A 144,179-nucleotide genomic window follows, 5' to 3' on the forward strand; every position below is an offset into this window, starting at 1 on the left:
GAGTAAAAAAGCACAGGCGCTTCCATTAAATGATACTAGCCGTGAACCTGCAGAGAGTGAACCCCAAGGGCAAACACACTTGTACATCTGCCACACCCGACTTTTCATTTTTATTTTTTTTCTCTTTCAGCGTTTAGTGGTATCTAGCACTGGGGATCTTGACCCTTCTAAAAAGATGATGTGATAACTATATGCTTAAGGCTGGTACAAGGGTGTTGAGGTCCCACTTGAATAAGCTTTCCAAGAGGACTAGATGATCTCCAGAGGTCCCTTCCAACCCCAACTATTCTGTAAAAGAAACAGAAAAGGAGCTTTCCGAAAGGTAAACACTGTCCTGTCTCTTAGTTTTGGGTACTGAACACTGGACTCACTAAGCTTTACAAAGACAATCAAATCCTTGATTCCACCTATCTCTGAATAATGTATTAGCATTGTGGACATACTAGACATTGTTCTGTGCTTTGTCACTTCATTCATAACAAGTGGGAAGGCACAGCTTTTTCTTCTTGCCTACAAATGCAGAGAAACACACACATGCACACATATAAACAAATAAGCGCAGGCGTACAGCCACATAAAAATTCACAGTAAGGTTCAAACTCAAACAGAAAATTTGCAAATGCTCTAAATGTAACACGCAGGCTAACTAGACACACAACAAAAGACTTCTGAACCTTTATCAAATACAAATTAACAGGAATACATTTGAATGGTTAAGGCGAACATTGCCTTTCAAATAGGTTCATGACTATTTCCTCCTTAGCATAAAGCCGGGAAAAATATTGTTGCAGCTCCACCCAGTGGAAAGTGGCCAAAAATACAGCGACGAAACACAGTCCCGGGGGGCCGCGACCCCTCGGGGGACGAGTCCCCGGCAGTGAGCAGGGGCAGCGGGGCCGCTCCGGTCCGGCCCCGGCGAGAGCAGCACCGACCCCCGCGGCCGGCGGAGCCGCAGCCCCAGGCGCAGGCAGCGGCCCTGCGTGCTGCTCTCGCCTCCAGGGTGCGGGGAAACGGTCTTTTTCAACCATAAAAAATGCTCTGCTTTGGAGATCAAAGATAAGAGGTCAGTTGTTTTATTTTGTTTTGTTTGGTTCTTTTATTTCTCAGGTGAGGCAGGTCTGTCTGAAAACAGCACCCTTTAGTACTGGCAGGGTCATTCATCAAAACAAAAGATAAATCTGCCAAAATTATATATTATTTGAATCATAAGGTGTCTGAATTTTCCTATATGTTCAGAATTTTCTATGACCTCTGCCAAATTAAAGGTAAGAGGATTTATTGTGCACACAGTTTACTGCACTATTAATTTGTGCCTCTCTAATACATCTAATTGCTTCAAAGTTCTTTCCAAATATTAATGTGGCAGTATTGTATATGTAGCTAGACATGAGAGAATCAATGGGACGGTTACTTCACCTTTGCTTGACATTTGCAAGTTGACAAAATATGAGAATCATGATGTCATACAAATGGATTACCTCTTTATAGCAGATATTGAAGGTAAGAACTGTAGAAGAACTGTAAGCAAGGGAAAAAAACAAAACAAAACAAAACACCACCCCCCCCCCGCCCCAAACCTTGTAGGTGTTAGCTCTCTAGTAGCATGGTTTTCTGAAAGGCAGTGAATGCAATGGAATGTTCTCAGCTGAATCCCTTGATTTACTTTGTTTTTATTATTCACTCTTTGAATATTTTCTTACTGTTTCTTTCACAAGCAGTCTGTGTTCTATTGTGGCCCATTAAAAGGATCCATTTATTTTAAAAAGTCAGAGCACTCTGTTAAGGCCTATTACGTGAACAACATCTTTCGCTTCTATATTTTTACCAAGTTGATGCACTACGTGGATTCTTTGCTCTGCATGTGACAGCCAGAACTGACCTTACATTTTGCAGGGCTTTAAACCACTGGCACTAAATATCGGGGCTTGAATAGCCAATGCTCCAGCCCTGCTGCCAGAGGGTCAGTCTGACACTGAGCTGTTTCCTTCTGCTAGAAGTAGTAATATAAAAGAGAGAGTTGCAAACAGCAGAGATATTAATGGACAACAGACTGCAGATGAGTAGGGCTATACTGCTTCTCCTTAACTAGAGCATATCCATAGATTAAGTTAAAGCAGAAATAGAAATCATTTCATCATACAAATAATTTCATTCGTTCCAAAATATATAGTATTTGTTCTATACAGCAAAGAGAATAATGGCAATCTTGTGCATGCTCTTACAAAAATGCTTGGTACTGTATGGGGTAAAAGTGAAAAGAAAGAAACCTTACTGAATGTCGTTTAAATAATGAAGATATTTAGTCAGATTGAAGCTTTCAAGTATTACAGCTAATTTGACAGTTTACAGACTTTAATTCAGTACATGAATATATATTTGTGGAACTGACTCCACATAAGCAGCAGTGGGAAGGAATCCATCCACCACAATTATTTACTTCAATATTTGTATCTATTTTAGTTTGTTTCTCCTGAGAATGTAAATATTTTTTTCCCAAAGAAGAAACCTGAAAGGTGCATAATGATTTCACTAAATTCACATTAACTATACAGGGTAAATTAAGCAGAAAACATAAAGGCCAAACACTGTACACAGTAATTAAGCTCAATATTACAGGGCTGTACTGTAATAATTACAGCCAGTATTGCATGCACACTCTGATAATTCACTTAAATTGCCTTCAGAACATGCCAAGAAAATCTCCTTTACTCAGACAGCAAAAAAGATTAAAAAAAAAAAAAAGAAAAAAAGACATAGAAGGAAAAGCAAATTTGTACTTTTCATTTTGAAAACTATCATTTTTTCTTTCCCCATCTTGTCTCTTCTGGAAAAAAAAAAAAAAAACCTAAATATAAATAGAGCATTTGCTGTTGTCTTTCTACTAAAGCTTTTAAATTTAAGGAATAATAGATGCCTGTCTAGACAACCCTAAAATTGTTTTAGTTACTGATGTATGGATGACTGATAAATGTCATCTTTTCTGCCTGCAGTGCATTTTGCATCCAGTCTAGTGACATTTGTCTATAGCTGACCTGAGTCTGCATTTTTCATTTGCATTAAGCATTTAAATTTTACAACTCTGGAGCTTCAGGATTCACTGTTTACCAGAAAATACAATACCATTCCCTCCTCCCCCCTCCACCCCAAAGGAGAGATGCTTTCTTTGCGTGTCACATGGCCATTTTTAATTAAACCAGCAGGGAAGATTCTAATCAGACAAAGGCAATGGAATTTGCTTCATACCTTTCGAAGTGAAATAATTATTAATTCCCTAGTTTCACATTTCTCATACAGATAAAATGAAATATGTAGCATGGGCAGTGAAAGGAGTTTTTTATTTAAATATGGAGAGTTTTTGAAACAATACAAAAAAACATTTAAGTATGGCAAATAACAAATACGTAGAGATGTAAGAAATTAATAGGTTTACCGCTTGCTTTTAAAATACGCTTTATGGTATTAACATCTTTAGGCATGTGATTGCAAGATGGTAGAATCACCTCATATAGAGATTTCCATTGCAAAACAGATCACTGTATTTTCGAACACTTCTATTGAGAAATGTTTGTTGCTGCCTACTTTGTAATACAGATGGTTCCAATATTTTACTGTGTGTGAACCCTATTCTCCAAGCCACCATTGCTCAAAGTATGATTTTTGCAATACGTCACCTCAGAGGACTGAACTCAATCAAAAATCTTTGCAACCTATAAGCAATCCCCCTGATTTTGAGCATTGCTTGTATTGTGAAGACCAAGAAAATCTGGGATTGCACCAAGCCTTTGCTATTCACAGTTACTGCAGTTATTTTAAGCTTCGGGCTTCTTAAAAAGTCACCAAAAAATAATTCCTCAGAAATTGTTTTCCGTTAACATTTTTGGTGACAAAACTGGAACCCTTTTCATTATAAACACTTAATACCATTTTTTCATTGCAGGTTTCTCCTACCAGTACTTTCACAAATGTTACCAAGGTAAAAGCTGGAGGGACTGTTTTACTCTTTTGTTGAACTAACGTTTTGTTGAATGGCTTGGGAGGAAGTAATGGAGACCTGAAGCAGTGTCCAGCTTTACATACACGAACAGTGTAATCGAGTCCAAGGGATTTGCATACTTCCCGCTAAGCTTGCACACAAGTAGTCCGCAATTGACTTTTTGTTCTACTAACAAAGCTACATCAGGTATCTGCCCCACTACAAAACCCCTGGGCAAACATTTTGGCCCACTGACTGGCACCAGCACAGTTCCTCACAGCTTTGGGAAAGTCTCACTCCTGTAAACCATTTTCTTTGACAGACTTATGGAAAGGTTTCTCTTTGATGTAAGCCTATGAGAACTGCTCAGCTGATACAAGGAAAGGTAGGGGCTTATACAACCACCTATGTTAGCGCAATCTCACCCTACCTGGTAGGGGACTCCTTGTAGTGCCCTTGGTCTAGAGAAATATTTTCTTGGCAGTTTTCTTGTCAAGCTATACCTTGCTTGCTTTTCATCCTACAGGGCTGGCTCTAATATTTTCACCTCTCCAACACAAACTAGCACAGAAAACCATCAACTACCAAGCAGTCCCAGCAGTCACAGTGACAGTGGGAAGAAAGAATTTGGGACATGTATTTTTCTGCTAACCACTGCTGCTAAAAATACAGCTGGAACCTAGCAAACAAAGCAAAGTGGAAATTATTGATGTACATTTTTAACATGCATAGAGGGTACAAGTTTTAAATGGGACTTTTCACCACATCTAGTCAAATAACCCCACCCTCCAAAAAAAGGTTATTTTGAAATAGCATCAAGAAACCAAGTGCTCTGAGCTCAGAGGAAGTTGTAGCAAAAGGAAAACAGAAAACAGTTAACCTCCACCTTGTATATAAATCAGTGCAACAGATGTAAAAGTAAGTGTACATTTGGAACCTACTGACCCAGAACATCAGCACTGAACCTTTGTTTTCTTTCCAGTACAACTCCATCCTGTGATTTTTGCTCAGAAGGCACAGAAGGCAGAGTAGTTTAATTCTTTTCCAGGATTCACTGAAAGTAACATTTCTGCCTTGTCTTCTAATGCATCTCCTTTCCTCAGGAGAGGTGAGGAAAGGTGTCATCGTAGGACAGCATCCGGTATTCACGCAATCTAAGCTGCCTGTTATCTTAAATGCAGGGATCAGGTATTGCCAGACCTGAAGGAAAAAAAAAAATAGCACAGAATCACTCTAGAATCGGCCTAAGTAGTCTCTCATCAACATTCAGCTGCTGTGCGATAGTGAAGAGGAGAAAAAAAAAATAACGCCCCACAGACACATGAGAAAGAGAAAAGATAAAAGGAGGCCTGAATAAAGAAAAATGTGTTATTTCTTAACTGAGCTGTGGATTAGGAGGAGGAAAGAGGCTTTGACATGGCCTGCAGCTCTTTATTTATAAGAACATCCTTCCAGTGATCTGAACCAACATCAGATGGGAGCACAGAGATACTCTTCATCTGTTTTCAGTACTCTGGCTCCTATGCAAACTTAGGGAGATACTAAGTGCAAATTTGTGTGAAAAGGCTTGTTATCAAAGGCTAGGAACGGATTTTATTTCAATGCTTCATGCAAGATCTTTAAATTCAATGCTAGGAAACACACTAGAGGTTTACAAGCTTCTCAGGAGTGAAGCTCTCTTACAAGAGCTCACATGTACTATACATCAAGGTCCCAGTCCTGTAGTTAAGCCTCTGTGAGAATGTGAGAAGCCCTGTGCAGTCCATCCTAACTTCAGGAATGCAGAAACCTATGGAAAGATGAACAGAACAGGAAGAACAGTTCAAGTACTGATTTGGCTTCTAAAGCAGGAGGTCTGCACCAAAAAATCAACCAACCAACCAACCACAAACCTGAACAAGAACAACAACCACACACACACACACACACACACACCAAAAACAAAAAACAAAACAAAACAACAACAACAAAACCACCAAAAACACCCACCAAACACTGACCGAAAAAACAACCAAACTTTCCATGTAAGTACTTATAAATACATGTATATTCTAGTCAACAGAAAATTGGCAAAGCTCTTACAAGGCTTCATTTATTTCCTTTCTTTAGGAAGGTCTTCTCAAAGTCTTATTTATTTTCTAAAGGGCTAAGTAAGCATTTTTCTTTGAGAGTCTGGTCCACTCTACATTGCAAACTAGAACTCTTTAATTTGCTAAAGAACTGAACATTGTCTTCTTGTGACATAAGAATTCTCTCTCCATAGAAGCACACCCTTATCAGAAAGCTTAGGTCTTAGGATCCAGCTTGTACATGTTGGAGAACAGTTGTGTTAAACTGAAAGTGAAAGCACTTTTAAGGAACTGGTTTTATGTCATTGAAACAGGCTCAAAATCATCCTTCTGAAAATTCTTGTGTTACACCAGTACAAAACTGATCCAGATTTGACCATTCAGGCTTTTTCAGGAGAAATGGAATAAATGTGTTTTCTTTTACAGAGGGGCGGATTATTCTCTTTCCTGGGGCTTTTTTGTTGTTCTGACTGCTGAAGGAGACAATTATTAGGACTGTCCTCTATAAATCTCTCTGTTTATCATTTTTATTTGTTTATTTGTCTATTTTTAAGCCATTCTTCTGACTCACTTGCCTTGAAAATTACAATAGGGTTTGCTTGACACCTACAGGGAGATTCTTCATGACTTTCTGTATTCTATGCATCCATTTATGTATATAATGTAGCATTTAAATACAGAAATAATGCCATACTATATTGGAGAAGATTGCATCCACCAAATATTTGCCTGGGAGAGATAGGAGGCTAGATAGATGGAAGTTTGGAAATGACATTAAAGGAAGGACAGATTGCAAATTGCTTGATCAATACAGTGCAGCAATGGAGAGAAGAACTGAAAAAAGTCTATATCCTATAGGGATAAGGAGGAATATGGGTCAGTGATGAGAATTCAATTGCCATAATAAAAGAGATGGAAATGAAGAAGCACAACGTCCATGCAGGGCCTATAATGGGGCTTGCATCCAATGGCTAGTGCTTGAAATAAAAAACAAAGCTATAAAAGCAGAAAAATAACACAAAAAATAATAATGAACAGTTGGGTCCCACTGTGCGTGACTGCTCTCTCTGTGCCTGTTCTGCCTCTGAAAATCTCTGCCTGTGCCCAAACACATTTCTGCAGTTGGTCCACACAGTTTTTATAACCTGCTTCTAACAATGCTGATATTTAGTAGACATCTACACTCAACTGTTGCTTGTAATCAAGGATCTTTCGAGGCCGTGGAAATGGCACACACTAGATGTTCTTGGTTTGCAAATGGGGAAACTGAGGCCTACAGAAAGCAGAATTTGCATGTGGTCCCATGGGGACTGAGTGTCAGAGAGCAAAAGCTGCTGTAGGAGCCTCCTTAACAGCAGACTATCTTTGAGCCCTCTCTCTAGTGACCAGCCAAGTCCCTGTCTCCAAATATGAAGCTCATAGGAGGTTTTGCTGCCATAAGGCAGAAAGAAGGGTAGCACAGCAGTTCCTGGGTGAGGAGGCACAGTGCCCTTGGTGCTGGTGGGTGAAGGGCTGCCCCTCACCAGCTGTGAGGTTTTGCACAATCCCTGTCTGCAGCTGAGGGTCCTCACCCTTTCCTCCTGTGTCCTGTAACACTGGCTGTCACGTAGCATGGTCTCTACAGCCAAAGCAGTGAAAACATGAGAGTTCTGCCTATGAAATACAACTTAGCTCTGTATCTTTTAACTCTCAGCTCCAGACACCATTCTTTTCTCCAAGAGAAATTCCTGTGCATCCCCCACGCTCAGCTGCATGACTGTAACACATCTCTGTCTTCCAGACGGTGTCTTTCCTGCCATCGTATGAATCAGATGTATAAAACATGAGTCTTCCTTCTCAGCATGGGAGACTGCTGGTACAGACTCCATTACAATACAGCATCAGTTACAACCCTTTTCATGTTCATCATATCAAATTCAGACCTTCATAACTTCCTGACATACCTATTTTGTGGGCTGAAATTACTTGAGTGTAGCTTCTTCCTAAAGTGAAATTATTTAGGCTGTAAAAGTTTTCCAGCTATTTCCAAGTGTTAGCAGAAAGGTGTAAAAACAAGACCAAAAAAAAAAAAAAAAGTGTTGTAAATCTAAATGTTGAAGAGATTCAGAAACAAAACAGTTCTCCATAAAATGAATTTTGGCCTAAGTAAGGAACAGTGTGCAGATTACTCCCCAAACAGCATATTAAAAAAAAAAAAAAAAAAAAAGAAGTGTATTGGTCATATTGGCAGGGGGAGGGTATGCACTTTAAAAAAAGCCTATAGTGCATAAAATTTCCACACTAATGAATCTTCCATGTTACCTTATAAAAGATGACAGAGGATGCTTTACGGTATAAAAGATGATAAAGGATGCTGTACTGAGTGAGATTCACCAGTCTCATGTGAGATCACGATAGTAATTTTTTGCTTACTATAAATCTCCTCCTTTCTAAAGGATGTAGTTGAGGTCTTCCACAAAGTTTTAAGATGTAATTTTTATGTGAAACTCATGACTTTGGAGTTGCCAATTTCAAAAAGTTTAAAGAAATTAAAGGTCTTCAATGTTGTTCGGAAGTTTTGTTGAAAATGTATTAAATTATTGATTTAGGCTAATACCTATGGCTTTATTCTCAGTTGTTTTTTACCTCTTATTTTCAAATGTGCTTCACCATAAAAAGCAAGTGGTATATGAAGTGCTGTCGAGATGGAAAATATCTGCAATTATTTTGCACTGGTATAAACAGCTAGATGAAGTTCAACACAACAGGGAACCAGTCTCCTACCTCTATCTGCAAGAGCCCCTAGCAAGGTGTGCATTGCAGAAAACTTCCGTTTATTTTGGACACACTGTAAAAAGCAAGGACAAAGGTCAAGTGGCTCTAGTCAGCCAGAAAATGGGATTGCCTGTTAAAACTATACTTTCTTGCGTTATTGATTCCGCACTCCTTTGTTTCCTATTTGAAACAAGTAAGTAGCATCTGTCTATGGCTTTAATTTGTACTTGAACTGGTTCTGCCTTGCTAGTAGCACATTCCAGGTTGCAGCAGTCCAGAAAACCTAAAAGCCTAATTACAGGTGACTTCACAATCCCTCATGTATTCTTTCCATCAGCAATCCACATGTAGTTCTGTTGTGTTGGGGAGGCTTTATTTCTGATGGATTTTTATGGGATAATACCATCCCTCAGTTTAACAGGATGGTCAAGGAGCTCTACTTTCACCTCCCCAGGACACACGAAAATCAAGTTGTTTTCTCCCAGCAAAGAAGGATGTGCTGGTGCCATGGCAGTAAAGTTAATGGGAAACCTTACACTGGCTCCAGCAGGGTCTGGATCCCACATCTTAACCAATCTGCATTTTACCTCTGTCTAGGTTCTTAAATACCCTTGACAGCATTGCATGGTAACTAGCAAAGCTCTCAAATAGCATTTAAAAGAAGTAAGATTTGATTATATTTTGTTCAGTGAGAACTATGCAGCCTTCTTACAACTCAAATACGAGTTAATGTCACTTCATGGAAAAAGAAGGAAACCAGATCATTCGAATTACAAGATTGTTGATGGATTAATTTGTGACAGAAGAAAGTGAAAGTGAGGTGGTGACAAGGGAATTAGTTAACAAGATGCAGTAGGAATGCTAGGAGAGCTGCTCTTGCTTTACAAATACACTAGACTTTTTGAAGATACTGCTAGCATGACAGATAAAGGGAATGTAGCAGCATTATATATTTAAATTTTCCAAAGGCATTTGAAAAGATACTGCACAAATGGCTTATTTTGAAAATAAAAGCTTATGTGATGAAGAGGAAGCTGCAAAATGAATTTGAATGGAAGAAGAAAGGAGAGTAAGGAAAGGAATAATGAATATAATACACTTAAAATGGAAGGTATTCTGAGAAGTATCACAGAGCTCTGCAGGCTTAAACCAGGGCACCTGCACCTTGTTATTTAATCTATGTAATGCTTTGCATATAGACTCTTTCGACTGAATGATGAAAATAGTTTATGGTAATGTTGATGTAATTTTTTTACCTTATTTGTAGTATTTATACTATATTTAAAGTATGAAGCTCCTTCCTTGATTTCACAGAGATGGAAGAAGAGATTAGCAATAACCTTACCATTAAAAAACTCAAATGTTATAGGCTTAATTGTTACAGAAATCCTTTCTGCCTCCAGAAACGGAAATTACTTTTCTGTAGCACCTCTGTTATGGCTCATCTTATGTTGAACACTTGGATCCCCTAGAAAAGAAATGCCTAGTGCATTCTGTAACCAAGATGTTACAACTTCTTATAAAGTTTCTAATTTCAGCCTCTGTGAATCACTGGCTCACTATCTTGATGCATTATTGTGTTATGAGATATCCATGCCAGAAATTACATGGTTCTATTAACAGTGTTTTGCAATTTTGAAATTGTACTCATAGAATGTGAGAAGCACCAATATTCCATTTTTGTGGACAAGGAAAGAGACAAGGAGAACCTTAAAAGGCTGGCCCCTTAAAAGTAACAAGATGTGGTACTGCAAAAGTCAAGCCATCACCTAGTGGACTCCTCAGTCGTTAACCCTCCATGAGACTCATGAACCTAAACCTGGTTTGCCCTTTTGGAAAGCAAATTATAGAAAGAGCATAAAGTAAACTGAATCTAAAGCAGTCACACAGAGGTATGAGATCTGCATTCAGGTTCTGCCTCTGCTGGAGCTTAAACAAGAATTTTTGGCATAGCTCTGCCAGTTTCCGTGTGAGTACCATAATCATAAAATACTTGGCTTTCTAGTGAAGTGTAAATTTATCTTATTGGAGTTACTCTGTCCTTTATAAATGATTTAGTAAGGAAAAAAGGAGTGTCCCTTTAATGCAGCAATTTTCATCTATCACACAGAAAGTCTTGTGCTAGCTCACTGCCATGAAAAAAAGCAGAACAAGGATCTGAACCCAGTTTTCCCCAGACCCAAGGGAAGTGATTTTAACACTTAATCACTTTTTTGTTGGATGCACAAGTCAATAATATTGTTCAAGAAATACCTATTTCCAATGCAAACTTTATTATCTCTCATTCTAAGCTATGTGTCTGTTCTGGGAGTTTTAGCTCTTATGCAGTTCTGTCTATATTCTCTCACATAGCCTTAGACAATGATACTGCCAGTTGTACCAAAGAACTAATTAAAACCTGTTTTGAGGAACCTAAGAACTACCTGGGCCAAGAGACTTGCCGAAAATCCCACAAGGAAAAAAAATGGAGAAACTGAACCCATCACTCCTGAGTCCACAGCTTATGTGTGAGACATTCTCTTATCAAAATGGAGAAAGGGGGAGCATGTTGTGGCATTTCCTTTGACTGATCACAATGCAATTTGTCTCATGCCACTTCAAAACTTTGGTATTCTACCATCTTTTCACATTTCCTAGGTAATCTGATCTTTGTAGCCATAGTTTTGAAGAAAACACTGTAATTGAACAACATTTTGAAGTCGATGTTTTAGCAGTGGTACTTCTAGAGAAAATTCAGAGGCCATTGAATCAGGTTCAGCGTGGATTCCTAATTGGGCAGGAACTTTCTACTTGATTGCCATCCTCTTATTCCAAGCCATGTTACTGCAGGTGAGATCGGCAGAGGTGATTAAATTCTCTGGGGCCTTATCTAATAGAAAAACTCCATTGACTTGAACAAAGCTGGGGCAGACATTACATAAATAAGAAAAAAACCCTGCTGTCAAGGATGTTCTTGCAGCCTAGTTTATGATAAATCATTCCACACATGCTCAAATTTAACCTCGTGCTTAATTCTTCTCAAACCAAGTATTGCATGCAGTTCTGAAGAAATTTCTTGGAAGGAAAGTTGTGCCTACAGTAAATTTTGAATATGCTCAATATTAAGATTTACTGCTTGCTTAGGGTATCTGAAATTCAGTTATTTTCAAATAGGGATAATATAATCTCTCTTTTGTTGATGTCCAGGCATCTGAAAAATCCTTTGGAGGACAAGAAATTATGGAAGCACTTTGGCTCAGTAATTACAAAGACAGAACTTGTTATGAGAGACTGTGATTTATAATACATTTTGTATTGGCTTGTACTTTGTAATTGGGACAGGATATGCTGTTACTTTGGATTCTTAAAAAATTCTGAGTTTTCTCTTGAAAATTCATGAACATAAAGTACATAGGTCTCATGTAGGCATGCTTAAATTCATACTGTACCTCCAAATAAATGTGCATCTACCTGAAAGAGAAACTATACATATGGTCCACACTGAGCAGTTAACATGTCTTCAAAAGGCTGTTTACTGTGATGTTTAATAGTGGGAAGACATCATTCTAGTCTGCTACCAACAACTGTATTAAAACCAATAATACTTATTTGACCATTAATTAAACAGCAAAATAAACTCTGCAAAAATCCAGCAGTAATTGGAAGAAAAAAAATACCAGGAAATGAACAGCTATGAAGTCAATTCTAGGGACAACAATATAATTCAAAAGACGTTCCTAATGTGTTCTGCCCTCCTTGAATTTCCTGATCTGTCTTCAAGATCACTTATGTGTAATGTCAAAAGCATTATTCTCAGTTTAATGAAGGCTCATCAGCATGGTTTGAGGAAGTCACAGCCTCACGGCAAACTAAAGATGGAAAATGTTGATGACTATTACTTCTTCCTAGAAATTCACAAGGAACAAAAACTCCAACAAGACACAGGATATAACTAGCAGAAAAACAATCCTCAGGCTTGCATGTCTGTTGGATAACACAACTTGTATTTTGATTATTTTCTTGTCTCTCTCCCCTTTCCAACTCAAGAAAGCCTCAAGGTGGCATGATTTTCATGAACCTGCTCTATTGAGCACTGAGGAGTAATGTAGCATGGACTTTGCATAGATCTCCAGAAATTCAGTGGGGGAAGGCTGAGATCTTGCCGAAAGACAGAGCAAACCCTCAGTGGAAGAACTGGTAGGAAACTATCCACCCATGGGCTTTCCCATTAAAGCCTCATTAATGAAAGAATAAAATAAAACACAGCTGTGGGTTGTGAGATTTTTTCCTCAGTCTGGGCTGCTGGCTGTGCATTTGATGCTCTTGGCTATAACATACATTTTCATTGCCTGTTATAGTTCACTGGCATCTTATGAAATAGAGCCCAAACGTCAGGTTTATCAAAGCTCTTCTGTAACAAACTGCAAATGTGCACTACAAGACAGAAAGTATACCAGTTTCCTCAGCTTTTATTTTAGAAGGTGGAGACTGTACTAGGTATGGAATGGCTTTGTTGCTAGGGAAAATGCTAATTGCTGAATAGTGATAGAAATAGGATTGTCTAATTTTCACATCAGTATAGATGCAAAATTGTTTATGCTGGCTTATTGCTACAGAGAGGTGTTAGCTGTCAGATCCCATTGATTTCAGCTTAGATGTCTTAATTAGTCAATTCTATTGATTTTGATGAGGATGTCATGAAAAGTAATTACATCTAGCACAGTCATTTTTCTAACATTTTGTCTCTTTCAAAAAAGCAGACTTTTAAAATTACTAACGGCAATAATACCAAGAAGTCAGCCAGATTATTTGGTTTAAGAGTCAAGCTAGACTCCTAAGACTACTTATCATCGTTTTGACAGTTTTTGAAACAGACCACCAGAGCTACACTCAAAACTGTCAAAAAAAGTTGTGTTTCAATACTTCTTCTTCCCCAAGGCCTGATTACAGTTTGGTATTCTTAACTTACTTATTGAATTTTCCCTCAAGTAGTCTTTGTGCCTGAAAATTGTTGAGCTGTTCCATCCTATTAGCAAGAAGTGCTTGTTCTAGTATAGTACAACAAGGACAACAAAGCTCAACCAGTGTTATGTCATTTCATTCATTTTCACCTCTTTTCACGTCTGTACTTCATCTCTGACAAGATCTTCTCTATGTCTTTGTATGATCAAAGTCAGGAAAGTTAGTTTTTGGTGTACTGAATATGGATCAAAGAGTCTTTTTATCTAAAAAGCTTGCATTTGGTTAAAATCAATATACATATTTTATAAAACATTTCAGTTTAGTCTCAAATGCTGTTTCGGTCATTCTTTAATTTAAAATTAATCACATTTTACAGATAGATAAGCCCAATTAAAAGCATTAACTCATGGAAAAACACTAACCACACTTGAATGTGAGTATATTTATCCATCTGTAAGGAAAGTTCTCCAGAACTAGGACAGCTTGAAACATTTCTTCTACTGCTCTTATTTAAATAATACAAAAAAGGAATAAAAACTAATAATAATTTTAAAATAAAATTAATAAAACCAACTACTTTTCATTAAAGTTACCAAAGTTGATAGGAAACCTTTTTGATATACAGAAGTGGAGAAAAAAAATTACCATACAATGGCCCTATTTGTGTGACTCTGACTGCTTTTGCAAGTAAAGGTAAGACAATCATTCAGATTTCTCTGAGTGTCCTGATTTTGTTAAAAACAAGACCAGTTCTCTTTAAGTTTTCCCATGTTCCCCTGTGAGAGGGGCTTGTTCAAGGATGGGTGATTGGAACAGGTGACTTAAATTGACCAATTGAGCATTCCATCCCATAATTGTCATACCCCCTATATAAGAGGGTGATCACGAGGGTCACGCTCTCTTTGACCATGGCTGGCATCTAGAGAGGACCTGCTCTGTCTGCGATCTACAGGTCTCAGGCCCTGCAACCAGGTTCCGGTTTGCTGTGTAGTCCCGCCATGACTTCCAGGGGCCTGAGCTGCACCTGCTGGAGCCGCCAGCTCCGCACACCCAGCTCTGCTGCTGGAGTGATACCAGCTCCACATTGAGCATTCAAGATTGGTTTTGTATATTTTGTATATTATTTATTAGTAGCATTAGTAAAACCGTTTAAAACTTTGCGACTTGAAGTCTAAGCCTCTCTTCCTTCCCTCTTATCTTTCCCATCCTCTTTCTGATCTAGAGGAAAGGGGTGGCAGGAGATAGGGGGGTAACAGGGAGTGTCTACCATGGTTTATTGCTGCCTTGCCTTAAACCTTGACACTGAGCCTTCACGAAACTATTATATTCCAGTTAAGACCAGTTGTATATCAGTGGCTTTCCAATGTGAATGCCAAGAGCAGGCCCAGAGTTCTAGGAGTTGGGTAGATGACTAAGAGATTAGAAGTAGTAGTTTTAGAAGAGGAACTGCACAGAGATTATGAATATATATTATACATAAAAAGGAGTAGCCTGATGTCATGAAATTTGATGGTAAACAATGGAGTCCAGTTCCAGAGGAAATTTCAGACTTAAAAAGGAAAAGTTCCATACTTCTTTGCCTGTTTCTAAAGTGCTTTTTCCCTTCATAGTGTAGGGATTGGAGAAAGTAAGAGAGAATATCAAATGGGTATGCAATTATCAGATTTTTTTTTTCTTTTCCTGACAGGTTGGCTCACTGCAAGACACTGTTCTCTGCATAGTCATGAGTCTCCTTGGTTGTCTGATCAGTCCTTGGAGCCCCACCGAAACAGAACCTCATCCCTTCCAGTGGTCCAGAAGTAGCTCTGATGAGCTGCAAGGTTGCTTCACATACTGTTCTTAAAGTGTTACATGGTTGTTTTAAGAAGTGGTGAAACAGTCTAAAGAGATTCCCAGTATCTTATATCCAGGATGTTGTGATCTTGTACAACTGTTCTTCTTACACAGAAGGCCACTTTTTAATCTTGCTGTTTCTGTATCAGCTTTTTCTTCAGTAAGATGTCAAATCTTCCCATTTCTCTTTGTTCCTGAAATGTTCAGATTCGTCCCCAAAGCTTAAGTTGTGGAAATTATCTGTGAAGCTAGATACAGAAAAAAGCACTTCTCAGATTTGTGGCTACCATTTTAATGCTCTTTATAGCTATTATTCAGGTGCACAAGTGCAGTGTAATATGGTCACTTAGATCATTACAGATTCTGTGACTATTGTATTTATAGTGCGCAAGATCTAGCAAGGAATAGAGGACTTCTTGCATTTTAATATGCCCCCCTGAATACCAAGAGGATTGTTTTATATCTATGTCTATGATGAACAGTGTTATAGAAAGGGAAGATCTCTTATTGCAAAATGACTAGACCAGAAATAGCTTTCTGTATATTACCTCCTTAGTTCCTTTAGGATCATCTTAACAAATTTGAGTCTAGTTCAGTGTTTAAATTAGGGTGGTAATTTATAATCTGCTAGACTTTTACAATTATGAGAGGAAAAAAAGAGTGTCTTCAGTTGGTACAGTAAGTTGGAGTTTCCATGGAAGAAAGAATACAGACCTGTCTTATTCTGGATATCTAACTTTGGGTATAGAATCACAGAATCATAGAATGGTTGGGGTTGAAAGGGACCTTATAGACCATCTAGGACACCTTTCCCTAGATCAGGTTGCTCAAAGCCCCATCAAACCTGGCCTCGAACACTTCCAGAGGTCCACAACTACTGTGGGGAAACCTGTTCCAGTGTCAGACCACCCTCACATATTCTTCCTAGTATCTAATCTAAAACTATGCATAAGATATAAAATTATATTCGTCCATGCAGGGACCAGTTTCTTCCTAAAGCTGCTGAAACAGTTGAAATAATTTCATGTTCGTTGTATAACTGACAGAGAACCAAAGAGTTGCATTGGCTATGTGCATATGATAGTTGATCAATGTAATATAAAAATATATACAAATATAATTCATATGTCTATGCACCATAAGATGCATAGTTTATTTAAGTAAACTCACAAATATGCACATTTAACATAAATAAATGTCTAAAAATGTTGCAACAGAACCTTTTCTATCAAAAAATACTATACTGAAGGGTCTGAACATCAATATACATCAGAGTTCAATTCTTTCTAGTAATATGAAGTTACTTTTATTTTTCTTTTAGATTGCTTTTGTCCCACTAAAATGAATTGGAGCTGTGGATTATTTTGTTTGCTGATGTGTATGAGGGTTATGTGTTAGAAATATGGCATCTCAATTTCTCATTCATCTCCTATACAAATCTTGGGCTTGTGGAGTTCTTATGAAACATTTGGGTTGGAACCTAAAAAAGTAGGTTATTAATATCCATCTGACATCTTTTCATTGGTAAGTCAAAGGTCAAAAGCAACAAAATTAAAAATTTCTATTCTATCTTTCATCAGAAAGATACTGTGAAGAATAGGGACTGTCAAAGGTGACACTGATCTTATGAGCAAAGTCAGAGACAAAATACTGGAAGCAGAGGCTGTATGCATCCTGCAGGTCCTGGACTTCCCTAATTATTGCAATTGTATGCAAATTTTAGGAATATATTAAACAGCATTTAAAGTAAGGCAGAATGTGCAAGGTCTAATGCCCCTTGACCATGGCACTGCCAGAACACACCCCTCCCAGCCGTGGGACTCCCCATTGCTGCGGCCAGCAAAGCAGGTGACTGAGGAGCATGCTGAGCCCTGGAGATGAGAAGTGGCCATCACAGATGGAACTGCAAATAAGTTTACAGAAAAAATATCCTACTCTCATGGATAGTTCCTCTTTTTCTTCCAGGAAAACTTTTTTTAGTTTTGCTACCATAGGTTCCAAAGATAATAATCACAGTTTTCTTTCTTTCCTGTGCTCCCATTTTCACATCACCAAGAAACATGACCAGTGTTTTCTTACTTGTCCTTTTAACTTTACTGAAATTCATTTGTTCATTCCTATTTCTTTTTTTAGTCTCTTACTGAAAGACTGTTTATTAACTTCACCCTTATGACTTTTGAGTTATTTAATAGACTAAAAAGTTTTTTTGGAAGACAAAATGTATTTCTCCTTTCCTTTTCTACTATTTTGTTAGTATGCTCAGGAGAACTGTAGTGTATAAGCTCTGAGTCGTCAGATCACTTAATCCCAGGTTTAAATCTTTTTGAAACACACAATTAGGTGGGTGTTCTACTGAGTCAGTTCTTCAGGATGTGATATTCTTTTATGAAAGTCATGTGGGTTATAATAAAATGCAGGGATCATTGAACTGGTTCAAAACTGTGAATTTAATTTCTGTGATTTTTTTTCTCCACTGTGCCTGATAAGATTAATATACCTGTAAGTCTCAATATCATTTTATACAGTTTATTCAGGAGACATACATTGCCTCTTTTTCAGTTGTGTAATACCTAACAGAAAGAAAAACAGATTCTCTTGGTTAAAGTATCTACATGTCAGTATCTTAAGCTGATTGGCCTCAATGTGTCTAACTTCCAGTTTCTGTAATTCTTATTTGCCTTGATCACCTCTCTAAGCAACACACATAGACTAATGTTTGCATTTATGGCCAGATGATTCTCTGATCTCCAGAGGAGGCATGAGTGATCTGTGGCCTATGCTGTTCCCCAAGGAATGTCCAGTTCCCATGAACCCTGGAGGGTCAGATGGGCTTTTCCATTGGGAGATGGAGGGCCAGGACCGGGAGCGCAGGCTCACACTGGAGCTCACATTGAAGCTTGCAGAATGCATGAAGCCGAATGCAGTATCACACACATCTAGCTCTATTGCACTGGCCCTTGAAGATCTGGCTGGAAATAAAAATACTTCCCAGGCATAGAGAAGCTAGCCAAGCCTGCAAGGCTTAGGAGATTAGAGTCAGTCAGTTATTGGTAAAAGGATCAGTTATTGAAAAGGATCTGTGCCAAACATTTTGTGGCACAGAGGAATGCTTGTAAAGATGCAGTGCTCGAATATAAAGTAGTGCTTAAAGATGCATTAAGTACTAAAGGAGAGAAAAAAGAAAAAAAAAAGGAAAGAAAAACACCAAAAGGAAAGAAAAGATTCTTTCAGTCAGTATATACTTACTGGAAACAAAGACCCACCAGTCGACTGAATATTTGCCTGAGTGATTCTGGCAGGAACCCTTTAAATCAGCTTCCTTTTCCTTTGTTACCTCAGCTTTCAAGTATTATGGATTTAGTAAATAATTATGAAGAAGACCATATACGGTTGTCTGCTATTTTTTTCTGTTACTAGCATGAGCTAGGGCATTTGAACAAGTAATTCACTGAGGACTATTTTTCCCAGTTTGTCCTAGGTCCTGATTTGTTCCCATTTGCGTTAGTGCCCTAAAGCATTTCATAGTTTTGTTACTTGAAAAAATCAGCTGCAGGACTGTATTTACCTGATGACTCTCACACAGCAAATTCAATCAGCAGAATTTTCTGCAGCCACTTGTTTATTTTTTGGTGGTGGTGGTCAACTGCACAGTGACTGTTGTCAGGATACTGGAACAAGACTATGTTCCCTAACATGGAGGTCAAATGATATTTTAGCTGGTAAGTAGTAGCTCAATTAGTACATGAATCATTTAAAACCAAATTGAGCACAGCAATTGACAACATTCTTTTGGGAGCAATCTTGAGCTTGCAGAGAGATCTGCCTACTTCAGAAGGTAGCCTCAGGGCTGCTCTGACCTGTGTCTGAGGGCTGGCCCTGCACACAGCAGCCCCAGGATGAGGGGAGGGCTTAGGTAAGAGTTCCTCTTCCTGTGTATTGCCTCCTTCCCCAAATTGGACCATGCCTTTAGCAATCATACCTGGAGACCTGGCCTGTGTATCAGCACTTGGTTCCTTAGCCACTTCACTATCCAGGCTCTTAAAATGAATGCCATGGGAACATGAAACTGAAATCATTCATTTCAATATCATTGCAAAGGCTTCCTTTCTTTTTTTTTTCCTATCCTTTTTCCCCCCACAACTTTTGAACTGGCAGAACAACTGCAAATTGGGATGTTAACAGCAAGCTGGGACCACGTGTAGACACCAGACTTAGGCACCTGCTTCCTATTTCGAAGCATTTAGTATGAAACCCCATCCTCCCTGAAGTCTCACAGATTTTCCCACCCCATTTCCAGGTACGCCATCTGTCTTCTGTATCGTCTTGATTATCAATTTGTGTAACAGTTATCATATTCAATTATATTTAATTTTAAAATTCGCTTGCTTCTTCTGCCACATCTGCGTCTGTAGATGTAGTCATCTGGATCAATTAAGAAGTCAAACTCAGAGAAGTGACACAGAATCCTCTGAAGAAAACAAAACTGAGTCTACAAAGGGATCCAAGAGAAATATAGGCCTACCCTGCACAGTGTAGCATAGGTGAAGAATGACAAATTAGCACAGACATACCTGGAAACACTAGCTTGGGTCTGAAGACAGTTTAGCCATCTCGATACATTATATCTTTGAGTTTAATGTTGTACTGACACAGGTATAATTCTTGCAGCATGATGGCTGGCATGCCAGTGAGAGCCCAGAGGCAGCTCGGAGGCCACAGTGTCATCCTGCATCAGTGAATATAGATAGGACTAGGGAGGGGCTGAGGTCCTAGCTGACATCCTCAAAACTCTTCTCTGCCTAACATCAAGGTCCCATAAAAAGGTCCTAAATTTTTGTTTGTATATTCAGCCAGAAGCATCTTAGCCACAATAACTTTGAACTTGATCATGTTTCATCATGGAGCTCCACGGCCTGCTCAAGAAAATGGATGAAGAAGAGGGCAACATGCTGTTCTGCCATTTAGTTGCTAGCTCAGTGGATAGCATGCATGCAAATTCCCATGTGGAGATGTCTGGACTAGGAATGTTTAACTTTCTGGCTCACTGCCCACTGGTCAAATTCTCATTCTTGATTTAGGGGCTGTTTCCTTACCCTGCCTGGAGCATACCTTAAATGATAACCATTGCATCTCCTAGGCTAAATGAGGACAGGTTTCATGCTTGTTCTTCAATTGGTGTTTGCTCAGAGAGACTGAGTGTCACTATTGAGGATGCATCCCTCCCCAGTGCTGGGTGTTTGAGGTAGGTCAGACCCTTGAGCAGAGAGAGATTCTGCAGATACAAAATTGGGCTGGGGCTTGCACAAGGGAAAATATATCACTGCTACTATAAAGATTTCAGCTTACTCTTTTCAGTGATTTATATACTGCTAGTGTATAAACCTTTTTGTCCCTATATGAACTGTAAATGGTAGCCACATTTTTTCAGATATGACAGTCTCATGCAGTAGGTTATTTTTTTCCATTAGAACACATGCCATTAAATCCATTATCCTTTCTAGTTTCTCTGTCAGTGCAATCTATCTCTTTCCTTTGCTACAGTTAATGCCACTATTAATTAATCTTATCCTTAATTCATACCTCGTATATTTTTTAAAGTAAATGCAGAGCTTGTAATGAGCTGGACTGGCAGATTTTGAGATCAAAGTTGCAGATCCTCAGGGATACATGGGCACTTAATTACCATTTAGGTACCCAATTTCCATTTATTTCAGTAGTAGCAACATGTCAAACTCGCTTTGAAGACTGGTGCCAAAGTTTAGGTTCAGGTATTAGCTATAGCACAAAGTTCCCATCGCTAGACTCATTTTGAGGGGAACTGTGTCCAAAGGTGTTAGAACATAGTGCAGACTCTCATAGTCACAGTCACAGGCCTTCCTGCATGGATGTGGGTGTAATTCTACCTGCAAGCTTTGTGATAGGACAAAAGTTTCTACGCAGCAGATGGCTGAGTAGTTAGTTCCACCAACACTTTATACACAGTTGGAAAGATCTACTCACCCCCTTTAAAACTGTCACAAATGTCCAGGGATAAAAATCAGAATTTTCAATCTGTGATTAATTTTGTATTCAAAATTATGAGGAGGTGGGGGAACCTTTGCAATTTATACAGGGCACTTAGCTCAATCTGCATCTTCTTACATTGTTCCCTGTGGGCAGAAGAGAGCTGCAGCTTTCCTGAAAGCGGTTGTGTTCTTTTAAAATACTGTGATGGGCTGAAGCACTGTACTATTTTCCATTCCACAGGTTGGCATGCAGTGGCATGTTGCCTGTCCCTATACAGCACAGCATGCCAGAGTGCACTCGCCTTTAAGCCTATAAGCAGTTCCAAGGAATTCAGCCATGACTCTGAAGTTAAACATTGCTTAAGTGGTCTGTTGGATTGAGTCAGTGTGCTAAGTGTTTATTCAGATCGTATCTCAAATGTCTTAGCATCCTGAAGAGCTCTACCTCATGCCCTAAGGGCAGATGCTTACTCATGTACACTAGGTTACACTGATGAGTGATACCCAGATACTCCTAATTTCTGTACGAACAGAGGTAATGCAACCCCTATTATCTTTCCTCAAATTCACTTACTTACAAGACAGAGTTTGATCAAACTCCAACATAGGTTTGCTGTGGTCTTTTGTCCTGGTTTTTGCTGGGATAGTAAATTTTTTTTCCTAGTAGCTGGTAGAGTGCTGTGTTTTGGATTTAGTATGAGAATAATGTTGATAAGACACTGATATTTTAGTTGTTGCTAACTAGTGCTTATACTACGTCAGGACTTTTCAGTTTCCCATGCTCTGCTGGTGAGGAGGTGCGCAAGAATCTGGGAGAGCACACAGTCAGGACAGCTGACCCAAAATGGCCAAAGGGATATTCCATACTATATTATGTCATGTTCAGTATATAAATTGGGGGGGAGTTGTCCAAGGAGTGGTGATTGCTGCTTGGTTGGTGGTGAGCAATTGCAATGTGCATCACTTTTTATTATACTCTATAATTATTGTTATTACTGCTACTGCTATTAATATTGCTGTTGTTATTACTGTTATTGTTATTTTTCCTTTCTGTCCTGTGTTTTTTCCAATTCTGTCCCCCATCCCACTGCAGGAGGGGGAGTGAGTGAGTGGCTGTGTGGCATTTGGCTGCCTGCTGGGTTAAAACACAACAGTCGTAATATTGCACTGTAATGTTTTTCATATCATAGAATCATAGAATGTCCTGAGTTGGGAGGGACCCACCAAGATCATCGAGTCCAACTCCTATCCCAGTATATGGCAGCCCTACAGTTCACTCCAATGGAGCAGCAGCTTTATTGGAGGCTGAGCTGTCTTTATGCCACAGAAAAAGATGCAGAAAATAACTCCCTTTCAGTTACAGGGTGAGATAGCCCTACAGACACGCTGGAGCAGGCACTCTGCTGCTCCCTTCTTACATTAGCGGTCATCTGCACCACTTAGCCTCATAACCACCAAGGACATGAGTCACATGGGATTGACCGAGCACTCTCAGTTGTATTCCTCATCATCTGAAATGAAAGAATATTAAAGGAGCTTGACACTCTACTTCAAAGGTCAACAAATAACTCTCAGATTCTCCATATATAAAGCAAATGACAGTGGACAATGGGAACAGCTTTGTCTCCTGTGCTGGTTGTAGTTTAAAGCAAAGTGACAGGAAATAATGAGGTTTAAATTGGTGAATTGGTTTGTGTGTACTGGGGATTAGTCTGCAATACACATTGCACCCAAATTACAGAACTTCAGAGAAGAGCAACTTTAAAGCATTGTAGCACACACTCTGACTGAAATAATACCTCATGTACAGAAATACTTGTATTCCTCATTACCATCCCACAGTCGCATCTCATGAACTTATATTAAAATCTTAAACTGCAGCTTGCAATAAAATTGAGTGGTATTAGAAAATGAACACTGCTGAAAACTGATTTTGGTAGAGTGATCCAAGTGTTACATTTTTACTAATACTTCAGCATCAGTATTTATGAATGAAATAAAGTGCAAAGAGGCAAAGGATGACTCATGCGTTTATTCTTTTTAAACAAAAGAATAGAATGAAATAACTGTGCTGCTTACATCCTTCCAAACACTCCCCGTAACAATTCAGATGTAGATTGCACAGAGAAAATGAGTGGCACTATATAGACCTTTGTGTCACCATATGTCTCCCTGTGACATGAGGAACTACCGTGCAGTTGCTAACATGTTCAGAGGTCATAAACAGTAGGTAGTGAGTTCAGCAATAGTGAGTAACAGAAATGACAGGATGCTCTGCATATTTCTAAATCTGCTGCTGGTTTCTCTTGCCCTTTCTAGTTATTCTACTGGGTGCTTTTTTTTTGCCCCAGGAAACTCAGCCTGAGCTCACATAAAATGGGGCTAGCAGTGTGACAACACAAGTGCTGTAAGCTTGATGGGTTCAAGGATTCTCAGGCACAAGATTCAATATAAATTAAGCTGTAAATATATAAGGACTCTTACTCTGGGAAAGATAAAATTCAGGTGGGAAAGAGAACAGAGCAATGCAATTAATAGTTATTACACTAAATAACCTTTATCACCAGCAAACAATATTATTAGGGTTGAAGACAGTAATTTGGGAAAATAGTTCCATTCACATGCTTTAGTTGAAGTAGGTCACATCAATCTATTTAGTGTGCTCATGGTGGTGTATTCTTTGCATCTGAGAATTTCCACTGCTTTGGCTTTTTTTTTTTTTTTTTTGGCATTTTAACGTCTTCATTCACTGCTCCCACTCCCCCCCAGTAGGCAGAACATGATGATGACATCTGACATAGCATGGTCAGTTCCAAGCATCTAAAATCTGAAAAGAGTGCTCAAAATACCAGAAGGAATGATTTGTATAAAAAATCAATAAGCTGAATTGTTTCCAAATCAAAATAATATTTGTTCTGATTTTTCTGCTTGTGAATGTCATTGCTTAAGGAGGTTCTCTGTTAACCTTGATGCCTTGGAGCTTGCTCTGACCGTGACAAAAGAAAGATTCCTTTTCACATAGTCGTATACCTCTAGAAGATAAGGCATTGCAAAAGGCGATAGTGCTGTGTAAAAGGCAATACTGCTGTCTTAGCTCCTTTGCTGACTGCCCTTCTGTGCTGATCAAGCCTTCTTGAATCTGTCCTCTCTAACTGGGTACCCTTGAGACAAACAACACTTGATTTTTTGATTTTTTCCCACTATTACACCTATCTTCAAAGTGCAAATTTCTCCTTAAGCAGGAGTTTCCTCCTGTAGACAAAAGCTGAAAGCTCCAACTGTGCTTTCCTCAGGATCAGGGAGATGTGGATTCCTCTCCTGCTCTCCAGAAGGACTCATCCCTATTTTCATTTTCAAATTATTTGTTGGTTTATGAGCAGCACCTCAGGCTGTCAGTCTCTGAACAGGCAGTGTCACAGGGGTGGAATATCTGCCTCTATGTATTTAATCACACGATGCAATTTTAATCAACCTGCAAAAAAACACAGACTAAAATAGAGGACAGATCATGCTACAGCTAAATTGTGATTTTGCTGTTGAGATAAAACATGGATATTAATGTTCATGTTGCAAAAGAAAAGTGTACTTCACAGTACATAAATTAAATATATAAACTTTGCTATTTTATAATACATCTGTCTGCATATTTTAGAGTATTGTTCCCCTTTTATTACATTTCTGATCAAGACTAATGCTCATTAAAAAATCTAATATGACTATGAAAAATTTTATATGGAAAATTCTTGTCCTCTATTACAATTGCTATCTGCTTCACTTTTTGGAAACCACAGCAAATTAGTCTTGGGCCATGGTAATCTTAATTATATCTTGGAATAGATGATGTTGGAAATATATTGAATAAACTCTTTTGGTGAGATTGCCTTTGCCTCTTAATGCAAAATCTCTATGCTCATATGCTTGCATTATTTAAATTACAAAAGGCAGGCATCTGAAAAATGGGATGCTTTGTTGGGCAGTCATATTCATGAAAATTCATTCTGTTGTGAGGGGGGTCAAAAAAACAGGGGGAAAAACTGCTTGCTGATCAAAATGTGACATAAGGTGCAGCATTTCATTTAAGCAGCAAAATACATAGACTAAAAAATAAAGTTTCATATGATCTAAAAGCTGTGTTTCTATGAATTTGGCATATTTTTAGCAAGATGGCAGCTGTAACACAATCTATTTTGCTGTTTTATTTCAAAAAGACGGGAAATAGGGGCCATTATAATAGGTGACATAAGTAGTCTGCAGATCAAGTGGCTGATGTTACTTGTGAAGCTGACAAATGAGAACATCACCAGCTCAAATGCTTTTCTTTTGTCTCTGTATACAACTAAAAAAACTTGACCAAGTTTTTAGCTCATCTCAGTTGACTTGTAGAGAAGTATGAATTAAAGCCTGACTTAGCACAAATGGATCAGATGCTACCATGATCACTTTGCAAGGCAACTCTGGCTGCTTGCATTGTAGCATCAGCTGGGTGCTCACTTTGTTACAGTGTTCTCAGAATGAGGGAACTTGCAGTGCTGCTCGAAGAAAAGTGGTCAGGACATGTACACATGTAGTGCAGGTGATCCAACTGGCAAGTTCGGCTGTGCCTCACGCAACAAGATGCAATGATAAAAGGGGATTGTTGACAGTGGGCACTGCCATGGGTTACATGAAGGGCCCCATTTCAGTCCCATGGCATTACTGCCCATTGATGAGGAACGTGCCCAGGCCTCCCCACACTGCAGGCCTGTGGAGAGCCAACAAACTGTCTGCAGGCACCTGAGGGCATGCTAGGTTGCTGGGATATGTTTGATGAACTGCTCAAGAAAATTTTTAAATGAATCAGCTGTTCCAACTTAATCCGATGTTTGCAATATACAGATGATATACTGTACCATAAACCAAACTACATCGAGCAAAACTGTCTGATCTTATACCTCCACTGTAGAGGTTCTCATAATCTCTTAATGGAATGGATGGTGTCAACAGATTTGTGCAGGCCTTCTTTCCTTTCTCCATTCACTAAATTCCTTTGAAAGACTGTCATACACCTTGTCATATACTCTATTATAATATTTTCCTCTAACCACTCACTATCTCCTTTACAGAATCATAGAATCATTTCAGTTGGGAGAGACCCTCAGGATCATCAAGTCCAGCCATAACCTAACTCTAGCACTAAACCATGTCCCTAAGAACATTGTCTAAATGCCTTTTGAAGACCTCCAGGGATGGTGACTCCACCACTTTCCTGGGCAGCCTGTTCCAATGTTAACTTCTTAAGGTAATTTAACTCCCAGAGAAACATCTTCCTGAGCAATCTTTATTGCAATATTTCCTTGAAGACATTCAGGATTCTAAAATTGAAAGACAAACTGCTGTCTGTTTGGTCAGCCTACTAACAAAACTGTGAAAGAGGTTATGTGGGATGCCAAACCCCACAATGCCCCTGAGCCTAATCAGACAAAGGAGGTTCTCAACCACTCAAAGAGTGCCCTCTTGCTACAGTAACACTCAAAGAGACCATCCAGTGCCATTCAAATCCAAGTCAAAGAAATGTAAAAAAAGTGAATTTCTAGGCTTGCTTCTCTAATCTCAGAGCAGAGTGTCTAAGCTTCAGATGAAACCATCCGTTGATCAGATTGGTTAAAAGAAAATCTTCAGCACTTGCTGCTTTTCACCCCATGAAGCACAACTCATCATGTTAGAGATTGGTGGCATTCACCCTTGCAAAAGGAAAAAGTGGTGTCAGGCCCAGAATCACCAGCACCTGTGATTAAGAGCTCTGTTCTGGTGCAAGGCCATATCACCACTGTGTGACCTGAAGCAGCTGTCACATTGGGCACGGTTAGTGAGGAGGTGACAACTCTCTCAGCCCCACCAGTAAATCTAGTGCTGATGTGGCATCTTTGACACTTAATTCAGATGAACTAACAGATAATGTCAACAGAAATAGTAGCTACACCACAACATTAAGGAATAGAGATCATTGTCGTAAGAACTTTTTCAGGCATAACATGTTAGCTCTCCCATCTTGTTGAGATTTTGCCCATCCTATTCAGAGGCTATTTAGCTATTTTGATATTCAATAAGAATGATTTGTCTCTTTCCATCTTAGGGTAGAAGACAGAAACTCTCTTTCACTGTATGAGTCTCTAAATTTCCTTTCTGTCTTTAAGTTTCTTACCCTTTCATAAAAATATTTCTCATTTTGCTTAGAAATTAGGTGTCCATTTAATTTTATTTTTATGGAAGAGAATTTTGAAGGTATATTTCCCGCGGTTCAGCACCTTTACTCGTCTCTGTAATCAATTTGTATTTTGGCTTCATAGAGGACTCTTTATTTATAACTAAACTTTCCAATTAATGAAAATATTTGGATTTACCACAAGAAAACAAAGAATCAGAAGGAAGTAATGATCAATGTCAGCCTTGATGACAACTATGTTCCCTTTCTTTTTATATTACAAAATTGGCAGAAGAGAAATAAACCTGTTAGTGCAATGACTTTAAAGTTTGGAGTAAATATTTATTTTTTAATTCTATTTTTTTTTTCCTACGGAAAATAAAGGGAGAGTTAATCGCTCTACATCAGGGACAATATGAAAAAATTAGACATTTGCAAACCCATACAGATGATTTATTAAAGACTTTCAGGAAAAATGTGGAGCTAATTATATTCCTTCTATATATTTTAACATAGTAACACAAATATTGGAGGTGCAGAACTAGAAATAGTGTGTTGGAAATACATAAAAAATTTTATTCAGTCACAGACTGACAGACATCCTTCCGGTGAAAACAGAACTACCAAGAACACAAATATCAACCAAGACCTGTAACAGTTTTTGTTCTTATATTCTGAGAATGTTAAATTTTCTGTCACAGAAGGTTCCTGGAATTCAATAAATACCTTCACTCAAGTTCAGAATTCCTTAGTTGGGAGGAATTGTGTACAATGTTTGGAACTGAAAGCTAATATATCCATCTCTCTGTAAAATATACAGCCCTGATTCACCTTATGGAGCTGTTTGTAAACTTGATTTACAGAAATCCTTAAAGAAGAATTTGTCAGCGCTACATGTCTTTGAAAATGTAGGGGGTTTTCCATGTTTTCTTCATTGTAGGCTGAAAAAAAAACCTCGCCTATTCCCTGAAATCATTACGTTCCTTCACCCAAGTCAGCATTTACAAATAAAGGGCAGAAAAATCCTTCACCTAGAGTAATCAGCCACAGACACAGCTTCCCAAAGGGACCTAAAGATCTCCAGGGCTCAGAAGTGAAGCCTCTTCCACCTCCCACCACAGCTTTGGCTTGCAGCTCTGCACTTGAAGGTGGAGCACATGTGACCAAAAGCAAGCTGCCCAATTCATTGTGCTACTATCACCCTCTCAATAAAAAAAATAATTAAAAAAACCCAAAAAACCCAAAAAAACCAAAACACAAAAAAACCCCCAGTTCTATTCAAAATCTACTCAAAGGAGACATACCACTGAACACACTTTCCAATGCTAAGCAGATAATGGTTATTTAAAAAAAAATACATCTTAAGGAATCTTTCTAAAGTTTACGAAGTCTTTATTTACAAAACAAATAATGGCTTAGTTGCAGCTGAAGTGCCCTAAATAAGAATACACTGGAGCAATGAAAGGGAGTGATTTGTTAAGTTATTCCTGTCCAGAAAAAAAAAAAAAAAGGCTGTAGAACATATGCTTCATTTTAAACACAGCTGGAATTAACCATGTGCTTCAATTCTTTTCTGAGTCAGAATTAAAATTGAAAACCATAGCTGTGTAATACTTTGCCATGTTACAGTAGAATCAACGAAAATGTTGCCATCATATTCTTTCATATGATTTCAATATCCTGCTTGAGCAGAGGGGTTGGACAAGATGACCTCTAGGGCTCCCTTCCAATCTCAGCCACAGTGATGTTGTGAAGACTGTAGAGATTAAAGTTTTTTTCAGTTTTATATTTACTTATATCATAAGCAATATAAAGCATTGTCATTGTTTATGTAAATAGTCACAGAATTAGCAAAAGGCAAATGTGTTATTAGGATCATTCATTTTTCTTTATTGAGCTTTGATGAAAAACAGTCCATTTGAAATATTTCCAGCAACCATTTCAATTCCAAATGCTCAACACAAAAACTTGGTATCAGAGTTCAAACATACAAAGTTACATCTCATTATAATTTAATATTTAACAAAGCTAATCATTTCTGATTTTTTCATAATTAAGTTTACAAAAATAATGTTACATTTATAAAATAAATCAGCTTTTCCCAATAAATTACAGTGGTGTTCTTCTTATTCAAAACTGCAATATATCATACAAAATAGATAAGAACTTTTTGTCAGATAAAATACTAAAGTATATTTTTCATCCAGTACATTTTGGCAGTGTGTTAAAACTTTTTATTGTACACTTGATATCTAAAGTACCGTGTGAAAACTAAACCCGTTCAGCTATTATGCACATTGCTTATATAAGGCAAGGTTGGGGACAACTTTTTATTTCCAGTTATATGTTTTTAGTTAGACCAATACTGCCATGTTTATGTGACTGACTTAATTAATCTGACCCAGTAAAGTCATGGAGATCCATCTTCAGCCAAACATTCTCTCTATGACTAGTACACAAAAGTGACTCCCATCAGTCAACTTTTGGCTACTCAGTATCTCTCATGCATGCTTTACCTTTACATTTCCTCTAAAAGGATTGGTGGCCAACCTGTAAAAGCAGCACAGTCTGGATCCCCCTAAAGTTAATGGTAAAACTTTGGTACTTTATTCTGTCATAAAAACCCATACTAAAAGGAACTTATAAAAAGAGCAATGCATTGCTAAAAAATAAACAGTAACCAACAAAAAGAAAGACACTCTACAGAGCAAAAGGCAAACATTAAGAGCTACGATATGCAGACTTTACAAAAGCAACTACTTTAAAATAACATAAAGAAATACAGCAGCTATTTGGTGGTAAGTGTATTCTCATTAAAGTCTTTTGAATGTTCAGGTCAGTTCAGCATTTACGGTGTTACATTTCCTGCCTGCAAAAAATCTATCTGAAGGATCATAATAGTTGGTTTGAGTAATTTTTAAAAGCCAGAGGTTTAACTACACCATCTTTGGATGCTGCGATTAATGCACCTTGCAGAATTTCTGACTCCACTATGTTTTCTCTTTGCAATAGTTTGGCAAACCGCAGTACTTTATTCTCTCTTTTTTTCTCTGTTTCTCTCTTACATTACTTCTGGGAAGAAAGTCTACCTTAAAGTACTAAAAAAATCATTGCTGTCTAAGATAAAATGTGCAAAGAGGTGATTTTCTTATGACATCAGTATTGTATGAACAGCAGGTCACTTTATACATCACAATAGATCATGTTCACAAATTGTTACTGAGTGAGCATATGCCCAAGTGAGCATGTGTCACAAGGTCCCCTTTGTGCAAATCCACAGAGGGTCCAAATCCAGACAGGTATTTATAGACTCCAGACACAAAACTTAGTCAGTGTTGGCTCCCCCAAGACCAGCAGGGGAGGAAGAAGAGAAGGAGAAGGGGGCTCGTCACAGTAAGTCAATTCATCCCAAGCTTCTGAAAAACTCTTAAAAATCCAGAGAATGAGCATTTGGTGTGCTGGTACTTTTCCGGTTTGAAATACCATGGCTCAAACCAGGAACATCTGGAGCTGAACTTAGGCACATCTGCTGCTTGAGTCAGTAAGCCATACCTCTCCAGACACAGAGCTACTACATAACTACAAATACTCTATAAGTTAAGTTTACAGTGATTGCTGAAACATGGATTCACTAGCCAGTTAGGCAAGTAAACTCAATGGCTATATTTACACTAGTAAATCAAACAGTAAAAAGTCTATACTCCAGCCCTGAGGTCAAGTGGCATATTCCTAGTTATATTCTCTATGCACCTATAGACAGGTGACCATATCCAAAGTACCTAGTGAAACGTGTCCTAGACTGGCTTAATTCCCAAAATCTGTCCAGTTGTTAGGGAGAGTACGAAGTAGTTAGTCCTTACCAAAAAGCATACCAGTCACTGTTCTAACAATTTTGCCATATAAATGCCTGCACCCATGCCTTGGTACTGTTCACTTGGCTGATATAGACATCACTGTCTATGCAGATTTTAGAAAGTCCTCAAACATGTCTGCACGTGGCAGGCCTTCCGATTCATACAAACAGATAAGCAGGGAGAATTCAACTCTTTTGTTGAATTTTTACTTGAAAGGGAAGATTCTTTCAAGTAAGATTTTTTTTTTGTTTTGTTACAATTAATTGGGTATTTTTGTCCATTATTTTCTCCTTTAATACATATGGTTTGTTTGGTAGCCTACTGCTTTACCATTTAAGGATTCTTGGCTTTTGTTTGATTAACCTACTTTCAATGTCTACAGTTCACAGCTAAACAAGCGCTAACGAGTTCTGTCACAATGAAAAAATTATTAATATATACACGACTAGAACAATAATATTAAGACAAAAACTGAAACAGAAAATAAAAAATTAATCTGTGCAGTTAAAAGATCTAAAAATAATATCAACCTCTATACATATTTGTTGGACTGCAGTGTCCACAGTTACAGTTGTACATGGCAGTCAGAACAGTGAGTATCACTTCCCAAATCATGAGGTGTTTTAAGAAACACCCACAGTAGTGGCTGCTGTGGAAATAATTTCCTTTATCATCCTGAGATTTTAAATGTGCAAGTGTCCTACCAGTTTATCTAGTGCATAAAAAGGAAGGAAGGAAGGAAGGAAGGAAGGAAGGAAGGAAGGAAGGAAGGAAGGAAGGAAGGAAGGAAGGAAGGAAGGAAGGAAGGAAGGAAGGAAGGAAGGAAGGAAGGAAGGAAGGAAGGAAGGAAGGAAGGAAAGGAAGGAAGGAAGGAAGGAAGGAAGGGCAAAATAGACAAACATTATCACAATGGTTTTTGTTTCAAAATAGATTGTTGTGCAATTACTGAAGCCTGATTTGTAAGTGTTTTGTATTCTTGCCCAGAGCCTTGGGGAGGGGAAGGTAGTGGGGTTTCTGGAGTTGCTGAAAAAGAATATAGAAAGAATTACATATTTTTATATTCCAACCTATTCTGCATACATATATACCTACTACTGTCCCAAAAGGAAGTTCTGTTACATTTGGCGTGCTAGGTAAATATTATTTATCAGATTTTTTAATTTTTTAAAAATCATGCATGTGAAACCAATGATATATCAGAATAGTGCTGAATTTTAAAAATCAGATTAAATTCAGGTCAAAGTCGCTTACTTAAGATTATTTATATACATAATTTTTTAGTGCACAATTATTTTCATTTAAGAATTATGATGAAATAACTCTATGACCACTGACAGGCCACCATTCTAATTAATATTTTTAACTTTAACACTGAAATTTTATGACAGAAGGTTAACTTGTAATTACTTACAAATCTGTTCTGTATGTACAGGAGCAGACATTGAACTTATGAGGATAGTTTGGCCAGTTAATGGATCTTGGGCTAAGTGAGGATGTACTGGATGATGCAGATGACTGGCATCATTAGAAGTACCTGCAAAAAGAACACGAGCACATATCAATTTTAAAGAGCATGTTGTTGCCAGTGAGTTATATTGCAATAATTACATTTCCAAAGAACAAATATTTTGATTGGCAATTTGAAAAATTGTCTCTGGGTATTCATTAAACAATTTAACTAGACTTCAACCATATTAAGTACTGTGTTTATTTTCACTGGTTTGACTGCATTAAGAGTGGATTTCATTAAATATTTGTAAGAATTCTTCCATCTGCCTGGAGAGTCATATGACTAGATATCCAGCAATGACTGAGAAGTACACAGCACAATCTGAGGTTGTAAGACTGTGACTAAATGAGCGGCCAAGACAAGAAGGCTTTAGCTAACAATCATATGACTCAAAACTCAGCCAGCAAAGCAGCGGTCAAAGTGCTTGCTTATGTCATGATTGTCTCAACATCCCAGTATGCTAAAGTTGACATAATACAACATGGTAAATTTAAAAAGTTGTTAGCTTACCTCCCAGTAACATTTCCTGAAGCAAACTGTCAATTTTAACAATTCCAAACAATTTAACCAATTGTATTTGCTCAATCATTTGCCAAGTGATGCTCTGGAGTGTAGGCAGTAGAAGCAGAAGTTCTCCAAATCTTCCTCGGGAGTCATACTGACGGTCATTAATATAATCCTCTAAACTGATTTGGACTTGGAACCGCATGTTCTTAATCTTCATTGGATTACTCAGACCCTTTGCATCTTAAAAAATGAAAAAACTAAAAGTCAAGGCAGATTAGGATTTGGGAGGAGCACCTTACTTTTTTTCATTTTATTCTTTTCCGTCCAGCTAGATAACATGAGCAGGTGCAACATCAACAAAAATTACTTTCGGTATAATAACATGCACAATAATTCTGAGAGAGATTTTCAAAAAGGTACCTGGATCAAAAAACACAATTGCTTTCAAGCAAGCATACTCATTGTCATCTATTTGAATTTCCTGGAAGGGTCGAACTAGTTCATCTAGAATCCGATTTGCCACTCGGCTGATCTCTACTTCAGTGCTGTTGCGATGGATTATGTAATTGTTGCCTTGGAGAGAAAGAATACCAACATATGGATTTATATAAAGACTTCAATGTAACATACTAGATGTAGTCCATATTCAACAACATCTTTTATTCTGCCTAATCAAATTGTTTAATTTTTTCTAAAGTAATAACTCTTCTTTGTATCATACAAAACTGTTCTTTGCAGGTAAAGTATATGTGTGAAGTACAGCTGTCACCCATTAAATAATCTGTCCATGTAAATACACCAACACATGCAGCTACTGATTAGTCCACAAGACTGAGGTCCATGTTTGAATGCAGAAGCATGGAGCAAGAAGACCCTTATCTTTACATAACAGCTGAATATAATGATACACTGATCTTAAAATTTCATGTTTCCCCATTAAAATAATAAATCTGAAGCTGAATGATCAGGATTTATCAATTGACAAAGAAGCCTTTTTCAAGAGGAGGCACCAGGAATATTTCTAACAGATGCTTCTGCTATTCCTTATAAAATTTAGAAACATCTTAATATTTTCGGTGAAGAATGAATTTTCCCTGCTCTTTTAATTTAAATTTTTTATTTTGGGGAAGTCTCCATCATCTTAATTTACCTTCTGTCCAGAAACCATTTGATCTAAGTGCTGAGAAAAGTGGGAAAGCCACAGAGCTTCCAGAAGCCATCAACCAGTTTTTGAAATAAAAGCTGATGATTATATCACAAGACATCCATACCAAAATGACTCATAAGCTCTACAGATATGTATCTCCAAATATCAAAAATAAGCCTTGGAGCCTCAAACTGTTTCTTCTTTCAGTATATATGCTGATGTTGGTGATGTTGACTATAATTTTCTGCTTATTATTTTCTCATTATTTGCCCTTATTACCTCCTAATCCAAATAATGATATAAATATTTACTTTTTATTTCTGTTAATTTTGCCAGTAAAACTGTATCTAAAGAACTATGTTATGAATGTAATTTTTTATAGTCTTTAATTTGAAAGGATTGATGGTTAGAGTAATATCTCCAGAACAAACCCTCCTGTCCCTTTAATGTTACCATATGTGTAAAAAATAAATTCAAGCTGATAAAGAGCTACATAAAGGAAGGCCCAAAGAGGAAGGAGAACAAGTAGCAGAAAACCCCCTCACACCACACAACCAGCAAAGAACCTAGTCTGAGTCTATATTCTGCATAGTCTTGCCTCACTTCATAAATCCTGTCCAAGAAGACCTACACATTTTCTCACAAAACAGCCCAAGTGCTGCACATGTTTGATGAGACTCTTTTTGCCAGGGTGCACTTCAGACGGGCAGAGAACTGTGTCAACCAACACTAACAAATGCCTCATCACATCACTATTGACACAGGCACACATTATATTACTGTGCCTCTCTCTTGTGTGAATGGAGAGGAGACATGCTTCCACCACGCGATGATGTCCCCTTCCCTAAAGCCATGCTCTCTTTATACAACCCAGTGAAGGAGACATTTCAAATGACCAAGAATATGCTTATATGGGTGTGACTCCTCGCTGTGCCATGAATGCACCCACCTCCGACATGGCAGTGGACAACAGGCAGGCTGTTTACAGGATGGCCACGTGGTGACTGTCAAGGCAGTAGTGAGAGGACTCGGGAAAGTGGGTTGCGGGGAACAGGCTGTCCAATTTTCTACCCTGTAGGGTCTTCTCTGACTATTTCTGAAGGGCTCTTGGGAAAGATCCAGATAAATGGTTTTCACAAAGACTGAAACAAGTCTGCTTGCCACAGGATGGCTGTTCCTCTCTTAAGCAAAGATTTTATATGGGGTTTTTTGTTGTTGTTTTGTTCTGGTTTTTTTATGGACAAAAGTGCAGAGAGGACACTAACGTAAAGAGACAATCTGCCAGAATTTCCCTTAAGTTGCAGTTTCTGGTATCCAATAAACCTTTAGCTGTATTAACTCACAAAACTGTCCACCTGCTTTTGCTGGAACAGGGCACATGACATTATATCATTAATAGCTACTTGGCATTCGCAAAATACATTGCTTTGATTGTGCCAGAACAGTTGCCCCACTTAAGTGATTATATGGTTGCTAATGTACTGTAGCATCATCATTATTAATTAAAACAAAACCAATATTTACCTAAAAGTAAAATGTCCTTATATGCCATGGATCGTTTTGCTGCTCCGAGCAACAGGTGTTCCCCAGCATGTGCTCTTAGGAGGGCAACCTCAGGAGGAAAACAGTATACTCATTAGAAGATAAAGCACTAAGTTCCAATAAAGGCAAAATAAATGAGGTTGCATATTACTATGAGTGTATTCAACTATAGGTACAGGTTTAAGACTGTTAATATTCTAATGTAAAATGTAAAGTGGATGTAAAAACCTTAGCACTATATTAACAGCACACTATAATTAAATTGTCCTCTGTCACTTCTAGCATTTGGTCTAGCTTTTAAACATGCAGGTCTGCAAAATACTTCTCAATAAATACTTGAATTTTTTTCCTAGTACCTATTCCCTTGTGTTAGTTAGGTGGCACTTAAAAGAGCTTTTTGCCCAACAAAGCCAGATATGCTAAAATATCTACTACTGCCAACAAAGAGGAAAAATTATTCATACCAGGAAGGCACTTAAAAATGTGGTATTTAGTTTACTCTTTGTCATCTATTTACTTTTGTTTGTTTTTAATGTCTGCTTGAACCTTCAGTGCTGGCCTCTATTTCCTCAAGGAACTCCTCTCTTGGCAAGTAATTATTTTCCCCAAATCCAAACCAATACTTTATGAGGTATGTGAAGGTACACAGCACCTAGGAATACTTAATTGTTAAGACTTTTCAGATTCTCAGTAGAGTTAACTTATCTACTCTGGCCTGCTCTATGGTTTGTAAATCAGGCTGATTCCCAGATCAGGAATCATTTGTTCAAAACCAGATGGTCTGTTTTATGACTAAATGCACAATTCCCCTTACAAAGAGGCTATCACAGATGCGAACGTGTCATTTGTTTTAACTCCCAATACCTTTGTTAATACTTTTGTAAGATACTTAAGGTTCTGGAGTATTTCCCAAAAGGTACTCTTCAAGCTGCACAGCAGTGGTGTTTTCAGCCTATCTTTGTAAGCTGAGGTTTTTTTAATACAGACAGGAACTTTTTAATGAAGTCTGATCCCTTCTCTTTTCTTTCATGCCATCTTAACAGTAAAAACAGAAATATTTTTGCTTGCTTTTGTTTCCCTTGTGTAACCAATGCATTTAAAATTCTAACTCTTTCACATGAACAGATTTTTAACTTATTCCAGTATGTTGAGCTTGTACATACATATCATATTCTGTGGATCTGCAAAGACATCATTAAGCTACTATTTTTGGGGGTCTCCTGTGGCCTGAAACACCTCCATATTCCTGAGGAAGAGTATAAAAGGGAATGAGCTCAGTCTCAAACCCAAGGATGATCTAACCCTCCTTGCAGGATTTTGTTAAAGACTAAGAAACTGGAGAGACAAAAAGGAGGTATTACTCCTCACACTTCACAGAGTCATTTTGAAGCTGAATCAGATTTTAGCGGACTGGAATCAAGTGATCCTGAGACATGAATTAATCTCCTGCCCAGACGACCGGCGAGAGAACTGCTTACCACAACGTGGAGACACTGTTTCTGAGATGTGATGATAGATCAGACCTCTGTCATAAAAACCCTTAAAAATTTTCAAGATTTGATGCATTTTCTGCCACACTCATTATATACAACATAGTTTTAGTATATTGTGTTATATGAAAGATTATTTCCTATGGATTGATAACAGTATGTATGGCATTTGCTAGAGATTTTAATGGCTTTTTGTTTTTGCAGGTACAGAAGACCTCCTTCAAATGAAAAAAACCAGGCTGTCTTAAACCATATTATAATGAAAGGTTAACATGTTATAAATACTGTGCAAGATTAGAAAAAACATGGGGTTTTTTTATAATATTTTTTTCATTTTTGCATGCAGCCTGGTATCTCTGCTTCCAAAAGAATACAGAAAAGCACAAAACACTGGAACACATACTGGTTTGCCGCTTCTTTTTTTTTAATGTGCTAGAGCCTTATAAACTTCCTCTATTTTTTTTGTGGTGGTCCTATTTCAAAACTTTAAAAAATTTTAATATGTTCCAGGTCTATTTGGTCATAAAAAGAAGGAGTGTTTTATCATAACACTTAAATATCACAGAAATAACAGGGCAGTAATTAAAGTTCTCTCTTTGGTCTCCTCTTATACCTGGTCATCCAGTGGTAATTCACAGAAGCCTGGAATATATTTAGCCCATTCCACCAGGACCAAAAGTTGTTGCTTCATAGATTCACAGACATCACTAATACTAGCAATTTTCTTAACATTTATGTCAGTGCTAGCACCAGGACTGGAGATTGAGATCTGGCCATAGTGAGAGAAAAAATTAACAACGTTAAATTTCATAGAATTGCATTTTCACTGGTTAACAGCATATTTAAGAAAAAATTGCAGTAGTAATTATGCATATTCTTGAGAAATTCCTTCACCGTACGGATCATTAGTCTGCACATAAATGATACAATTTTATTTATCATTATTACCAGTTGTATTGTAGTATGTTAAAAATTACACTATTCTTATCTTGATACAGTATCTTCTCAGTCCAAAGTACTATTTTTAAATTTTAAAGCCCTTACTTGGGGGGGAGGGCAGGGAAGCTTTTCCTTTAAAATGATTGATATTTGCTTAATTTCAAAAAAAAGAGAAAAAGAGCTCATAGGAGCATGCAGTAACATTAAGGTCAAAGAAAGAGAGAGATAAAGGGGTAGCATGTTCTTCTAGTGAAAAGATAAGTATCATTAACTTTAGAAAGTAAAACGGGGGTTCTTTAGTGCCTGGAGGAGAATGGTTTGTAATGATGAAGCAGCAGTATAGGCAGAGGCCTGAGACATTTCAGAGCAAATGTAAAGGATATGAGTGTGCATTAGACCACCTGCAGTGAACAGTGTTCTGTGAAAGAAGAAGACAGCAATATATTTCTGGGCCTGAAGCTGGGGCACTTTCACATAATCACTGAGCCAAATCTTGAAATTCTTAATGACTTTTCAAGTAAAGGAACAAAACCAGGCTTGCTCTTAAGCCAGGCGAGAAAGACAACATAAGATAAAGCCAAGCCTGAGAAAAGGTCAGTTTATAGTTGCTATTATACCAGGGAAGACAGAAAGACGAAAGACAGGAAGAAAGACAGGAAGAAAGACAGAAAGACAGAAAGACAGAAAGACAGAAAGACAGAAAGACAGAAAGAAAGAAAGAAAGAAAGAAAGAAAGAAAGAAAGAAAGAAAGAAAGAAAGAAAGGAAGAAAGGAAGGAAAGAAAGAAAGAAAGAAAGGAAGAAAGGAAGGAAAGAAAAAAGAAAGAAAGAAGAAGAAAAGGAAAGATGAAAGTAAGGGAAAGGGAAAGGGAAAGGGAAAGGGAAAGGGAAAGGGAAAGGGAAAGGGAAAGGGAAAGGGAAAGGGAAAGGGAGGAAGAAAAAAGGAAAAAGGAGAAGGAGAAGGAAAAGGAGAAGGAGAAGGAAAAGGGAAAGGAAAAAGAAAAGGAAGCAGGAAAAAGAAAAAAGAGAAAAAAAGAAAAAAGGAAAAGAAAAAGAAAAAGGAAAGGGAAAAGGAAAAAGAAGAAAAAGAAGAAGAAAAAGAGAAAGGAAAGGGAAAAGGAAAAAGAAGAAGAAAAGAAGAAAAAGAAAAAGAGACACCACCACAACAACAGCAAAACCTCACCACTGTAAAAGGTCTATTAAACTGACTTTCACTTTACTTTTTACTACAAAAAGCATACTTGGGAAATTCTGTAATTTCATTATCTCCTCCCACCCAAAAAATCTTCCAGTACTGTGTAGCTACAAATTTCAGGATGGTAGATGCTGTTTAGGTTGACTCCTACCAGATCCCCTTCACTTCCAGATCAATGTTAAATCCCCCAGTGAGATCTGTGGTGAAACCTTATTACCCTTAGGTCATCAAAAGGAGCTGCACTTCTGAACTAAAGCTCAGTGCTTCCTACATAATTCAGTAGTCTAAAACACTGAAAACATCTTAGGTATAAATGGCAGTTAACCAGCTGAACATTAGTTCTCAGGAAAATACAGCAGCTAAGCAGGTGAAAAATCCTCAGACACCTAATTGAAAGGTTATCATGTAAGAAAAAGTTAGAGGTATTGTCTCTTTGTAGACACAGAATTTGTGAAACCCCTGCTGTAATCACAAGTCCATTTCTGGCATCTGTTCTACAAAAACATAGTTGAAATACTGAATATCATTGAGGTGATAGTTAACAGAACAATTCACTCCAGAAAACCTTCAGTACAGAAAGAGAGTAAAGAAGTTCAACATATTTCATTTTTTCCAGAAGAGTAAGAGGAGTCTTGATCATGATTCAAAAATACCTACACAGAGAAGAGAGTTCTGATAGCAGGAGGCGCTCTCATCTACCAGAAAAAGATACCACCATGCATCAACTCAATTCAAGAAGGTGAAGAACAGGCAGATTGTTTAACCATTAGACCTTCTGACTTATGAAGTTACTACATTGTCCTTGCTTTTATATCTTTTAATCAAAGCTATGCATCTTTATAAATTGTATCTTACAGGACAACCTATAGACTGTGCGCTGAAATTACTTGCTGAGCCTCTGCGCTGAAATTAGTTGCCGAGCCTCTGCTGGGGATTTACGGGATGACTCCCATGGAGCTCATTATGAATGCCTAGGCTTGCATCACTTCAAAAGCATATGGAGCTGAGAACTTTCTGTTTCTCAGTTGTTTTAACCCGCCTCTCATTCCTGGGGTGCAACAAGGGAGTTGCTGACTTCACCGAATCATAGTTCAGCCCAGGTTGGAGGGGACCTTGAAAAGTCATCTCATCCAACTTTTTGTGAGAAAGAGAGACTAGATGATGTTACCTACCACCCTGTCCAATCACATCTTGAAAAACTCCATTGACAGAGACTCCACCACAGCCCTGTGAAGGTTGTTCCAGTGGTTGATTGTTCTTGCTGTAAAAAATTTCTTTCTTATAGTGAGATGAAACCTCTCCTGGTGCAACATGTAACTTGATGAACATGATCATATAACACTATATGCCTATCATTCTGAGAGCCATCAGAGACACATGTCTTTACTCTTATGATAGTCCAGCATGTCCTTTTCATATTTACACAACCTAAGAAGCCTCTCCTGGGTTCGTAGGAGAAATATCAGACTTGGATAATTTGCCCCTGTAAAGGATCTTCAGGGACAAAATAATTCCTTTATTTTAACATGAAAATTTTAAAAGGGATGGATCCCACCTTCTTCCTCATGTCACAGCTGAAGGACTTAGCTAATGATTTGTGACACCACAACCTCCTCCAAGTCCCTCCACTGAACTGAGCTCATCTTACAGACTCACTTGATTAAGAGAAAAACAAAGACTTTTAAGAGAACTTTTCTATCATGTTAATGTGACTCTTGTTCTTTGAGGCCAAGAGTGTTTCTTCACATATACTTGTCATAGTGGGAGCAATTCTCTCCTACTACAAGATACCAAGTAATTATGTAGAATAAATTTGTGTGTAATACTCAGGGTGATTAGGCCAGGAATCTACAGGCTGAAAAGAACTTTGTGACAGGAGAGGCTGAGGATGTGATCCTGTTTAGGACAGCTCTTATTCCTGAATTGCATAAATGATTAAGGGAGTAACACAAAAAAAAAAAAAAGGCACAATAAGCAAGTTCAAAGAATTACTAAGGAGGTAAAAATAGGCATATTTTTCATGCTGTATAGGTATGAAAGGTAGAAAGGCCCATTATGTTCAGCTAGTCTGCCCAGACATGCAATATGTGCCAAAGACTATCACCCAGTAATTCCTGCATCAATTCTATACAGGCAGTTCCACCCTAAGAGAGATGCTGATAAAGGATGAGATTATGAAACATTGGGGGATGTATAAATCAGTCAGCATGAAATCATAAAGGTGGCAGTTAAATTCTAAGTAAGTTAGTAGAGGTGCAAGAATGCAGAATCAATGACCATGATTTATCTGAGGTGCAGAAAAGGACTGGAGACTGTTCCATTCAGCAATTGATTGGATAGGAAGAAAAAAAAAAAAAGAGGAAAATGAAATTCAGGTGAGACAAAGAAAATTTAAAAGCGAGATGTGAATAGACTCTGCAGTTGGAACACTTCTGTTTGCCTTATTTATTATGTTGAAGGATAATAAAAAAATTATTTTCAAAAGAAAGTAAGGAAATTAGTGTCCACACCCCTTTGATTCTAATGTCTTTGGACAATTTTTTTGCTAATGTTTCATGAGAAAGCCAGCGTCAAAAATAGATAGATGCCACCAGCTCCCTGAGACAGCAACTGATTTAAAAGCAGTCAGAACCATAAAGCTTTATTAAGAAAGGTGCCTAGAACATATTGTCCTGGACAAAGTAGAATTTTTTTTTTATTGACTTTGCTTTAAGATTACTCTTTCTTTCATTGCAAAGTGGAAGCTGGGTGCATTTTGGAAGTAGAATAAAGTAATCCCAATAATTATATTCAGTAAGAAACTGGTAAATATTTAACCTTAGAAAAAATAGTTTTAAAGTCATAAAAAAAGGTTGTGGTTTATCTCAGTACCTGGCGGGAGAGTGTCTCAGCTTGTGACAATGTGCTAATAGAAGGAATGTTGCAGCCATCAAAAGTGTTTCTTCTTGTACTTATCCTGTCCCGTTCATTTTGTACAGCTGAAAAAGAATAATCTCATTTATTGACTTCTAGACATTGCCACATAATATAATTCCAGAAGTTTACTAGATAACTACAGTAATCAAAAAGTATGACATTCAAAAAAGACCTTGTGCTTTTAGTTGTGAGTAATGAGGAATGGTGACAATACATGTTTATGGTCTTTATCTGTATATAGTTTGCCTGTAAAAGCTACGTGTAACTAATCATAGATGCTGAATAATCAGCACTTTTGTGACTGTGTTACAGTAAAACCTCTTCTTCCTTTGAACTTGAACACATACTGTCATTTTGTTATTTTAACCAGTTTAATAAGTGAGGCTTTATGATAATAGTAGAAATGGACATCTCCAGACTGCTGAACAGGTCAAGAGGTGCAGCACCACCACTGACAAAATGTCTCAATCAGAGGAAGTGTGAAAGCCTTACTCCTGCTCTCCTCTGAGAAACTCAAAACAGGAATGAATCATGAACTAAATCCACTAGTAAGATAATTTTGAAACTTAAATCGCATGGTCCTCGTCAGTGACATTGCATTCCTAGGCAGTTTACAGAACATTAATTAAGTTAGAAAAAAAAAGGCACTGAAAAAGTTTCAGACCAGTAAGTTTTGTCTCATGGGGTCCAAAAGAAGGCAGTTGAAAGGGCTTTGGATAAAGAATCCTTAATCAGCACATACAAGGCTTATGAAGCAACAAGGCTAAGTTTTGAACTGAAAGAAGGAAAAATAAAACTATCAATCAGATTTTTCTGAGACCTAGATCATGTCCAAGGTTAGGCCAAGGGGAAAAGAAAAAAAAAAAAGTTCTGCTGATCAAAATCTTTTTATTGCGCAAGGAATCTCATCATCTTTTAAGAGCAGCAACTTTATTTCCAAAGATGCGTTTGCTGTTTTGTGGGAAACAATCTGCATTACAGAATTTAGGAGTAGTACCAAAGTCTTCAATAAAAAAATAAAATATTCTATACACTGACTAGTTTTCAGGGTTTATCTGAACAATGCACATAGTTTATTCCAGAGGTGTACTAACTTTTTGCCAAGGACACTCACTGATGGGCCTTTTATTAAGGTCACAGTAAGAAATGTTGTGCAGTGATAAACAGAAAGTGGTAAATGTTCCTGTAGACAGGAAAAAAAAAATATAACCTTTTTAAAAGAATGGAGAAAAAACTGAATCTCAGCAGCTTAAGTGCTATATAGACAATTAAAAGAAGGTCAGCACTGATTAAGTATTAGAAAAATAGTAAGCTATTCTGACAATCACTAGTGAAAGCCATTGGTGGAGCACTTTGAGAATCATAAGGAAATGCTTCATTTTTCTCCTGCGTATGCATAATTTTGGATTATTAGACTGGATTCTCTGTCTTGCTAAAGTATTTTTGTCAATTCAGGCTAAAATTGCCTTATACAGAAACTCCAAGAGGAAGGGGAATATTTGCTCAAAGAGAGCTTATATAGCTTTTACCAGCTGAATCCTTTCTTGCCATCACCCTGAAGAAAATTTGCTAGAACCAAGCTGAGAAACTATTGTGTAGATCATGCTATGTATGTGCTACGAGATATCCTCTGATGGTATAGAGAGGAATATAGCAACACACAATTAGTGAAATTTACAGTTCAGCATTTTGAACTATTTTAGCACTAGGAAGTCTTGAATAAACATGGCTCAGATGCAATGAAAAGTGAAAGTTTTATAGGTGGTAGGACCAGAAGAAGCAGAGCAGCGTAAATTATGTTAAAAGTTTTGTGTGGAATATATCTTCACAAACATGAGTCAGCAGCATGCCTCATGGCAGTGTCAGCTAGACATGCACCAGGCTGCATTAGCCAGTTGAGGGAAGTGATTATTTCTCTGTTTTAGGCTCCACAGTACATGAAAATTGGTGGAAAATGGAGCAGTGTGCAGTGGAGGGCTATGGAGATGCAATGCACAAGGTGAATTGGAGGGAGGCATCTTTGTTTAGGGGGAAAAGAGAGGTCTGAGGTGGAGGTGGGGTTTACAGATAATGGAGACAAATTCTTCTCAGATGCACGTTGAAGGACAAGAGACAATGGACACTAACCTAATTGCAGTAAGACACATTCCAACTATAGATAAGGAAAAAGCTCTTTCCACTGAGGGCAGTAAAGCACTGGAAGAAGTTGCTGAAAGAGGTTGCGGGATCTCCCCTCTCAGGGATGGTATAAATCTCTCTGGAGAGGGCCCCAGGCAACCTGACTGAACATAGAAGTCAGCCTTGCTGACTGGGGGCCTGGAATCCATAACTTCCAGATCTCCCTTCTGAGCTAAATTATTCTTTAATTTGAGGTTTTAGAAGTCTCTGAAGCTCTGCTTTTTGCAAAATTTTTGTGGCTTTTGTGGACACACGGGTCTTCCCTTTTCTTCACATCAGATTGATAATATATATACGTCATTGATTTTAATGGCTTCAGTTCCAAAAGGATAAACTGTGTTCAAGGCGATCCACAAGTATTAGCAAACCTACTTCATACATACAGAGTGTAACACTGTTTAGAATATCCCCATCCAGCTGCAAGGAGAAAATCTGTTTTAGCTCATACTAAAACCCTATAATCACTAGCAAAGTGATACTATAGTAAAGATATACAAGAGTATAAATAAACAGCTTCCTTTATCTTAAGAAATCTGTGTATACACTAAAAATATTATACACTAGTTATAGTGCAGGAGAACTGTTCACCTTTACATTGCAGACTGGCCTTCAGGCAGATATATCATGCTCCTAATAAAACAGGTGGCAAAGTTTGTGATGAAATAACCATTTTTGAGTGTTTACTTGAACCAGATCAGGAAGACTTTCACCTCTACATCATAGTTGCCAGTGAAGCAGCAGTCCCAACAACCCAATGCAAAAATCCTCTGATGTTCCCACTGCCTTTCTTTGACTATTGCTCTGCTCTTGTGGTCATTTGGTCTTTCCATGCTGGAGTTTTTGTAGAATTTTTATTACATTTTAAAACTAATTTAGATTATTTCTCTCTGTATATCAAATAATAAATGATTCTATTACCTTCTTTTTTCATTCCTGCTCGAAAACACTTTTTTAAACGACAATATCTGCATTGATTCCTTTTATCCTTGTCAACAACACATTGCCGGTTGAATCTATCAGAGACAAGAAAAGGTAGACGCATAAAGCATTAATAAAGCATCACCCTGATTGTGCAGAAAAACAAAACAAAAACAAACAAAGACAAACAAAACAAAGCAGAAACACGAACAAAAAACCCCAAAACCTAATCTGGCCTGTCAGGACAATATCTATAGCCACAGACTTTAATCTTCTGTTGGGTTTTTCAATTTTTTGTTAATCAGTCTTGAGAGTTGGAGGAATATATGTGTGTGTATAGGCACATATATCCATTGGAATGGGAAGTGTGGAAAATTCTGGAGTTACGTGCCTTATTTACATCTCAGTGTATTTGTGAGATATGTCAGCAACTGGCTGCATCAAATGGCAGTGAGGGAGGAAATAAGAAAAATAACAAATAGAAAAAGGGAAGGACCATCAAGGAAAAAGCCAAGTGTCACTGTCGTGAAGAGGTCCTTAGCTGCAAAACCAATACCCTTGGGTGGCAAACTTTACTCCTTCTGGGAGATACCAAAGAACAAGCTACATGTTGTGTATCATTACAGATGACAATCTAAACAGGAAAGGGGAAGAAAATTTTCTACCACCACAATGACATAAAGACATGAGGAAACACACAGAGCGTGACACTGCAAGAAGGCTTACTCAAGCTCTCATGCACACCTACAGGTGTGCCTAAGGGGAATGCATATGAGCCATCCCCTCCCTCCCTGTTTGCTTCTGCCTTTTTGCTGTGTGTTTGTTGGAGAAACAGATCTATGTTTTGCAGAGCTCTTTTTGAATTCACTTATGTCAGCCCTTGTCACACCACTTTAGGGGTATGTCTATGCTATATCACTGTGGTATTTTTATGAGGGAGAGATTTCCTTATAAGAGGATTAAGCAACCACAGAAGAGTGTAGCAAACAACATTTCCAGTAATAAACCATTCTTTAAAAAAAGTTTTCTTCTTTAGTGATTTGTCTAAACTCACAGAGCTTTCCACATATTCTGTGCACAGCTTAAAACTGACATTTTACGCACTTGTGCCTGCACAGAGCAATTTGTCAAATATGGTGCACAGACATGCAGTGTGATAATTTGGGCAGCAAGACATCTGGAAATTAGCACATTGCCATTCAGACTGACAGGAGGCAAAATGGTCTTTCGAAAGAGCAGTGTGTCAGCCAAAGTGGGAAGATGTGCAGATGTGCCTGCATAGCCCTTAAAACAAGACTCATAAATCTCAGACTTTCTATCCAGAAACTGCCTTCATAAGAAAAAAAAAAAAAAATTAGAAAACAAGAATTATATGTTTCACATTGCCACTGAAAATATGAGAATTTTTCCTTGTTTCGTTTTCTTGGGTTTTTTTGTTTGTTTGGGGTTTTGTTTGTTTGTTTTTGTGGGTTTGTTTGTTTGTTTTTCAGGAGCATCACCTTTTCAGTCATTAATAAAAGAGGAAGATAGGTCTTCAGTGATGTAATGACATCAACAATATCAACAGATATCTGGAATATAGTATCTGGAATGTGCAATATCAAGTAGTCTTGAATTAAAGACAATTTTTTCCAATCATAAGAATATACCATGAACCACATGCTCATCATCACATAGTTCTGAAAAGTCTGAAAAATCTGGATGTAATTTTCGCTTGCATTCATTAATTTAGTGCCTCTAGACAAACTTTGGAAATACCTGCATGTATAGACGTGATTTTTCCGTATACTGCGTCTAAAGAATCCCTTGCATCCATCACAGCTGGAAGCACCATAATGTTTTCCAGTTGCTCGGTCTCCACATATTGCACAGAGACCACTAACCCCGTTGTCAGCAGCATTCATGTTGACAGATTCTCCTGAACTGTCTGAAGAGAGGGAAGAACATACGTAGTTACAGACAAGACTTTCAACAACTACCTCATGAACAATTTGTACTTAAATGAAGGCTTTTTCTGGCCTTTTCTCTTTTAAATGCCACTTTTCATATAGCTTTTTATATTTTTGTATACCAGATTACATATGGTTCTGTCTATATCACTATCAGTCCAGATCAATACTTTGAAAGTTATAGAGATGTCAACAGAATTTAGGAAGTTCACAGCAACAAATAATTTTATTCAAAATTCTTTCCAACTGAAAAGGGTTAAAAATTAAAGTGTGGCTCTGGATGTACAATTGCATATGTTCTTACAAAAATAAAGATGAACTTTGGCACAAAGCAGTGTTGCCTAGTTAGCTGACAAAGATCTCATGTAGCAGTTTCATAGGAGCTGACAATAACTGTCAACTTTCATACAAAGATAAACCTGCATATGTGACACTAAAAAGAAAAAAAAAAAACAAACAACAAGACAGTTTTTGCACAATACTTAATGAAAGAAAAGTAATGCTAAGAGGACTGTGTCTTATTTCCTTGAAGAAAATTTCCAAAAGAACATTGGTGCAGACTTTACTTGCACAAGAGAATATTAGCTATGTGACTAACAATTAGTCATCAAATATGACAAATAATACTGAAGAAATTCACCTGAAATCAACGCAGACATATTTATTCTTCCTTGAATAACAATTTTTAACAGACGTGCAAAGAAATAATGGCAAAATAGGAAGGAAGGAAGGTTTATGTTATGCCTCTGGATTTACAAAAGGAAAACTGTTTGCAATTGCCCTAAACATTTGTAGTTGTTCAGTCAGGAAAAGAGCGCCATGTTAATTAGTTAGTCAAACATACAGTCAAAAGTCAAGTACATGAGTTCATGAACAGGGGATAGGTCAAAAACTAAAACTGTTAATATTGATACATATTCATATTGTACTAAATCCAACTGAAAAGTATTACACAAATATATTATAAAATTTTCATTGTGTCCTGAAGAGCTTTGAGTTTAAACAGAATTCTTTAGACAAAGAGAGCAGTAACATTTTTATTTTGCTTTACAGACACAGAATTGATATGAATTACATTAAAAATTGATTAAATAAAAATGAAATCTTAAAGGTAAGAATTCAGTTCCGTAAAGGTTTTATTTTAAAATTGCGTTTGTCATAACTGGAAGATTATTTTTAAAAATGGGTTACAGAATTACTTTAGGTAGAAAAACGTAAAATCTTTCTTTTGGAGTCTGGTAATTTTGCATCAAAATGATACAGCAGAAAAATTTTAAATGCAATATTCAAATTTAATGATGAAATATTTCATAAAAATATAAATTATATATATATAAAAGTATATGCTTATTTTCCTTGGTATTGTTCTGAAACAAAACGTCTGGGAAATTGACCTGATTTTGCAAATTATTTGATTTCAACAGAACTGCATGATCTGCCTGGATGCGGTTTGTGAATCTTCTCTGAATTATTCTCATTAATTTAGACAGCTAGAAAAGACACATAGGAAGGTTCATAAGAGGCAGCTTTCTGTTCCAGACTAGCACTGTAGCTACAAGACAATGTTTCTATAAATTCTATAAGAAAACACTTAGGTTAAACTCAAAGCAAACTCTAAACACAAAAAGGCTACACCTAATAACTAATAATTTTCAAACTCTTATAGTGAATAATTTAAATAGATATATCACCAACACATAATGCAACACAGCATAACCTCCCTAATCTGCTTTTCCATTATATGTAACATTAACAGATCTGACAGGGTGCTATTCAGCAAAAAAAAAAAACAAAACAGATGACCAATGAAATCACCCATATTAGAACAGAAAGCAGATAAATAATCTAAAAGTTACATAATCATTGTGATAGCTCCAAAATCACTTTGGGCATAAAGCTCTATTTTTCCTTCCTCAACCAACAACCAAATCTACCTTCCTGTTTACTCAGCTTGCTGTAAAGTAACGTCAGAAATACAGATAAAACTTCAAACCCAACAATAAAAACTAACTTAGATTCTAAATGACAGGAATAAGTAGAAATGCAGGTGCTAAGTATTTTTCCTGCAAATCACTAAATATTTGTTCTGCCTTTTAAAAATACATATCAAATATGTCTATGAATTCTATTTTATGATACAATAAACCAATTTTTAGGAACATTAGATCATTTGGAAAGCCATTTTAGAGTAGTTTAATTTGCCTTACACTTTTCTTCACTTTAGCAGACTGATATTTCTTTTTTTTTTTTCCTTTGGTCAGCACTTGATGCCAGAATGAAACGGTGTGCTTCCTATTTCAAGCATAACTTATCCATACTATTTATTAAAAATTCATTGCATTAGAAATTACACCTAAAGTTAAAGTGTTACACCAAGCAAACAAAAATAGTTTTTCTCAGCTAAACATTAGCCTCTAGCAAGCCAAAGTGATTTTTTCAAAAATGTTCATATATACACTTACCTAGAAAGACTAAATTAACATTTAAATAAATCAATCAATCATCAGACCAGCAATTATAAACTAGGCATCAAGAAACAGTAGCTTTTTTTTTTTTTTTCCACAAGCTACTGGATAATTTTGTCCTGTCCTTCTGAATGTTATATAGGAAATATACTTTGACATCCGAACTGTCAATACTAGTTATTCATTTGTCTTACAGTAAATAAAACAACTGCTGAATACACCATTTTCTTCCTTTGATTAACTGACTGGTGACAGTACAGTTCAGTTACTTTATTACATACAACCTCTCTTTTATTTTCTTTAATGTTAAAGAATTATAATGTTATTAACTTAGAGTTTGTGATGAAGTGTAAAAGATCAGATTTGTAGTTTGAAAACAATCCCCCCCAGTGCTCCATTAATAAAACATTTAACTAACACTTTATAGCATTACTAAGCTTCACTTTTTCTGTTAACTCACCATTGCCATTATACAGAATCTGCATAGTTTCAAACTCCAGTGCTGTATATGTTGGATCTAAAACTTCACTGTAGTTTGCCATGTCCATGTCTAGCATTGGTTCTGAGAGCCTCATCATTGAATGCAAAACCAGTGAAAAAAGCTGCTCAAATGTCCAACCTTCCCATTCTGTTTCACAGAGATTGATAATCCAGAGTTAACTATAACTAACTGTGTCACTTACGTGCTGCAATGGGAGGAGCTGGAAAACTGCTTCTGCATGCTATATTCTACCTGGGTTTTCTTTTTGGTTGGTTGGTTGGGTTTTTATGGTACAGGGCAACCCTTCTGATAAACTTGGAATGCTTGATGGACTAATCTTATCAGGAGTTGTACTGGTTTCAGTTCTTGAGTGAACCCAAGGACCTGCAGGAAGCTTCCCGTCTCCTATGCCCAGCTACACATCGGGTGGTATAAATGGTCCTAAACAAACCACTCCAGTTGTTCTGTGCAAAGAGACTGTAGGTTCATATGTCATTTTTTCAGAACAACAAGGAAATGTGATACAATCATGGGCTATCTTTATACCCAAAACATCCATAATATTTTAAAAGACAGCTGAAAAACCTCCAATTATTACAACTGTTAGCGTTCTTTAACACGAGCAATGAGCTTAACCAAGGGCTCAAGCAACACAAGCTGTGCAGCAAGAAAGGCCAGTTTATAGATCCACTTCATCACACACTGTGCTGCTGCAATGGCTCTAGGCAGTGGACCTCACACACTCTCAGAAGGTGGGCTTCCTGCTCCAACTCTTCTTCATACAAGATGTGATGGCAGCGTGTTTTTGGTTTTTTGTTATTTTTTCAAGCATCATTCAGACACTCAGGGAAGAAAAATCATTCGCCTTCTCTGAAAAGAAGAACCTCTGGATAGGTCCACTGCTCATCAGTTGGTACACATGGCACATACAAACCCAGTTGAAACCCTCCTTGACTCTGTGCAAAAGACAGCTGAATTTCTCTTGCTAATCAGGTGTTTTTAAATGCTGGTAGCGGAATTTCAGATGTTATTGCTTGTCAAAAAATTCTCTATACAACACTGCCCTTTACACTGCTGACCAACAGTTACATTAAATATACAGCAAAACCACCCAGTTCACATTTAACTAAGAGCAAATTGAAATTCTTATTTGAATGGAAAGAGTGCCTGCAGTTGCTGTTCAGTAGAAGTAGCTAAAAATCGGACCATAAAAAACTCGTTGATTAAAAAAAAAAAAAAGATGACAGACAAGCTACTGAAAAAAAAAAAAAAAGAAAATTTACAGGAAAAGACCCAGAAAAAAAGCATTCCAAAATTCATTCTTCTGATTTCCAAATACCCAGGGCTGCCTGAGAGGCGGAAATCATCCTGTCACCTTGTGAACACACAGATACAGTATTGGGCTAATTCTCCTCCTGGCTTCGGTGGAGTCCAGTGGCCTAACTAGAATTCTTGTAGAAGCACCAATCACCAAGCTATCCCCAAAATGAAGAGTATTTACGATTGTGTTACTTGTTACAGAAATTCTCTGCAGATTTTGGAAGGACTCCACAGGGGTTTCCCTTTTCAAACTACTGCTATTCCTTTTCCTTTAAACAACTCATCCATTGTTATATTCAATGAGATATCAAAAACCTGCAAAAGTTACTACTTTAAAAAGAGCAAACCCGCAAAGCCTTCATTTATTAATGACGATTATAACTACAAATACTTCCTATGCACTACAGAAGACAAATAATACACGCAAAAATTATAAGATATTTAAGTTTATGACTGAAATGTTAGAATACTTTTTGCCTATAATAATGGAAAAAGTTCTACTCACTCTCACTTCACAGTACTGTAAGTGCTCAGACTTTCACTGTCAACACAGCTAATATTTTTTAAATTTTTCTTAAAGAAGGATACTATCTTCGTAAATTAAGATTGATGTTTAGGAAATAACAGTAGTTTCATCACAAGATGGAATCATTTCCTATTTTCTGATGGTTCATTTTGAAAAGTTTCTTCAGTAGTAGATTTTTTTGTATTAGCTACAACTATTTGCATAGTGTTTGCTACGAAGCTTGTTAAGAGACAAATGATTCATTGCATTAAATATGCTATTTAAAATAATATATAAAACCTTACATGTTAGCATGAACTATCTTTTGTTCCTTAGTGCATAAATTGATAGGATTTTCTATAAATAATATCTGGCTTTTTTGTCATACCAAAATTGTATGCTGCACAAATACAAACATATGTAAGACTAGCCGAATTTTATTTCTAAACTTCAGTCCCCTAAACACTCTGGCATATGAGCAACTTTAAAATAAGGGAATGAATGTAAGATGGAAGATAGCGTGTATGACATGATCAAATCCTGCTATTCATACCACTGCTAGCAGAATTTCTTCAGTGCTGCCAAAACAAGCCCCTCAGTGACTACTAAAGAGAGGGAATGAATTGACCCTTCATACTTCTGTCATATAAAAACTCATTTCAATTGATTTTTTAATATGGAAAAATGTACACCATAAGAAAGCCGTTCTTTATACTATTTTTTTCATGTTTTGCTAAGGAAACTTCTTACAGTCAAATCTTTCATTCATAAAAATCTGCTTTCTGGGGACTTTTTGGCATCATGAAGTAAATCATGAACAATCAATGTATACTAAATGACTACTGTAAAATATTAATATGTTTGCTTTCGATCTTAGGCGGATCAGAATGCAGTCTGGGAATCAGAGCAGTTAAGGAAAGAAGCCAGTGATGAACAGCTTTTGGTCCCATGTCAATCCAAGCTTTATACTGTTCACTAGTATTCAGAACCCCACACAGTAGATTTCTTTCCATATTGGACACCTGCACTATTTTCCGGATTCTGAATGACCTTGCAGATTGTAGTATATGTTCTTTTAAATATTAAGTCAAGTCACCCACTGCAAAGAGCTATTAGCCATAGGTAAGAAGTTTTAGAATTTTATAATTAGTCAAAATTTGAAACACTCCTTTCAGATATATAATACTCTGAGATTGAGTAGGAAATAAATTTTGCAGTAATTGTGAAGAAAGAGAAAACTACACAATAATGGTTTTGTTCATGTGTTTTTTTGTTGTTTTTTTTCTTTAAATCTGATGACCTCACAATCACATACAGAAAGCATTCCTATCTTATCTTTAAGACTATTAACTCTGTTAATTTTTCAGCTCTCCATATTAAATGTCATCATTCTTTCTGATTGTGGTATAAAATAAAACACAAGCTAATAAAATCAAGGTTATTTCCATAAAAACCTTTCTGAAAACAAAAGCGAATCTCAAGCTACAACTGGAAATAGTTCTGATTTTCTTCCTTTTTTTTTTTTTTTTTTTTTAGTAAGTAACAATATGTCCTTTTATTATTTCAGCTTAGGAAGAATTGTAGTTCCCTTTAATAAAGTCTTTATTTAAAGGCTGTAGTTTGTTGGGGTTTTTTTGTTTGTTTGTTTCCCACGTGTTCGGGTAAGGAATACATCTTCACAGTTACTTCACACTTGTTTTGCAAGTATAGAGAGTCGTGGTGGACATACTTGGAAGGCATCCTATTTTTTTCAATAAGTTGGCATATTTATGAAGTACATTGATAAAGCACACAGTTTTAAATCTCTCCCCTCCCATTTCCTAACACACACGTGAGACAGGGTACACCAGGATTCTATATTAACAAAACCTGATGAAATCACGTGAGCTGAGCTAGAACATCACCTTACTGTAGTAAACTTGGCCAAAGATTTCCAAGTTAGAGAACTTATTTGCCAAAAGCTTCCCACACAGGAAGTAGTGTGCAAATTTCCGCACACCAGCGGGGAATCTTGTATTTGGCTTACAAAGACACACACCCATACCAGAGATAGAGTGTCCCACTCCTGCAACACACCCTCAGCACCAGGGAGAACACTGCCAGTCACCGTCACATGAGCTCTGCTGCCACCCACCCCCAACAATTTCATAAGTGACCCATGAGTAATCACTGGGAAATGTTTGCTTGTATTCTAAAACATAGAAAATTGTGATGTTTGACATGAAAAGATTTGTAACACTGCAGCATTACTTTATCTGATAGAGATCGCTGGCTTTTTTTTTTTAAATAAAAATGTTAGACTTGAATCAGATCTAAAAATGAGTGATAAAATCTAAACATGCATTAGCAATCTTCTTAGATTTTTTGGAAAATAAATAGCCTTTTGTGCTTAAGACCTAAATATCTTGATGAAAGTATGTCTACAGTCCTCTACAACTCTAAAACATTACAGCAAGTCTCTTAACATTGTCATGCTCCCCGCTCCAAAAAAAAAAAAACAACCACCAAAAAACCAAACAAGAAACGAACCAAAACCCACCATGTTCAGAGCCAAAAAGGGACAAAGTTGCCTTTGAGCTGGTTAATGTTAAAGGATTTTTCAGAAAATTAGTGAATCATAAGAGTAAATGAGTAAATGCACAGCCCAACTGCTTCCAATAAGATAGTCAAAGGCATCATCTCATACGCACTTCTCAAATCCAACACCAACTATCAGCTTTACCGAGTAAATTTATGGAACTTAGATGCTTCTCTGCCTTTTCAGTTTGCATCTTCCTTTTGTCTTTTTCCTAAAAATATAGTGGTTAGATAAAACACTAGAAAAGCAAAGCCAGTATCAGAATGGAATAGCAGGTTTTCACGACACACTTATTAGGCCAGGTGGTAAGATTAGCTGCAACAAATCATGCCAGGTGAAACAGAAGTAAAAATCTTTGCGGGAAATCTAGGCTAAGTCTGTTTCCATTACACACATTTTCAGACACTTAGACCACCCCAGGCATTCTATAAAAATGAGATTCTTGCACATATTGAATCTGCCTCTTTTTTCATTTGAATTGGTGATTCATTATGTTTGGCTCCACTGTACCATACACCAAAAAATACATAGCTTTCTTTAACACATTATGATGAGGGGTTTTTGTTGTTTTGTTTTTGGGGTTTTAGGGGGTTTGTTGTAGTTGTTGTTTTTCATTTTGGTGTACCAGGGAACAGACCATTACTATAAGCTCTGAATTGTCTTTATGCTTTTGGCTTCATAAAGTATCTGTCTTGCAAAACAACCAGCTGCAACTTCAACAGCCATGAATATGAATAAACACAGAAAACAAAGAATGTGCCTGGCTTCTAACTTGTCAGACACTACAGACCAACCCTATTTAGCATATTTTGCAAGCTGTAAATATTGCCAAAATAGTTATGAAGATATCAATGACTAGTCTACATCAAAGTTTCAAAGCTGAGTTGGAGATTTAACACTCCAAATGCTATGAAGTGCAATTTACAATTTTAATCTTGCCTCCACTAGGTTCTTTGCCCTGACTGCACTTGAGGGGAAATATCAAATGAATATGAAAGCTCTAAAATATTTTGAGCCTGAAGAATATTTGCTGCAGGATAATTTTGAAGATAATTTACAATGGCTGAGGAGATAGCCCACTTTAGGATCCTCTCTCCTTATTCCAAATATTATCTGCAATTCATTCTAAAAGGATAAATGATTTATTCACTTTATATATCACATTGTCATTGAGGAGATAGCACTACTACTAGCACAGCAACAGTAATATAATGGTGCAAAGGGAAGATGTTACATCCACTACTTGAAGTCAAAGTAAACAAAACTGTCTGGTTATCTGATTTTATTCATCACTTAGACATGCTCACATACATCAGTTTACAGAATATCAGTGTGTGCCTTGGGTAACATCTAAGAAAATACAAGACACATTCCTGTTCACGAATGCTTAGTTGCACTCTCAGTTTAACAGAAAGGTGTGTTTCGAGGATGATTATTACATTGTTTAAACCATCAGTCTTCACAGACCAAAATTATCAAGGTAATATATTCCTTATTTTCCAGATGCCTTGTGCTACTTTGTGTCAATGGTTTAGTGAAAACAGTAGTGCACATGTGTATGGTGGTCCTGCTGCTACACTCTCCTGCCCTTGATTACCTACCAGGATTGCCATTATTTCACTTCTTTATTATTCTTATTTGCAGTTAATTTCTTCAACTAAGGAGAACTGAATTACACCTATAATAATTATATATCAGCAGTGAATACTTAAAAACTCTCTTCTGAGATATTCCATCCTTCAACTTAGCATATGGGTTTTAGGTAGCCTACCACCAAGTAATGCCACTTCTGAAGAGCAGAAAATAGTTCAGAAAATCCATCTCATAGCCAAAAGGTCATGTAGGGGCCACTGTGTATAGGTTACCATGAAATGTCAACTGGTAGCTTTGCAACGGTGCTGACAGAGAGCAGTGTGTCTGGGTGATGGAACAGTCAAGGCCATGCTGCTGCCTGGTAAAGCCGTACATTTCTAAGGGAAGATGTAAAAGGACAGGTAGGGGTGAAGTGCAAGCCTGATGACAGTCAGAACACAATATGCCCAGTACAGGCGTTAGGAGGTAAAAACTAAAGACATGAAGTAGTTATATTCCTTTATCAAACTTTTCCAGGAGGCTGTCCATAGTAGACTTTGCAACCTCTGTAGAATCATAGAATCAGACTCACAGAATCATAGAATCATTTAGGTTGGAAAAGACCTTTAAGACCATTGAGTCGAACCTTCATTATCTTACACAACTATTCTAAATTTCTGGGGGAGAACAGAAAATGCAAGACACCTGAAACTTCCCAGATTCCTCAGTAATTCTGTAATTCTCAGTATAAAACGGATATCAAATGTTATGCAGATTTAAAATCTTGGCTTATATATGCATATATATGTGTATAAGTATGTGTATATACGTACACACAGGAATTTATTTTTGATGGCTTTGTGACAGCTGAATTTGCGGCCTCAATTATCATTAAGTACACCTACAAAAATTGATTTGATGGGGGAAGCTTTCACTCCTACATACTTGACCCTAGTAATTATTGATATTGTGTTGTCCATGTGCAGATTCTCTCTATCAGCTAGCAGTAAATCTGTATTTTGTCACTTCAGTCCATCCGGTGCTTGCTTTGTGTCCAAATTAAGAGTAAATTTGCTAACCCTGTCTGGAGCTAGCAGGCATCATTCAAAAATTGTGCATTTTCATGGGGAGGAAGGATAAAAAATTGCATACTTTTGCTTTTTAAATAGCAAAAGATAAGGTTTACTGTTAGGTATTTGAATTAACATCAGGAACATTTTAGTATTAAATATTTCTATTTTAACTGAGCATACTTTAGTTCATTTTATTCTTGAAAACTCACAATAGCCATCAATTGTTGCCAGTTTAGAGGGCTTAAAGGATTTTTGTAGCATAGAGTTTTGTGGTGAGATTTGCTGAGTTACAGTTAAATGACTGGAGTTACTTGTTAATTATTTGCTTAGATCAGGTAACTTATTATTTTCTGATACACACAGGAAAATTAATCAGAGACTTGTCCCAGAGAGCAGAATGAAATGAGAAGAGGCAAGAGTTCAGATCAAGTCAAACCGTCATGATATTGATAAGCAAAACTTAACACTCGGATTCAGTCATCCCCACGTGACTAGGAATTTCTAAATGAGCCTCCCTGGCAGATTCTTATGCAAACTTGCTCATAAATAATGTTTTATATAGCCAGTTAGACAAATTTTACTTGTAATTTATTCCCACCTACCTTGAGAAATACAATATAATTATGTATACTTTTTTCACAGATAAACACCCTCTGTCATACACAATAAAAGAGTTCAAAAAAAGGTTAGCCAGTATCAAAACAAGGTTTGTTTGTTTGTTTGTTTTCAGCTTGCCTAGAGTCTTTCTTTTCTGTGTGATGAATTAATCTCAGCAAGTCTTCTGATTTTTATATCCTATTGCCTTCTGAATGAGTTATATATTCTACATAATGTTTCAAAACAAACTCAGCACACTTCTGCCCATGCTAGTGACTATATAACTCTTAGTCCTACATAAAAAGCTAATTAAATAACTGAATAGTCAGGCAAGTCCCATTATTTTCAGTTACTCTGTCTAAAATTAAAATTTTTAACTAGAGTCTAAACCGACTCATCACATTCCTGCAGAAAGAACGTTGTGTCAACACATTTGGCTTAACTCTTCCAAGACACTGGCATAGTTATGCTTAGCTTGACAACTTCTCCCATTTTTATTGTTACAAAAAAAAACATTAATAATAAGTTCAGAGTGTGTTAAAGACTAGGAGTTTAAACTGAAGGTAGTGTAGAGGGGCAGACGATTCAAAGTACTACCCAAATAAAGGAACAATATGAAAGCTTAAAGGCATATATTCAGTTTCAATGATATTTTGGATCAGCTCTTTAACAAAATAACTTAATTTTATGCATCAAATAAATACAAAGATTTTCAGAACAACTTATCTCCTGGGGAGGCATGCAGGTAAAATACCCTGATTTTCAAAGGGATACTTTTCCCTCTGAGAACAAAATATATTATGGGATTGAGTACTCCTGAAAATCTAGCTTCCAAAGTGTATTGAAACCAACAATTCAGACCTTCTAAAAACCCTAAACTGGGCCAAATAAACCATTATACTAGGTCATAAACCAAGAAATTTCACATTAAAATTATTACATTGTTTTCCTTACGAGAACAAAATCATTCTTGGTTTCAGCAAACATGCCCTTGAAAATACAATCATCAGGGCTGTTCTAAGAATCAGGAAGGCTCTGGACACTTGATATCTTTATGGGCAGAGGCATCCGCACTGTAAGTGCAGTAAATTCAGATCTCAGTGCACATAAAACAGAATGCTCTGCAGAAAGAGCTTCAGTCTATTCTTTGCTGCACACATACTGATTGGTTCTGCCATTGGCCAGTGGTTATCTCTTAATTTTAGCACATGGTAGGTGTGCTCCCAGGTAGAAATAAAACATTAACTACTGTGAATTCGAAGAAATACAGATAAATCTGCTCCCATAATTTTTAACAGTGATTTTAATAAGTTCAAAATCAGTAAAAACCCTTTTCAAAAGCTGATGATAAATATTAGAATAGTAAGGTGGGCTGCACCTCTTTGATTAATTAACACTGATCAGGCTGAGCAGGAAAAAATTCACAGACATGGAAACTATGAGAGAAACAGACCTGCAAAGTTGTATTTAATCTCTATCTTAGGAGCAAGAAAGAGGAAACTGAAAAATATTCATAGGTACAGTTATGAGTAAAAACACAACACAAATCATCAACATTCAATCTGAAAATTTATGTGTAGCTGAAATAATGCAGGTTACTTGATCAGTTCTACCTTAAATATTCTAGATAACAGCTGTGTCTGGGTGGGATTTCTGGACATCACCAATATTCATGTGGCCATATCCTTTTTTTTTTATGTATTCATGTAGGTAGGATCCATTGTTTTATCTGAGAATCTTGTAGTCAATAACATTATGTCCTTATCTGTGAGAGAGGTCCAAACTATATTCCTCTTTTTTATAAACAGAGAACTGAGGCAAAGGACAACTGAAGATAGTGTTTATGATGCTTGAGTCCACGTGCCTACAATACAGTCATCTGCATGCAAACTAACTCCCTTCGTATACAATGATCAGAAACAGGCACTTCTATACAGATTGATTAAACCTATCTTTTAACAGTAAGTTGAGCTGAATCACCTCTCAAATCACCCATTTCTTCCCACCGGCTGGCTAGCCAAAGCATTCACACAAATACAAAAGACACCTAGAGTTAAGTGAGGTGAATCTACCCAAATGACTCCCCAAAATCAGAGAAGAGAACTGAAGATGGAGACCCTAGATGGAGACCTACCTCCTGAACTATCCACCTGAGCACCTTCTCAAAACTGAAAGTGTATCCTATACCCCACCTGTTACAGGTTGTGAATGCCAGAACAAAACATCCTTTATCAAATTTTAAAACAATTCCAAATATTGTTATGCTCCTAGTTTACATAATGGATGTTTGTTCCAGCTTAAGAAATGCTTCAGAGGGCCTGAGCTTCAGGAAGAGGGTCACCCAGCTTAACATGTGTGTAATCATAAAATACTGGGCGTTAAACCAAGTGAGGATTAACAGAGTCAGACCCAAGTATTTCTGTGTTAAAAAAAAAAAAAATGGAGATACATGTAATATAATAAAAAAAAATAAACTAGGTGAAGAACATTCCTTATATCAGGAAGTGAAAAAGCAAGTGTTAAGTTATTGTACCTAAACAGAAGACTGCTGTCCTGGATGGTCTTGCTTGTAGTCCTGGTCTGTGAATGTCTACCCAAAATCCCTCTCACTGGAGAATGGACCACTACAATTACCTTTGGAAGGTACACCGAGCACTCACACACAGGCTCAGGGCCCAGCTGATACCTGCTCTGGACTGAGGAATCAGAAATAGAAGACATGTGGAGGGAACAGGACCATTTCCCACCTTTCTCGGACACTATTCAGGTGCATCTCCTGGGGCCAGGACTGTGATGTGCTTTTCCCACACTGCAGATAGAGCCACAGGAACAGGTAGAACTTAGGCTGCCTTATCAAAGTTATACTCTGTGTTGAACAAAAGAAGAAATCACAACTATTCTGCTAAAGGTATCTCAGCAGACACACAAAAGTTGTGGTTTGGTGATTTTTTGCAATGATGTGGTGAAGGTATACATCTTTTCATCTGATTAAGGAGAAAAAGCAACTGTAAACTGTACTGTGCACTGATTAAATGCCCTGGCAACACTCACTACCTAAAACTGATTAATCTTCCTGATAACATTGCTTTAATTAGACACATGAGAAAGTATCTAAGGTGACAGTCCACTTTTGATCAATAAGTTCTGTAAAATACATCAGCATTTAAAACACATTATTATTTCAATACCCACTACCTGTTTTGTGAAGACAGCAAAAGCAACATCATGTGAAAAGTTAGTCTTTCAACTTCCAAAAAGAAGCAAAATCACAGTAGAAAATAATGTCTAATCAGAAAGAACCACAAAACAGATTTGTGTAGAAATCAAGAAGGCTGATTCAGTAGTGGTGGTGTGCAAGGAAAGGAAGATGACTTCACTTGGGTAATTAAAAGGCCACTAGTGCATGTATCCTAATTATTTATGTTAAGGTTTTATTACATATACAACAAATCAGTCATTTGAAAACAAAGTGGTAACAGGATTTTCTTTTTTAAGTTATTTCAGGTCTAGAGACGGAGGTACTGTTGAAGCAGACTGACCGTTATACATAGCAGCAACATCACAATCATTGCACCAAAGAGAATATCAGTGTTGACTGTTTGAAATGGATGTCTTGCTTGGTCTAATAAAAATGCAACTTTTTGCTAATACTTGGCCTTGCCTGGACCTTTGAATAAGTACAACTAAAATACTGAAACTTCTTTCTTATGAATTTTTGGATATGTAATAAATGTTAGGGATGGGAAACATGATAAATATTTTCTAATTGAAGATGGATGTGACTTATCTAATTTGATCTGTGTAGCATTCGTAGGAAAAATAAAATTAAACAAAACTACAACACTGTTGTCTACTGTTGTCTTGGAAGCAACAGTTAAAAAAAAAAAAAACAAAAACAACCAAACAAAAACAACAAACCAAACCAAACCAGACAAATTCTGAAATCAAACTATTTCTAGGAAATGTGGCAGAAAAAATCATTTTGGGATTCCAAACTCTTCAGAAACACTGAATTCTGAAAAGGCATGAAGACACAACCCTTGTTGCAAGCAGTTTTATTTTATGCAATACTTTATCTTGTATTTTTCATTTGCTAAGAAAGCAAAGCAAAAAGAACACTCAGAAGTGAAACAAGACACCAAGTTCTTTGTTAACTTCTGAGACTGAAGACAATTAAAGTGACTGAGGTAGTATTGCAGCTGATTGTTGTGCTGTACTGTTTTGAAGAGAAGGAATAACAATAAAAATATTTTGGTTTGTTTTGTTTTGGTTTTGTTTTTTAATTATTGTCTTGAAGATATTTCTTGAAGGGGATCTGAATATAAAATTCAGTCAAAAAAGAAGAGATAAAGAAGTGAACTAGAAAGCTGGGTATTTGTATGGCACCCAGTAATCAGTTTTATGAGTCCAAAAAGAGGAACTATATGAAATACCACTCTGACATGAGGAATCCTGAATGCATTCTTAATTCTTAATTTCAAGGACCTCAGGAGATCATCTGGTTCAATTTTCTCCTCAGTGCAGGTCAGACCAAGTTGCAAAGGGCTTTATTCAGTCATATCTTGAAATACCTTGATGGATGGAGACTGCCCAACCTCTCTGAGCATCCTGTTCCTCTGCTGGACCTGTTCCTCCTTGGTCTTCAGAGAGGAGATTTTTCTCTATACATCCGGTCTGAAATTCTCCTGTTTCAACTTACATCCACAGTCCTCTCACCTGCACCACAGTGAAAAGTCTGGGTCCATCTTTTCACAAACTGCCTTGAGGTACCAGAGACCATTATGAGACCCCCTCTCCCAAAACCATCTCATCTCTGGGATGAAACAGCTCTGGTCCATTACCTTCTCCTCAACCAAGCAGATGCTCCTGCCCCTGACCATCTTGGTGGTCCTCCACTTTATTTCCTCCAGTTTTGCCATGTCCTTCCTGAACAGAAGATGGGGGCAGGGTGGAGGTGGGAGGAGGCAAAACTGGATGCACTGTTTTAGATGCCACCTAGTAAGTGCTGAGTAAAGGGGAATAATCACTTCTCTCAGTCCCGCTAATACATCCAGAATGCTACTGGCCCTCTGCTCCTGGAACACTGCTGACTCATGCTCTGCTTGCTGTCTACCAAGACCCCTTGGTTCTTCTCAGCAGAGCTTCTCTCTAGTCCCAATTCTCCCCCCAATAGACGATTGTTCCCCAAGTGTGCCCCAGTTTCCTAATTCTCAATTGAATTTTTATTCTCCATTTAATCACAATACTTTCCTAGCCTCCTCTGGCTAAAATACTACAGCATTCTCTATTTTTCAGATGCACATATAAATAAAGTTACCCTGATGGACTTGGTTTGGAAAGATTGACTTAGCTGTCTTGAACAGTTTTAATTAAAATACTGCTATATCTGTTCACTTAGCCAGAATAAGAAGTCCACCAGTTGCTTCCACCACTTCTGGACAGATTTCATAGAGCCAGCAGAACTCCACACCTCCTGCTATCTGTCATTCATCTGACAGTTGCCTCCATCTACACGAGTAGGGCATTAAAAGCTACCATTACAGCTGGAATTAGGGAGCACTAATGGCTTGCCAGCCATGTTCAAAGCATGAGAATGTACATCTTACAGAAAGAGACTAAAAGGACTTGGTTTGCCCATCTCAGGGAAGTTAACAGTGAGAGGGAGTTTATTCTACAAATAAATCATGCATGGTAAGAATTGTGGTGGTGGTGGGGAAATTATTTAGACAATAAAACAGTGCTGCCATAAGAACAAAGGCATAAATTCTAGGCTGGCAAGTGGAAAGCTTCTAAACATGGCAGGGTTATGGCACTGTAACAAACTTCCATTTAGGTAGTAGAGGCAAGGAACCTAACTGGTTTTAAGACATGGAGAGAAATTTATGAAAGGTATTATGTGGGTTGGGGACATCTGCCAAGTTTGTGACTCTGGAGCTCTCCTAGTCTTATGTTGCTGGACATTTGTATCTTTTTTTAAGTGGTCAGTTAACAATATCATGTGTGTTATTTTAATTATTAATTAAACAAATATAAATGACAGAAAGTTAACCTTAGTGTGATAAGCAATTAACAGAATTATGCTGTGACTGCAGCTGATACATAATTAACAACTACTGCAAATGAAGTTACCCATCTAATTTGCTCAGATTGGAGTAGCATTATTCTTAGGCATGTTTAGCAAGTTCCGCAGTAATGTGCACTTGAGTGAAGTGCTCTTTACTAACGTGTTCAAATTCACAAAGCTGTTATTAGAATTGCAAACAAGATATACACTAGCATCATTTCCTCTGCCCATCATTTTCTCTTCTTTGGAACTATCTTTGACAGAAAATCAAATTGTAACAAGTCCAAAGGATGTTTGAACAAATTGAGCAAAAGTAGTGTTATATAATTAAACAGGGAAAATGTGCAAAAAATCATCCTGATGAACCAAGTGGGACTGAATCCAAAACACGTGAGTTGCTGCTGAGTAGCAAAGAACAAGAATCATGGAGTTCACTGGGGGATACAGGGAAACAGGCATGGTAGAATTAACTCAAGGAAGTGGAGATGGGAAAAATATTTTTTCAAGTGTTGCATAATTAAGGCCCAGAATTGAAGAATATCTGATCGTTCAAAGCCTAATTAAATCAGTAGAAAAAAAATTATCACCTATCTTTCCCAGAAGGATACTGGAAAATCTGGACAACTGGAGAAAATAGTAACACATGATGAGGGAGCAGTTGCCCCTCACAATCATGAGTGACATGTGTCATGAGCACACAGTCATGGGCGAACAACATAATTATATAATTTGGCAAAAATCTTTGAGTTGTGCATACCTTTCACCAGCCTACCACCGGAACACGTGATCTTTCCAACAATTGCATCTCCAAATGGTCATGATTTTCTGAGAGAGTGGCATGTTGAAACAGGACAGCCAATGATACAGTCTCTAACAAGCAAGTAGGTTACTGAAGCATGCAGCAAAAGGTTACTTACATTTAATAAAACAACAGAGTACATAAGTTTAAGTTCTCCATTTACAGATGAGGGAAGGGTGACTTCCTAGGCTGTGTTTCCATCCTCTCATCTAGGCAGTATCTGCAGCCAATAAGAGTAAAATAAATGCTAAGCTACCTGCAATGCAAACCAACCATGCTCCTAAAAAAAATTCTTATTTGGATTATAAAGGCTGAGAATACAGTGCTTTCACACAAAGTACAAAGGCATTTCTGAAGATTAAAGAAACTTCAGGAAAATGCTTAAGTCATCAGACAACGTTGATGCCAGCTTTTCTTCCACTTGTAGAACAAAAAAGCATAGATTTTATACAATGTCTTGAAATACTATCTGGAAGGATTACATATGGGGAATAAGAGACAAAATGGTTTTTAAGACTGCAGAACTGTTGACAAAGAAGCATATGAATAAAAGATTCCCTGCTCTTTGGATGACTTTAATGTTTAGGTATTGGGTAAACTACATAATAAAACAGGATTTGTAGTAGAAAAGCCTGAAAGAAAAATAAGTTTAACTTGAGTATATGTGTGGGGAGGGGGGGTGGTTCAAGAAGGATGAAGGCATGAAGGAAACAAAGGGACATTTTGTAGTAACCTTGAGAACTACTTTACACCTCTTGCAGTCAGCCTCACCAACTTTTCTGGGGTGACTTGCACTTTTAAATGCTAAGCTTTAGCTGTACAGTCCCCATTTTTTTTTGTTTGTTTTATGTATATTTATGTATACCTATAAATTCTATACATTTTTATATATGTGTAGTCTGTACGTTTGTGAGCAATTCTTAAATGCAAACAATATGTACACTGGACACTCATAAAATTCTGAAAGACATTTTTTTTTCTGCATCCCAAATAAAATTCCCTGCTATTAAGATCCAAATAAGAGCCTGTCAGTTTTAGTTTTCCTTATTAAAATAAAATATCCACTGACTTTGGCTCAGACAGCATTCTTTGCTCTGCTTTGTACTTTGCTGGAAACCTTACAGGTCATACATCGTTCTTTCCCTTGGAAGAAAATGACAAACGAGAAAATCACTTCTAGACACCAGGGATGAAACTAGCTCCCTGTATTTAGATACAACAGGACTTTAGTCAAGAACGGAGATTCTTACAGTCTAAATTGTAGGTCTGCTGAGGCACTACATTCTTTATTGATAAAGTGCAGCGCATGCAAAATAAAAAGCAGTAAAATTATTAGCCCATCAGTACTTTTAGTCCTCAGAAGTGATACTGCTACACTAGTATACCAGATTGATTCTGGCAATATCAGAGAGTGTTTTATTTAATAGTTAAATATATATAAAATTAATTCTTATCTGCATATTTCCATGCATGGACCATGGACCAGAAACATAATTGGGCTAATTGTGGAGGGAAAAAACACTACTTGTAATGACACAACCTCTCCCACTGGGGCCACTATAAAGGCACATAAAAATCATCAGCTGTACTAAAGGGAAAACGAAGCCTGGAAATGGATCTGTTCTTTAAGTCCCTCTGTGCCTCTCTCCCTACTCTTGCTTATCTATGCAAGGTAAATTAGTCTCTCTATCATCCATGATGAGGAAAAGTTGGAATCTCTATGGGAAGCACACACTTTTTTATATACCTCTTTCAGTCCTACATTTTCAGAACTCCCTTACACACCTAATCCTACAACCATTAGTAAGGCAATAAAATGACATAAAATGAGCAAAGAGCAATAAAGCGATCATATTCCAGCATGTTTATTTAGTTGTGGTCCTTAATGACAGAGACCTTCGTACCCAGTGATACCTGGAGCTGCTGCTAATTCTCCTCTGTCTCAAATCCCTGGTTATCATTGCTCTCAGACTTCTGCCTCATGTTTTAAAGCCCACTTCACACAAACCATGGAAAATAAAAAACTCAGAGAAAGAAAGATTAGTTTTACAAAACAAAACAAAACAAAAAACAAAACAAAACAAAAGGCTTTGCAAATTCAGCCCAAATCCGTTTTATTTTAGAGCGATACTGAAAGAGTTGAGTTAGGGTGGTCAGAAGGATGGAAGAAGTGGACTGCCTCATCAGATGGGTACAGGCTGCACTTCTGCTGCCTGTACCCTGACATGGCTGGATGTGAGGTACATGCAATTCAAAAGTTGCATAGCTGCACTGAGGTTGAGTTAAATTGTGTTAATCTGCACCTTAGCCTTTGAATGCATTGTCCAAATTAGGTACCTAAAATGGCTGAAACACCAACAGAGCTCAGTGGTTATTGTTTAATGCTAGATTGTAGATATATCTTTGGTGGTAAGAAAGGTGTTTAAAATCTAACCATGTACTTGTGAATCTGATGGTAAATCAGACTTTCCTCACCATACTTGACAAGCAGACAAATTTAAGCTGTACTAACCATAGCATGTTGTTATTATTTTTACAACCACTTGTATGTCAATCTAAACTCTGTTCCTTTGAAATATCACATCTCATCAATTTAAAGAGCTATAGTTATCAGTTAACTGTTTAAGTAGATTTTCCTCTATCTTCACCATTTATATTATTCTCTAACAAGGATAACTCCCATAAGGAGACATTGTGATAATCTACAGTGACTTCTGAATGACACAGATAGAGTTACTTCTAATGGGGACCAAGAACATGTGCTTATCCTTCAGAAGAACCCATTTTTATTTAAAAATGGCCAATAACAATCTATGAAAAAAAAAATCTAGGGACCAGTCACTGCCCAGTGCTTGGTCACAGTGACAATTACAGTCACAGTCACAGCCAAAATACATTAACTTACTTCCAGGATGGATATTTCTAGTTTCACCTTTTGAACATCCCTGGTTGGCTGGTTGTTCTTTTCTTAATTGATTTTATGTTGCGTAAGATGTCTACATCATTTCTTTAGACTAGTATTGAAATTAGATTAATTCTTTCATGGAACCATTTTTCAGGATCAAAAAATCATTAATATTTCTGAACCTGGAAGAGGCTACTGTTGGATTTCTTGTTACATTGCATTTTGTATGGCAATTTGAACAGGATCGGTCTTTGAATTCCTGACTTCTTAGTCTGAACATAAGATGTGGAATTTTCTTTCAAATAATTGGGGTGGGGCAGGGTGGGAGGTGCAAATCTGCATTTTCCCTGCTATACAACACATCTGTTGCTTTTCTTGTGCTTCTCTTGCTCTCTCCATCTCTAGACTTTTCCAGAGACATTCCCTCTTTTGATTAGACTTTTGTCAGGGAGATTATCTTTATTACAGATTTCAGCAGTGGTTCGTTCCTCTTCTGTGAGTTCTGGGAATCTGTCCTCTTTCAAACTGGGATGAGGTGCACAAATGTGGAAGCCCAGCCATAAACTACCAACTGCTCAGAACTAAATAAATTACATGACATGTAACACGTTGCATTAATACTGTAAGCGAAACATGCAAAAGGTTGTGTTTGCACAAGCAAGTGCATGTGATATATAGAAAATACATACAGCTTGGTAACATTCTTCAAATAGCATGCTCTAAATAGAAAAGTTGGCCAAAAACTGCTCTAAAGAAAAAAAATCTGCTTTTTTATTTGAATTTTCAAGTGTCCAAACAATATCTATTGTGCAAAAAAATGACTTGCTGAAATAAAAACACCATAAAAAAGAGCTATGTGTTGAATTATTTCATTGAGACAGGATACAAAGTTAAAGCACTGTGTATAAATCACATAATTTTGCTTAAAAGCAAGAGAGAACAAAACATTGACAGAAAGAGGAAAAAAAAAGAAGAAAATAATGGGAGAAAACCAAAACAAAACAGTGCCCCTTTCAGGATGATTGAATTTTGTTTAATCCATAGTTTACTGTGTGCTACATAATTTTACACTCTTGACAAAGTGTCAGGCAATTGAAGGAGGGCTGGAAAAACATGCAGTTTTTTGTCAACTTTATGTCTCCCTAGATTCAGAAGACTTTTCTGAATAAATAAACTAAAAATAAATCAGGAAACAGTGTCAATAATGGAGTCTGAATTATCCAGAAATAAAAAATTGAAAACATTTTTAATATATTTAAATAGAACTTTCATAATATAAATAGTGGCAACGAGACTTAACTGGCAATGGAAAAAAAAAGTGATTTGTAGCTGACTTACACCATGACCTTTTAAAAAAATAATTACACTGCCTATGTATACTGGGCCTTGTTTACTTACATATTTAAACTATTGTAAGAACTCATAGTTAAAATGTAGCCAACATGTACTTTACCTAATCTTAATAGCAAAAGCTGGCATTGATGTCTTGGATATGCAAATATATTCACATTAATAGTTACAATTTCAGGTTCCAGAATGAAAATCAATGTCAATTTACCTGGATACTGTAAATAAATTAACAAAATATACAGAAAAAATAATGTCTACAAATTATGGTTACAATTTTATTTTCATCACACATATGTAGTGTGCTTTTGTTTATAGAGGGATAGAGAGAAAGTTATGCAGTTTGGTTTAGGGACCATTTTATGAGAGAGTCATGTTTAAATGCAATACAATTATCCTTAAGGAAATGTGCTGATAAGTTTAAAAGTTGTAAAATATGCATTTATATAACAGATTTAAGCCTGGTTTCTCTAAGATGAAAACTTCCATAATTCTGTAAACATTCAGCATATGCACTCTTTGGTCATTAGAGTAATATCATCAGAGACACCTGACAGGAATGACAACTACTAGGCTAAGTCAAAAATGTGGTCAATATATACATTTTTTCTGAAAAAGCATCCCCAAAATAATGGCACTGAAAAATGAAAGAAAAAAGAGGGAGGAAGCTGGTTCTCAAAATGAACAAAATTGAAGTTAATCTAAATATGAAAAATTCTTAACCAAATTTTAAAAAATCCTTTAAAAATCTAACAAATTTTAAAAATTTCTATCTAGCCCTAATAATGCAACACTGAACCCAGATTCATATTACATCCATTTCTGCAATTCTTTACCTCTTCTCTGACAAATAACAGATTAAGTGCAGAGTTGGATCACAGCGCAGTCCACCTGCTCAGCTAGCCGACAAGATTAATCTTTTTTTCTCTTTGGGAATCCGTGACCAGTGAGGAGCAGAATGATCAACCAGCTTTTTTACAACCTCTGGATGAAATTAATCATGTTTCACCTTACAAGTCATTCAAGCCCCTGAAATTTTTCATTCTGTTACCCTTTCATGTCAGTCTGCTTGTTCCTTATCCTTTTCAATCTTATTACGCTTTTATTTTCCTGTGTTAATGAACATAGACTTTTACCACTCATTCTGACAAGTTCATCAGTGAAACCACTGCTTGTTGGAGGTATCCAAAAGCAAATTATATTAGTTTTGCCAGAAGTGTTATTAAATTGTTGCTTTATAAAGCAACATATCTGCATTAAGCTAAACAAATATGATCACACAATAAACTTCCAATATTTAACTGAATGTAGTCATAAAGTATACCACTCAGTACCCAAATCCACACACAAAATGTGCAAATTATTAAAGAGCAGCACTACATCTGAAACAATAACAACATGTACTATCCCCCAGATAGCACTAGAGGACAAAGGACACGATCCCTTTCAGTCTTAAAAAAGATACTCCCTTCAAACAAGCCTACGAGGAAAGCTATCTAAAACTCCTAGTAATATGTAGAACTAGAAAAGACATTTGAGGCTAGAAATAATATTAAATCTAGAAATATTATAGAATCAGGTTAAGGCTTGATGGCAAGTCTGATAAAAGGTAATAAAATATTAATCAGACCAAGAAAATAAATGTTTCAGTTGTTTTATGCCATAAAAGAGCAACTCTGCAATTGTTTTTGCCATAAAAATATTTATTAATGTTTCTATAGGCTGCCATTGATTTTCATTAGAACATTCCATTAATTATTGGAAGACATGATATAGAAAACATTGTGCAAAGCAGTAGCTAGTCTCCAGGAAATGAAATAAAATTATATGATTAGGTGAGATGATAAGACGAGATGACATGAGATGAAACGAAAAGAAACAAGAAACAGTGAGACATGCCAGCCTAACTATGGCCTTTTCATAGAGAACATTCTGTCTTCACTGGTTCTGAACGCTGAAGAAGGTGGTGAGAAGAGAGATCTTAGACCTGCCTACAACTTATCTTCCCAAGAAAGCATCAGCGGACAAACTGAAATGAGAAGCACACACAAAGCACAGACCAGCAGAAGATCAAGTACCCCCATAAAAAGGAGCTGCAGAGATTTTTCAAAAGTATTCTGGCACCTTAAGATGCAAATACACACTATGAGAGAACCCATGGCTCTTGATAGTAGCTGGCCTCATCCTGTTGGAAACCAGCATGGTGAAAAGCATGATTCTCAACTGAAAGAGTAAAAGAAGGACAAGTTTGATCTCCTTCAGAAGAGGCTGAATAAGAGCAGGTACCTTGTACAGAGACTTCTCCAAACCAAGCAGGATTCCATCTTACATACACACACATAGCCATGATGTTCACTGCACCACCATTCTCCACAGGAAAGAGAAACAGCAACTATTTCTGATGGTTTTGATTCTCCTGTTCCTTTTTGCTGGTAGACAAGATGGTGAGTTTACAGACAATGTGTAGGATAGGCAGGCTCCATTTCACTAGATGTCTACTTGCATGTTTTGATGCATGAATCCCTTTGAAAATCTAACCTCAGTCCTCGGTATTCCCTAGAGAAGTGTGATGACAGGAGTTTGTATTTTCTAGACCTTTTTTTCTGTTGAGTTCATCAGTTGTCAACTAACTGTAAATGGTTAGGGCAATCATAACTGCCAGCAGATAACTCTTAAAGCTCAGTTCCAGGTGAACATGAAACAGATTTCAAAATCTTGGAAAGTATAAACATCAACTGATTAACCTGAAAATATCTTTTTTTGTAGTAGAGATATTCTGATAAAAGAGTTTGCATTTCTTGTGGGGATTTGTTTGTTTGCTTCATTATTGATATTATTATTAGTAGTAGTAATAATAATAATATTATGCATGGACAGGAATTTCATGAGCAGTGTATGCAACTAAAAAGTCTAAAATACATGATAAATTTTAATTTGAATGACCATAAAGCAATTGAAATAACAAAAATAATTATTAACTAAATCCATTTTTTCCCCAAACTGGTTTCCATGTATCGGATCTACACGTGATTGTATCACCTACTTTCTGCTGTACTAAGACAACACAGCCAGTAGCAATTGAGAAAACACATTAGACATAGCAGTTAGTTTGCCATGAAATTCTAGATGAGTTAATGACAGATAATGGCCTACAATTCATGTGTGACTTATTTTGACAAATCTCACTGATACAGCAATTCAAGCACACTGCATCAAGGCTTCACTAAGTATAATCAAATGGACTTGCAGAAAAATCAGCAAAAATTACAAAACACTTAAAAGAAAAGAAAGTGACAATCTTAGAAGTCCCATGAACTCGATGGATTTCAACTGTTTTAACACATGTTTTATCAGGATTTCCAGCACAGAGTTTGTGGAGAAAAGGACAAAAGTGTCAGCTCTCATTAATACCCTGCTCCTTACCCAAAGTTGTTGAAATAGTTACTAAAACCTGTCCAGTATCACTGTGATGGCTGCCATCTTGACTGACACTAAAGTGAGATGTAAAGCGTATCTTTGCAAGCTCTCTTCTATGTTTTTAAGTGGGTTACCAGGTCCACATCCAATACTCAAGATTTGGATGCACACTAGATGTACCCTGTGGCAGTAGGTCCGCAACAACAACAAACTTTGCAACCTCATGAATCAACCACTTTCAAGAAGCCCTTATGAATATACTGAAAAACAGAAGTTGCAGGAATATCTAGAGAGGTCTATGTGTGACTTCGTTAACAATTTCCTTTCCTTATAAAAGTTAACCTTAAACCTAATCCTAGCCCTACCCTTTGTTTTCTGTCTATTAAACAATTATTAATCCAGGCAAATTCCTTGCATCTTAACCCATGATAGCTTTTTGAGGAAATTTGCCAAAAGCTTTTTAAAAAATTAACTATGCTTAACAATGTCTAAAATCATAATCAGAAAGCACTTTGAAGCTCCTAAGCCTGACATACCCCAGCTTTGCTACATACTGTACTAGGATGAGGTCTGGAAGGGCACCAGCCCCCTTGCTTCCCGCTCACTGGCCTCATCAGCAGGAGAGGAGCTGTGGCATTTGCTTGCTCTCTCAAGACAGGACAATCAGGTACCAGGACAGACCACACCAGGAGGTCCAATGAGGCACGCCTATGTCAATAGCATATCCTTTTCCCCATACCTAGCAACTCCTTGAAAGAACTGCAAGCTTACACAGCATGCACTCCCACTGCAAAAATTCTTTCTATTAGAGATTTAAACATTTTTTTTTTTGCGCTGAGCTCACACTGTACTTAGCAAATTTCATCTGCAGCCCTTTGTAGAAAAACAAACAAAAACCAAACAAACAAACAGCGTGATTAATTTGCATGGCATTTACCATTTTCTGTGACCTTCCAGTCGTTTGATACAAGGATATAGGGTGATGAAACAGACAGAGACTAGCAAGACAAATTAGTAAATATGAATCTTTCTGTACCAATATAGTTGAAACAATATCTTGAAATACCTTCCTACTTGTGAGCAGTGTGAAAGTAACACATGTTTTACCAGTACTATGTGCAAGAACCTCATGTGGAAAAGTTGAACAAGTGAGACAGAAAACATTTAAGGTAGAGCAAGAAGAATCCTGGTTCCCGATCTCCTGCTGCCCTGCAGATGGCCCCCACACCACCTCAGGAAACCACCTCCCTGCCTCTCACCCCAACTGCAGCCCAGCCACCTTGGACCCTCAATGGCAGCTCACTCTCTGAAGCTGCCACCAAACAGACCAGTGATAATGGACTCACCTAAAACTGAAAAATCCACTCTGTGATCAAAAAGCCATTGAAGTTCACAAATAATAGATGCTGGGGCACAGTCAGTGGAAAAGTATCTCATTATTAACAAATATCTGCATTCATTTGTGCTGGAAGGTCCATTTTCTATATGATACTTGTTATTATTTTTTTGTGGTTTAGGGTGGTTTGGGAAATATTAGAACAAAATGAAGTTTAAATATACATACAAAAGGCCAAACGGATACTAGGGAACTTGAAATACCTTTTGCTATGAAAATTCTAAATGAAAATTCAGGAAACATATAATCAGACGAAAAAGACATTGGAGTAAGATTTGTCTTAAGAGATCTTTTGAGGTTCCTTCCAATCCCTAACATTCTGTGATTCTGTGATCTGGCAAAACTAGCCTGTTTCCACAACAACATATAACCTGAAGCATAAACTTTACCATTATTTAGTTTCCTCAACTATCTTTATTCACCTAATAGCAATACAAATCTATGTAACTGTGTAGATAGAGAGATCTCCTGAGTAATCATCTTGCCTAAGTACATGGTTTTAATTAATAAACAGCAGACAATAATTATCTAAAGCTGAATTACTGGTTTTACCTGTCCATTCTCTTCAACAAAAATAAACAGGAACAATAGAAATGCCTTTGCCTTTCTGCTACTGTTTCAGTGGAAATCTAGAAATTTAGGGCTTATTAGACTCACTTTTTTGTAAATTACATAGAGCTTGACATAATGTCGTTAATTCACATACATAAAGATGAGCCCTCCACAGAAATGTCGGCTTTGGTAGCAATGGCCACTCCTGAGCAGGAAGAATATACTCTATCTAGGTAAAGAGACAAAAACAGGTCAAAGTACCTTATTAGCAACAGCTCCTGTATGAAAATCATGCATCAAAATCTAACACCAACATACCATTTCTTCCAAGACTAGACATTTTCATGAAAAGAAAAATTATCTGTGAGAATATGTGTAACAGTGCCCTCTATTGAGGATGTGCCCAAACAATACACTTTCATTATATGGGTAAAGAGAGATTTTGTGGCAGGGCTGATAAGTAATATGGACAATTTTAAAAACCAAATTATTTCAAAACCAGCAGTGAAGAAGTTAGGTGTTTTGAGATTACAACTATTTTATGCAATTGGTTTATCCTCATTTTTAAATGCAAACTTGCATGAAGAAAGAGACAGTAGCCTTGACTAGGTGAAGATTTATGAGTGCTACTTTTATGGCTGAGAATGTAATAGATCCTAAGCAAACACTGATAAGTCCTCTGTTCTTCTGAGAAGTATCCACCCACCAAGTGTCCTGACATTGGAAAGCCCCACAGTTTTGATAAGAATAAAGACAAGCTAACTGTAGAAAACAACTTCATTTCTTAAGTCAGTTGAAAACATTCATCGAATGTTTTGCAGGCAAGACCTGTGTCTTCCTCTGTTACTGGACAATGACCACTGCATTTTCAATCTTATTGAAATGTGTGTGTATATACATATATATACACATATATATATCTGTAAAATTTATATATACACATAAAATACATGTCTATATATATATAGACATATATGTGTGTATATACATACATATAAAAATTAAGTTAAAATGTTGGAGAGACTTGCTATTGAACCAAGAAGTAAAAATCTATTTTCAAAATCTTTAATTGTCAAACACAACTAAAGGTACTTCATAAAAAAATACTTTATATGAAACTGGAGTAGTTGAGGCCTCAAAATACTATTCTGGTCTAGTATATTATCTGCTATCTGGGGTGAAACCAAGAGTAACTTTACTGGGAGTGTCATGCTCCTTCATCAGTACCTCCAGTGATCACATATGGCCCATCTCTCAAGGTACCATGCCATCCGTTCCAGCCTCTGCAGTGCCACCTAAACTATAGCAGTGTTCTTGTAAAGACAGGAAGACTTAGTAAAGTTACCAGAGATGTTTGTATCTATGGTATTTATATTGCATAAGAATGAGAAAGTTAACATAATGAAGATACTATCCTAGTCAACTTTTCCATCTCTTAGGACAATCATTCTTCCCACTCATATTAAATATGCCTCATCATCCTCTTCCTCTAACTGTGGTGACTAATTAACTTCACGGTTTTTAAGGAAGGAACTTGGCAGGCCCATTTGGTTGTTTAACAAATAACCAGCTGTCCCCAGAGGACTCAAAGGAGTAACTTCCAGCCAAGTTCCTTTGGGCCAGGTATAAACATCAAACAAAAAGCCACCTCAGCAGGTGGCAGCAAGAAGTGTAGGGGAATGGGACTGCTAAAATGCCATCAGCAAATAAAATAAATCTTCCTTTTACATTATTTTGCAATGTTTAGTCAATTTATTATAGAGACTGTGATGGTTACAGTGGACACTGTAGGTCTTGATTATATTGTTATGCTTTAGCCTCCGTTTACTTAACACCTCCAAACATGCAGTCATCAACTTTCCCAAAATGGAGGCACCAGTACTTTCAAAGGAGGACAAACCAATTAATTTTACACACACACACACACACACACACACACACACACACACATACACGTTCACACAAAAAGAGTGTGGTATGTTGCAAACAACAATAAAAAATTACAGTACTTTCAAAAAATTAAAAGCTCTCCCTCTTTGCAAACTGTCACCCTGGCAAACATGCAGCTCAAGTAAACTTTTTTTTCAAAATCTAACCCAGTTTTGACAGAAAACTCCACATATGGAAAATAAAGCCAATTTTATTTATTTTGACAAATACAGAAATGAAGAGACTGTAAAGTCAGGTCTGCAGTAGAAATATTAACTCTACTGATAATACTTTAGCAAGCACTAAAGATCCTAGAGCAAAGGCTATCTTTTTATTATGGCAGAAAACAGCATTCAACCTCATGAGGCCAACAAGCATCACTGTAATACATGAAAAACGTAGTAATTGTTCAGATCAGTTTGGGATCTTCTCTGAACCTCAAATGTAGGTTAAGTTAGAAGTTAGCAAATTAAATTACTGGCTTTTAAACTTTACCATCATATATATTTTGCATAGTGCCATAGATACTTCTAAATTAAGGCAGCTGTCAACATAAGACTTTATCCAGCAGCAAAAGAGTGAAACAATAGTGTAAGATGTCACCGTTTGCTTGTACAAGAGAAGTAAGAGCTCTGTACAGTCACCTTATTCTAAGCATTTCTCACTGGTGAAGTGATTGGTAGCTGAAAGTGCTAGGATGAGGATTTGGTTATTTTGTGCCAGATTGATAACTTTGGTAGAATGAAAAAAATTATCCAAGGTAGTTGTAAAAAATACTGCATGGGAAATTAGTGGAAGAAACACAGAAACTTAAAAGCAAACAAACAAACATAAAAATCACATTTCTGCAGAAAACCTTATCAAAATGACAAAACCTGACCAATTTGTTACAGACCTTGTAAGTTAAAAGTCAATAAGATTTGACTGCAGTGGACATTTTTTTTCAAGTACTAAAAGCAAGAACATAAAAGAGTTGAAAATACTGTCCTGTCTGGGGGTTCAGCCCAGGCTTGTTACACTTGCTACAAAGCTCTGCATTTCCCAGAGCACAGCACAATCCCTCATGTGCCACCACAGCCGCTGCTCGTCACTTTCTCCCCGAGCGTTTGTAAAAGAGTAAAGAAAGCTTTACTGAAATTAACTCCTTATTAATCAAAGGAAAATCAATTCTCTCTCTTTCAGCAACATGAGCAAAGAGGGGACAGTTATTTGGAAACTGCAGAGGCCTGGCAGCACCCCTGAATTTTTTAGCTCAGTGCATCTCTGTCAGTGTTGCAGCACGATTGCATTGAGCTGACTTCATTCTTCTGTTCACAAAGGAGTACTTCACATGTCTTAAATCAGTCACAACTTGCCCTAGTGATTCTAAAGGAAAAAGTAAGAAAAATAAATATCCCATTATTCTAGATTAAACAAACAAACAAACAAAACCCTCACAGAACACACAGATTTCTTTGAGTACTACTGATTTTTCTTCTGCATTCCAATATCTCATCGTACTCTAACAGCAATGTTGCATAATAAATAAAATAAAAATAAATCCGCTCTAATAAAATCTATTTATTATTCCTTTAGTTGTGTTACATTGACAAAAAAAAACGGTTTGCTTTCTTTGGCCTGTGGGATCACACCATTACAGATTTTTCAACACAAAGTTACAAGAAAACACAGGATGAATATTTTTTACTGGTTTCATCAAGTTTTTATAGTGTCTAGGTTTTCCATCTCAACTGTTCTTGTTCAAACTAAATCTAGTTCAGGAAAAAATCCCCACCTTATTTCCCTGAGAACCTAGTTATTTTATCTACTTCAACAACCAAGCTACTCTACCTTGTCATTTCAATTTTCACATATTTTCTCTTTGTGTATTAGCTCTATGATTCAATGAAATCTCATCTCTTCAGCCCACTGCCATAAACTACTGTCCGGAACAAAGCTCTCTCTCAAATTCAATCTCAAACAAAATGAAAAAGAGAAAATCACAAATGAGAAAGTGGACCACAACCAATCCTATGGGTCCCATTCTCACAAAGTTTGCAAGTTATTTTGCTTCATCAAGTAAACCTGAACTACGGGAAGGTGCTATCACCTCTCATGTTACTGAATGAGAATGTGATAATAAAAACAAGACCTCATTCCAGGGACACTGGGGTGTCAATGTTAATCACTGATTTGGCTGAAATACACTTCTTGATCTGAAAAGTGATTTCCAGATGAAATACAAACAGCTGAAATGTTATTGTTTAAATAAATGGGGATGCCGACTGTCACACATCTGGTGGAATCACTGTTGCTAAACTATTATTACTATAAATAGTAATTATTTACTCTAACAGTAATGCCTAGAAATCCTTTGTGCTCATCTGAGTTTTCTCTCAGACATTTAACAGTCCTAGTAACCAGGAAGGGAAGAAAAACCTTTAAATTTGTGTCATCTATACCTCTGCACAAAACACTGAGCTGCAGAGGATCTCACAATTTAAAGAACTTTTAGATAGGGGCAAATTTATTTTTATTTCAAAATTTAGTACATTTATTGTACTTTCTTATACTGCCTTTTAAAAATTTTGTAATTACTGTCTTCAACTCTCTGAATGCATTTTTTTTTCTTTGTGTGTCTTCAGTAGCTTTGTAGAGAGCTCACTTGCCAAAGCCTCCGAAAGAAAGCTCTAATAGTTGTAACACGTAGGACTGACTGGATTAAGAAGCTTTGCATTCAAACAAAAATCTGGCAAACACCACAAATAAGGCATTTATGTAGGAAACCTTTATAAATGCTGGAATGAGCCACTATATGTGAACCTGCAAGTTAAAAGAGCTGAGCAAAGAATCTATTGAGGTTCTCTACAGTTAGAAAATACTTTGTCATATAATGGTGACGATAAGTAATTTTTGCAATCAAGAACAAGCAATTGTCTGTATCCATACTGTGCCATTGTTGAGGTACAAGCTAGACAAGCTCATACAAATGCTTCAATGGAACTACATGCATGTGTTTTAATTGAAATGATGAAATTTGATTTTCCTTCTATCACAGTGATTTTAAATTGGTGTAACTCAATTAATTGAAGTTGGGTCAGCAGAGCAATCAGCAAGTGTGTACAGAATTGGCGTAAATATTCCTACATGCCACACAATAGCAGTTACATACTAATCATAGCACATTGATGCCGATGTTCCTGGAGTCTCCGTGACTACAAAACCAGTTTCATTTTGTTGAAAAGCTGTATTTAGAATTCTTTATTCACCTGAAAATAGGAAATTTGCAGCTATTTTTTTACTTTTCCAGCTGAGCTTTTAAAAAGTTAAGTTGCGGTGAAAAACTGTTGGCTTTTCTCCATGACTTTTCAGAGTCGTACCTCTTTTTTATCGGGTTTACCCTGATGTGATTCCGTAAGTGTGCATAAGATTTATTGTGAGACATTAATGAACTTGACAATCTGCAATATATTAAAAGTAACTCTCTACAGTTCATATATATATGTACCTTGTAGTACATACACATTTCTCCAATTCCTTCAACTTTCCCATTGCCATATTGTAACATAAATCTATTGCTACTACTTTATCTGGAAAATGCTGATTTTTCATGTCTCAGCATTTTGTTTTCTTCTAAGCAGAGAATCCTTCCTTCATGGACTCCTGCAAGGCTCAATTCGGAGCCCTCTGTTCTCTTCTTGTACGGGTCATCACCTTCCTACTTCCTAAGCATCGAATTTGAGGTCATCAGTCACCTATAATCTTAACCACCACACCAGTTTCAGTGACGCTTATCTGTACACACTTCAACACTTGTTAACGTATCTCCTTCTCCTTTGTCTCTGCTGTTTAAGTAAGTTTTAGGCTTGCGACACCAAAGCCCAAGATTTGCCCAAACAAAGCATCTCTTTCATTATTTACCCCTTCTTTCTCCTCTTTCTCAACTGCTTCCATATTTCATACTTGCAGCATCCATGTAGTTCTCCTCCTTCTGCATATCATCTGCTTGCAAACTGCCTGCTGATTCCTGAAACATTCTCTGTATATAAAAATTTCCTTGGCACACAGCCAGAGTGTGCTTTTTTCCAAAAAAAAACCCAGCTTACTCAGAATCCCAGTCCTAGCAATGGCAAGTTTTGCAGAACTTGTCTGTTTTCAAAGATACCTCCACCTAGAAGTCCAACCCTGTTCAGCAGTTGCTATGACTGATGTCTGAACTGTCCTGGCTATACTGACTCCAGGTGCTAGAGGCCAGTCACTTCATTTCAGTGCTTCCAAACACAAGATGGGAGAGCAGAGCCTTTGGAAATGTGCCCTACACACATCTTCACCGAATTCCTCATCTTAACTTTCATCTGTTTTCAATTCAGCTACATGTCCTCTGCCCTAAAGCAAGCTCTCTGGCCCTACAAACTGTAATCCATCCTCTAACACAGAGAATGATGCTCCTGTTCCTCACCCAATAATAAGTTACAGAAAAAAAAAATTCCTCCAGCAATAACCCTCTGTGTCACCAAAGTATTTGACTGGAAGAAATCTATAGCAATGCAAGAAGAACATGATATGACACATTTTTTCATGCTGCAAATGCCCAGTAACCAGCTACATCTACTATATGGCTAGCTGTTCTTCTTGTGTCTTTAGCAAAAGCTTGAGTACTCAAAAGACAAAACAAAAACAAAAGAAAACAAACAAACAAGCTACATAAACTCCCAAACACACACACACACACACACACAAACCCAGCATATAGGTTCTGCCTTTGTTCAGAAAAAATTACCTTTGCACACTATTCTTGTCTATTAGTACTCAAGTCTATAAATAACTTGTGCACATTCATGTTCATTCAGCTAGGGCAAAGTAACTGACAGAACTGGAAAGCTGTACTAAAAATAGGAGAAAAATATATAACAGGAAAAAAAAAAAGAAAAACAAAAACCAACAAGTTTTACCTTCATAGAGGTTACACAACTTACAATTTTGCTTAAATGAATATGTACATAGTTGTTCTTCTTTAGAGAAACACATAGAAAGTTTGAAATGAGCTGTTTGGACATAGGTATCAACACAGACAGAATAGGCACCAATACTCAATCAAAAGGCATCAATAGGCATCAAGAAATTACTCAGGGGATTTAAAAGGTGTGGGATTCTTTCCTTCATTACAACCAACTCAGTTTCTTGACACAGATTACTAAACCTTTATTTTTTATTTAAGCAACAGTCTACAGTAAGGTTCTTACATGTGGGACGTCATTCTAAGGTGTTCTAATTGTTCCTAGAAGTTGAAAAGTGTGTTGGTCAAGATCTAGACTAGTCAATCATTTACTACAATGTTATTTTAAATTTTATGTTGTAATATTAGTTATTATTTTAAGGATTTTTTAAAAAGAACAATAACACCATACCATTGATATATTTATTTGGTTTGGGTTTATTTTAATGGAGATTATTTAAAAAAAAAAATAACAATTTAAATAAGCAAAGAGCTTGGTTAATTTAAAATTCCTAAACACTGACTGAATGTTGGAAATAAATATTGTAAAAAGTAAGAAATTTTTAATAGAGCAGCTGTTAAAGGCTTTTTTTTTTCCCTTACAACTATGTATAGTACGGTTGCATCTGCATTGGTATTGCTGCACATCTTACTACATGAAAAAGTAGGTGTCACTGTACTTACAAGCATAGCAAATCTTCACACATTCATTACATGTTGCACTCACTATTTTCTAACTCAAATAATGCCTATCTTCAGTTTTTTTCTCTAGGTCATCATCAACTCCATCCCATTTATTCTGTTTGCTGTAATTCCCACAGGGTTACTACAAAGAACTTCGAAGATTCAGTATCATTAAAGGTTGTCAACTATGCATAAAAGTCGCCCTTTCTCACATTATAATCTGCTCAAGGAACTTCCAGCACTCACTGGAAGTTTGATATAAAAGTCAACAATATTCCTCTATGTTGTATGGTGTCTTTCCTCTCAGAAACTCAATACCTTTTGCTTCAAAGTTCAACTGTGCTTAAGTATGGGGCCTGTCTGTAAATCAATTTCTATGTCTATTCACATTGACCATCCACCTTCTAATGGGTGACTGTACAGAATTTTTAGGAATGCATTTAATGTGGTACATTAAGTTTCCATAAAAACGATGCAGCAGACAAAAGAAAGAAGAAATGTAGCAGTGGCACAACACATTGTGTATCATCGCTAAGTGTCTGATGGACTGCAGTTTGAGAACCACTGCTCTGGTCAACACTGGTATTCATAGACTAGCAGATATATTTAGTGTTGTAAACATCCTCTTTGGTTGGAAAAATCAAATTAAAGACACTGTTTAATATTACGTGGCTGGTTTGTTTTCTTTTTCTTTTATTCTTTCTTAAATTACAAGGTTAATGAGGCATACAAAATGATTCTAAATGAATTTAGGAAAGGATGTAAGGCTTGGTTTATGGGAAGGTTATTGATTTTCAACAGGAATCTAACTATGTCACATACTAATAACCACATTAAATGTTTTGTATCAGGGCAAGAAGCCAGGCAAGTTGCAGACTCATATGATTCACAGATTTACTCCCGGCCACAGAAAATATACATTCATCCAACTGCTGTAGCTAAAGGTTGAGATACATTACAAGTTGTTCCCAGTGTTCCCAGCTGAAAGATATCCTTGTACATACACAAGCTCCTCTTGCAGTTCTAATATAACTACACCAACTCTGGGGTCAGCGTCATCTCAAATAGCCAACACTGGGGCTGACATAAAATGTGTTAGAACTTTTAAATTGGTGATATTAGTATCAGGACAGAGAAAGAGGAAAAAGATAAGGATGTTTTTGTTCTTTGGAACACCAAATTCAAACTGTATATGGAAAGTACCTCAGCTGAAAGAAAGGGATTCATGCAAACTGCAGCCACTAGCAAGCCACAGATTTTTCTTGATATCTGAAAAAATATATTTTGACTTATCAGGGTTTACAGAACATGTTGAATTCTTTCTCTAGGAAAGAGCAATGGACCATCTTTCATCTTCCATGATCACAAGCTGCACTTGTGGTGGGCAGAAGTATCCTTTGCAGAGAAGTGCACCACAAAATCAATTTTCAAGATTTCTAAACCATTAGTGAGTTGACGCTAGAACTCCCTGAAGTTTCTGCTTCCAGTTGTACTGGTCTGAGACAGAAAAGAGCTCTTAAACTGAAAAATAGAAATCTATTACTTTGACCACCTAAAATTACTAGACAAGGCAGACAAGTAAGCTGTTTTCATAGTGACTTCCTAGAGCACATTCTCTTTCTGGGTTCGATAATGTGTTCTAAAAAGCAGCTTCCGTACAACTGTTTAACTGTATTACTTTGCCCAGCTAATGAAATACTTCTGTATCAGGAGACTTGTTCCTTCATGACTTTCCATATACAGCTGAGGTTTAACCTTGTTGACTTGAATTGCTCTACAATGCCGTTTTTTGTCCTCTTACGGAAAGCAAGAGATCACCCTTAAAAATTCAAGGCTACTAGATGCAAAAGGACACCATAAAGGGTTAAAACGTTTGCTACAATCTTGCAGATATGTTCTTCAGGCCATTTGAAGCTGTTCTCATTTTCTACCTGCCAAGGTTTTGGCAATTTGTACATGTATCTTAAGTTCAGAATGCTCATTTACACTCTCTGGTACCAAACAAACGTGGGAATGAACATTGACGGTGTTTTTCATTTTCTATCCTCTTTCAGCTTCAAATGCATTTGGGAAATAAATTACTTGACCTATTGAATTAAAACAAGATAAAAACTCCACTATTAAATTCTGTACTAACAGAATTCATGGTAAAATTTCTTTTAAATTTTAAAACATGTTCTCAGCCAGAACCTGCAAACTGCTTAACGTTTTTTGCCCTTGAAAAGTAAGCCTGTTAATTGAAAGTTCCCCAGTTTTGCTCCATTATTTAAAAAATCTTTATAGACTTGCTATTGGAAAGATTACTATAGTGGAGTTGCTTGTTCTCCTATTTTCCACTAATCAACGTGATGTTAAAAATGAGAAATGAGTTGGCTTCAGTCAATTTTCGAGCAGGAAACTACTTCTACCATTATATATCCACCAGACAGCTTACACTTTTTGGCAAGAAAAGAAATGACTGATTTTGTTGACAGAACAATTTGTTGAGATCTGGCTGCAATACTCTAAAACTTCAGCCTCAGCTCTCCTCTGAACTGACCGTTCCTTCCAATGGGGACAGCAGGGGTGGGCACAAACCCAGACTTCAGCCATGGAAGTTCAACATCCACTAGATCAATGCAAGCATCCCTGTATTCCACAATTTAAGCAACTATCTCAACTGCAGATAAGTATATGTATTAATCCTGGCACCTGTGTTATGAGTTGGGAGGTGAGGTGGACAAGTAAGTGGCGCTAATGCCTTGAGCTGACTCGATTGTTTCATTTGAACCTGAAAATGGAAGTGAAAAGAATCTGTCTGCATCAGGGAACTTGGACTGTTTCCGCTCTACTCTTACTTATCTGCAAATAAAAGCATCTGAATGAAGCCTGAAAAAAATGGCTGAGGAGATAGACGCCAAATAAACTTAAAAGCTTAAATCAGACTTGTGTTCTGTGAAATACAGAATGCACCTACATTTTAAAATGTAGAATGGATTGTAAGTTCCTGGGGGCTGGGGCTCTGGTTTGTCCCGTTTATGTTTTACTCTCAATGCTAAATAACAGTAGTTAAGGAGATAGAGGCCCTGTAAAGTACATTTTATTTGACATAAATTCTTTTCATCCTGACTCACTTTAAACCAAAAATAGCCATAACCAACAAACAAAACCAAAAAACACTTAAGAAGTTACCCTACTACACCTGTGATTACTTCAATGCATTTTATGTTTTTGCTACTAAAACTTCTTGCCCTGAGGCTACTTTTTACTCTTCAGGGAAATTCTAGTGGAGGATTCCTTTTTAAAAAAAAAAAAGAAAAAATAAATTTGCAGATAGTGTTTTGTCTTTGATACAATGGTCTGGTCTTCCATGCAAGCTTGGGCATCAACACCAAACTCAAAGAGACTAGCTTGTATCCCTGTAATTTATCTAGAAGATTCTGAAATGAAACATAGCAAGATAAATCTCATATTATCTCATACTAAAACTGAGTGCTTTCCTTTGCATTTCTTTTCCCTCCTATCACAGCCAAAGTTATTCATATTACTACAATCAAATCTAAACTTCTGCCTTAAACTTATATCAGACAAAGTTCTGGCACTTCAGAAAGCATTGTCTCTAAGTCTCCCTAAACTACTCATTAAAATTACATGTTTAATATTAATATAAAAAGTCACTGAAGCTCAGAGAGTCAGATAAAAAGGAAAATAAAAGAAAGTTAAAAGCAATAATATAGAGTAAGACACTGTAAAACGTGAACTGAGACAAAAGGCTCAGAAGACATTAAAGCCTCTTTAAAAATGTAAATATTTTTGAAATGTTTTGGATTTGCACATTAAAATCAGGAATGTCACTGTTCTTCCAAAAGGAAAAAAATATATTAAATAAGGATAATACATACCAATTATGTAGATAGCGTCTACCACCAAAATCAGATCTAGCAGTAAAAGCTATGTGTTGTTTTCAGAATTCATAAGTAAAAAGCATACTTTCCTTTTTGTGATAACAAAAGAAGAAATTCAGATCGAAACATAGCTGCCCAGAAACTGTATGAAGCTGCACATGCAGCCAACAACATTAAGAGATCTCTATCCACCTAATAGGGTCACTACATGGCTACCAAATGGTCCAGCAGAAAAGACTATTTTAAACTTGTTTAGCAGTTGTGAGCAAGGGAGTAATAAACAGACAAAGTATTTAGAAATTTGGTGAACAAAATCCTACCAATTTCCAAAATCATAATTTTACCCTGGGAACTGCAAGAGCAGGTACAAGCCAACACCTGTCTATATCAGTGAGTGTGTATTAATGTGCAATCACAGAGTGGTCACCATCTCAAGTAGTGTCTAGACCTCTCCTCAAGGAATTTCTTTGTCTAATGTAATGTCAGTCTGACACCTCCTTGCAAAAGGAATAAATATTGTTATTCTGAAGGGAATAACAAAAGACACCGTCTGCAAAACACTTTTAGGTGTGATTCTGAAGAAGGTGGTATCAATAAGAATCATCTTTCTCATCATAGTCATCAATTAAAAAACAAAATAAAACAAACAAACAACAACAACAACAACAACAACAAACTGTCTAGGTGTGGGAGGCACAAAAGTGCCTGAGATATGTGAGGAAACATGGTCATTGTGGTGAGCAGTCTTCTAGCATCTGGACCAGTTCTGAGAGTATGAACTGGTCCCACTCTGTGCCCAGTGCCGATACTTTACATGTCAGCAGTTAATGAAAAAATGTCTTGTTTAACAAATAAAAAGGGACATTGAACCTGCATAACTTTCTGACAGTGAGACCTATTTTGGTTAGCAAGTAGCTGGTTACTGATGGACATTGCTACCAGTATTTTCTCAGACAAGTGTGCAAACCACACTGGTGTAGCCTAGTAACCCCATACAAAAATGATTCTCAAAAAGAGGATTCTCATTGCAGTGTGTCCACAGATGCATTATCAATTGCAAGCTGAATCATATTTGCCATTTCATGGAGGCTCAATCCCCTTTTCCCACCTGAGCCTAATCCTTGTGTTTGGGCAGGTACCATCATTCATACACATTGAGAAATCCTGTTCCATCTGAGAACTAAATACAAATAAAAAACCAGAAGTCTGGGAGCAAACTTTACCGTGGTACGAATAGACAGTGGAAACAGCGCTATTTGTATAGGTCTATTGCAGTTGGATTCCCAGATAAACAGGAGGCAAGAAATATTCACACTGTGCCTCGTATACTGCTGACTGTAATGTATGTCCTTGTTGCCTGGATACCTCTAGTGAATTACTGAGCAAGGGTGCAAGTCTTTTTCCTAGTCTGTATTAAATAAAAAAATCCCAGCCTACTGCTCCTTAAGAGGCAGAAGATGCACATGGAGGCTTCCTATGCCCATGCCGGCCGAGTGCCAGAAAGAGACAGATCGGGCCTTGAGAAGCTTAAATCTTGTGGGTTGCCGAGCCACGTTGTGAACTAGATCTCATACAATTCATCACCCAAGTTGCAGAAAAATAGTTCAAGAACTCAAAATAATGAATTCTGTCATTTCCAATAGAAGTGTGAAGGGAGAATTATGAATGAACCTTTTAAAAACACGTATGTGGAGGGAGATTGCCCTTCTACAAAATGAAAGCAGCAGGCTCCTATTTAAATGGCCCAATCCTGAAAGCAAGACCTTTCATTTTCAATTAACTTAAATTGACAATTGGGAAAGGTTTGAAAATGTTGTTGGAGCCTTTCAGTTTGATAGATCTCAGCTCTGACACCACACACAGCATTCTGATCTGATTTTTAGGGTATGATGTTTTAAAATTGAAAATTTGAAATGAAAAATATTTGATTCAATCAAAGCTGTTGCGAGACATTCAAACGTCTTAATCTGAGAGAAATGCATTTTCTGTATTTTCTCGTAATGACATGTTATATAATGCATCATTCATTAAGATACGTTAAAACCTGAGCCATACCTTCCTGCAACCTTATGTTACGTTAATTAAGAAATTAAATTCTATCACAGAACGCATTACCATGTACAACAGGTAACTTTTTAACACAGAAATAAAATCTGTATTTACATTTTAAAGCAGTCTATGTTACCAGTCTACATTACCAGAATAATGCAATTATATAATATGACATACCTCATATCAACATGACACAACATAGACAAGTCAAACTAATTTTCAGACTTAATATTCATTTTTAAACACAGAAGTGGAAGATTTCCGGACACCTGAACCACTTCATTAAATTAAAAAAAATGAAAATATATAAATAAATCAGAGAATATTTCAATGTTCACAAGCAAGAGACAGAACTTTGAAATCATTGGGAAGTGAGGCAGAGAGATCCCTGCATTGAAAGAGTCCATTTATCAATTAATAAATGGAGTACATTGCCGCTGTTGCTTGGCAGCTGTAAAAGTACAAACTGCTCAACTCAGAACCACATTACACCAATGATGCGGTACTAAATCAGTTTTGAATTATTACTGTTTCGTTATAAAAGATTAAATTCTCAAATAAACAAAAACAAAGAAAGAAAAAGTTTTGTTTTTTTTTTTTTTTTTTAATCACATGGGTTAACACATTACTAGTTTTTAATTTTTTTAAGGAAGTCTCTTTCAATTAATGTCCCACTAAGAAGAACTAATATTGTTTAAAGTAATGTTTTATCTCTCGTAACCAGTGGAAATTTATGTACGTGATGTAAACTTGTATTGATGACATGTGCTGGACCCCATTTTTCCACCCTAGTCATAAAGAGCTTGAAGAGACAACAGGGACCAACCTCTTGTAGTATTAAGTCCATATGCACAATATAAATTCTGCCACAAAATTTGAAATAGGAGCCATGTCAAGCACAAGGACCAAGTTCTGTTCTTGCATTACTGTTTGGTAAACTCAGTGGAATCAAATAGGATTTGATTCAGATTCAAATTGGACCAAGGAAAACTAGGTCATATCTTGAAGGATTGGAAGTAGTAAAGGTGTGTTTATACTATAATGCTTTTTTATGGAGTTTGCCTGAAGAAGATTTAATGACGTGTGCAAATTAGCAGTAAACATCATTTGGCCTTCCAAGCGACCAGTCATTATAGCCATGCCACAGGAATCCCATTTTCCTCACTGTACCTCCTGTGTTTGTCCCTGGTGGGTAGCAGGATAGAGGTACCTCAATGTCACCTGTAGTTTTCTCAGCACACTGCCTAAGTGTACTTATAATAGCTGTCTTGGAAAGGCAAACTGGACCTCTGCATTGCTCTGGTTTTATATTACTGCTACTAAGTACAAAAGTTTGGAATACAGATATTCCTGGAGTTGTATGAGATAAGGTGTAGAGAAAGTTACAGTTTGTGATAGGAAACATGAAGTTTGTATTCTGGTACAATATGTGTCCAAATGTGTGAGTAGCTAAAATCAGAGGGAACATCATGAATAAGATAACAGCATCCTGATCTTGTCCTACACCTGACTTTTTTTTTTTTTTTTTTTTTTTTTTAACGTATGCGTGAAATGAGCCTTAGGCAGCCTGGTGTACTTCAGTAAGAAAGTAACATGAAGCTGAGTATTAGGCAATGGAAATATCATTTTTAAAGTTCTTATTTCCTCTCAGCACTTCAGAGATTGACGACACTGAGGAGTGTAAACTGAGTTACAACAGAGCATTTTAAGCATTTTGTTCCTTTTTCCTTATCATATGACTGTAAAAAGCAAACAGGAAAAGAATGAAATGACGAAAATAGTGTTTATAATATTTGAAAATCACCTGCATGTGTATTAATGTTTTATATGCTTCCTATATAAGTTGTAAGGACTTCTGTTCTTAGGGAATATGGGGAATTACATAGTACTTTGTGATCTTCTCAGCACATAAGAGACTCAGGGACTTTGAAAGCTGTGTAGCATCATTAGTCTTGTTCACCAACTCGGTTTTAACAAACTCAGCACCAATAACAAAGAAGATGTCACTTTAAACTACTCTACTGTCTTTGTAATGAGAAATCACAATAAATTAAAGTATAATATGTGCAGCACTGTACAAGAAAAGTCCTACACAAAGGAAGGTCCAGTTTAACACAGCCATAGTTTACCATGGAATAGTATTCACTATTGCAAATGTGAAAAGTCTCTTTAAAATGCTGTTATTTCAACCCACTGTCTATTTCACAAAATGCTTGACTTTATCTCCCATTTCAGTGTACAAGAACAGATGTTCAACTCACAGGTGTGACATATGAAAGTTGGCTTTAATGAAACATACCCTGCCAATAGCGCACCTGTAACTTTGTAAAAGAATTGGAAACACTGCTGAATCCACCTGCAAAACTTACCATTGGCTTGCTTTGCACATTTCATGTTTGAATTTTTCTCTTTTATAATTATTTTTCCACTAAGGGAAGTATTCTGGGATTCGCTACCAAAGTGCCCATCAATGGCCAAGTGCCATTACTAGGAGCAGCCCTACAATAACAAAGCCACCTGCTGCATAGGTCATCATGAGGACGGGGGCAGAGAAATAAACAAAGGAGAAAAAACCAAAAAGGCCTTAGAAAAATCTTCCTAAACCCGATGCAAAGCCGTGACTTCGATTGCTAAGGAGTCACAAATGCCAGCACAGCCTCAGGCAGAAGCGCGACCGGCCGCGGGGGCGCAGGATTGCGCAGCGGCGCTGGGCTCCGACGGGCTGCAGCGGCCTCGTCCCGCGGCCAGGACACCAGCACACCCAGCCACGGGGGCCCGAGGCTGCACCCATCGCAGACCATTTCTCTGGAGCGCCCTGGGCGACGACAGCAGGGACACGTGACCAGCCATATATATATATATATATATATATATAAATTAAATACTCCCCCCCCCAAACCGGCTGCTGTTCGTTTTGCCACAACCCGGGTCAACTTTCCCCACGTTGCGCGTTTGATTCCTTCGGCGACTCTGCCTGCCGGCGCGGCGAGCTCCGCGGGGCTGCGCGGGTCTGTGCTACTCGGCGGCCGCCAGCAACGCCAGTCCCCGGGAACTTACCGGCGGGGCCGCCCCGTCCCTCGGCCTCTGGCGGCGCGGTCGCAGCTCAGGGCGGTGGCATCCCCTGGGCCACCTGCCTCCCCCGCACCCCCCGGCTCCCCGCGGGCGTCCTGGCGCTGGGCTGCGTGACTTGTTTGGCGTGGCTGGCACCGTTTTTACCATATGCTGTAGTGGGAAGGAGGAGCAGGAGGAGGAAAGTGTGTATGTGTGTGTGGGGGGGGAATTAACTTTGCTCAATGGCGACAGGGCAGCAGCCTCAGCCCAAGCATCAGATCGATTTACTAAACAAACTGAAACGTGGGTGTGGACGTTAAACAGTAACCAGCAGTCGCAATGAAAACCGAAAGCTGCTGCTGCCGCCGCCGACGGCGGCTGGCCTTGCGCGCAGCCCACGCCCAGCCGGAGGCCGGCCCAGGTGCTCCCGGCCCGGCCCGGCTTGGTCCGGCCCCACCGGGCTGAGGCTGGCGAGAGCCGCGGCGTTGCGGCGGGGCTTTGCCCCCCAGGTCCAATGCCCCCCAGGCCGGGTCCGCGGCAGCGCCCCCCGGCCGCCGGGCCGGGGAGTGGCTGGTCCCTCGCCCCCTCGGCTTCACCACGCCGGCCTGCTACTGCTCCTGGGCAACAGGCTATGAAAAAAATCCCCAGCCCGCCCTGCTCTGCCCCCGGGAGGCCAACCCCGCAGAGCCCCAGGGAGCGGCGATCCCCGACCGCCGGGCTGCCCCGCTGCCCCCTGGCCCGCAGTCCTCAACTCGCCGACGTGTTTGGTAGGCACAGATTTGCGGGCGCCCAAACTTCAAAGGTTTCCCACTTCGTGTCGCTACCTTGGATCCATTTAAGCTGTTACAGGGGGGGAATAAGCCCCCCTCTTTTTAGTTAGGCGCCTGGTTATGTAAATAAATGGGATCAAATACAGGGATCCACTGCAAACTCTGGGTTCCCAGCTCTACAGAGACTTCTTCGGCCTCCTAGCTTCGGGAAGGTCGTGACACAAGGAAGTATTTATAAAATAATAATTGTCATTGTCCTCCGATTTTGAACATTCACAGACTCGAAACAATAATTAACACCTTGCCTATGATATCACCAGCTCACACCCAGGGAGGCATCAGGAAGAAAGGAAATAATTCAAGGCAGTGAAGGTGTTGTCTTGTCACTCCAAATATCATCCGGGGAGGGATGTTGGGGGCGCTCCCTGGGCATGTGAGAGGAGGATATTTGGTAGAAGTTTCATGCAAAAATGAAGAAAGACACCGTAGGAAGGGACTGTTTCGCCGTGGATGGGTGAACATGCCTGACTCCCATAACTGCACATCCCTGCCAGTGATTTAACGACACTCTCGCTGGAGAGGGACTATCACAGGAAGGAGATTGGAAAAAAAAATATGAAAAATGTTCTCTTCCTCCAGCCTCTGAAAGCGGCTTGTGATTGATTGGTTTCCCCAGTGAGGACATCAGCGAGTTACCTCCACTTTCTTACCGATGATACTTTGCCATGCTCTTGTATCTCGTTAAGAGGGACAATTCCTCATTTGCAGAGTTTGTCCGTGGAAATTCTGGATCCAATTTCTAGGGGCTTTCGATTGTCCCTTGGAGGGAACAAAGGGAATTTTGCTTGACAATTCCCCCATATTACGAAACATTAATAATCACAGGAAATAATTGCCCAGATAGCCACAAGGAAAGTGTAAATATATCCAAAGTCCTGCGGTGTTGTTTCAAAGGTGGTTTTTAAAAGGCCGATAAAAGTCGCCGAAGAAGACTTGTTCCTTAGGAGTTCTTGCCCATCTCCTGCCGCAGATAAAATACTGCAGGCAAGGGCAGCACTGACAATGAAATAAACGTTACTGCTACTGGCTACAGTGCGCCTTGGAGCAACCCGCAGGTGCAAATAGCCGGTTTTAAAAGTGACTGTCACTTACATGAGGGTTGTTTCTTACCTTTCTTCTGAGAATCTCAGCCATATGCCGTGGGCTAATAACCGGTTTTCTTACATGAATAAAGAGGATTGATCGGAGTTTCTTTGCTGTCTTAATTAGAATATAGTTAACATTCTAAAGCCATGTGGTCATCTGTAGCAACTGTATTTCCACACTTGCTTCTAGATCACAAACACAGATGCGGGCAGATTTGGTGGAGAGGGGCGCTCAGGACGTTTTCATTCCGGTCACTTCAACGTATACAAACGTTATTATTGTTATTTCTGCAGGAAAGGTACTGCTTCGTGCCAAAAGAAAATAGCTTCCAGAATAGTAAATGGAATTTTTTTCCTGTGCGGGGAATATTTGCGCGCATTTCTCATCACATAAGGCCACGTTTGATTTAACCTTAATGTAACTATTGGTTTTCAGTTTGACACCAGCGTTCCTTTAAATGGTTTTTATGAAGTGGTTGCCTCTTTTAGTTATCAACAATATCTTTGAGGAAGAGTGGGGGGCAGCACAGAGTTCCTTGACGGTCACCTCGCTGCCAGTACTACCTTTGAAGCAGCATTTTCACGTGTCACCTCCACGATGAAGTCATGCGACCACCCGAAGAGCCACAGTAACTGTGAACTGCCCCGGCGTCCGTGGCCGGGAGCCCTTCCCTCTTTCCCCCAAGGATGGAGGCTCTCACCACCTCCAGTCCTATCCTCCTTCTCTTGAGGATGGATCATCAAAACACCGGGGTAGCGGCGGCGACTCTCTGCCCAGGAACGCTGAAAGCACCAGCTGGGCCATCAGGGGCAGGAGATCACCTTTTTGCTCACCACATCTCTCCCCAACTACATCCTGGGAGGCAGGGCTGGGAGACGGTACTGAGGTTAGGGACGGGAGGAAATCCACGTAGCTTTTTGCAGCGGCGATAACGAATATTTCCAGGCGTGGACCTCCGGGGGGAAGTCCCGGACCGTATAGCTTCTGTGCTAATTTGGCGAAGCCCCTCTAAACACTTGGCCGCCTTTAGCTATGGCCGCAGGTGCCTGTTACGCGTCTGCCTGCGGGGCTGGGGCCGCCGGCTCAGCGCCCTCGCCCCGCGCGGGGAGCGACCCGCGGCCCGGGCGCGCAGCCCGGTAAGCTCCCGCAGGGCAGCTGCCGGCCACCTCTGCGCGGGTCTGCCCTGTCCCGACCTGCTCCAAGCAGAGTTTGTCCACCCTCCGCTGGGCAGACGCGCGGCAGTTTATTTGGGGAGAAAACACGGGGAGCTGGGGGTCTGCTTCTGCAGCCAGCGGGGCAGGGGCCGGGGCGGCAGCCAGGCTCGGGGCGGGGGGGGGGGGGGTGGGGACGGCCGTCCATCGCGGCAGCCCGCCCGGCCTCTGCTCACTTCATTCCGGTATCATTAACCTGCGGGTGAAGCAACTGTTTGTGTGCCCTCTCTCCCTCCCCTGGGCTGCTTTTTCCCTGCTACTGATCCATCCCTCGTAAATCATTTATGGGGAACTTGGCACTTCTCTCCTCGCAGGAGCTTCCCTTGAAAAACTTTCCCATCTTCAGGCAAGCGCCTTTTCTTTGTTAGCACGAATAATTGATAAAGGACCCCAACGTGCCTTCAAAAAGCATCTAAACGGCTGCCGGGAACTATAGTCACCTAGGGTCACGGGGTCCTCTCGGTTTTAAAAGCGCAATACAGGAAACGATCAGGACCAAACCGGTTTAAAGAAACAGCTAGTTTTATGTGGTTACCTGAAATCATAAATGGGAAACGCGGTCTAATTTTACACGTTTTGGTACCGAGCGTTCAGGCTGATTTCTGCAGGACCCTTCCCTCCTCTCTTTTATCAGGGTTTTCTAGTACGAATTAATGTTTCTGTGTTTTCTTGTCTTGAAAAACAGAGTGAGAAAGTGCATTGTTCAAAAGAAAAAGAAAAGCTGTAAACCTCTTAAAACTCTGAATTGTGAGATTACGCCGGCACCACGCGGCTATGAACCGATTTCAAGGGCTGCATTAGAGACTTCTTTCTTTAAAGGTTCCCTGGCTAAACTATTAATTGCCAGCGTTTCATAAAAGATTTGCAGACTTTACAATCATTTATGATCCGTGCAATAAAAGCTCGGAGATATGGGCAGACTGGTTCAAGGTGTAATGCAAAGATGTATTAGGTGCCCTTGGCAACTATCTATGGGTGCTGTTTGTATTCTCCGAACACGCCCTTCGCTGCAATGAACATTTCTGCAAACCGCGGGTTGGGTTGTTCATTTCCAGAGCTCTGAAGGTTCACACAAAAGAGCTATAGATTTCAGGCAGGGGAATCAAATGATTGGAAACTCATTCTAGTCCCCCGAAGAGTTCAAATGCAAGTGAGATAATTACCCTTGACGAAAAGTAAACTTTGAGGGAAAATATATGCCTTTCCCCCTCGTAAATTAAAAGCCCGCGAGAGAGCAGATTTGAGTGTTCAGACCTGTAATGCTCTTCTGACCCCCGTCAAGGCGGAGATTACATTATTGTCTACCACAGCAGAAGGCGGAGAGGAACCCCTCGAATCGGAAGAAAGGTACCTCAAAGAGTATTGACGGTCCTCCAATGATATCCTATTTAGAAGCCTCACAAGCGAGCACCCTAGGCATTTTAAAGATTATCCCCCTAAAGATCTTTGAAGATTATGCTAATGACTGCAGATTGCAAGAGTTTACTACGACAGTGGACAAACAAAACCAGCCTCGTGGCGGTTGCCCATGGTAATTTTCTGCCTCTTTCTTAAGATGACTTGCTTCCCAACCCCCGCCCCCCGGCCGTTCCTCTTAATGAGGCAGCGCAGTAAGGAGAAGCGAGAGAAGAGCTCCTGCTGCCCTTCTCTATCTAACGGGGCGGCGGGGGGGAGCTGCGGCTGGGCGGAGGCGGAGGGGTGAGGCGGCAGCGCCGGACAGGGCAGCGCCGGGCAGGGCAGCGCCGCAGGTAGCGCGGGCGGTGGCGGGGGCTCCGTGCGAGACCCAGCCGTGCCACCTAGCGGCGCCGGGCCGCGCTGCCCGCCACTGTCTGCTGCCCACTGCCTGCTGCCCGCCGCTGCCTGCGGCTCTCCGGCCCCCACCGCCCTCGCCACCGGGCACAGAAAGGCTGCGGCTCCGCAGAACCGCGAGGAGCGAGGGGCAGTTGCCGGTTCGGCCGTGAAGGACTGACTGTCAGTGGGAAAGTGAGAACATCCCGCCAGCGTGCTGAAGTGTCACACGTGAGGCGTCCCACGTACGACAGGGGAAAAGGAAATGATCAGCAGCCGGAAGGTTTCACGTTGTCTGAATGATTTGTTCACCCCCCCATCTTGACCCTTTCACCCCACAAATATTCGTCATGTAGATAGACTGCTAAATAGAGTGTAAGAGCCAGGGTCTCCATCCTGTTTGTTCCACCTGACCCACGTCAGTGATTCTATCAATTCCTTCCCTGGAAAAGGACGTTCTCTGGTCATTCACATAGGTGGATGGAGGGCACATCATCATCTAGGGCACTGTCATTAACATAATGCTAGTGAATGTGTGGAAGTACAAATCATGTTCACCATGTTTATTTTTCTGATTAAAAACTGTGCCAGACTAAAGCAGGAATAAGCACTCAGAAGCACAAATGCAGTTACTGATGTAATGAGAGCAAATATAATGAAAATTATTCCCCTGATGAAGACACTAACTGCATATTTGGATATATTATTTTGATCTTGTTGCTTAATCCAGACCATGTTCATGGTATGCTTTATGCAAATCACAATTAATTTCTTTTCCTCCCAAAATACAGTCAAGAGATGCATACATGAACAAAAGATGAAATGAAAAATATTTCATAGTTATTGTAAGTACTTCAGCATACCTTATCTAAAAGCACTGGTCACAGCAGATCAGCTTTTTAAGGATTTGTTGCTTGGTCTATGCTTGTGAAGTGTATTGTTCTATCATTGTTCGATGTCTTCAATATGATTTAGAATACACCTTATGCTTATTTATAAAAACCAATCAAAAGGTTTTATATAAATGGCAATTTCAGTGTGGGTATGTATCTGCCAGTCTACACACTCTGTCCAGTATGGGCTCCTCCAAAATGATCCTTACTCAAGTGGAGACTTCTCCCGCTATGTTTGAGTGTGCAGTGGTCACCTTAGACTACCTCCCAGGAGATACAGGTCTGGGAAATACCTTGGAAACTGTAGAATAGGTAAGCAGGGAACATGGCTATTGATAGAGAATTAAACAGTACCAATGTGAGAACACAGCAAAGCTGAAATAGGATAGAACAGAGATCAACAGGATGAGAGTGCGTGTCATATATAATTGGTACACCAAGTAGTTCTACCTCATTGATTGAGATAGGCATGACTGAATTCAAAATGTAGGCAGGGCAAAAGAAAATGATCTTTTACTGATAAGTGAGTATAAGTGTGAATACACTGTGTATACTGATAAACAGTGTGTATACATAGATATTGACAGTGTAGACATGGCAAATGAAAATCATCTTTTGTTGAGAACTGGGAATAATTCAGTCTCCCTGACATCAACTGTTGAAAACTTCTCCAATGTTCTCAGCTGGGCTCCACAGGAAAAAAAAAAAGGCACCCTAGAAGTCTAATGAACCATTTAAACAAATGCCACTTGCCTGTGTTAATAATGATGGGTGAAGCTAGGTGGTCTGTCTAGGCTATTTTTACACTCACATAGATGCAAAGAAGATGAGACAATTCAACTTTGCCTAAATGTTCAATTTTTTTTTTTTTTTAACAACTATTTTTATATAATTCCAGAATGTGTTGTGCTTGGAACTGGATTTAAAGAATTATAGAACAGCTTTGGCAACCATTTTTGGTATTAAATTATTTTAAAAAATGTTTTTTAACTTATTTAATTTGTAGATCACCACCTTTTCAGGGGAGGTGCACAATCATGGCAATGCTCTCATTTTTATTTACTTTTTAAAAATTACCTGTCACGTTCTCCTTAATCCATGCATACCACTGTGATTCTTGATCAGCAGCTAAAAAACACTGCTTTAGGAAAATGCAAGCCAATTCCTCCCAGATGTTTTTGGTTGAACTGGTTGCATGATAACTGCTTTAACATAGTCGGCTCAGAAAGACGTGGCTCAGGTCTCTAGTACAGAAGAAGGCCTGAGCGTTGGCTTCAGTAGCTGAAGTTGATGAGGCTGAGCCAGGTGAGTCCTGAAGAGCCCTGCCAGTCCCACCCTAGCTCTAAGAACTTCTTCCCTTGTTATCCACCTCCTACCTGAAAGCTGCCAGTTCCTGAGATATGCCACCAACCATGTCAAAATGATTCAACTTAAAAATTACATCAACTTGTTTGTCTTTTAGTCAGATGATTCTAACAGTACTGGACATGTGTGTGGTTGTGATAGGTAAACTTAAGAGGGGATATAATGTTCAAAATACAGATCAAAAGAGGACATGTAGCTTGTAGCAGAAGGTGAATGGCTGTATTCTGTGTTAACTACAGTGCTGGAAATTTTGGAAGTATAACTTTAATCATCTGTGAAGGGGAAAAAACTTTATTTTCAAGTTCTCTGGTCACCAGATCCGGAAGGGGTAGGCCTTGTATGTGCTCTTATAATTACCGAAGTTATTAGAACCCAGTAACAGCTGTGATTCTTGTATATTCCTCATGCTCTATACAGAGCACAGGAACATTCAGAACACATGATCGAACTCTCTTGTGTTCATATTTATGTTAATAATATAGGCCAATTTTTATTTCTAAGGTAATAAAAAATGGAGAAGAATGGCATTTTAATAAGCTTGTCTGACCACTGCTATTTAACATAGCTGTAGATCTAAAACTCCACATTTACATTTCCAGGAAGAACTGTATGATATAACACGGTCTCCCTTAAGTCTAACATAAAGCCTAATTAAAGCATGAGCATTCTTATATTCTAGATCATGACCCTAAAGTTGTCATTTATTTAAATATTTTACATAAAACTAAAAGCTTAATTAAAAAACATGTAAAAGCAAACATTGCTTAAGGTAGTTAAGAGAGAATATATTTACCTATTAAATAATTTGTAAAATTCAGTCACTATACCCAGGAAATATGTCAAGGTCACAATGAAAATAACCACACTCCGTAAGTCTTATCAAACTATATAAATTAATACTTGCTAACTTTCAGTGTATTTTCTCATACTGATTTGTACAAACAAGCATTTTCTTTCAAGGAGTGGGAGAGAGCAATGCATTGTTTTGCCAGCCTGACAGCAGGATGTTTTAGTGAAGCAGTGAGATTGTTTTTTTTCCTAGGAAGTTACATACTAACATAAGTGAATTTGAGGGTGTCCACATTTCCTTGAGAAAAGGAAACAAAAAGACCATTTCAGTCAGGGTGATGTGTTGATTAGAAGAAATGGAATGGATCAAATTCATTACAGAATAGCTGTTTTAAGAGTTATTTGTTTGTCTCTGCAGTATAAAAGATGTAAACCGAAAGAGGCATGCTGGGAAAGGGTATATTGAAAGGAAATTCTCTCCCTCGTGTGGAATACATTTGATCCTCCAAGAAAGATGTCTTTGGGAAACATATTATTGTCTATTGTCTATGCTACCATCATCACAGAATAGCTGATTTGTCTTCGAAGGATGATCTCTATATATATTTATACATTTGTATAGATATACTACTTAATCTCCTTTCTCAATAGAGTTACTGTGTGATATTTTGCCAAGTTTTTAGGCTCTCTATCTTTCAGTTGCTAGTTCATTTACCTAGTATAATTAGATGTTCCTCATGTTGGGACAAATAGAAGTTCTGGGGAGAAGGCCAGACTCACACAATAAAGGGAACAGACCCCAGACTCCCTAAAGATGCAATGATATGCTCCACATGTCTAGCAAAGGAATTCAGATAAGTGTACAGAACATGTACATAACCAGACCTAAAATATATTTTTCAGTTGCTTGATGTGAACCGTGTGCACTGGAACCTACTTTTCCAGGACTTGTGTTGCATATAAACTATCGGTGTGCACTGAATTCATCTGCCGTTATTGTGTTTGAGCCTTAGGGCTGGAGATCCGTATTATGAAATTAATTTCAGACTTCTCTACTAAGCATCACTTCTTGATACAGTATTGTATGAAATGGGGAAAGGGATTCACGAATATTAATCTTAAATGAGCCCTATGACTGAAGAAAATTTCAGATGAAGGTTCTTGAGAAATCTTGCTTTCAAAAAGTATCTTATGCAGACTCGTGAATGAACAAAAGTGACCAAACCAAACTACCAGTCTGTAGGCTGATTAAGAAATGCTTTCAAGGGAAGAACAGCTACTTACACACTTCAGAGTTACTGTCAAAGTTCAAGCTATATTCATGTTTGTCTTATTTTTTGTCACTTGAATATGTATAACTGAAATACATTTTTGCAGCCCTCTTGTGGACCTTAGTTAAGACAGTTGAGTTAGTCACAGAAGCAGGACATTTCTGTATGCACATGGCTATTGAAAGAGTAAACTCTCTAATTATAATTTTAATGCTTCACAGAAGGAAACTTGGAGAAGAAATTATGCCTTTTCTTAATTTCATTCCTGTGCATGTAGCAATTTTTAGAATTTGAAGTCCAAATCTCTACAGTAGTTTCTGTAGTTTATATTTTGTGAGAGTGTGTAAAATGTAAACTGTATCTTATTTCTCTAAAAATGTCAGGAGAGTATAAATCAATAATAGAGTGGTAACTGTGGAATTAACTCATGTCACCCCTGTACCTTCACATTAGCATCACTGAGAATGATATTACCCTTTCAGTGGCCTCAGTAAAAGCAATAACATCCTTTTCTGCTAAAGTTAATTTTTTAAAGTGAACTTAGCACTCCTGAAAGGTGATAGATTGACAATTCCGTAAAGTGAAGTTCCTTATTTGGTCATTGACTAGGTATTGTATGGGTAGTATGTAATTCCACAAATTATCTAATGATCCAACCCTGTCCCAGAAGGATAAAAATGAAGTCTGATACTTCTTTCACTCATTTCATTGTGGCATCACAGCTCAGATGTCAGTTGTAAGGGTAGTTTCTGATGCCATTGCTGTCAATTAGCAAACAGAGTTGGAATTCCAATTCGGTTTTGGCAAGCAATTACACATTACTGTAATCAGTATTGACAAAAGGTAGATGGCCACCACAGACCTGCAAACTTAGGCCCTATATCCTGTTACCAATCACCTGAACTGTTTCATTTGCAAAATATCATCAAATAGAAGTTCAAAAGGCATCAGGAAATCCTTGAAATGACTGAGGAAGTTAAATTCAATGTAATAAGCTTCTGTCAAACTGGTAGTAAGATTTTGAAAGCTTTATGCTTACTGAGGAAAATGAAGAAAATTTAGTAAATGGTGAAGCGGAAGATAATTTCATTACTCTCACAAGTATATTTTAATTTATGAGTTTTAAATAATACTGTAGTACTAATCAAATCTGTGTATATTTACCAGAAGTCTGAAAGATAATGGCAGTCTGGGCCTTGAGACTGCAAAGATTTTAGTTTAGTTGTTCCTTCCACCATAGATCTCAACCAAAGAGAGGAATGTCTCTGTGCCTCTCTCTACCCTATAAGGAAAATATGCAAATACTTCACTGTATCAGAGTGGTATAGGGTACAGAAAATATAGAGATATTAGGAACTGTTCTGATACAGTGGCATAAGGGAATCAGATACAAAGGTGAGGTAAGACTGCGTCAGGATTCACTCTTTAATTGTTGAAAGGTTTTTCTTTCCTCAGATGTGGCTGCAGGGAAATGTTTGAAGAGCAATTACTTAAAGTGGCACCTGATCTCTTTATAGGTGCACTTCTGTATTTCTGTGTGAACATGGAGCTATTCATATCAAAGTCTAGAGCAGAATAAAAGAACCAGAGCTGCATCTATGATAGTGTGTCGGAGAGGTTCTCACCTTCTCTCGGTGCTTGGGTCAATGTGTACACACTCTAGTGCAGCAAGGATGATTTCAAAGTAGTTTCCTTCTCAGTGAAGGTGTTCTGCCAGGCTACCATCCCCTGTGCCTCATTAGCAGCATGGACACAAGGATTCTCAGGAGTTTTTATTTGCTGCATGCAGGGAATTTGGTCAGCATCAGCGAGATGTGGGGTGTTGGTACAGAGATCTGCGTTGCACTGCCTTTTAACTCTAGATGTATGGACACCTGTAAGGCTGACATCTGGCATGGTCTTGACTGCCAGTACACACACAATCCGACCATAGAGTCCTAAGACCCTAGCAGACTGCAGACCAAACCCCCCTTTTTTCCTCTGTTAGTTGGTGGTGTAATTGCAGCTAGCAAAGAGCTGCAAACTTTGCTTTCTGCCCCAAGTGAAGGGTTTTGCCATAAACATTGTCCTCTACTTTTTTCTTTTTTTTTTTTTTTTTTTTGGGGGGTGCAGGGCTGGAGGGGGAGGGATTGGGAGGATAAGTGAGGATTTTGTCTTTCATTTCCATCTTTTCTGAAAAAAAAAAGTACAATGTATGCAATTTTTAGCTGGAGCAAGTTTAGGCTCTTGGACTATATCTGTACTAAGGGTTCTGGGTAAGACAGGAGCCGACACTCCTATCTCTTTTCCTGTGATTTTATGGTAAGGAAACCTGAGAGGTTAGGCTGCAAATGAGCTACAGTGCTGTCCATGCTTTCTACACCATTTCTTATCTAAGTGACAGGAGCTAGAGGGTATATTGGACATAGTGCACATAGTCAGAAGTACTTGTAGTATTCCCATCATATTCAAGCCCTGCTGTTTCCTTTATAGTGAACCATTCTTTGAAGCTCTGTTATGACTGAATCTTGTCTTTTGAAATGTGGCAGGAGTAAATATTTTGATGATAGGATGATGAGATATTTTAAAATGTTGCAGGACTTGGCCATATCTTTTGCTAAGTGTATTAGAGTGTGTGTTTCCAACCTCTTTGGCTTAGTGGAGTAAATCCAGATTGCAGAATGCTGTTGTGCCAGGTTGCACTAGAGTTTTTCCTGTGGTATTCCTGACTGGACTTTCTTCAGGACATTTGCATATGTCGCATCTCTTCTTAATTTAAATCCAACCGCTCCTCAGTGTGCCATCTCATTAATTGTACACTGGAAAAAAGAAAAGCAGAACACTGTGACCTGTGTATGTGTAGTACTTAGTGAGAACCTAGGGAATTATTTAATGAATTAAATCACCTCAAATATTTCTTCTACATTCTTGAATATCCCACTAGACCCCATATGCCTGTAGAAATTGCTGTAGGGCTCAGGTGGTCCCTCATTAGCCATAATATCATTAAATTTTTTCCATCTTTATGCTCGAAGTAGCTTCAAATAAAGCTTGATGGCATAATTCTCGGTGGCCATAATTAACAAATGAGGCAGAGGTAGGACAAGAACCCACACTTATGTGTGCAGAAGAGATCTATGTTGGTGGTAGACATCACAGTGTTTACCCAGTGGCAGCAAGCTAGTGAACTCAGCTGTCAATTTCCATTACCCCCTGCAGGGACAAAGGTAGTGCTAATTAAAACTCACTATGCACAAAAGGGCCATTCCTAATGAACATGTACTGATGAGACATTTAGCTGTGTCTCTTGCATCTTCAGATGCATTAAAAGTAGCTTTCATGAGAGATTTTTCTTCCCAAAAAGAGTTGTCAATTTTCCTGAAGTGTTTCAGTCTGTACCTTCATTTTCTCTGTGGAACCACACAGGCAGAGCATGCTGAAGTAGGAAGTGTCTATTAAAAATATTGTCATTTTGCAAAAAATATGCAGCTTGAGTTTCTGAGTCATGTCAGGATGTACTGTGGTAGCAGGAGAAGAGCTCTTCCCTTCTTTCTGACTGACCATGGGGGTTGGAAGAGATGATCTCTGGAGGCCTTTTCCACTCCAAGGTACTCTATGAGTCTATGATCATTTCTGCACTTCTGTGAACTATGACTAATGTGATAAATTTATATGAGCACAAAAGAGTTAATTTCATAAAAAATGTAATGGTGCCAAATCAATGGTAAAATTCCTCTTGCCTTCAAGGGAAATAAAACGACTTTTGTTTGGGGCATAATGTGATTTTTTTTTGCACTGAATACATTATAGAATGTACAGGCAAACATTACCACACAATTGTAATGATTGTTTATTGTAACTCCACCCTGGCACGTACTGACAACCGTAAGCATGCTTTGACTTACAGATCTTCTGTAAATACTTACTCTGGTTCAGCACCAGGTCATGCTGCAACCAAAGAATCCTATTACATCTTTTTTTTTTTTTTTTGCTGTTGGTCTGAATCTGTCCTCAGAGCAAGACCAGACCTGAGACTTGCAGCACATTCTGAGACCCCACATCTTAGGGTGTGCCTGATATGTTTGCACAGCAGAGAGCTGCCAGACTGTGTGGCATAACCCTCCTTCAGAGCAGTGTGCTTGTGAAAAGGCAAAAAATTATTTATTTGACTTTGAATAGCAATTTGAAGCACGAGCTAGTATTATTTACATAACCAAATGGAGACAGGCACTTGACTGCTACCAAAATTCAATGTATTCACTCAATGTCTGAGAGAGCTTTTGAAAATCCTTGATGCTTGCACCAGTGTCTGTTCCATACTGGTGAGAGTGCTGTGAAAGTCTAGGCACAACGATACAGTTAACAGGAATAACTGAAGCTGCAAAATAAGGCTGTTTACTCCGGTATTGAGCATTACAGCCAGAATTTCAGGTTTCAGCTTTGCAGAAATAGCGTGCACCCTGAAAACGTTTTCACTGTTAAAGGAGATCTGCGAAGTCAATGTCAAATGTGGAATAATGCTTAGAGGTTGGTCTCTTGCATTTCTCGTAGTAAACACTAGATGGCCATATGGCCTTTTTCTTCTTGCCGTGTTAAAACTCAATTACGAAAAAGCCTGAGCAGTGCTCTTGATGACTATAAATAATATCACATTAGGAAATTTCTCTAGAAAATTTAGCTCTTGTTAGCTTGATTGCATCAGGATCAGAATTACACAATTGTATATAGTACCTGATAACTACACACTGTGTCCTATAAGAGATGTAGTAAAAAATAATTTTTAGAAACATCTTTTTATGAAGAAAAGAAAAATCTCTGATAACAGTTCCAAAGTAACCTTTCAAGCAACATTTTGGTGTTGTAATATTGTTTATTTTCATGAAGTAAGATTGATTTATGTTATGGGTAAATGTTCCCATATATTGCTAAATTAAGAGGCATTTTGAACACTACAAATAATTTTCACTCCTAAAGCATAGGCATCTTTAAGAACAAAACTTACGCTAAACAGAACAGTTCAACATCATCACACATGGTGCTCTAGGGTGAGGTTTGCTTTTTCCTTTTTGTACTGCTTTTTTTTTTTTTCTCCTGCAATTGTAACTTCATAAGATTTTATTTTATTTTATTTTATTTTATTTTATTTTATTTTATTTTATTTTATTTTATTTTATTTTATTTTATTTTATTTTATTTTTTAAATTTTATTTTATTTTTAAACCCTGAATAATTTAAAATAATTTTATGGGAATTATTATCCTCCTAACATTTTTTTGTAGCAGTATTAAAGTATTCTTTCCTTGAAAAAGCAATATTATGCCAAAATTATTAGTTAGAAAATAGAACAACAGGCCTTCTGCTTTTAACTTTTTAACAGGGTCTTTGACTTCCACAGGTTGAATACAGTTCTTACAGGTTCTTTTTTCTTCCTATGTTTTCTTTATCTCTGGTAGAAATTTTCCATCATCTGTTTTTTGTTCACCGTATGGTAAGAGGCAACCTTTATGTAAGTGATAGATCCATTTTACATGGAACTCTTAGCACTCAAATGCAGAAATGATAAAAATGCCTTATCTATAAATTATAAAATAATATTTATCTATAGACCTATGTAACAACCTTCTCTTTCTCTCTTACAACAGGCATTAAAAAAAACCAGCTACACTATATATGCACAGAAAACCTACTGTAAACTCTGGGATGGCCTAATGAACGTCTTTGATGTTCCCTACATCACTGCACATTCCAGAGTTGTTTAATAACGTAAATTATAAAGTTCTCTGAAATTAATTTCAAAAAGTTACCCCTGCTTATGCAGAAGATGTATATACTTTTCATGACTTCTTTGGCTGCAGATTTGTTTAGGTAGAACTTTGTTGCCAAATTAAGGTAAATCCTGGCATCATTATGTCATATGAAAAATGCATTTCTTACTTAGAGTAGTACTGGATCACCATACTATATGCCATTAAGATGTTAGATCTTTATGTTCTGCCCAAAGATTTGAGGCATATATTTAAAGCAGTTTTCTGGATTTTAGGCAGATGGCTTGTTCTTCATTTATGTTAGCCTCGAGTGGCAGATCTTTATTGACCATAAATTTCTGGCACTCTTATAGTGCAGCTGCTTCATGTTTAATATTTGGATGGCAGAATGCTCAATAGTATTGAAAGCCAAGGAATTGGATTTGAGTTTAATGCACTGCTTATTACTTTCAAAGAGCTATTTATATGAGGGGGGATCAACTATGTATGAAGGCTGTTATATCAAACACATGAGCAAGCCTTTGCTGTAGATGGATTGAATCCTTGTTATAAGAATTTCAGGGCACGTGCATTGTTACTTCAGGTACTTCCCATTACCTTCTAATGGGTAGATCTGAGCTCTTATATTTTGCATATTCTCAAAATGTGTTTGGCAGCTGTGAGCAGCTTTCAGTAAGATTCCAGCACACTTAAGCAGGCAACCCTAACCTGGTCCATGTTCACTGCTGACCCTCCTTACAGCAGGAGGCTTGCCTAGATGGCCTCATGAAGTCCCTTTTAACCTAAATTGTTCCCTGATTCAGGAATTTAATTTGCATTCCTGAACAAACCTTTTGAGACTTTTAATGACTTCCTACCAGTTCCTACCTTTTTTAACTATCTGTGACTTTCTACCTGTTCTAAGAGAAGGCAGAAGTATGATGGGTTTAGTTTCCAAACTATGAATTTGGTCTTCTAGGCCTACATCTACAATGTGGAATAAAGCAGGGCTGGAGCATGGGGCTGAGCACTGCATCACAATTGTCCTTGCTATTTAACTTTCAGTGTACTCATTGGCATAGCTTAGCCCCTCTCAGCTAGGGATTTGCCTGCCAGCTAACAGATGAATGTCTGGATATTCTTGCACAGGTGGCTATTCCCAGACAGCCATTCCCAAAAGGTAGTGTGGGTGTAGCCATTCTGTCCCTGAAGGAGGAGAGGACTTTCCATGGAGATGTAAGGTGGTCAGTGTGACTTTTCTTCAGGCTTGAGCTTCCCCTGGTCTAATTTGTCTGTTAGGATATTCTCATGCTCTGAGGATCGTAGTGAAATGCCTGCTGACTTCAGAGCAGGCACCAAAGTAGATTGCAAGCGTAAAGTAATTTGCAGACATAAAGTTTGTAGGTTGACTATTGCTGATTGAGAAGTAGTGGGTCTTGGGGGACTCTTCATTCAGAAACTTGATTAATCATGCAGATTTTCTACCACTGTGCACTTTGTTCAACAGTGTAAGAGCTGAGTGGAAGTTAAGGATGTTTGATGACATAGGTGAAGCAAGCTTAACTGACAGACCTTTCTTTCTGCAAAGATTGTCAATTGAACATAAGAAATGTGATTGTTCCTTAAATTTCTTTCAGTAGATGACTTCTGTAAAATTCAACTATGCTAGAACCTTACCAGAGCTATTGTTACTAAATCTGATCTCTGCTTGCTCTGTCCAGAAAACTGTTTCCATGACTGATTAATGTTGCTTGAGGAGGAAGCCCCCCATAAGCTGTGACAAGCACTGTAGATTCAAATATATTAACTGCTAGATGGTGTAATTCATGGTTTACTTGCTTACAAGTTTATAACTTTTCAAATTTTATATTTGTGTAGCTTGCCAGATATATGAGTATGTGTAAAGAAATTTGACAGATCCTTCCTTTTGGTCCAAAGTTCTTAAGGACCTTTGGAAAGGCACCAGCATGTCCAGCAACCTTTAGTAGGGTAATATTAGCAAGTCCTTGTTTTATGTCCTATACTGGAAAGGGTACTGAAAATATAAAGGATGTCTGGGAGTCTGACATGTTTTAACAAATTCTTTATAAACTTGACTTTGACAGGAATTACTTACAGGAACCATCATGTTCTTGATATTTATAGGATTTGGATTCACTTGCAGCATCTTGTGAGTTTCTTGATTTGCAGAATCAACAGGTGGAAGGTTATGTTGACTTTGCAAAGTTGGTGACCTTTGCAATAAATTGCTATAATGTTACCAGCAAGTTTTGTTATGTTCAGGTTCCTATTTGGTTCAAACTCCTCCTTTTGGTGACCTACAAGAAGGAAATGAAGCCTAACGCAAGTCTTCAGGAGAAGCAGGATACAAAAAATCTTTTTTATTTTGTGATATCCTTAAAATGTTCTCAATCTGCATTTTCTATTTGTCTAGTAATCAGAATATGCAAGCTGGCAGACGTGAGCTTTTGGCACTGGCTTTGTTGAATGGAGCTTCTTCTAAGAACAGTCAGGCTAGATGTAGAGCAGGAGACTTTCTAGTCCCATGAGGGGAGAGTAGAAAATAGATCATGCATAAAGCAACACACACCATAAAGTAAAATTATAGCACACTTGTCAGGTACCAACCGACAATATTACTTGTTTGGCACCAAAATAATCGAAGTATGTTTTTGTTGTTGTTTTGTTTTCTGGAGAGACCCATAAACGTGCTTTTTCTTCAGCATGGCTGAGACTCCATGTTTTGTGCATGATGATGGCTTTTTAAATCACTAACACGGTAGTAATATGGTTTAATAATCTCACAGTGTCGTAGCCATTGATTCCACATGGAATGTCTTGCAGGTGCTCCCTGCATGGAGGTCACAGGTTTTAGGCACAATCTTATTTAATTCCGTAAAATATATTACTTGGGCAGATTTCCTGAGCTTGCAATTTGCTTGTGTAACTAGTCTGTAGAGCAGGCAGCAGTTGGTAGTAGAATGTGTATGCTCATCCTGAAGTGATAGCCTTCTGTCCCACCTGGCTCTTCTGAAACACCAGGAAATCAATATTTTTGTGATCACTGACACCTCACATTTACGATATTTTTTCCTGCTTTTTTTTAGTATCTCACCATATGGTCCATATTCCACTGCAGGATGCATTGTGACAGTTTTATTACTCTGTCCTAGCTGAGAGATTCCAAGAATGTTCTGCTATTATCAATGATCTGTTATAACCACATCGCTCAAAATCAACTGGCACACAAGTCATCTTACAGATATTTCTAATTAGGATTATACCACTTCAGTATTGATGATGCCAGGTGAAAATTCAAATCTGATAGATTAAAAACAGTTATATAAATAAATATTATCTTCCATATATTTAAAAAAAAAAAAAAAGTAAGAATTCCACACCACTTTGCAAAAGCAGGGAAATAAATCTCTTGCTTCAGAAATCCATCACAGTTTGATTTACGTTCTTGCAGTGCAAGATGATGTAGTACAACATATCTACTTTCCCACTGTCTTCTGTGTTTGCATGTGGGATTTCACTTTTACTGTATAAATAAATGATTTTAAGTGGTAAATGATTCTGAGAAAATTAAATTTTACTTAAATAAGAAAAATCAGCTGCCTTATTGTTGCCTGAACTGATGGTGTCATGTTTGAACAAACCAGTGTGGCAAACCCATATTCATGTGATTATACAACCTGAAAGGGTCCAGCCATAACTATCATATTGGTAAAGAGGTTGGGAAACTTCTTTTTGCTTTATGTGTGTCCAAACTCTTACATAAATTAATGTAATTCTTGATATTCTGAAATGTTTAAGGTATGATTTGACTTCAGTTTCCTAGTCAAATAGTCAATGTTTATCAAATTAACTCTCCAACTAGTCTTGCTATACTGTCTGCTTTGTTTTATTGGTTACTGTCTGTGTCCATCAGAATTTCAGAAGTAAATAAGGTTTTCCTGCTGCACTGTCCAAGAGTCATCTGAGGATATGTGCCATGGTGTGCATCATTGTCCCAGAAAAGTACCCATGGACAGAGCTGTCAGACTACTGCTTGTTTTCAATTCAATGTTACCAGCTAGTTACTACAAATATTGCATAATATGTTGTCATCTTTTATACATCTGAAGGCTATAAAACACCATAAACAATTTAAAAAAATTCTTTGTATAGAGTCATATTTTATCATATCAATATTGAAAACCTTTGCATATAGGTTATAGTTTCCTGTTCAATGTTTAGCATTAAAATTAGTGAGTTAATTTTATGGTCTATTGCTGTTTGTAATATTCAGCTTAAAAAAAAAAAAAAAGAAAACAAATAGAAGTTTACCTTGTTATTTTTTAGAGGTTATGACATTTGAGAGTTGTAGACATTTAAAATCTAGAAATTCCAGCTTTTCTCAAGGGAAAAATAGCAACTTTTTTAGCAATGTCTGTGGCAAACTGAAGTCAAACAGACTGTAATCATATATCAATGTAAGCTCATACCTAGCCATTTCTATTAGGAAGTGTATAGGTACAAAATAAGGAATGAAGCAGCACTGCAAAGGAATAGTGGTATGGAATTTACCAGTTATTCAAGCATTTACCATGAAATTTCTATCTCTCTCCTGTCAGAGTAAAATAACACTGGGTTTTGGAGCGTGATTTTTAATCTAAATAATTTTCTTGATCCACTTCACAAAGCAGCCTCATGAACAATTCTGTGGGCATATCCTGGGCTGCAACAAAAGTAGCTGACCAGCAAGCCAAGGGAGGTGATTCTCCCACTCTGCTGTGCTCTCATGAGATCCTGCCAGGAGTACTGCATTTACCTCTACAGCCCCTAACATAAGAAGGACATGGACCTATGGGAAAAAGTCCAGAGAAGGCCACAAAGATGATCAGAGGACTGGAACACCTCTCTGATGAAGACAGGCTGTGAGAGTTGGGGTTTTTCAGCATGGAGAGTAGAAGGCTCTGGAGAGACCTTATTGCAGCCATTCAGTACTTAAAGGGGACCTACAAGAAGGCTGGAGAGGGATATTTTACAAGGGCACGTAGTGATAGAAAAAGGGATAATGGCTTTAAACTGAAGAAGGGTAGATTTAGATTAGATATAAGGAAGAAATTCTTTACTACAGGGTGGTGAGCATTTGAACAGCTTGCCCAGGGAAACTGTGGATGCCTCATCCTTGGAAGTGTTCAAGGCCAGGCTGGATGGGACTTTGGGCAAGCTGGTCTAGTGAAAATTGTTCATGCCTGTGGCAGAGGGGTTGGAACTAGATGAGGTCCCGTCTACCCCAAACCATTCTATGATTCTATGATTCTGTGACTCTATGATAACTGATATGACACTGAGATGTAGAGTAGGAAAAAGTAGCCAAAGAAAGGGCAAGGGGGTGAAAGCTTTTAAAGTTTCCATCTCCTGTAATAACACATACTGAAGTGCTGCCTTATAAAATATGCATTGTATTATAGGTAAAGATTGTTGTGGAACAAATAATACTCTTTAAAAAAAGGGGCTTATACCAAGAAATATAAGCACCACTATCCTCAAACCATGGGTACATAGACAATGATGTTTTATCTCCTCTGTAACAGACAGAAAGCGCTCAGGCAGACCTCCTTCCACTGCTTCCAAGGACTCTGTCAAAGCAACTCTTTTACATTTACACAGGAGGTGCTTGTCTCAGACAACGTTGAGCTGCCAGTTTCTTAGTGGGATCTCTTTCGAAAATACAGGCTGTTTCCAGTGACAATTTCAGCTGTACCTTTTGACACAAAATCCCTTTGCAGTCTCTAAGATGTCTGAGAACACAGGGAGTTTTGGTATTATGGATGGTGCTATGACCAAGACTGAGAAACTCATGGACTACTGACAAATGAACTGAAAAGACATTGAATCATATACCTGTCTCATCAAATCTATCCCATCATGTGTTTGCTAGGAAATAAGGTTTTCATAACATTTCCTTCTTTAAAGATAGTTCCCTGGACTTTTCTATTATGACCTTCAGCCGTAATGGGAAGCTGCATCCATTATTTATCTTGAATTCATATTTATAAGTTATTATTAATGCCATATTAAAGACCATTTTTACCAGAATAAATTCTACCTACACTTTTTTCAATACTTTCAGATTCAGGTATTATTCCTTTTGGATCTCCAGAGTTGCGGAATTTCCTCATTAATCATACACAGACTGAGACATCCATAAACGAGGCACAATGAAACTGTCCTTCAGAATAGGAGGAGCACTGGAGGAAAAGGACTTCAGCAGCATCACACCGTATCTGTTGTCTTACTGTTTTTGCTGTTTCCTCCTCAATTTTTAAGTTTTTTTTCCATCCTTTACCTCTTGGAAACCCTCTACAATTGAAAACATCCCTGAGCCACCTACTCATTCTGAGGTATGCCCAACAAGCAATATACTATCTCTGAGTATTCAAACTGTGTATTGGTTTTAAATCTTGTGTGCTTCCTGTCTTTATTATGTTAATTGTTATGGATTATGAATGTGGATCAAATTCATGAGAAGACTAAACATAAGATCCTAGAAAGTGTAGGCTGGAAGGAACTTCAGGAATTCTCTAGTCCAGTCTCTATCTCAAATTATGGTCAGTTGTGAGATCAGATCAGAGCTTTAACCAGCTGCGTGTTGAAAAACCCCAGAGATGGAGGCTGCACAACCAGTTGGGCAACCTGCTTCATAGCTTGACTGTCCACACAGTGATTTTTTTCCTTATGCCTAGTTGGTGGCTTTCCCATTTTAGCTTGTGCTCATTATTACTCATTCTCCAGTCATGCACTGTTAAAGGGGGACTCACTCCATCTTCCTGTTAATTTCCTTGTACATGTTGGAAGGATGCTATTAGGTTCATGTGAAGAGAAGAATCTCTTCTCCTAGGGCTTGCTTGTCATCCCCTAATCATGCTATATGATTAAGAGCTCAGTTACACGTCTTTCCCAAGAAATCAGTCTTAAAACTCTCATCACCTGAAGAACACTCAGATATATTTTTCCCTTCAGTAGTGTTTCAGGTTTATTCCTTTGCAAACTGCCTTGATGAATTCTATTATCTCTGCTCAAATGGATGTTTTTGTGCTTCTTCCAAAACTCACTTTCAGTTAGATGAACCCAACTGCTTAGGTGTGATGGGTGATTCCATGGGAACTGGTCAATCTATTCTATTATTTTAAAAACCTCTACTATTTTAAAACTCTATTATTTAAAAACTATTATTTTAAAGTCCATTTATTTTTTTTTTTTTATTTCAGGTATTCTACAAAATTGGTATGGCAGGATTTTTCGTTGTCTTTGAATTTATTTCATGCTACCCAAAATGAATTTCAAGCAACTGCAGGTTTGTTTTTTGGTTTTTTTTTTTTTTTTCACACTGCAAAACAAATCAGCTTTTTGCTAGTATTGCTGTATTTAATTCCAGAAATTCCCAGAGATAGAGAAATGTCTTAGAAAGCTGGTAAAACTAAAGCTAAGAGAAAGGTCCTTTAACTTCAATGTGGATGCCCTTTTAACTCTTAGCTGTACTGCTTCCAGGCAAACAAATACTGCCTATCAGCCAAGCCATCAGTGGTTTATGGTAGTTTTTAGACAGATGCACCTCTCAAACATTGAAGCATTACAATTGAACCTTCCCTACCCGGTTTGCAAAATGTTATACTCTCAGGCATGTGCACGTTGAAAGCAGAGCTTTCATTACACTAAATATCTAAAAATAAACACAATCTGAACAACCACCATTGCATCTAATCGCACTCTGACAGAACAAGCTCTCAAGATGAGGAAGACTCTGGGGCAGGTAACGAGCCCCTTGAACTTCTCACAAAAATACTGATCCATAAAGACAAGTAATCTTGACCTTGCACTCATTCAAAACTGCTGCAGATGATCCGTGATTGTTCTAATTAATGAGTTTACTGGATCTTACCATATGAAATGACAAGCAGAATATAATTTGTTGTGTCTAAAAACTGAAAGTAGTTTCACCTCATTTTTTTTAGAAGGTAAATTTATTTTAATCTAATATTTTTTTCTAAAAACATGTATTAGTTTGAACATATATTACTTTGAGGAGGCTTGGATACAATTTTCACAGTCAATCAACTGGATCTGAATTGGTTTTACCTAAAGACTTACAATCACTCAGCACAATATGCAGTTGGGAGCAGCAAGTATTATTAAAAATATCCAATAAAACCAAAGCTCCTATTGCTTCAAGCACAGAGCAAGAAAGACACTTCAGCTGACATTTGACCCACTCGCATTTAACTAATAAAATTGAATGCAAAACCACTCCAAATAAAATTTGGGGTTCAAAATAAACATATGCGAATATAGGAATAGGAAATTAATGAAACGCCTTTTTAAGATTTCTAGCCCTATGAGGGTGAACAAAACAAAAACACCAGGAGCTAATCTCCACAGGTTTCAAACAAGTCCTCGAGATGTTAAGAAAGTGTACCCAATATTACAGTTTCTGTTTTTTTTTTTTTTGTAGTGTAACTGACCTATAGGGATTTCCCAGGGGATGAAATAGATTCTGCTGCACTTGTTTCTTTTATAATCGGGAAAAGCAGCATCATAAAATACCACAACTCTGGCCTCAGACTGCTAAGAAGTTTGCTGCCTCTAATTAAAAAGTGAATGTTCCCAATGTTTTGCCAAATAAAGCTCTTTTATAACAAATAACCTTTTGATGGGGAAACCACACTGTTTAGACACCAAAAAGTAATTTTAAGGCTTATCTTGAGTCTGTGCCATGGTAAATACAGGATAGAGCTTCTTGCATTTCCTCTCTTTACTGAGGAATCAAACCAGACATATTTCAGCAACCAGCTTGTATAAATATTCTACTGTAAATGTGACTACAGTTTGGAGTGAAAAATTCTCTTCTAATGACATTTTTAGAAGGATTACACACACTCCTACATTAGGGCAATGGTTCTATAGGATAAGGTTGTGGCAGTGTTTCTATTATTAGCATAAATTTGCACTGCTTTTATTCAACTGCCACAGAAAAGCTCCTTTTTGTCTGACTTTTTTGGCCTAACTCTCATGTATCTTTTTCCTTTTTTTTTTTTTTTTTCTTTTTTTTAAGATTGAGGCTATTCAAGAAAATTGCATTTTAACTGAGAAGCTCAGAAAACTCGGTAATTATACTGCGTTTTGAAGATACACAAAATGTAGCTGTTGATAGTTACGGGCTCAGTCTCACTAACAATGCAACATTCTTTCAAGTAAATGCAGTGTCAGTGCATAAACAGATCTGTTTTTACTAGAACACCCACAGGCAATACACTAAAGGTGAGAGAAACCGTTGCACCTTCACATGCAAACCTTGGTGAAATACACCTGTAGACAGATAACAGATAATAGAATCATAGAATGGTTTAGGTTGGAAGGGACTTGTAAAGGTCATTCAGTCCAAGCCCCCTGCAAATGAGCAGGAACATCTTCAACTAGATCAGGTTGCTCAAAGCCCCATCCAGCCTGTCTTTGCATGGTTCAAGAATGGGCCATCTACCACCTCTCTGGGCAAACTGTGCCAGTGTTTCACCATCCTCATAACAAAAAAATTCTCTTTTATATCTAGTCTGAATCCCCCCACTTTTAGTCTGAAGCCATTACCTCTTGTCCTATTGCTACAGGCTGTAGTATTCCAATCTTCTTTATAAACCTCCTTTAAGTATTGAAAGGCTGCAAAAAATGTCTCCCCAGAGCCTTATCTTCTCCAGGCAAAACAATCCCAACTCTCCCAGCCTTCCCTCATAAGAGAGCTTTTCCATCCCTCTAATCATTTTCATGGCCCTCCTCTGGACCTCCTCCAACAGGTCCATGTCTTTCCATATATAGGGCTTTCCTCCACAGTCACTTAATTTCTTGGCCTAAAAGTCCTTTGTTCCTTTCCATCAGCTTTGAAGTACGTGTTAACGTGTTAATCAAGTCTGATTCTACATGAATTAAGAAGTCACAGTGCAGCATCTGCCTTGAATATTTTTAGTTCGCATCCTCAAATTTCCTTGGTTTAATTTGATTCAGTCCTGAATACTGAACTCCTGTTAGCAAATTAGCTGAATAAGAAGTTTTCTTGACAAGATGCTGAAGGTTAATAAAGGTGAAGCCAGCTAGGCCACTAATACAGCAACATATCATCAAAATCATCTAGGTAGGGCCAGGTCTGGGGGTTGCTAGAATCTCAAAATGTTGTCACTTCTGAAGGTTTTTTTTAATACATCGAGGTCCATGTGTCTCTGATACTTGCAAGCATGTAATGTTATTCCTGGAAATGAGAAAGTAGGCAGCATCACAAGTGATGTTGATTTGTCAATCTGGTAGATACACAGTAAAAGGGAAGAGGTTGAGGTACCAAATATTTTGATATCCACATATCTTTATATGCTACTGTATTTCACAGGGTATATTAAACATTAATTTTCTGATGTCTTATTACCACAAGAAGACAAGAATTGCAAACAGCATAGAACTGCAGGTAATCCATTTTGATGACAAGTTTTTAGTGTGAATGAGGAATAGCAAACATAAGCCATTCTCATTACTGTATTCTTCTTGTCCTCTATAGATGTCACACCCAAGGAAATCTGTTCTGTTATTCTTTTTAAAGAATTATATTCATATTAGTACATGTTCTTGAGCAGACCAGTTATCTGTGATGACCACTTCCAAAAACAAATGTAAATTATCATTGCTCAGACAGTTCAAGAAAAGCATGTCAACCATGAATAGTAGTTATGGGTATTTATGAAACATCTGTATTCTTCAGAAAAATTAAAACCATTCTGTAAATTCTGGTTATTCAGATTCAATTTTGATGTCTATGCAAATCAGTATATAGTAAGGCTGTTATAATGCATGGATTTTAATGAATTGCAGAATATACATATGAGCCATAATTAGAGCTCTTGGGAACAGTATTACCTAAATCTAATTTGCTGACATGCCATCGTAAGGTCAAGCAAGTCTTTAAAGAAAAGGACTTCACTAATCTGAGATCAGAGATTTCCAGATTTTTCTTCAGCTTTGTACCACTGCATATTCATGCACATGTTCAGCAGAAAAACTAACCGTTTTTGCTAATAATTCACAAGGTTCTAAGCACTGCTGTTACCATTGACTGAAATCACTAAACAATACATCATAAATTAATACACATTTCTTATACTATGACTATGGTTTTATATTTGTCTTTGTCCTTCACAGAAAAATAATTTTGAGGATTTCAGCAAGATAAAGAAACAAGGTTCTATAAATTATCAGGTCTTCCTTGTGATTACACTTCTTGACTGCCATTTTTATATAAAATTATTCATAAAGCTCAATTAATTTATCAATAACTTCCTCATTTCCTTTAGCTGCAATTACTGTTTACTTGAGTTCATGTGTTACTTTTATAACTATATAATACTGGCACCTATCACCTTACAGATGGTTGTTGTGTACAGTGACAATGTTTTGGCAGAACTGAATTGAACTGAATTTTCCTCTATATAATGAGATCTTTAACTTCAGAAAACAAAACAGGGAAATGTGTGGTTTTTATTTTATTTTATTTTATTTTATTTTATTTTATTTTATTTTATTTTATTTTATTTTATTTTATTTTATTTTATTTTATTTTATTTTATTTTAATTTTATTTTATTTTATTTTATTTTATTTTATTTTATTTTATTTTATTTTATTTTATTTTATTTTATTTTATTTTATTTTTATTTCCTATGGTTTTTTCCCAACAAGTCTTTTGGTAAAGTCTAGGAAATTCTTGTTCAGAAAACATTAAAGAATCTAGGTCAAAAGTCCTTTTTAGGACTGGCATATGGAGTTTTCCATAAACAATACTGCAGAGGTTTGTAGTTCAATTTAGGAGTTGGAAAGTGAGCTCTAAGGTATAGATTGCAATTATACAGATATACTGCATGTTAAAATACCAATCTCACAATGCATAATTACGTTGAAAATATGCTGAGGTGGCCAGTATCTAAAAATATGACAATAATAAAAGTTTATGAATTGGGACTAAGAGCTATTCCAAACTATGACAGTGAAGAAAAATATTGGATCCTTATGTCTTACTATGCAGAAAGGTTTTTTTAATCCTAATGTCACACAGAACAATGGGCTTATTCTGATTTACCTGGAATACACTGAGTAAATCTTCACCATTCACAGCTCTTTTTAATATGGCATTTGTGGTTAGCTTTGAACATTAACTTCATGGTTTTCTTTTCAATAATTTTTCTTTATTTTAGAAGTTCCAGGTGAGGCTAAATTGTCATTCTGCTTGACACTCCACAGATAAATAGCAAAATAGACTCCCTTCCTCAAGGAATTTGCAATTTGAGTAGCAGAGACTGAGAAAGGAGGCCAAAATAATATAGCTTTACTTTACAGAAGGGGAAAATATGACATAAGTCCATGAAGTGATAACTTTTTGATTTGTTGCTCACAAGTTACATTCTGATAATGATGAAATAGATTCCCATTTTTAAAACTGTAGACAAACACATTACTTTCCTGAATTATAGAAGCCATTTCAAATTAATAATGTGAATTATTACATTATGTAATACTCTTAAAACTAACAATATGAGGAACTCGTATTTCCCTTACAAATAAAAACATAAAGAAGTTACTTATTTCTTTAATTAGGTTTTGTTTGATCAGATGTTTGTTGTTTTTTTTTTTTTTAAAGAAACATTTTCTTAGAAAAGTAATTCACTTTCATTAGAGATTTTTTCAATTTTTTAAAGTTATAAAACAGTTGCAGTTTTCTAGGTTTATTACTTTATGAACTGTCTTGATGAAATATTTCATTTTTGGAAATCTCTCATAATTCCTGAATTACCTCTTGCTTGGAAAACCCTAATTTTTATTTGTATATTATAAAGCATGGAAGAAGTCTCTACTTAAGCAATCTTGAGAGAAATACTGTGCTGTCTCCTATTAATTACAGGTCATTTTTCCTTTTGGGAGTCATTAAGCCTCCTACAACATCAGGTCTCTTCTCAAAATTGCTTTTTATGAGTCCTTTATCCACTTTTAACCAATTCTTATTGAATAAATATTTTTTAAATAGTGCTTTGCAAATGATAGTTTTCCTAAGGTAGCTTTCTCCACACATTTTGTTTTCTGTGGTCTTTTCTTTCTTCTGTCTCCATTCATTTCCTGCTGCCATTTGTCATCATTTCATCTATCCAATTCAAGACCTTGTCTAGCTCCACGTAAATGATTCCCACTGAAATTAATAATCCTAGCAAATATAAAATATTTCCATCCAGGAGTACTTGCTTTTCTCTGTATAAACCCTGTCCCCTCTTCAAAGTGTTCAGACACAAGACACTACATCTTCAGTTTTAAAGATGTCTGTAATTTGAGGACAGACAGATCAGAAGATTGGTTGATCCAGTCGGTGTATGACAGCCCAAATAATTTTACCCCTCACTTCCATATTGAATTCTTGAGTTGGATGATAGAAAACTTTGGGTAATCAGTGATTTGGTGAACGAGAGAAACCAGCTAGTGTTCCCAAAGCATCCATCACAAAGGACATTCTTGGGAATTTCTGCATCATTTCTTTTTATTTCCAGCAAAATAAGGGATCTGCAGGGACTGCTGTAGAGGAGCCCAAGTGGCCATGGATAGGAGCAGAGGGAAGCAGCACATGAGAGTTTTGCATTCTTCCTTGTTTTCTTTATAAACACCAACTATGGACACCTACTGTCCTTTCCAGTTGTAACACTTCACAGGCTCCTTATGCTCCATCTGCCCTTGAAGAGTTCAGTCACAACATGGTTGGTTGTTAACTTAACTGCAACGCCATTATCTCTGAAACATTTAAAACAGTTAAAACTGAGTAAGCCACTGTAATGTGGATATATTCTAGACAGATATTAAGCATATTAATATAAGAAATTGTACTTAATTATAATTTCATTTGATTTGTGCTACCACTGGTAACTAAAAGAGAAGACCTGCTGCATGTGTATTACTGCTCCAACTATTGATTTTGCTTTTGGGCCTGATCCAAAATCCATTGGATGAACTTAATATTTGTAATCAGATCCTGACATTGGAAATTATTTGGAGCACATGGTATACAATTCTAGATATAAATAGAAAAAATGATCACAGGTCAGCAGTTTTTAGTAAGCCATTCTGAATAATTTTCTCTTCTGACTTCTCCACATCTCAATCTATAAATTCGGAGCAAAACCAGAAGTATGACTAGCACCACAATTATTTAATTATGGATCTAGGGACAAAGTGGTTGAAGAGTTAAAAGCTTTGTGAAAAGCTCACTGAGAAAAATAACAGAAGATTTTTCATTGCCTTCAATAAGCTTCACATAAATTCCAAGATCAGGCTTGTCCTTCACGTATTTGTGAGTGAACCCAGGTTCACCTATTTGAGTGTTTTATTTAGTACTTCACATCTTCTTGTATAAAATGTGTGCCTTCCTCGATATGCAGAAGTATTTCTCACACTATGTTTAAAATCTATAATATATATACACATACATACATATGTATGAAAGCTAAAATATATACAAATAGCCAGTCATATAAAAAATCCTTTCATCATGAAAAAGCAGTTTGTATGTGCATGGGATGTGTCACCTGAAAACATGTGTTTGGCCAATGTTTTACTTAAAAATACTTGTGACAGACTTGGTTTTATTAAATCAGTCATTGTGAAACTAACTGTAATGCTGAGATGATAATGGTGCTTGGTAGCTCTAGGCTTTCTATAGTTATTACTATCTTCTGCAGCAATAATCCAAAATATTTAGAAAGAGATTTTTAACATGATGTTTCACTGACCCAGCAATCTTTAAAAAGCAAAAGTAAAACTGTTATTTGTATTGATAGTCCCCATGTCGTTGTTCTTTAAGTATTTACCTGATACTGATTTACATGCAGGAGTTGTGTACAAATGAACATACCAAAGGAAGCTGTCATTAGATGCCTACAAACAGTACAAAAACTGTTGCAACTGATATGAAGGTTGACAAAATCCTTGGACAAACAAAGAGGCATTTGAGTTTTCCTCTGGTTTTGCTATCAGCTTTCTAACATCTTCCAGCAAATATTATCGTACACATGGAAAGTCTTCCAGCGCTTGCCCCCCAGCGTGGATTCTCTGGCTGACAGGGCAGGGTGGCAAGAACCACTGAACAAGTAGCCTCTCCTCAAGTATTGTGTGTCTCCAGCATTGATATGTGGAATATTTTTCAGGTCAAACTTTAAGGCATTTGGATTATATGATCTATTAATAAATAATTAGGGAAAAGAATCAATACTTTTCAAAATTTACATACATATAGAGAGTTTGAATTCTGGGGAGGAAAATGTCTCAACACTGAAAAAACCCCTACCATGTGCTGTAAAACACAAGACAAAATTATGCCCAGGTTTTCCAAATGCTCATGGATGTACTTTATTACCTTGAACAGTATCAGGCAGTTAATGACTGCAAAGCATAAGAATCAAGGAGGAAGAATGTTACTATGATTGTAATGATATAATTATCCTTACTTTAACTTCAAGGTCTGAATTTCCTGTGTTGAGAGCTCGTTTGTGTCCTTTTTAATGGTCTAATTTACCTTCAAATGTGAGCAGAAATCCATGTGAGATTTTTCTGGAACACTTTGAAGTCCCAGATTTGAAAGTGCCTCTTTTGCCAGTTATCTGAGGTGAGAATCAGGTCAGTGGTATTGTTTAAACAGCTTTAGTCTGAAAAAGTACAGTTTGATTAAACAAAAGAAAAGAAGAAAAAAGATCATATTTTTGCCATTTAAAATGCGAGTATTCCTGAGAAACCAGCCTCATTCACTAAAAAAAATACCTTGTGTCTCTGATACTTGCCACATAACCTTAGAAAGGACACCATTAGATCATTCCTGGAAAAATATAGCTTATTATTCCTATTACAAACTATTTGCTAGGTGCCAGCATTGTGCTGCTTCACAGAATCAGGAAGAGATGGAGACATAACTTCAGCCATGAGGATTTTACAATTTAAAGATGCAGATCAGATAAATCCATCCTGAAATGCATAGGAAGATCCATAGGAGAGATCTCGAGGAGTATGTTGCCATATTTTAATTTGAGTAGATAACAATGTCTTTGTTGAAATGATTTAGCATTAGTGGACTAATAAGTTAATTTTTAAAAAGTTATTTTAATTAACATAAATAGCACAAGGGGCTGGTACTGGCACAAAGAGGTACATAGAAGCTATGGAAAAGTAACTCAGAGGCTGTGACAGACTACAATGAGATGACAAAGAAGGACAAGTTGAAGAACAAGGCCAGAAGTTCATAATTGATGTGAAAGGCAAAAAACCCAAGGAAGAGAATCGGAGAGGAGAATGATACAGATCTTGTGCAAATAAAAGGTCTGCCTAGATTGAGATGCAACATTTTAAATTAAATGCCAGCAAAACTTTCAATACGTTTTGATTGTCTCTTGAAAATACCAACTTATCTAAGGAAGCATGACAGCAGAATAAGATGTAGTTGTGGATATTTTAGTAGGTGAAATGTGCTTTCAACAAAGTAGGAATGTATTTGCAGAATGTATCTGGGGAAACATGCCAGGAATTCCAACTTCCAACCACAATCTTGCTTAAGCAATATTAAAAAAAAAATGAGAAGAAATTTTGTCTTGTTTTGTTTATTCCTTCTTGTAGTTTTCTACTACATAATGTTCTGCTGGTCTGTGATGCTTTCTGCCCCTAAATGCCTTAAGGAGTTGTGGCTTAATCTAGTTTAAATTCATTTCTCACTATTGTACGTGGGATAAAAGCTACTCTTCCAATTAAAAAATCTGTTCCACTGACTTACACTAATGAGTAATTAGCTATTATCAGATATCTTAGACTTAAATAATTAATATAGCCTTTGATAGACTATGGTGAATGGTCAAATAAAGCCAGTTAATTTAAGACACTGATCAATAGCTCTCACTTATAAACTATATGGTTTGGTTCTATAACAACTGTCATGTATTCAATTTCTGTGGTATAACCAGAGCATCTGTTTTAGAAAACAGAATATTCCCTGGCTATTAATAAAGCTGGGGCCACTTTAATTGTTTTTGGATGTCAGTATTGTGTTACTCAATGCCTGCTGTGTTACATTCAATTCATTTTTAGGCATAAGATCACAAAAACAGTTTCATTGAAACCCACAGGGAAACTGGAGGTTCAGGTTGAACCTTTGTCCTTAAACTACAATGTTTTCATCTTCAAAATTCAATCTCCAGGAAAAAAAAAAAAAAAAAGCATAGCCTAAAATGAAATAACAAATCTCTCAGTGCTCAATCGTCACTTGGGGCCACATGGAGTAACACCACCACATTGTTCCTAAGGGTGATATGAAGAGCAGTTTTCCAAATTTAAACTCCAAAGCAGCTCACCTTCAGTCTCTCAGTTCTTTTGTCAGGGCTGTGATTTGTCAAAGGACTCATTCCAAGAACACATCTCAGTTGGACAAAGACATAAATTTTAAATGTAATTGAGGGTGACATTAATTCTAAATTTCTACAATTCCACCCCCACACAAGATTTGTAGCCTCAATTTTAGAGGCTACTTTCTTGTTCTTGGACAACTTCAATGGCAGGACAGCCTTAAACTTTCAGACTAAGGAAATTGTCTCAGTTATATTAGGATGAAACAGGCATGTTTTCTGTGCTAAGTAGCATCAAAGGAGTTATATCAGGTTTGTTATATCAGCTTTTCTGTATCTGTTGTATGAACATCACAGCCTGGTTTTGCATACTTTGCATATATGTATGAATCATACATGCACATATTTAAAATATCCATATTCTTTCAGAGTTTTGAGCTACAGGTTGCTAGGACAGTAGTAGTATCTTCCTTTGTTTAGTTTATTTTCATTTTTCTGACTGACAGTTCATAAGATTTGAGGTGCTAATCCTCTTTTGTTAGCTCTGAGGAACCATTTCACCAATAGTCAACTCCTCCTGTTTCTGGAGACAGGATGTTTATATGATACATCTTTGTTGGCTTAAAACAGGTTCCTCAATGTGATCTGTGCTCACTGATCATAGATCCTAGTTGAAAAGCTGCACTTAGCTGTAGCTTGTACCAAAATATATAATGACATTTATAAACTGCTGGTAAAATCATCTATATCGGCCCATCAGTTCTAGCTAGCATTTGACTGTCCAAATATGTGAAATTTCCTTAAGAAAAACATTGTTTGTTGTCTGTTCTGGAGGAAAATGTGAAGATCTATAAAGATGTTGATGAAAGGTGGAATTTTAACTTACAGAAGAGTCAGTTCTATTTATGACGTGCATTTTGTCAGCTAAGTGCAAGGATTCCTCTGAATGTCTGTCAAAAGTATGTCTTCAAGAGTATTGTGTTTTATTTGACGATTTGAAGCCTATAGAGAACACACACAGTGAACACTGTCTGTTGTCATAGCTACTTTAACCAGTAAGATTAAAACTTGCTCTGGCCGACTGATGTTTACAGGTTATGTTCTCTTTAGGATTGACTATTGTCCTACATAATTTACTCTGAAGTTTTTTTTTACATATGGTGAACATCTGAATTCTATCTTCACATATTTTAGTCTTCTTTAAACCAGGAGAAATAGAGATATTGTGGCGATGTACGGCATAGTATTATTAGTTGAAACTGTAACTGAACAAAATTTCCTATAATTTAATTCCCTTCTACACATTAATTTACAGCATTTTCAAAAAGATGGGCCCAGTTTCACAGATAGAGTGATTTCAAATTTGAAACACACTGTATTTGGAGAGAATTATGCCAATGTTTTGGAGCATGAGTAGCACGCTTAGAAGAAATATAGATAGACTGAAATACAATGCAGCAGCTCAGCAGCAAAAATGTTTGAAGAATTAAAGGTCGGATTGTCAAAAGTGCATAGCATTTTCCAGTTAAATCTATTACTGAGGTCTTACTGATTTTAATGGGCACAGTCTTAGACAAAGGCTTTGGAAACTCCTGTTTTATATACAATTGTTCCATTTGCTTGAAAAAATGCAATGATTTTACATTGCTAGCATAATATATATGTACCAAGCAGAGCTAGTACTACAATATGATCAGTTATATGTGTTCAGTCTCTAACTGTGGTATGACAAACGTATAATCCTGATAAAAGCACACCATTATTTTCATTCATTTTCTTTTTGAGCTGAAATCTTTCACATTTGTACTGATTCTAAAGGTGAAAGTTGTTGAAAAATACATAGTCTATTGCATTTTTAGTTGTGGTACTTAGAGTAATACTAATAAAAATAGAACTATGCAACCATGTACTTAAAAATGTATTTCAAGACAGCATTCAGACTGACCAAGTATTGACACTTAACTGCCTTTTTCTCAGCTACTGTATGTTCGTTTGTATAAACTGTTACATGGCATCGATTTGCTGCTGTTAAAACCAACAGCAAGATCATTATTGATATACATGGTGGATACAGTTGAAAAATCTGAACATTAAGTACATCTTTGTGAAAATTACCCAAATTGAAGTAGATTCCCTTCACAAATAGCAAGTATTGGAATAGACTACCAGTGAAATTCTAGGCCAAATACTTCTGTATATTTCTTACAGAGAAAAAAGTCTAGTTTAATGTTTAAGTATTTACTCAGATTGCCTTGCTTCTGTTGTAGATAGTAAGTTGTGTCGTGTGTGTCTTTAAAAAGTGTACTAAGGACTACATTGGGTAATACTTCAGGAATACATTAGATGAATCAACATTTTGAGTTTTGGCTACACAGTTTTACCAGAAGAGTTTCAGTGGCCAAAGCCACATAGATTTCTACAGTTTCAAGGTGAATATTTATTTTCCTTTAATGTACTGGCCTTTTAAAATTTTTGCAATATTAGAGAGCAACTTAAAAATATAAACATTAGATGATGAGTATCTTCAGGGTACACTTTTTGAGTTTTATACTGAAAGTAAATGTTAAACATCTATTATTTTGTTATTAGAATATAATCTATTAAATATACTTTATTTGTCTTGGCTAAGTAGTGTATTCTTCCAAACTACTATTTCTTGCTTATGTATTAATTTTTTTTTCAATATTCACACTTTACCTTAGGTCAAAACAAAAATTACAGTAAAATGGCATTAGTTGGAAAAAATGTGACTATTCAAATGCTCTAGTGCCTGCGTGTTTACAGGACTAGATCCTAAATTTTCACATGAGTTCCTTCTGTATTGGTAAAAGTCACAATAGAAAAGACAGTAAAATGGGATGAAAACACAAAGTTGTTTCAAAGTCAGTCACAAAGTCTTTAGGATCATAAGCAAGGCACTGCATAGGCAGGTGCATCAAGGGGACAATGCCATAATGCATTAATTCCCTACACTCTACTGCCATCAGATACCAACATACTTTTTCTCCTATAGTTGTGCTAAAATTACCCACAATCCTCACACTTCAAGAAAAGAACTAGACTAGAAAATCTATTGATATATTTACCCATTAAAAACCAAACAAACAAGCCCCACAAACCTTTCTTTGACTAAAGAAGCAAAAACATACACAGTCTGGTGATAGAACAGCACAAGTTTCAGCTCATGTGATTGAAAAGGGGTTGGACATGAAGACCTTGTAGGTGCCTGGGTTATATTACCCCCAAGACATTTTTGATAATGTAATTGGGACCAGTGCTGTGCATTCCAAAAGCACAATAAATTACTCTTTGTTAGTTGTTTTCGTGACTACCAGGGACCAATCATTTCTAGTGGGGATGTTTTTTTCTACCCAGAGAAAGTAGAAATTGCATTAGAAGCTTTAAAATTATCCTCAATTTCCCTTCAATATGGTGATAGAATTTTAACAAGTTGCTTCCAGGAACCCTTGAGAGCTTCCCTCAGCATCTCGTTCTGTTAAAACCTTAGATACATTCCTGCAAGTACTATGGAATTTAAAACACAGTTACAAGCATTTTTAAATTGGCCTTGGTACGTCATAGCTATTAAAATTTCTTTTAGTTTTTTGTTACATGTAATTCCCCCATAGCACCATGAGTTGCCTAATAACAAATTTACTCTTCTCTATTAAAGGTTGTATGGGATAAAGTTGAGAATAGTAATGTAATGTAAAGCTGTTCAGTTGGTTGTGACTTTTTTTTTAATTTGTTGCTGTTGGTTTGTTGTTTTGCTTAAATTTTCACTCTGATCTCTATCATATTTAATAGACGCATTTTTGTTGACCAGGAACTCAGTGTAGTATCCTCAGCCAGAGAATTTGTATCACGTTTTTGTGCAGTTCCTATTTCAGAGAGAAATGAGACAGAAGATCTGTGTCAGGGGAAATTTGTTGTAGACAGAAGTATGTTCTTGGTGTTCTGTAGAAGTCTACAGAAATCCTGTGCACTTCAGCTGTGAGTTTTGCTGATTACTTAAGTATTTCTCATTTTTGTTCAGACTAGTGTAAGAAAAAATGTGCACAGAATAATTTTTACAGTTATGACCTAGAAACAAAAATCTCTAGTGCTTTCTTTCAATTCAGGAACAATATTCATTTCTGTGAAGGCTAGATTATTGTAACAATCCTCTCACACTTCTTAATAATACAAATAAATACATGGAAGCATAGTATGGAAGGAATACCACACTGGCTCTGATGAGGTTAAATTTGGCTCGTGGGAAGACAGGGTCCACAGCATAGATCGGTATATAATCAGAGAAGAAAAATACCCAAGGAAAATTACATTGTAGGGAAAAGAGTTATATACTGAACAAAGACCCTTGATGACTATTTAAAATCTTATAATAGAAAAGAAAATTAATTGTTATGTGGAAAATAAAACAAAGATTTATGATGTTGGCATAATAATCTTACTGCGGGTAAAGGAATTTTGAAGTCTAGTAAATTGTGAAGTTGGGGAAAAAAAAAAAAAATGTTTCCAAAGCTCACAGGTTTAAGTGTCATTACAAATACAATATTTCTAAAGCAGATATAAATGATTTAGTATGTGAGTGGATCAAAAAGGATCTAACAAATCAATGATAGTTTGGCTGGCGGATTTGAAGGATGAAGAGAGAGTTCTTACTAAAACTTGAAGGAGGAAAAAAAAAAGGAAATCAAGTGTAAATGAAATCAGATACTATATTTTCCCAATCTCTTGCCAAACACCCTATTGAAGAGGCAGACTTCTATTCCAGTAAAGAAAGTTTTCTTGCCAAAAATGTGGAGGTGGCTACTTTGTTACCAGCCAAGCTGAGGATGAATTATGAAAATAAAACTTATATCTACTGGGACCCTCAGTCATCTGAAGATCTTTTGCAACATGTTGAAAGTGACTTAATTCAGGAAGATCTGGATTCTAGCTCAGGCTCAGAGGGAACTTGAGGACTTTATGGTTTCCTTTTTTTCTATCAAGTTTTATAGCCCACATTTGTAGTAAAATAATGTTGTTTGAAGTTTGTATGTTTCATGGGAGTGGTGCCTTGAAGAAGTTATTTCAGTTAAATGGCACCAGATGGAGTGTTTAGCTTGTGACAGGATTCCAGTGTTTAGATTGAAATTATGTTCTTTATTTGATGGCTTTACGGTATCAACAGCTATTCTGCTGGCATATTTTCTTGTCCTGTGCCTTGGAAAAATTGGATAAAAGCATATTGAATCAACTTTGAAAAAAAAGGTGCTATGCTTACATATTAACATAGAGGATTTTCTTCACTGTGAGGGTTCCTTAGTTTATATCACGGTATGAATTAACTTTTTATTTCAATAGCATATGCTGGTTATTTTTGGACTATATGACAAACCCCAAAGGTACATAGACAGGACAGAATAAATCCTCAAAGGCAATGATGATAATTAATACTCAGTGTGAGAATCAAAAATATTTCTGTACTATTATTGGGAGCCAGTACTTTATTTTTAAAATTTTTTTTAATTTGACTTTTTTTTTATGCTAATGTCATCTATATTTTAGAACCTTCACTTTGTAGCAAAAATGAAAGTTCAAAGAAGACACAGAGGAGATCATTAGTGACAAATGGCAGGACACTGAGGTTGCTACTAATTGCACCATTGACTTTTAACAACTCTCTGTCTATAAGTAATGAAGGAAAGAGAGAAGGTGTCTGTGCAGTGGAAATTGCCAGACAAAGAACAGAAATGCTAAAGGTGCCACAAATTATTTTAGGAGAGAGAAGTCATCTCAATAAGGAGTCAACCCTTCAGAAACAGAAAACACAGCAGTAAAAATGAGTGTGAGTGATTTTATCTTCTTTGAAGGAGACTGGGATCCTCAGCCCACACACTTTTAGTAGCGGCAAAGACTAAAGTGGGAAGATAAACATGTGAGAGATTTTATCTTCTCAAGAAAAAAATGAAAGAATTCAAGGACTTTTAACAGGAAGAAAGACTCTGAGAAGGAGACTGAAATCAGGTCTCTTGTTTTGTGTACACTGTCAAATATACTTTCTAAATACTTGTACTATCTAGGATTAGAGTGTTTTTGCTAAAGAAAATGAAAGGAAAAAAATGGGATAAAGTAAAGAAATATTTTAAACTTGCAAATTATCTCCAAAGGTTAATATAAAAGCAAGCCTGGTCACAGGTGAGTGAGACATCATCACTGTATGAGCAGATAGAAATAGTGTGACAGAAAAGTTCATGGGAAAGTTTGAGACATCTCATCACTTGCTTTAGGATTTAAGAGTTAGATTATAGAACAGGTCATCTCAGGAACAGATCCATACAGCAAAAGGCCACACCACAGACAGCATTTATTTTCTTAAACACATTGGAAATCTTTTGATGAACCTGTTCGTCTCTAGGTAGTGTACCTAAATGACTTGTTTTAAAACTGAGACATGGAAAGCACTTAGGCATTTCTCAAAGTTTTGCTCCAAGTCACTCATGTCTTCTGAAAACAAAAGCAGGATCTTGAATTGTAACCAGAAACATTCTGAGAGTTAGAGGAAATTCTGGAATACATATACTCACCAAAACCAGAACTCTTCAGTAAAAAACCCACAGATTTCTGCCAGAGCTCAGCTCAGGTTTCCAATAATTTGAGGTGTGGTACACTGCAAAAGTAAGATTTATAGGAATTCCTTCACACATTTTAAATATATGACTGAATTAGAAGAATAGTTAACTCATGTCTTTGTTTATGGGAACAGAGACATTACAGAGATTATATTGTCGTCTTTTTTCTTCTTTTTTTTTTTTCCCACTATATAATTAGTAATATACCCATTATCTTTAACTACTTGTTTGTATCTTTCTCAACCAGGTATTAATTTTCACACCTCCTTTAACTCACAAGAAATAATTTTATACTGCCTTTGAAAACCTGAATGAATCAACACTAGTAAGAACTAACAAGAGAAAGAAAAAGATTTCACTTCGAGAAGGAATTGCTGCTGCCATAGTCTCCTGGAAAAAAAGTCAGATAAATAATCAGCTATGACCAGCACATAGAGACTTACACCTCTGGTATTTCTCCTACCTCAACTTTAATAGTTTTAGTGTTCTGCAAAGGCTGAGGCAAGTCTGTGTTTGTTTTTTGTTGTTGTTGTTTGTTTGTTTGGGTTTGATTTTTGTTTTATGTTTGTTTGGTTTGGTTTGGTTTTTGCATTGGTTTTCCTTACAAGTCTGTAAAAATCAAGAAAAAAAATCAACCAACCAACAAACCAAACAAAAATGTCAACAACGCCCACAGAAAAACCCAAGCTGATGAAAAACTCTGAAGGCCCAACATATAAACCCCTAGATTTCTATAATCACATCTACGTAGTCAAAGTTCTCGTCTTAAAAATAGTTGATTCATTTGCTGCTCCTCTTCCCAGCAATGTCTTGACCTTCCATTTAGTTTATTTTCAAAGAGATGGCTCTTGTTAAAGCAGACAGGCATCCTTATTCACTGGAATGTTATGACAAAGGATCTCCATGGACACAATGATTAAACAGTTCATATGCGTTCTCAAATCAGCCATCACCCCAAGTGTTCATTGTCCTGATCACATTTAACACCATGACTCATGCAACATTCCTTGCCTGTCCCATGTCTAGTTGTGGACACCATTTGCTCTCCAGCTCATGAATGCACAGACAACTTTCCCTTTCAATCACAGCCACAGAGAATTTGTTTGAATAATCTAGTGAGCCATAAATCATTATTATCCCACACTTCATATCTGGAAGACTATTTAGATCTATCTAATACTTCCAGTTATTTGAAAGAGTTAACTTTTCCTAAAAGAGCTGTATGCATGTGAACATGATGCCCACATATGTAGTTTCATTTTTAAATGTTATTGTGACTTTTGCCACTATTCTACTTTTTCTTTCTTTAATTTTGGCAATCCAGTTATATTGCAAATCTTAACCTTTTGGCTAGACCTGTATTCATGTGTCCTGTAGCATTTCCATCATTTTGTATCCTTGGACTCTTTGTGAAATATTCAAGCTTTTCATTTGAAAAATGATTTTTTAATTTTTGGTGATGTAATGAAGCCCTCAGAGAAGTTTTTTACTGCCAAGTCTGTTACACACTTTTATTAGCAATTATGCAATGATAGTTCATATAAAAACATATATCTTTATATATATAAAAAATATATATATATATACATATCATGTGCATATAAATGAAAATAGTGGAAGTAGAACAGATAACACTGCTTACTCTTTACTATTTCATCCTTAAATAGCTCAGCTGTTTTCCCTTTTTTCTTATAAGTAATCACCTTTCCCATCTGAAACAAATTAACTCCTGGGGAGGATATGTTCTGAGAGCTTTCATATGGTCCTTGTTACCAGGGAAACTACTTCTTTTGTCAGTATGTGTTCTGAAGCTCACAGACAGCGTAGATTGCTTTGTAACATCAGATGACAAGAGACAGCAAGGACCAACTAGTTTGCATGTGGTTTCTGAGCAAAAAAATAATTAGAGACTCTCACAGCACCAGACAAGATTACTTATCCTGGACAGCTCTTCAAAATAGAAGTGTGCAAAATTGTGTGGTTTATCTATATATTTCGCTTACTGTAGTTTGATGGAACAACTATTGTCCGGGGAGTGGGTGGGGGAGATGCAGTGCAGAGCATCCATCGGTGCTGGTGAGTCCTCTGCTGGGGGACAATGTGTCGGGTGAGTGCTGGATGCTGAGGGTCTGGGTTAAGTAACAGTGCTGAAATAAACTGCCAGAGGAAATTGCTTCCCTTTGAGCAGGTTCTTCCTGGGTAGGTGCATCTCATCTTGAAAGTGATTTGTAACATTTGTTTTTGTCACTACACTGTGTGTATTTTTCAATGGTATTAAGCCTAGGGCTTCCACTTCTTAGTGGAATATAGTACCTGAGACCATATCTTTCTAATGAAAAGTGCCTTTTTTCAAAGAAATGTATTTTCTGCTTTTTTATTTTCAGCAAACAAACCCAACAGATACAGTGGGGATGTAAACCAGAGCTATGATTGTACCTAATAATAATTGCTATCTTTTCAGAAGTTTCTCTGGTTTACGTTTTCATTCTGTAATGAGCTCAGCACCCACACTGGATTGAAGGAAATATTTGAATTTAAAATTACTAGGAAACAGGATACAAAGTTAATCTGACAGTGAGAAGCAATGTGCCATTAATGGCTTCTGAATATCTCAGTAAGTATTCTGTTTTCAAAAGTCTGTTGAAAACAAGGCCCAATGTATCCCATATGTCTTTACTAGTTTGCTTTTTTTTTAGCCACATCACTTTGTCTAGAATTTTAACCAGAGGAGCTGGTTTGGTTTAGAAGTGAAGAAAGACTAGATTAATGGATCTAAAGTCATCTGGATAATCCATTTTCATTATTTGGAAGACTAAAATAATAAAACTAGGAATGCTGGATGCAGAAGTGGAAGTATCAGCTTAGTTTTAATCATAATCATTCCACCATCATTGCAATGGTCCTGAAGAGTGGGAGTTCAGTCTTTCTTGAAAGCCATGTATGAATATAACTGATGTTTCAGTCAGCAGCACATAACCATGAATATTGGTTATGAGAACAAATCACAAAAATTGTAACACATTGACAATACACATCAAACAGTATTTAGAAAGAATCTGTACTATTAATTTGGACAGATCACCAGGTAGTGGCTATTCAACCAGATGAATACAATCAGGAATGATAAATAATAACAGACTAAGTGAAATAACTGAGATTACAGAAGTGAGAGACCAAGTGATAAAAAACACTGCTCTTACTTACGTGGTATCAGGTGCATTAAATAGTAACACAAAGGTAAGGTGCTTCTCCCAGAAGCATAGAATCTAAACCAAATTTTTACTCATATGATGGGAGTTAGCCCAAGAAAACCAGCACAACTGAATGGGAAATTTATGAACTCATTTGGTATAATGGAGTGTAAATTATTTTATTGTGATTGCTTATGATTTTCAACACATAACAGTTTTCTATATCAAGTTTATGTTTTTTAAAGGTACATTCAATGGGCCTGATGCAGCAAAACATATGGATGTGAACATACATCTCATAACTATATACACAAGAAGAATTTTAGATAAACTCTCATTTGCATCAAATTTTGATGGGGTATAAGCCTATGCTTCAGTGTTTTGTCAAAATGGAGATTATCCCACTTTTTGCTAAAATAACAGACAAGGAGAATAAAACACAAAATCTCTTCCCTTCAGGACACTGGGCAAAAATCCAAAGTAAAAGACCAGAGTGTGTTAGAAGCTCAGGTGAGCTCTTCCTTGGATTCTGCAAAAACTGTATTTTCAGGTCAAGTTTGTAGCTAGCGGGTCCTGCAGGAGTTCTGCAAAAGCAGAGCATTTAGACCCTGAGGGAAGAGGGAATGCTTTTCCCAATCTCTTTCAACAGTGGCCTCCCTTGTCAATTAAAAGGATGCCAGCTACTGTCAGCGAGGAAAGTCTGTCAAGCCCTTAGTGTAAGATGCCTGAAGGGAGGGTGCAGATTAAAGCAGTGTAAGAAAAACAGATGTTAGAGCATGAACTAGGGATGTTCTGAAATTCAAAGAGGTTGTTCTGCCTTAATGTGCTTAATTACAGAATTCCTTGTTGCTGTCATTAAAACTGAACCCTGCTGTTAGCTCATTCATCTATGCTCCAATTTCCATTTAAAAATTTCAGTTCTCTTAGGGGTGGTAGGACCACCTAGATTTGCCGATCCCTGAGATGTTACATCAATAGGAGGAAAAAAATATTCTCTTTATAATTCTGAACTATTTGGTGGTAAATGTAAAAAGGAAGTCCAGTGCTTATGTTCCAGGACTAGGGATTAGATGATCTAGATTTTCTTACATTAGATATATTTGTGATGAAAACCTTGAAAGTTTCACTATTAACTTCAAAAGACCCACGATTTCTCCCTTGCTGTTAAAGCTGGAGTTAGTAATTCAGGTCAGCCTTTTGAAAAGGCCTCAGAACTGCAGATCTTAAGAGAATACAGAGCATCCCAAATATGAAGCATCCACCACTAGTGAGCTCCTTTATGCAAATTTAGTACCTAATTTTTTCTTCCTTGATCTTCCCACATACAAAATAGGAGAAATAATTTGGGGTTTTATAGGGAAGTTTTACTTATTGATATTGGATCATTAATCTATGAAAATAAAATGGCATTAAAAACTGCATATGATTCAACTTCCCCTCCTTCTCTTCCTGAGTTACATCAAAACTGTATTTTCAGTATTCTGTATAATTTTCCAGTTATCAGATTTGTCCATTCTGAGACAGAATGGAAAAGGGGAGCATTTTAGTGTAATGCATTTTTTCTAAAACATTTGAAAACTACACTAAAGACTCCCTTTCAGTAAAATTGAATCTGCTTTTAAAGAATGTTAAAAACATTTTTTCTAATGAATCTTGTAAAAACAAAAGGTTTTCACATTTTCATAAAAACCTTTTTTTTTTTTCCAACCAAGCAACATATCCAGATGGAATAGTCCTAGTACCTCAAGTCATAAGCAGAAGAAAATAAAATCAAGGAAAATATAAACCTAATATTCCAAATTTCCAGAAAACAAAGTAAAAATAGTCAGGGTTTATTTTTGCTGCATAAATATTTAAGTTAAATATAGAGACGAAAATGTCAAACTTGCGCCTACAGGAAGCCCAGGAACAATCTGAGCTTCCTTTCCAGGTTTTGAATAAAGTTATGTAAAGATGCCATCAAATGTGGTTAAGGATAGGGGAGAGGAACACTCGTTCCTGTGGAGTTCCACTGTGGAAGGAGACCGAAGCTCCTGGAAGGCACTTGGGTAGACTTCTATGTGCCAGAAGTCATGAATCATGTATCTAAGACAGCATGAACCTGAAGAAAACTGGTAAAAAAAGGCTGCTAGAGCCACAGAACCACAAGTATTTTAGTCCATTTAATATAAATATTAGCATTAAAAGCCTAGCACCAAATCCAACATTATATCATCACATAAGAACTGCATTGTTGCAATGTAGTATTCACTTTTTCATAGACCCAGCTCCATAATTTTTATGAGGAATTTTATTTGACTTCTTAAACCTTTTGTTGTCCCTCACAAAGCATTCATTCAAATACTCTGAATAGTATCTGCACTTAATTCCTGAATGGTTCTATATTGTTCTCCAGTTATTCTTTAATTGAGTACAAAGGCTGCAAGGTGTCACACTTCAAGGAATTCCATATTTTCATTCAGGAACTTAAATAACTGACCTGCTCTTGAAGAGATGGTTCTCATTTTTATATTTAAAAAAATATTATTTTCGAATGTTCTCAGTACTTAATATTGGAAGGAAGAACTATTGGATAGACTAAATATTTCTGGAAGTGACACACTTCTGTGAATTTGATTTGTACTGTGTGAGTTCATTACTTTTGAAAATCAGCCCATCAGATTTTTTTTTATCACTCTCTCAATATATCAGCCTAAGCAGAACATGTGACAGAGTATTGTAGATGATCTGTTTTGTTTAGCATTCCTATTAGTAAACTCATGTGCTAGGGTACTGCTGAATAGTGAGCACGGTAAGGTTAGGAAAAGAGTCAAAGCAGAATAATTTGAAAATTCAAATATTCATAGAAACATATGGGGGACTGTTTCCACAGCTTGTAGTCACAACCATGGCAAATTGTAGTCACCAACAATTGCAAATACTGCTTCAGAAAGTGTTTTTCAGTTTTAGGAACTGGTCTACTGAAAGAAAATCCAAAATCTTTATTTAGTCTTTAGCTGAAGTATAACTCAGGATCCTTTTGGCACAGACTGGCTTCGGAGATAGGACATATTTGGATGGTAGTGCCCCTTGCACAATGGTCAGAGTTTTTTGCTGGGAGAAAAACACACAGAACATAGCAGGAGGCCAACTGAGCACTGGTTAATGGCAGCTTGGGATAGATATTCACAGGATTAAGCAGGTAGCAGAGGAAATTGAAAGAAAAAGAGGAATCTCCATACCATCAGAAATCTTTTTCTTAGTAGAACACTGAGTATCATTGCTAGTCTATGTATTCACTCTAACACCTTCATCCAAAGTTCCAAGTCATTGGTAAAAAAGGGACAAAATCTGAAAGCTGATATGCAAAAAACCAAACCAAACCAAACCAAACCAAACCAAACCAAACCAAACCAAACCAAACCAAACCAAACCAAACCAAACCAACCAAACCAAACCAAACCAAACCAAACCAAACCAAACCAAACCAAAACAAAACAAAACAAAACAAGACATCCTCCTCCAAAAAGAACAAAGCCCAAAAACTCTGGAACCACAGTAGCTGACCCCTGGTATATTCAACTGGAATCAGAGCAGAGTCTGGGCTGTTCTATATCTGCAAAATAATAGCTTCCAGATCTGGACTTTGGTCTGCTCATGTGAACAAATTACGCCAGTTTTTCCCCACTCTGCACCAGGAGAGTTATTAGTAGAGAATCCTTCTGGATCTAAAAAATTATATTATCTAGGAAAAAAAGTATCAGGGTGTTCAAAGTGGTATTAGGGCCTTCAGGACTGCAGTTTTGCATGTAACCTAAGTGTTTTCAGTAGTGAAATGTCATAGGACAGTATATCAAGGTGTCACTCCAGAAATGACCTTGATAGGAACAATGAGGCAGCACAGGGAGGTGATGGACTATGTACATCTCAGAAAAATCTGTGAGTCTGTCTTGGTAGATACAATGCTGACTTTGTCGACTGATCTCAGTGAGTGTTAGGTCGGTTTTGTATGTGAACAAAGCCGCACATTTGCTTCTTTGGTGTTTTAGAAGATTTTGCAAGGGCTAGTTAAAGGAAGGCGGGAGAAGGTGAGTCACCTCATGCACTTCTAAAGAGACCAATAACAAAAGATAAATCATCAAAAGAAAAACATAGTTGCTTCTAATTGTCCCTTCTCTGCTTATGTGACAGCTGTTACTTTTTCATTATCAGCACTAAATTTACCTTGCAAAAAAAAGGAAGAGGAAAGCAGCATTTGTAAAAATAGTTGTTATACAAATAGGTCATTTATTTATAAAAATGTATTCTACAAACCTGTAACTTCATTCACATAGTCAGATGGTATTGACATTGGTGAAACTGCTTAAACATCGGTGTAAACATTTTCAGTGCTGACAAACCAATAGAGAAATATTTTCTTCACTTTTTTTTTTTTTTTTTTTTAAACCACTACAGCTTCTATGAATCTGCCCCAAGCACAATGTAGAATGGAGAACAGCTTAGGAAGGGGTCTTCACATCAAAATCTTTCACTTTGTACCTCATTGTTATCTCTCATGCGATACGGCCTCAGCTCAAAACCACATTTTCCCTGTTATTTCTTTTATATCCTTCCAACAGTTAGAGATAATTTTTTATCATCTTTACTACTAGAAGTGATATTTCTTCTAAAAGTATATTTTTGTTTTAAAAGGAAAAAACCACCCCTCAAACTTCATACAGTATTTCATATTTTCACAATACTTCTGTAAGTACTGTACTTTATCAGTTTAAACCAGCAAGGTTGCAGTATATTTGATCAAACCTAGTAGATTGTTGTGTTACAGAGATCCATTTCCCAGTGAATAAATGTAAAATGGCTATCATTACACATAAGCTATTTGAGCACTGAACTTAATATAGTGTAGCAAATATTTCAACATTGGAAGCTTTTCTCTGTAAGGCATGATCGTACAACATTAAAACTTGTGGATATCTTCAGTTGGAGTGAGAGCAAGGTATCTCCCCCAAGTTTCCCAACCAATCTTATGCTCTATCCAGTAGTTACTTTTCCTTCAAAAGAAATGAAATCGATTGTTATAGTCACTGACACTTCCATCACTTGCATTTGTTAACCCACAGAGCTTACAATGTGAATCAAACTTATTTTTTCTCCTTTTTTTTTTTTTGAGTGGTACCAAGAGTTTACATCTGAAGTTATACACAGAGTTTCTCAAGAAATAAACAGGCCTTACAAAACCTGTAGGTGCAGACCAAAACTCTTACAGATCTTTTCCTGAGGACCTTTGAAGTTTTCCTCTGGCTGTCTCCAACCTGCTTCATCTCTACTCCCAAAGGTTTCTCATAGTCTCTGCTCTGCCTCCATGTCTCCTCACATCCCTGCTTACCTCTGTTTTACTGACCAGCCTGTGTGGTAGCTTTTTGGAGCCAGTCCTGTTCCATTACCCAGGCAGAATCCAGCAGGGCAGAAATGTGTCAGCATCTCCCTTGGGGAGAGGCAGGAGGGAGTTCTAAAATCTTCTAATTTTCAGAAGACTCATTTGAAGTTAATGTTTCTGGCAATTCTGTCCTATAAAATTGGCTGAAATTACTGAATGTGTTCAAAAACTCTCACAAGGGCATGATATCTATCCACACAGATTTGATTCAAGGGTACAAGGCTCCTATAAGACTCCTTTCTTTCCTCAGCATGCCTAATAGTGCCACAGGTTTCATAATCTCCACATATACTACCAGGGAGGTCTGCTTAATAATGTTCTTTCTGAATAGGAGCTGCATGATGAGCTTATATAGTATTCTGAATAACATATATGGAATGTTACTGTAATGGCAGAGTTCATTGCATAAAGATGTAGATCTACAAACAGTGATGATATGTAAACAACTTTCTCCAAACCTGATTTTCTAACTAGGTCATCTGTCCTTTGGTTGCTCTTATCAAGTAGAGTGGGTTCTGATCTCACCTGTTCCAGCATGTATAATGCAGTACTTCCATGCAATTCAATGAATATATAATAATCAGTGAGAACAGAATCAGCCCCTGTGTGAGGGAAGTATTTGAGATAGCATCATTAAATTACTTCTGTCAGATAACTAGATTAAAGCTCAGGTTTGACCCTCCTTAACTCAAAGGCAAAATACCCTTCAAATTCACTGGGTCTCTGGATTTCATCCATAATCCATACTTATCAATTTCACCAAATGCTATTCATCCAATAAGTCGTGTCAGAAAATGCCAAGTAAAGTAATTGATTCTCTAGAAAAGACTTAATGGAAAGAAGAAAACAGGTTAGAGTAGTTAGAGTAATTTTTTCAATATTTGAAATGGATTAAAGACAGACACTATTAAACTTTTCATATATTGAAATCCTGAATGTAATGTGCCTGTCACTAAAGCTTCCAGATCTAAAACTCCAGACACATTTCACTGCATGAAGTTCTGCAGTCTGGTAAAACTGAAGGGTCATAATTTGTTTGCATCGACCACAGTGAGGTATTTGAGAGTGATCTCAAACTAAAGGGATATATGTGGGTTAGGTCAGAGATTTTTCCTAAATTTCATTAGACATAACATAGGACTATGATACAGCAATCGTGGGGAGATGCTGGGTTTTGTTGTAGGGTGATAACCTCAGGCTGTTCTGTGTGCCCAGCTAAAAGAAAACATCTTGTGTCCTGCTGATGGGCTACCTTGTAGCGTCTTCTGCATTGCTGCATCTCTCCAGATGAGCTTTCCCATCATCTCTTGTAATTGATTTGTCCACAATACAAAAATGCATCCTCATGTTCTGCATGAAAGCACACCACTGGGTGGCTGGAGGTGGTGAACACATCCATTCCAAGCGTATTGCGTGCAACTCTGGCAGCAGATTTCTCAAAATTGTATAGCTGCTGACGTCTTGGGGACATGACCAGCACCTGGGGGTCTACCCAAGGGTATCGCTGGGGCCCGAGGAGTACCGCTAGGTGGCAGCGTGGCGCCACAGGTCGCAATTAGATATGTGACGCATGACGACCGTGTAATTAGCAAAAATACTTAAAAATGTGTTCTCTTTCCTTTCTAATGCTTTTGAACCAGCTTGGCATTTTTTAGAATTATTCTCCTCTTTCCATTTCCTTTTCTAATTTTCAGAATTTGGTAGTCTAACAACCTGTCAACCATGGCTTTTTCTGTATGCCAGCTATGATGTCAGAGCAAATGCCGTGTTAACACAGCTGAGACTTTTCTTTCACTCAAACTGTATTTTATTTCATAAAATTTTCAGCGTAAAGCACGAAGCAGAAGAGTTAAGCAGACACAGCAATCCTGCTTGAACATATTTCCTGAAAAATAGAGGCATACATTATTCTTTTTTGACTTGGTGTAATAATCTGTTATCTTTTGTCATGCATGTTACAATGATTTCATGCATGAGTGGAAAGGATGGATGATTTATTAGGAGTGCTCTATTCATCCTGCCGAGCAGGCTTGGGTTTGAAATTGATATGTACTTAAAGAAATACAACATCTCAGGTCACAGTTATGAAAATACATTCCTGGTTGCAGCTTCATTAAAGGTTTTCTTTTAAGAAAATATGGGCAAAAGAAATGTTGGCTGTTGCTCTTTTTGCATTCCACAGAAAAGATTATACTAATGAATGATTTAACCAGAATAATTTTATACAGCTTCTGTTCCTGTCTTTGTATTGATTTCCATTATTCATCCATAATTACAGTACAGAGTGTTATAAAATGAGATTTGCTTTTGAAGCATTGCTTGTAACTGGCTACCCTTCAAAGTTCGAAAAACTGAGGCATCAGTTTAATTACATCAGTCTATCACCAAGCATTTTTTGGAAATATTTTTAGTAGGACTTAAAACCCCATTAAAATATGATTATATTGCAAGGTCTATAGTTCTGCTCTAATTAACATCTTCTAGCAATAATGATAAATCACCATTCAGTTGTAAGCCCTGAGTAATTTGAATGTTGCTGCCAAGATACAGCCACCCATACTAATGGAAAGCTGATTAATGACACTTTCTCTGAATAGAGTGGTGAAAGTAGAAGCAAAACCTCTGTGAGTTAATGAGATGGCCTCTCTTTTTCTTGAAAGTCTTGTGGTGTCAAAGGTTTTGTTTAGAGATTGGTCAAGTCGTGATAGTTGTTTACTTCTGAAGAACAGGTCAGTGGTAGACACTAAGACTTAATCTACTAAAATTCTATTATTCTATTATTCTATTTCTTCTACCTTTTTTTTTTTTTTTGTAACTATTGTAGGCTTTGCTGTGAACAGCATGCTGACATGGAGATGCTGGATACCTGTTACAACCCACCCAACCTATACACTTATATTATCTCTGTGGGTGACTGGAATTCCACTGTCCTTGTGTCTACTGTTCTGAAATACAGCCACTGAACAGAGAAGAAACTGCATTCACAGCTCATGTGCTTTTATTATTTTACATTTGACCATGTCGATTTTTTCAAAGGGGATTGGAAATCTTGGTTGTTTCCACTAAATCAAAACCAAAGATATTTCACTTAAAAAATGGAATTTAAAAGTGAATGTCACCAGTCCAGCTGTTCCCAACGTGTAAAGATATGGAATAAAATCTTTACTTCACTGAAATAAAATAAAAAATCCCTTTGTTATGCTCTGCAGTGATCGTTACCGTTTAGGAAAGAGACCTTGTGGTTATGATAGATATTTCTAGGAAAATATCAGTTCAGTGCTCAGAAGCTGTGAAGAAGCAAATTGAGTGTTGAAAATTATTAGAAAAGAAATAGAGAATAAAACAGAGAACATTATCAAAAAACACTACAAAACTACAAATCCATGGGGAGCTCACATCTTAAATAACAGGTATAATTCCGGTCATCCCAGTGTGAAAAATATATAGTAGATCTGGGACAGGTGTAGAAGAAAGTCAACAAGGATGATCAAAATTATGTAATGTTTTTCATAAAAGGGGTCAAAAAGCATACTTCACCTCTCCAGCCTGAAAGAACTGATGAGACTTATGAGACTGATAAAGTTCCGTAGAATAATGAATAACATTGAAAGGTGGATAAAGAGCAACAAATCACTGTCTCACAGTACAAAAGTGAGGAGCATAAAAACCAAAAAAAAACATTACAAGACAGGTTTGAAATAAGTAAATGGATATGGTGTCGTCAAATAACACTTTCTTAAACTGTGTAACTCCTCGCCATAAGGTGTTATGCATGCTAAAATTTGAGATCGATTGAAAAAAAGTTTGGAAAGTTTCTCAAAACAGAAAAGCCACTGAGTGGTCTTAAGCCTGTGGATCCCTGTGATTTCATGTAGAGCTTTGTTTGTGGGTAATACTACTAACTGACGCCCATCACATTCATTTCAGTGCAGTGCATCCAAATTCAGTTCATTGCAAAGCAAACCACACAAGTCTTAATAACTGTGGCCAGACCAGATTCTGCCAGGAAAAGGTCCAGTCTCATTGCTGGCCATAAATGAAAGAAGATGTTTTTGGTGAATTTTGTTATATGGTATAATGAGAACAGCAGAAAGATGCTGAGGCTGCCGGCCATATTAAGAAATGAGAAATGAGAGCAGCTGTCCCTCAAGCAAAAATTTTATTACAGCATTGGTTACTTGTCCAAAATGTTTTCCTCTGCCTATCAATATTGCTTTTATTGTGCCCAAGTTTAGTTCAGCCAGCTGTTCCTAGTCAGAGTTCTAACCTCTCTTAGGTTCCCAGACAGCTGAAGAACAGTGGTTTATTGCAATTTGTTTTATTGGATGGCAATAAGTAGAAAGTTAGTTTACTGAATGAGAAAGTGATGTAGAGCTGAATGTCACCACATATCCCTGGCATTTCTCTCTATTGAATATGACAGAATCCGCAAAGAAGTTGTATCAATACGCTAAATGGAATGAGAGGAAAGAGTTTGTAGCTTTCTGCACAAGGGAATTTTACTGTCACCTTGGCATTTCCAGTCCATCACTTTGGAACCTGTATCTACCATTTCCCTCTGTAAAACTGCCAGACAGCAGTGAGTTTTAGATTTTTAAGATTTTTGTCATCAACATCTTTCATGTCCTATGGAGTAGCCTTACTTAACTGTGAGTCCTTTAGGTTTTACTGGTCTCTAAATATCTAGGGTACCTAATATAAATAAAAAACAATAGGATTTTCTGAAGTTCTTTTTACAACTTTCATGATAAACAACCTAACAATAATTTCTTGGAAGCTACTTTTCTTCTGTGTACCTTTCAGAAATATCAGCTTCAGATAAACAGAAGGACAACTACAAATTCTTAAATTGCTACCAACTTATTTCCTTGGGTTACATTTACCTCCCTTGATGCACCAAAAGTGCTGAACCCAAGTGAGCTTTTAATTTAGCGGGGTTAATTATTATCAGTTCACTGTGGCTCTCATAACACTGCTGGCTCTGAAGGTGTCTAACTGACCTATTGATTTCCTTGGTGTTTT

General features: G+C 37.3%; 1 protein-coding gene across 2 annotated transcripts; it reads right to left on the reverse strand.

Moving 5' to 3' along the window:
* Positions 1–29,622: 29,622 nt before the first annotated feature.
* HNF4G (hepatocyte nuclear factor 4 gamma) lies at positions 29,623–91,779 on the reverse strand. Of its 2 annotated transcripts, none has more exons than XM_065831396.2 (10): positions 91,553–91,779; positions 47,710–47,878; positions 45,952–46,046; positions 42,811–42,917; positions 38,420–38,575; positions 36,299–36,386; positions 34,048–34,200; positions 33,631–33,867; positions 33,022–33,144; positions 29,623–32,633 (listed from the first exon to the last, which is right to left on the reverse strand). In XM_065831396.2, the coding sequence occupies exons 2-10, from the start codon at positions 47,853–47,855 to the stop codon at positions 32,515–32,517; spliced, it is 1,224 nt and encodes a 407-aa protein (XP_065687468.1). In that variant the 5' UTR covers positions 47,856–47,878; positions 91,553–91,779; the 3' UTR covers positions 29,623–32,514. The 2 variants fall into 2 exon arrangements, with proteins under 2 accessions (XP_065687468.1, XP_065687466.1); XM_065831394.2 differs by lacking the exon at positions 91,553–91,779 and adding an exon at positions 50,826–51,009.
* Between the last annotated feature and the right edge of the window lie 52,400 nt (positions 91,780–144,179).

Source organism: Patagioenas fasciata, chromosome 2 (assembly GCF_037038585.1).
Source record: "Patagioenas fasciata isolate bPatFas1 chromosome 2, bPatFas1.hap1, whole genome shotgun sequence".
NCBI classification, from domain to species: Eukaryota; Metazoa; Chordata; class Aves; order Columbiformes; family Columbidae; genus Patagioenas; species Patagioenas fasciata.

What these genes read in the sequence shown, in the direction of transcription:
- HNF4G (XM_065831394.2), bottom strand. Translation starts at nt 50,943, where the DNA reads ATGATGAGGCTCTCAGAACCAATGCTAGACATGGACATGGCAAACTAC. An exon ending in AGCAGGAATGAAAAAAGAAG is followed by an intron (nt 42,918 to 45,951) that starts GTAATAGAATCA and finishes ATTCTTTTTCAG; the next exon opens with CTGTACAAAATGAACGGGAC. An exon ending in TAAGGACATTTTACTTTTAG is followed by an intron (nt 34,201 to 36,298) that starts GTAAATATTGGT and finishes TTTCTCTCCAAG; the next exon opens with GCAACAATTACATAATCCAT.